This window comes from Marmota flaviventris, chromosome 7 (genome assembly GCF_047511675.1).
Source record: "Marmota flaviventris isolate mMarFla1 chromosome 7, mMarFla1.hap1, whole genome shotgun sequence".
NCBI classification, from domain to species: Eukaryota; Metazoa; Chordata; class Mammalia; order Rodentia; family Sciuridae; genus Marmota; species Marmota flaviventris.
In genome coordinates, this window is record NC_092504.1 from 111,601,496 (window position 1) to 111,712,169 (window position 110,674).

At 38.4% G+C, this 110,674-nt stretch overlaps 1 protein-coding gene and 1 long non-coding RNA gene across 2 annotated transcripts; both read left to right on the forward strand.

Annotated features, from left to right (window-relative positions):
* The first annotated feature begins 15,629 nt into the window (after positions 1 to 15,629).
* Positions 15,630 to 18,110, forward strand: LOC114085583 (uncharacterized). Its single transcript, XR_003581495.3, has 2 exons — positions 15,630 to 15,755; positions 17,509 to 18,110. It is a non-coding gene; the product is annotated as an uncharacterized lncRNA (long non-coding RNA).
* Positions 18,111 to 36,097: 17,987 nt separating this feature from the next.
* Positions 36,098 to 107,840, forward strand: Spmip2 (sperm microtubule inner protein 2). Its single transcript, XM_027926586.2, has 4 exons — positions 36,098 to 36,230; positions 68,285 to 68,517; positions 81,795 to 81,853; positions 107,645 to 107,840. Exons 1-4 carry the CDS (start codon positions 36,098 to 36,100, stop codon positions 107,838 to 107,840), a joined length of 621 nt encoding a protein of 206 aa, XP_027782387.1.
* Positions 107,841 to 110,674: the final 2,834 nt, after the last annotated feature.

Here is a 110,674-nt window from a genome sequence, read left to right on the forward strand (position 1 = left end):
TAAAATGGAACAGTGGTAGTGCCACCCAGTGAGAAGAATTAATTCCAAATGCTGTCAAGATAAAACAGGTTTGATTAATGTCATTGTTCACTTTATTTTCACTGCTTCCCTAGCAAGGTCAAAAAGAGTAGTACCAGGCCAGAGTACGTGGACACAGGAAGATCTTCTATTAATGCATTATCATTTTCGTCATCATAGTAATGTCTAAGTCACTTGATGTCTTACCAAAGGATTACGTTGAAACTGTGGAGCTTTATGCTCATTTCTTACCAAGACTTACCTAATATGAAATTTACTTTTGGTCCCTTCTGTGACAGTATATATCAGGGATGTAATGCAGTATGCATTTGGACTCCAGGACATCTGTGGAAGTCCAACTCTATTTTCCAGGCAAACATAAAAATTCATGTGGCTCTTAACTCATTGAAAAGTAGATCATGACTTTAATATATATATAAAAAAAGAGAACAGTTGAAAAATATTCCCAAAGAATCAGAAAAATTCAGAAACTTCAGAAGAATAAACACTTTCAAGAAAAGCTGACTGAAAATCCTATATCCAAATCAACCAAGTGGCTGTGTTTAGTATCACTGGGTGGCAGTTTGTAGTTCAGGGATAGAGCACTTGCCTAGCATACTTCAGGCCCTGGACTCCAGTCTCCCTTCTTCAACTAAAAGAAAAACAGCACTGGGTTTGCACACCATCTCTTAGTCACTCTCTGTGAATCTTGTGATCATCAATCTGTTTCAAACTGCTTTCTTACCTCTTCTCAACCATTTCTAAAGGTGTTCTGATGCTTTGAGAAAATCAATAAAAATGTCTGCGACTGGAGTGGAGTGAGAGAACAGAACTAAAAAGAGCTTAATTGGTTCAGCTGGGTTTTCTTGTTTATTCAAATTTTAGAAAATAAGCTAATCTGTGTTGAATGTAGAATCCACTACAATGGGACAAATTGATGCTGCTTTCTCTTACTTGACAGTGAGTTCTTTGAAATCCCTGTCATTGTTTTTGTAAATTACAATAGTCAGAAAATTCTTTTCTTTCGTGGAAATCAGTGATTGTTAATTTTTGTAAACATTAATGTATCTGACATAACCTCAACATTCAGTATTTATTCATTTATTTATTTATTAGTGTTTTAAAATCTATTTGGCTCTGCTGGGGGCTGAACCCAGGGCCTCTAGTAAGGGCCAGATAAGTGCTCTGTTTCTGAACTACACCCCAAGCTTGACACTTGTTATTTCAAGTTATTCAAATCACATTATGTTAACTAAAAGCCGTTTTCATACTCTTTTATTTTATTACTTTATTATCATTTTGTGGTGCTAAAGACCCAACCCAGGGCCTGCCACATGCTAGGCAAGTGCTCTACCACTGAGCTACATGCATAGCCCTATATTCTGATTTTAAGTCATTTTTTGAACTCTTCACATTTGGTTAATTATTTTGGGTTTTCAAAACAATATCATCAGCTATCTTTGTGAACAAATTTCTTTGACAATATTTTTGTAAGTCGGCATTTCAATCCCTTGTCCTCCTGGGTGTTGATGAGGTGTCCCCTCCCCTGCTCGTGGCTGGGCTTCTCTCCCCTGCAGCTCGATGGCGGTAACTCACGTCCACGTGGCTCTGCGCCAAGAGAAATGCCTATGGAAGGGAAAGCCCGTTCTGAACAGAGGGCTGACTGCCTTTGTGAAAGATGAGAAGACAAAGCCTAATACTGTGAAACCTCTTTAGAACATTTTCCAGGGAACTGAGCATTTTGAATGTTCTACGTGGGAAAACATGCGCGGGGCGAGCGGCACAATGAGGGCATTTCACTGCACTTCCCGGGCCAGACATTCCAGCGCACCCAGCGCAGGAGCCAGTGGCCCGGCTGCAACACGAGACGGGCACAGGCTCAGGAAAGCTCCCCTGGCGCCCCCGCCCCCCACTTTGTGGTTGTGCAAAATGGTCAATTACTTCGTCTGAAACAGAGGCCACGTCTGTTCTCAAATACTGTGCTTTGGGCGCGGCCTGAGACTATCCGATGTTTAAGTTGGTTCAGGTGGCCCAGAGAAAGGCAAAACAGTACTTTTACAGACTGCAGAAAGCACCTGAGAATAAAGGAACATCTCAGAGGGAAGGTAAGCACACCCCACGGTAAGTAGCCTCTTCTCTAAATGGTGGGGATGGGAGCCCTTCTACTTTACCTCTGAGCTTTTCTCTAGGTCGTGCTTAGCAAGTCCTGTGGTTACACCGTTCTCATGTTGGAACCCTGTCTTCTTACTCGGTTTAATAATTTCTGAACACACAGACTCTCAGATGACTAAGGTCAAAGTCTCAGAATGCCAAGCAGCAGGCAAGACGTCTTCTTGACCTCTCCTCCCTTGGGTTCTATAGACCCCGAGAGCAGCCCTTTCCAAAGATCTGGGGCTGGACAACCTCACTTTTTTTTCTTTTTCTCCCCTCGCCCCTCTCTCCTCTTTCCCAGAGCTTGTTTTGTTATGCGGGGAATTCTACTTTACTAGGGTATTTAGTTATCTAAGAGCATCTTGGTGTTTTTTCAGATTACCCAGAATCTGTTGTAATGTGACTTTGTATCACAGCAGATAAAGGGATCAAGATAGATGGCTGATGGAGACTCAGCTTTCTAAATATGGATGATAAGCATTAGTAGATAAAATGTAATCAGTCAAGCAAGGGAACCAGGCAGGAATGAGAAGAATGTTTCTTATTCAAAATCTTGTGTAAAATTTCCCCTTAACAAAGTCAGATAAAATATAAAGAATCAGAGGAGATTTTAAAAATATAAAATTAGCAAGAAAAGTGTGCTTAGGTGCTTGGGTGGGCTGGGCTGAGGATGTAGTTCAGTGGCGAAGTGCTTGCCTAGCATGCATGAGGCATGAGGCCCCAGGTTCCATGGGCAAGTACTGTGGTAGAGGGGCGGGATGTGTTTCTCTATATGTATGTATATAGAGAATGTATATATATATATATATATATATATATATATATATATATATATATATATATATATATATGCATATATATGTATATGTATACATATATAGCGAAAATAGATGAGTACAGGCAAATAAATAAATATAGGTATGTGTATGTATAGATTTTTTCTTTTTCTGTTAGGATTAATTTTTTTTTCTTGGTTCTGGGGGATTAAACCGAGGGGTGCTTTACCACTGAGCTCCATTCCCAGTCCTTTTTATTTTGAGGCAGAATCTCACTAAGTTGCTGAGGGTCTTACTTAATTGCTGAGGCTGGCTTTGAATTTGCAATCCTCTTGCCTCAACCTCCCGAGTCACTGGGATTTTGGGTGTGTGCCTCTGTGCCTGGTTTAGGATTAACTAACTTTTTAGAGTAAATTTATTCCTTAGTTGATTATTCAGTTTGTCAATAACTAAAACTACTTTTAATAGCTGTTTAAAAAACTTAAAAATGCAGGGCTGGGGTTGTGGCTCAGTGGTAGAGCACTTGCCTGGCATGGGTGAGGTACTGGCTTCAATCCTCAGCACCACATATAAATAAACTTAAAAAAAAAAGGTACATCGGCAACTAAAAAATATTTTTAAAAACTTTTAAAAACGCACAAGAGTAGATGTTTGTTTTAGGAAAACATGAATAATATGTTTAACATTATAAAATGTTAGCTTCCAGAATATAAGTGGTCTAACAGAACTCTTTTTTTTTTAATTGTAGATGGACACAATACCTTTATTTTATTTATTTTTATGTGGTGCTGAGGATCAAACCCAGTGCCTCACATATGCTAGGCAAGCGCTCTACCACTGGGCCCCAACTCCAGCCCTAAGAACTCTTTATCACTAAAAGTTGAATGCTCTAAAAGGCCTCAAAGAATATTGGAATTAGACAAGCATATATTAAAGGCTGGATAACTTCCAAATCCCTACTACTGGCCCTACCCCATCATTCCTCTTTTAAGGATAGGTCATCTTTCAGCACTTGGGAGGTACAAAAGTTAATTTGGATGCTGAAGAGAATGAAGCAGCTGTATAGGGTTTACTATTCAACATCCCCACCATTAAATTCCCCCAGCCACACAGGAGGGTTTCGTACTGGCTTTCTGCACCAGGCAGCCTACATCTAAATGGTCCCCAGTGACCTCCACCTCCTACACTTATGCCCTGTGTCATTCATGAATGAATCTCATACATGCATTGGATAATGTCTTTCCCTCCAGTGTGAGCTGGGTTTTGTGACTCAGTTCTAGCAAATAGAGTGAGGCAGAGGTAGTTGTATTTTGCCTCTCAATTAGGTGACAAAATGGCGTGACTTCTCTCTTGGGTGCTCTGTCTTACTTTCTGCATCTCAAGGAAGCCACTGCCAACTTTGAGATGCCTATGGACAGGCACATCATGGTCTAGTATCCCACAAGGCAGTGAATCCTGCCAACAACCACATAAGTGACCTGGAATCAGGTCCGTGCCCACTGAATCTTCACATAAGGCCTCAGCCTCTTATTTGCAACTTCATGAAACATCCCAAGCTAGAAACAATGCCATTTTTTTTATTAATTTTTAGTTGTAGATGGACACAGTGCCTTTATTTATTTATTTATTTATGTGGTGCTAAGGATCGAACCCAGTGCCCCACACATGCGAGCAAGTGCTCTACCACTGAGCCACAACCCCAGCCCCATGTTTGTTGTTTTAAGTTACTAAGTTTTACAATAATTTATTATGCAGCAATAGATAATGAATACCCCATTCTTGTGCAGTGCTTGCCTACCATCCTCTTCAACCTGCCTTCTCACTTATCCTTCCAGCCCTTTCTCTCTGATTGCTATTCTTCATCTCCACATTCCTTTTGCCTCTTTGGGGGGGAATGGTTTAAAACTATCTCTGTTTTGCCAGCTCCTTTTAGGCCATGCCCTAAGGGCTTCTCCTTCTTTACCTTCAATAACTTAAAAATAATAAAGTAAGTTTTCAGCCTAAGAGAACATCAGCATTAGCTATTATAAGAATACTTTTTTTTCCAACTTATATTAAGAATGTGAGTCCTCCAAAATAAATAATGTGTCTATGATTTCATCAACGTGAAAATGTCTGCGCTCTGGTGGATTGATAAGGTTGGGATCAAGAATCTGGATGATTAAACAATCAAATACCCGAGTACTTAAACTTCTTATAATAATAAAACAAATTATTTTAAAATAATTAACAAATGGTCATTTTGGCCTACCCTTTTGTTTGGGTAATTGTTATATGTCAATGTCAGATGCCTACATCTGAAATTTTCAGGTTTCCTGTCGATGTGCACTGCTACAACTTCAAATGAAATGCCGTATGCTATTTATCATCCCAATTTTACCTTTAAATATGTGCTAGTAGGGCTGAGATGTGGCTCAGTGGTAAAGCACTTGCCTAGAATTCATGAGGAACCAAAACAAGGAAAAAATAGAAGCAAAAAGAGGAATAAATAACTTAAAATTCTGTGTTTCCTGAAATTAGACTTTTCTTCAGGTTTCCTGGTTCCTGCAGCCCAGAGAAATCCTGATGACAGTCTTCCTCAGTGCCCTGATGCCCTTCCCTCACCGCCTTGTTCTACCTGGGCTCATCTCTTTCATCTTGCTATTTTCCCTCCAGTTCCACAGTCCTCAGATTAATTCCTCACCATAACCATATTTGTCCTTATTACATGACGTTTTAACCTGCTTTTGTTTGAACTTCTCCCATCTAGGCTGTGTAGTGGAAAAGAGGCGGATGGTCTTATTTCCAGTACCAGGAAGGTCCCAGACTCGTGCCTTCTTTCCCAGATGTCAGCATGTTCCTCTGCTCAAAATGTTCCTGGCCTCTTAAAAGAACATTGTAAAATGTTATATATGATATTAGAGTTTAAATAAAAAGTTTTTTAAAAAATCCTAATTAAATATATAAGAATAAAATTCATTTTCCCATTGAAATCCTACTGAATTTGCTAAAAAAAAAAAAAAGATATTCAAACCAGAGTTTTTTTCCTTAAGACTGGTCCAAATGTCTGTATTATAAATTAATTTATAATTCAATTCAAGTAAATTTTATGTTTGTAATTATCACTCTCTTTAGGGATCAATTTCCATAAATTTAAATGCTCATCTATGGCATGGCAATGAATGGCAAATATTAGAAAATTATGTCTTCTCATGGCAACATCAGTAGCCTGAAATGAAAACAAATCCTGGATCATAGACTGTTGTAAATTATGCTTAGTGTCAGGAAGGTGGATGAACATAGGACACTCAGCTTCAGACATTTATGTTAAGGAAGCATTTTCGAAGAGCGTAGGATTTTCGAAGAGTGTATGAAAGAATATGCATCCATTCCAGATGGCATTCAATTTTAAGGTCAGAAGGGTTGCTTTGGGGTGTGTACTCAGGAAACATCTCCTCTCTGCTTCCCTTTGGGCAGCCAATTGCACCCCATACTTTCAAAGTTTCAGCACTGGGAGTTTCTAGGAAAAATAACTTGAACCATGTCTGATGAACTAGACTGGGTTAGGAAACAGGGAGCTGATGAAGGAGGAGAGAAAATTTTTACAGGTAGATTTCTCCTAGAATGAGAAAGAACTGCACAGGAGCAAGGAGAAAGTATGGCCTGGCGCAGGGGATTCTACAAAAGACATGGGGGTTGGAGTGGAGGAGTTTCCAGATCAAAACTCCCTCACCTGACCCCACCAGCCAGCACTATGCCTTAAATATCTCAAAGAGCTACAGCTCATAATTGGGTTGCCCTTTGGAGCCCAAGAAAGTGATGGTGCTCCTATAAGGAAGCATCTCATTGAGGAAGGGACTTGCTTCCCTTCTTGTTGAGACAGAGTCTTGAGTCAGAAAGGTGGTATCAGGAATGGAATCGTAGCTAAGAACCCAGTGGCAATTAGTGAGCTGTGACAAGAGATGAGCAATTTCAATCTGACCAATGTTTAGTGTGGAGAGGCACTTCACCAGTTTAAGTAAACATGTTTGAACAGTAGCCAAGGTAATGCTTGAAGAGCAGGCCTGGGGGTGTGGCCCAGTGGTGAAGTGCATATTTAGCATGTGCAAGGTTCTGGGTTCAATCCTCAGCACCAAAATAAAAGCACAATAACAACAAACACCCCCAACCAAACCAAACCAAACAAGCCAAAACACTTGAAGAACATCTTATAGGAGAATAGAAAAGGAAATCTGGGCATTTGGGACCCCACAGAGATTTGTGCTGGTAGATGGGAAAAAAACCCAAAATTTGGAAGGAGGTTGATTTCCTGTAGCTACAAAGGTGGGAAAGTTAAGATTGAATGTTATTGTCACCTTGTTTGCACTCACAGGCTGGGAAGTTACAAAAGCTCACAGAGAGAATAAGTTTCTAACCATGATCACTTTTTCATATGGAAAAATCAACCATGTTAAAATAGCATTTGAAAAACGTGTTTGTTAAAGATCAAAATTAGGTTTCAGTTACAAAAACTCAAAAATAGTCAGATTTGGGGACCAACATTCTTTGCCATGGACCTACAATTAGACAAAACTTTGACGCTCACCCATGGAACTCACCTTGCCAATAGATCAGAGTAATAACTCTATGTCATACTATTATTGTGCAGAATTCTGGGGAAGTGTTTAGCACAGTGTCTGGCACACAGTAAGTGCCCAGTTAGATTTGCTCATTGATGAGTGAAGAAGCCTTCGCCAGAAAATTTAACTGTGTGTCAGAAGAAAGACCACTAGTGTGGTGAGCCGCTTCTGCCGTTTCTGCAGACTATGGTCGCCATTACAAGATGGCGCTGGCTCCGCTGTGGTCTGTGACAAACAACTCCTTATTTGGGAGAGTTGGCACATGATTTTTCATCACCCTATGAGAAAGCTCCACGTGGCAGCTTTGCATTGGGGCTTGAGATGCTTTATTAAGGCTGGGAGGGGCATCCGAGAGGAAGAAGAAGAAATATCAAGGACCTGAATAAACTGCTGAAAGAAGATTCCTGAGTTGCGTCTTCCTTGCGGGCAAGGGGTCGCGACAAGTGGTGCCGAAACCCGGGAACCAGAACTTTCAGCAGTCAGGGGTGGTGCACCAGTTAGTCCCAGGTAAGTGGGATCCGCGACCAAAGCGGGGTTAGTCCCAAGTAAGTGGGATCCGCGACCAAAGCGGGGCAGCTCCTCTGTAAAGAAAGAGAGAGCATTACATTTTATTGCAGCTGCACTGTGTACTTTCGCTTTTGTTTTCTGTGTTTCTTTTGTTGTGTCATTTCGCTTTTGTTTTTTGTGCTTCTTTTGTTGTTGTGTCATGGGTGCCGCATCTTCAAGTCCGCTTCTCCTGGCCCTAGATGGCCTGTTACGTTCCAAGGGCCTGGAAGTGAAACATAGTACTTTACAGAGATTTTTACAGAAGATAGATATCGCTGCACCGTGGTTTGCATTTTCGGGCAGCCTTACTGTACCTAGTTGGGATAAATTAGGCAAAGATCTTGACTTTGCTTCTGAGCAGGGCATATTAGAGGGTGGGGTGATACCCCTTTGGAAAATGGTCCGTAGTTGCCTTACAGATGGCAGATGTCAGGAAGCACTTACTAAAGGACAGGAAGTTCTTGAGCAACTACATGAGGAAAAATCTGAAAGATCACATAGTGAAGTGGCAGAGAGTATCAAAAGTAACAGTAGTGAGAAGGCAAAAGAGCCTGAAGATAAAAATAGGAGAAGGCTCTACCCAGACTTGACCGAATTAAAAATGCCTGAGAACACAAGCGACTCAGAGAGTTCTGAGGACCTTGATATATTGTTACAACAACTACATAAGATAAAAATGAAAAAGAAGAAAAAGGAGACACAAGGCGCGCATGCCTACTGTAAGAAGGGGGAGGGATCTAATATTGGTCAACAAAACTCTGAGGAGGAGGAGGTAGAATATCTAGAAGAAGATATGGTGCCTGTTGCCCCACCCCCGTATGTGGGGGGGGAGCCAAGGTTCTGGGAGATCTTTTCATGCGCAAGTTTGGAGGACAGTTAATACAGATATGGGACTTGCATACCCTGTATTTCAGGACAATAACAGGGGAAGATATCATGAGCCTTTAGACTTTAAGATAATTAAAACCTTAGCAGAATCTGTCCGCACTTATGGCATAGATGCCGCTTTCACTCTCACTCAGGTGGAGGGACTTACTAGATTTTGCATGACTCCTTCAGATTGGGCTAGTCTAGTCCGCGCTTGTGTTTCCCCAGGGAAATATTAGGAGTCCAAAGTTGGCTGTTTAATGTTTCTGGTAGTACCCAAGACTCGGAGCGAGGTAGGAGGCTTAAAATTTTTGCAAATAATTCACAATTATCTAATGCTACATTACCCTCCGCAGCAGTCTGTCTCCAATCTCCGTTCCTGTTTCTTTTGGCTAATGATACATCATAGGGGATGCTTAATTGTTCTAATGTTACTTGTTACTTGTCTGAGTGTTGGAATGGCTCCTGGACTACGGCAGTGGTTATGAAAATTCCAACTTTTGTCCCAATCCCAGTCACTGCGGACCCAGATAAATTCCCCATTGTTGAGCTACTTAGAGTCCGCAGGGATTTTGGAATTATGGCAGCTATAGTGACAGCTGTGGCAGTGTCTGCTGATGCAGCGGTTACGGCCGGAGTGGCCATGGCCAGTCAAGTACAAACTGCTGCCACCATTAATCAAGTTGTTCAACAAACTTCCACCATACTTGAATCCCAAAATACAATTAATGAACATATTTTGTCAGGGATTTTAGCTGCCAACCAAAGAATAGATTTACTCCAAGCTCAGGTGGAAGAATTGGCCCACTTGGTGCTTTTGGGTTGTGTTGACCAACGTGCACATTTATGCATAACCTCTGTCAGATTTAATGATTCCAGGAATGCCTCCCGCATCATTGACAAATATTTGGCTGGAAATTGGTCCATGGCAGCGGAAGACATGATCCAGTCTCAACTAACCCAGATAGCTGTCTTGAACAGTACCCATATCGATCCCGTGACTTTGGGTCAATTCACCGATTGGATATCTTCTGCTTTTTCCTTCTTCAAAGAGTGGGTGGGGGTAGGCATTTTTGGTGCAGTGTGTTGCTTCGGTATGTTCCTCTGTTTGTGGTTTCTCTGTCGCCTTAAGGCCCGCAGTGCTCACGATAAAGCTATGATCATACAAGCTCTTGCAGCTTTAGAAAATGGCAACTCACCTCAAGTCTGGCTTGCGCATCTTAAGCAGTAAACATTTGACATGGTCGTTACACCCCAAGTTATTATAACATTGCACTGGGATCGACATGACTTTCCTTTATTCTCTTAGTGTTGGAAAGCCCTTGCACTCTGCCGGTCTTACTGCCATTGCACGCAGATGAGTTTCCACACTAGTGCTTTTCTATCGTCTTGAAGTCCGTGCCTTTCTTTCAGGGTGCTGTCAACTTGTTTGTCATTATAAACAGCCACAGTTCAGCCTCAGCTATCCCCCTTCGTCCACCATCGTCACGATACAGGATGCGAGGCAAGGCACTGCACTTGAGTGATCCTTGACGTGGACCTCAAGGAGAGCATGTCCTATTGCATGCGGGTTAGACGCGTCCATGCCCCGCCCCACAAAAAAAGGCGTCGGCTGATATGGCCTCAGATCTGGGGAAGGGCCCTCCTTAGGACTGAGTCATACTATGCAGCCACTTCTGCACAGTGGGATAGGACCTCTACTCTCGCCTGTATTGTTTTAAGAAAACAGAAAAGGGGGAACTGTGGTGAGCCGCTTCTGCTGTTTCTGCAGACTATGGTTGCCATTACAAGATGGCGCTGGCTCCGCTGTGGTCTGTGACAAACAACTCCTTATTTGGGAGAGTTGGCACATGATTTTTCATCACCCTATGAGAAAGCTCCACGTGGCAGCTTTGCATTGGGGCTTGAGATGCTTTATTAAGGCTGGGAGGGGCATCCGAGAGGAAGAAGAAGAAATATCAAGGACCTGAATAAACTGCTGAAAGAAGATTCCTGAGTTGCGTCTTCCTTGCGGGCAAGGGGTCGCGACACACTGGAGCAAATGCCAAGAGCTTTTTTTTTTATTATTCTTTTTGTCATTATGGCCATCAAACCACATTTGTTAGACATTCATTTTGCCAAGAGCTTTTGATAGCCACAGCACCATGAATGAGAAAAGAGATGACAGGGGAGATGGGGATAGAGCTCAGTTGGTAGAATGCTTGCCTTGCATGCATAAGGCCCTGGGTTTGATCCCCAGCACCAAAAAAGAGAGAGAGAGAGATGACAGGTATTTTTGTAAGAAAAAAATGGGGAAAAAAGCACCCTGAACTGAGAATCAGGAGCATTGGGTCCTTAGTCCTTCCTCTTTAGTTCCCTCAGTATCTTTGGCTAGCCCTCTGTAAGGGTCCGGCGAACATCGGAGGAAGAGACCACCAAGAGACCGGCTCATGCAACAGCAAAAGGGGATTTATTGAGGATCCAATCCAGCGCGCTGGGGCTCCAGGCTTACTCAAGAAGGGAGAGCGGCCAAGAGCCCCGAGCAGAGGTTAAGCAGTGCTTAAGTACACTTATTGGGGAGGGTGGGGGCTTTGCATACATCAGAACAAATCATCATGAGGCGCGGGAAAATCGAACAACAACTCTCAAACCTGATTAGCACATTCATTGGTGGGAACAGGTCGGGCGGGGGTGATAGGTCAGTTCTAAAGCGGGGTACACATTCAAAATGATTGGTTTAGGCCCTGAGATGCCTACGTGCCAAGCTGCACAGGGTCCTAGGTTATTAAACAACTAGATGGTCAGGGGGAATATTTACTGGGCAGTCCCGGGAATTGTCCTAACAGCTACAGGAATTTCAGGTTTTGGGTGTAGCATAGGAACTTAACAATACCTGGTCCTTTACATTTTAACTCAGGGTTTGCAGCTTAGAAACTTTACAATACCCGGTCTTTTACACTTTAACTTCAATTTCTTTTACTCTTACACCTCAACTAACCTCCTGTATCAGATCTCTCATGGGAAAAATGAACAGCTCAATATCTGTCATAGCTAATGTCATGTTTAATAATAATTCACACATTTGTGAGATACGATTGTTCACCACGTCTATAACACCTGCTTTAAATTGTTTACTATCTTTTAATGGATAGTATAGCAATTAGGGTAATTAAATAGTGATTGAAATATTTTGTAGTTTTAGTTTTCTAACACTGTGTTTTTATAGAAAACACCTATCTGTTTTCTAATCCCCAATTAATTAACTATGATTGTGGGGAATTGAGTTGATTGGACTGGCTGGGATTAGCAACCCTCTACTCTGGGTGCCAATATTTGAATTAAAGCTAAAGGAGGAGAAGAAAGACTACAGATCCTTTCCCAAGCTGGTCTTGCTTATCCAAATATAAGAAGTATAGTGATGGTGGTCACAGTTTAAATGTGTCCTAGTCTAATGTATCTTCTCAGGAAAGAATAGGGTAAAGGATGAAGAAGACAGTGATGAGACTAATATTATGGATAAATTTTATTGACTTTATACTATGTGCCAGGGACAGCAAAAAGCACTTTACATACTATATCCCATTTGCCTATAAGTCAGCACAGTAATTTTCATTGTATAAGAAAGCAACTTGCCAATGTTACCTGAAGGGTTGTTGGGATTTGAGACCAAGTCTGTGACTTTATTTGGTATGTTTTTCAGATTATTTCCTGAAAACAGGAATTGCATGAAAATATTTGGGACTGAAAAGTATCAGGAAAGGACTGGGTGTGTAGCACAGTGTAAAGCACTTGTGTAGCATACACAAGGCCTGGGTTCAGTCCCCAGCACGAGACACACATGCACACAAGAGAGAGAGAGATAGAGAAAAGAAAGAAAAAGTAATAGGCAAAATCACACATATATGATTCACAAAGCTTCCCAATTTGCAAAGTGTGCTTACTAAGAGAATATTTGAGCCACATTTTGTGGGGAGGCAGGTTGGAGACTGAACTCAGGGCCTTCTTGAAAGTTAAGCATGTGTTCTACCATGGAGTGAAAACCCTAGCCCAAGTAAAAGAATATTTGAATATTACATAATTTTAGCAAATTATGACCTATGTTCATCTGGAAAGGTAGATCAGTACTATATCATAAAAGTTTCTAGTTTGTGTCATTTTCATGTCATTAAAATACGTAACTTGATTTTTTCTCAAATGTTAAAATTGTATTTTTTTTTTAGATTTTTAAAAATTTATTCTAATTAGTTATACATGACAGTAGAATGCATTTTGACACATCATACATATATGGAGAATAATTTCTCATTCTTCTGGTTGTACATGATGTAGAATCACACCAGTCTTATAATCATATATGTACATAGGATAATAATGCCTGATTTATTCTACTATACTTCCTTCTCCCATTCTCCCTTCCCTCCCTTCACTCCTCTCTACCTAATCTAAAACAATTCTGTTCTTTCCTAGCTGCTCGCCCCCTTATTGTGAATTAGCATCTGTATGTCAGAGAAAACATTTGGACTTTGTTTTTTTGGGGGGATTGGCTTATTTCGCTTAGCATGATATTCTCCAACTCTATCCATTTACTGGCAAATGCCTTAATTTCATTCTTTATCCATTCATCTGCTGAAGGACACCTAGGCTGGTTCCATAGTTTAGCTATTGTGAATCGAACTGCTATAAACTTTGATGTGACTGTGTCACTGTAGTATATTGATTTTTAAGTCCTTTGGGCATACACCAAGGATTGGGAGAGCTGGGTCAAATGGTGGTTCTATTCCAAGTTTTCTGAGGAATGTCCCACCAGCAATGTATGAGTGTACATTTTCCCCCACATCCTTGCCAACACTTATTGTTTCTTGTATTTTTGATAACTGCTTTTCTGACTGAAGTGAGATGAAATCTTAGAGTAGTTCTGATATGCATTTCTCTAATTACTAGAGATGTTGAACATTTTTTCACATATTTGTTGATTGATTGTATTGCTTCTTCTGTGACATGTCTGTTCAGTTCCTTAGCTCATTTATTGATTAGATTATTTATTTTTTATTTTTATTTTTTGGGTGTTAAGTTTTTTGAGTTCCTTATATATCCTGGAGAGGCTGTATCAGAGGTACATGAGGTAAAGATTTTCTCCCATTCTGTAGGCTCTCTTCACATTATTGATTGTTTCCTTTGCTGAGAAGAAGCTTTTTCGTTTTAATTCATAAAATTACATTTTTTCTTTTTTAATTAATTTTTAAAATTTATATATGACAGCAGAATGCATTACAATTCTTATTACACATATAGAGCACAATTTGTTATATCTCTGGTTGTATACAAAGTATATTCACACCAATTCATGTCATCATACATGTACTTTAGATAATGATGACCATCACATTCCATCATCATTTCTAACCCCCTGCCCCCTCCCTTCCCCTCCCACTCCTCTGCCCTATCTAGAGTTCGTCTATTCCTCCCATGCTCCCCCTCCCTACCCCACTATGAATCAGCCGCCTTATATCAGAGAAAACATTCAGCATTTTGTTTTTTTGGGGATTGGCTAACTTCACTTAGCATTATCTTCTCCAACTTCATCCATTTACCTGCAAATGCCATGTTTTTATTCTCTTTTATTGCTGAGTAATATTCCATTGTATATAAATGCCACATTTTTTAATTCATTCATCTATTTATTCTTGATTTCACTTCTTGTGCTTTAGGAGTCTTGTTAAGGAAATCAGATCCTAGGCTGACATGGTAAAGATTTAGGACTACTTTTTCTTCTATTAGGCGTAGGGTCTCTGTTCTAGTACATTAAGTTTTTGACCAACTTTGAGTTGAGTTTTGTGCAGGGTAAGAGATAGGGGTTTAATTTCATTTTGTTACTTGTGGAGTTCCAATTTTTCCAGCACCATCTGTTGAATAGGCTATCTTTACTCCAGTGAATGTTTTTGGTGTTAAATGGTATTTTTAAAGGACGGTTGCATTAACCTTCAGTGTAATTTTTCACTCTGAAATAGCTATTAACTTATTAGAGCAAGATAACAGCACAATTTTATTTGTGTCAAACCCTGAGTTTCATTAGAAGAGACTATGGATTCATTAACAACAGTGATCTTCTCAAACAGAAGTGCATCTGGTACAGCCATGTAATCCCAGAAACTCAGAAGGCTGAGTCAAGGAGGATTGCAAGTTCAATGTCTGTTGCAGTAACTTAGTGAGATGCTCTCAAAAAAAAAAAAAAAAAATGGAGCTCAGTGGTAGAATGTCTCTGAGTTCAATCTCCAGTACTGGGGAGGAAAAAAAAAAAAAAAGCATTTGGTGGCCAAGGGAGGAGACCATATTTGATCCCTAAAAATGAGTTCAGTAACTGTCACAATATTTTATAACCATTTGGACTTTAATTTTAACTACTCTATTAGCCTGTTGTGCAGCATATACAAATCTACACCCTGTTAATTTAATTGCTTTACTTAAAGTTAATACCGTCACTTTATTTACTGGCCTCAGTTTTATTTCTCTTCTGCTTTCTCTGTCTTATTTTGCCAGTGAACCAAGCTGAGAAGCTGGGGTCATCCTTCCTGTTTACAGCCTCTCTTCAGCACGTGCGTGATCATGAAGAGTCTCTCCCTTCCTGTCACCCAGGACTTGGTTCAGGTGCACATCCTCATTTTGGCTTTCCCAGACTACTTCAAAACTACCCCGACACCAGGCTGCTCCTCAAGCCCACTCTCCATTTAATGGAAGGAAGTTAGGTCATTGGGGGTGCCCTTGAGGGAGCCACTGGGATCCCGCCCCTTCCTGTCTCTCTTTGCTTCCCAGACACCATGAGGTAAGCCGCTTTGCTCTGCTGCACACTCCTCACCATGATGTTCTGCTTGGCTACAGGCTCAAAAGACATGAGGCAAAACGGACCATGGACTGAAACTTCTGAAATCGTGAGCCAAAATAATACTTTCCTCCTTATAAGTTGGTCTATCTCAGGTTTTGTCACAGTGAGGGAAAGTCCTGGTCACGACTGCAGCAGTGCTCAGCTTGTGTTTTTGCCATATACTGCGCTGTTGGCGATTCCTCCCCTCTAGCCTTTTGCTCAAGCTGTTCCCTTTGCCTAAAATGCCTTCTCCGCCCACCCCACCCTCTGGCTCTCTCTCCCTTTGCCTATTTTCTACTCACTCTTGAAAACACTGTTCAGATATCACCTCAAAGAAATCTAGCCTTCTCACACTGTGAGCCTCTCCCCTTCCATCTCAGGCCAAGGCAGTGATTCCCCTCTGCTCCCACCACTCTCTGAACAAAATAGCCATTTATTAAATATATTACTATAACCATCATTACTCTTATTACATCTTATTGTAATTTGCAATGTGTTTGTTGTCCTTCTTTAGAATGTTAGCTCATTCACTCTTTTTTTTTTTTCAATACTTGGATTTGCCCAGGGGTGCCCTGTCATTGAGCTACATCCCCAGTTCTTTTTATTTTTTATTTGGAGACAGGGTCTAAGTTATCCAGGCTGGCCTTGAATTTGCAATTCTCTTGCCTTAGCGTCCTGAGTAGCTAGGATTAAAGGCCTTCTCTTAAAAGTAGCATATGAAAAAGTCAAAACCCAATAGGAAAAACACAAGAAACAGAGCTAATGTATAGCTCAGTGGTAGAGAGCCTGCCTAGCATGCATGAGGCCTTGGGTTCAGTTTCAAGTACCTTAAAGTGCACACACACACACACACACACAAAAGCGATAAAGCTACACAGATCATAAAGTCATAAAAATAATACTAATAGCCCTTAAACATATGAGATTTTCAACGATATTGATAAGAGAAATGTAGGTTACTTTGCTTCCATTTCTTACCTATCACATTGGCAAAGTCAGAAAGTTTGACAATATATTCTACCGGTGAAAATAGGCAAATTGCCATTCTTAGGTATTGTGGATAGAACTACAAAGTGGTATAGCCATTGGTGGGGAGTTAGCAATACTAAGTAAAATTATATATGCCTTTCCAATTTATATATGCAATATCCCTCTTAGAAGTCTATTCCAAAGATGTCTGCAAAAAATATGAGACTGCAGAAAGCTATATTTTGTAGCACTATTTAAAATAACGAAAAATTGGAAATACCTCAAATGATAATTAGTAATGGACTGGTTAAATAAATTATAGTAAATGCATAGAATTAAGCATTTTGTACAGATGAGAGAGAATTCTTTACATAATGCTACAGAGTGATCTCCAATGTATTAAAAGAAAAAAAAAACAAGGTAGAAAAAGTTTGTTCCACCATTTCTTTAAGAAAAGTGAGGATATGATCATAAATGCATATGTGGCTATATTTTTTGAAATATTATAAGAAAAAGGAGAGCAAATGGAGTTAACAAGGATGAACACTAGATTTCTCTAAATATCTTTTATTTGAGGATTTTACTTATAAACAACGTAAATATTTTCCTTAATTGTAAAATTATTTTTTAAGTTTCTAAAACAATGAAACAGAAGAAACCCAAATGAATCTAAATATGTATTGAGTTGGTGGAATATTCTTGTAGAGAAAAACTAATTCTGGTTTCTCTCCTCTATTTCTTTTAGCTTTTTTCTCTTTTTGCTCTCAGAATTGCTAACCCTAAGCCTGTGAAGCTGAAGACTACACTTCCCATTATGGGTTACTGATGAAAGGTTAAAGAAATTGAAATGTAAAAGTTAAGATTTGTTTCAAGTTCTGTAAAGTTTTTAAGTTCTATTAAGTTGTATTTGGAACCTGAAATTCATGTGGAAGTTTAAAACAACTCCCGGAAAAAGCCACTGAAATGTATGTTGAAATCTCCCCTGACCATCTGGTTGCTCTGTAAAAACAACCCCCTCCCCACCCAGAAACTGTGCAGTCCTGCACGAACACACCTCAGGACTTAAGCCAATCAGTTCGTATGTATACCCTTCTTTGTGCTGACCAATCACCCCTACCCGACCTGTTCCTGCCAGTGAATGTACTAATCATGGTTAAGAGTTGTTGATTAATTTTTCCGTGGTGTGTGATGATTTGTTATGCTGTATGTGAAGCCCCTGCCCCTTTCCAAAAAATGTATATAAGCCCTGCTCAAGCTGTACTCAGGGCTCTTTGATCTCCGCTCCTTCGAAGTGAGCTCTGAGCCCCAGCATGCTGGACCCCCAATAAACCCTTTGCTGTTGCATGAGACAGTCTCTTGGTGGTCTTTTCCTCCGACGTTCGCCCGACCTTTTCAATGAGAGGTCCCCTCTCAAAAGCCAAGACCTCCTTTTTTTTTTTCTTCTTAAGTTATGAAAAAATTACTATTCTTCATTTAGGTTCCTCCTTCCTTTCTCTTTCCAGCATCATTAAAACCACAGGCCAACAGGGCACAGTGGTGTGCATCTGTGATCCCAGTGATTCAGGAGGCTGAGGCAGGAGGATCACTTGAGCCCAGGAGTTGGAGGCAGCCTGGTAATATAGCAAGACCCGTGTCTCTGATGAACAACAACAACAAAACTACAACAACTGACATACTCAAATGAACAGATTCCTCTCCTCTACTAAGAACTTTGCAACCTAGATGCCTTGGAAGATGGGAGTTCCAGCACACAAATAGGGAATTTTCAGAGAGGGATGCTTTCAATTAGCTATACAGAGCCCTTGACTATAGTAATTATAATTAGCTCACCTAATTATAAAAAAGCTTACAGAAGCTTCTGCACATAAAGAAGAGTGTGATGAAGATCAGGACCAAAGATGATCAAGAACGCAACAAGGACTGACTGACCTTGTTGCCCACATGGGAGAAACAGAATCTGCTTCCTGTTAGAAGGGTGGAGTGGTCAAAAGGGTGGAGAAAAGAGGGGGAAAGGTGGAGAGAAGTGCTATTTGTGTACATTTTTGCATATGTGTCTACGCTGTCTGTCTCAGGTCAGGTTCTCTGGAAGTGTGAGGCAAGATGGTTATTTCAGATCTACACATGTGAAGGAAAAGGGGAGGAAGCAGTATTGAGCTGAGGAAGAAGTTGGGTTGGGGGGCCCAACAAAAACTGTGCAAGAGGTGAAAAAGTTTCCCATAGCTACCTGGAATGATTGCCTCCACCCCCCTTTTCACTTAGTCACTGGACACAGACTGTGCCAGAAGGGCTTGACCTCAGACAGAGGAGGCAGCTCTCTGCAGCTGCAGCCCTTGTGAGGGAGCTGATAACCGGAGACAGCACTCCCTGCAGCAGCGATACAAGCTCTTCCTTGAAGGGGGTCGTTGGTAGGCATCTCTCTGCCTACCATACTAGTAAAGCTCTCTGTGGTTAATGTAGTATTTTTGTTTTTATTGTAGTTGTCAACAGAACAAAAGTATTACACGTTTCAGTAAAAAAAAAAAAAAACCCATATATTTAGTGAGCTCAAAATTATTTTTCAGATATTCAATGGATTATCAGGCAGTTGATATTGTTTCTAAGCAAGCTAGAATTACCTGTTCATTGATTTATTCATTCCATAAACATTTATTAGCTATCTGTTGCATACAAGACTTTGGAAATTTAAATATAAATGAAGATGTTTTTATCATGACCTTCTGGAAGTCAGAGTCTGGTGAGAAAGTAGAGAAAACAAATAGAGGACTGGGAATATAGCTCAGGTCAGCATGTGCAAGGCCCTGGGTTTGATCTCTAGCACTGCAAAACAAAACAAAAACAATAAATAAATAAACAATTAAAACTAAGTGATAAGTTCAAAAGAAAGATCTAAACACAATGCTATTGAGGTTAAAGACAAATGAAGAAGAAAATACTTACATAGATCTGCAGACATCCTCCTGGAAGAAGAGATGTGGGCATTGGCTTTCAGAGGACAAGAAGTATTTGTATAGATAAGTTACAAGAAGAGCAAATTGTATGTGTAAAGGCTCAGAAGAATGAAAGAACATTGCAGGGATTGGGAGCCACAAATAAATTGATATGACCAAAGTAGAGTGTGTTTGAGGAAGTATTAGAATGTGAGGCTAGAAAGAAATATATATAAAATTGTCATTTTTATTAATGTATTTTTTTTGCATTTTATCTGACTGGTGATTTTCAAATGTATTTAACCATGGTTTGCAGATTTTGTTTTTTGTTTTATGTTTATATATATTTGTTTTGTTTTGTTTTTGACTACATGAATCCCTGCAGAACATTCTTTATGGAATGTCGAAAAACAGTGGTGATTGAACCTTCCAGGTTATCTGAGATAGAAGCATGATCTAAGTCTAATACCTGCATGCTGCAGTCTGGCTGGGCACAAATAACCGATCCGCCACAAAGCCTTGTAGGTTCAAACAGCAATTCTTTATTCCCCAACTCTCACTGGCACTGCACACACACTACTCGGGAACACACTCCTTCCACCAGGCTCCTAGCGCCCAATCTCCCTGAACCCCCGTGAGAACTGCTCGGGAACTCCAAAGTAGGGGGCGCCCGAGGCAGATTCCCGGAGCCGCCCTATTCCCAGAGCAGGGTCCATATACAACTCAATAAAATCCAGCATCACAGCAATTATATACAGTTTAACTCAAATCATCATCTCAATGGTTTGCTGGTGTCACCTTTCAACCATTCCCTCTGGCAATATGCCAGGCGTCATTCTGACTGGCTGTGGCTCTCAACACCTGCACAGGTCTTTTCTTTCCTTCTTCCTTTCCTTCTTTCTTCCTTTCCTTCCTTCTTTCTTCCCTTTCTTTCTTTCTTTCTTTCATTTGATGATAACACTGACTTTGTGTGTGTGTGTGTGTGTGTGTGTGTGTATGTGTGTGGTGTTGGAGATTGAACCCAGGGCTTTGTGCATATAAAGCAAACACTCTACCAACTGAGCTATATCCCCAGTCCAACACTGACTTTTATTCTTAACACTCTATCAATGTATCATACATGAGATCTTCTGTAAGAACAGGCTAACAAATGTTTTAAGACAGTGGGCACATTCATAATGAAGGGAGATACCAAGAGAAATTGAGAAATATACTCTAGAGGTAATTAAGCTTCAGCAGAATAAATAAAACACACCAGGATGTTTCCATTAGAGGTTTCTAGAAAATCCAAACTAAATTGCTCATAAGGTCCTGGCCAGGCAACAAAAGGTTCCTTCCTATGTCAAGGTCTCCATTCTGAGCTTGGAAGATGCCCTTGTAGGAATTAATGAGTATCCACCTCTTCCATTATGTAGATGTGCTGTGGATCGACATTCCATGGATATAAACATCAATTTAACAATACTTTGTTCAGATTCCAATGTAAAAACAAAACAGATCATCAGCCAGAATCCTACAGATAATAAAGGGAAAAAATTAAGGTAAGTTGAGCATAATTTGTTGATTTTTATCTTCCTTCCAATTTAGTTTTAGTATATTAATTGAAGAGAAAATAATTTCCACAAAATGAGCTTTTGGGAAGGCCTGAAAATTCTGACCTAAACAGTAGTGAGGAGGTCAATCATTCATGTTTTAAACATCTGGAGATTCTTACATAAGTCCTAAGGGTTCTAGTTAGCTGATTACCTTTCCCATGGATTGAATAGTTCCCCATAGGTCCAAATAATGTAATGGTTTCAAAAGTTAGTGGCTTATATTTTGCTCATCTGTGAATCAACATGAATAACTTCTATTTATTTAATATAATAAGGGAGAATTTGTCCTAATATATACAGGGGAAAAGAGTATTAAAGGTAAGAAATTTCTCAATACTCAATGTGCTAATCTCAGCAATTAGGAAAATTATAAGTGCTTTAAATAAGAATGTAATTTTTAAAAAGGTGTTTATTTTAGAGAAAACAAAGTAATTGACTTGTAAAAAGAAGTCATGGGAATGGGGTGTTTAAACATTATTTTTAATAACATGATTAATAGGATATTTAGAGAGAACATATAAAAATATAAAATAGGGTAATTGAGAAGTCCAAAATAGTAGGTATTTTTCAGTATTTTAGTATACATTCCTTTTTTTGATTTGTTCTTTTTAGTTATACATGACAGTAGAATGTATTTTGACATATCATATATGCATGGAGTATGATTTCCCACTTTTGTGGTTGTACATAATGTGGAGTTACTCTTGTGGTGTATTCATATATGAACACAGGAAAGTTATGACCATTTCTTTCTACTGTCTTCCCATTCCCATCTCCCAACTCTGCCCTGTCCAATCCCATGAAACTCCCCCTCTCCCCACCAACCCTTCCCTCTTACCTATTGTGAGTCAACATCCGCATATTAGAGAGAATATTTGGTCTTTGGTTTGTTGAGATTGGCTTATTTCACTTAGCATGATAGTCTCCAGTTCCATCCATTTACTGGCAAATGCCATAAGTTCATTCTTCTTTATGGCTGAGTAACATTCCATTGTGTAAATGTACCACATTTCCTTTATCCATTCATCTGTTGAAGGGCACCTAGGTTGGTTCCATAGCTTAGCTATTGTGAATTGAGCTGTGGACAGGTCTTTTCTAGCTCAACATTGACAGATAAAGAAAAGTCATTGAATGCAGTTTCTGAAATGTCACTGCTGTCTGTATCTGACTGTTCTTGGAGACTGGAATTCTAGAACTCTGTTAGAAGTTTTCATAAAGAGTCCTTAGCAGCCACCCAGCCTATGTCATGGACAGGGAGACAAGAACTACAGTCTTTGGTTCTAACTGGTGCTGGTTAATTAGTCTGAAGAAATTGAGAAAGAAATTCCATTGGCACAGTTAAGACCACAGCCATGGCATCTGTAACATATCGGGAGCCAATATCTACAACTGTGGGAAGACGGATGATTTTTTCAGGTAAACAGAGTCTTGGTATACATACTCACAGAGGGAACTGAACTTTTTCTCTCTCTCACTTCTATGATTTTCATATAACGGAGGTAATAATGAAATAATTACATGTGTTTATTTACATGGGTCTATCTGGTTATGCTCATTTGGTTTGGTGTTGGTTTCTTGTTGCCATAAATACATCTTTATCGAAGTTGCCAAAATATCTGAGCCAATTTTTGCATTTTTATTAGCATGACATTTTTGGTTTGTGTAAGGAGAACTCCTTGATGTTACTAAAAAGTTTACTTTTAATCAATTTTTCATTAGTGCTTTAAGCCTCTTGTATCATACAAACTTGATATATTTGCTTGATTAAAAATTTGAGCATGGGGGCTGGGGTTGTGGCTCAGCGATAGAGTGCTCAACTGCATGTGTGAGGCCCTGGGTTCAATCCTCAGCACCACATAAAAACAAATAAACAAAATAAAGATATTAAAAAATTTTGAGCATGATGTGCATTAAACCTAGTAAAGTTGTTGGACTGTGCTTTATCTTTCCTTTTTTAAAAAAATATTTATTTTTAAGTTTTAGGTGGACATAATATCTCTATTTTACATTTATGTGGTGCTGAGGATCGAACCCAGCGCCTTGTGCATGCTAGGTGAGCACTCCACCACTGAGCCACAACCCCAGCCCTATGTACTTTATTTTTCAATTTAAATAATTTGGGCCGTATATGTGTGTGAAATTATGATTAAATAAAAACTAGAATATGACTAATTGTGATAAGTCCATAAGGCATAAACTAAGTTTCATCTTATCTTCTTTATTTTCCAAAATATAAGCATATTTTATAATATTACAGAAAGATAATAAAATGTATATTTATGGTAGGTATTTGTGATTTATGTTGATCATTACCTATCTCATCTACTTTGCTCTTGTAATATTCTCAACTTTGGAAAAACCACCCATTTCCCACAGACAGTCTGCTTAAAAGAAGGTTATTTCAACTCTTGGGTTGTGTTGCAACAGATGGAGCACATGACCCAGACTAAGCCAATTACACTTCATCTCCCTGGACAGAAGGGCTTCTAATGGGCATATGACCCTTGTCATGCCAAGCAGGCCCAACTGGACTCAAAGATGAGAAGTATACTAAAAAAAAAAATTGCTCCCACTGCTAAAGGGCAGTGATAATTTGAGTCTGAAGTTGCTGAAAAACCACGTAGAGGTTGGGAACAAATGGAGTCTACGTAGGAGCCAATCTGAAAGAAGTAGAGTCAAGGAGAGGATCTGGGTGTTGAGTCCTGAAATAAACTACATCTGAGACCTCTCCTACCTCTGAGACTTGTTTTTAATAGACTTTATTTTGTAGAGAAGTGTATTTACAGAAAAATTACAAAGTTAGTACAGAGCATTCTAATATATCCCCCCCCACACACACAGTTTCCTCAGTTATCATTACTATTATTAATTTTACTTGGTGCTGGGGATTGAAACTAGAGCCTAGTGCATGCTAAACACATACTGTGCCACTGAGCTAACCCCCCAGCATTCCTTAATTGCTACATCTATGGCACATTTGTTACAATTCATGAACAAATATTGATAAAATCAGCTAAAATGCATACTTATTCATATTATTGTTAGCTAATGTCCTTTTTCTGTTCCAAAATTCTATCCAGGATGCTGCATAACATTTGGTTGTCATATTTCCTTAGGTTCTTCTTGGTTTTGACAGTTTCTCAGACTTTTCCTTGTTTTTGATGACCTTGACAGTTTTGAAGGAATACTAATCAGGTATATTGTAGGATGCTTCTCAATTTGGATCTGTCTGCTGTTTTTCTTATGATTAATTTGGGGTTTTGACTTTTTGGGAGAAAGATCATAGAGGTAAAGTGCCATTTTTTTTTTCATCATGTCATAGAAACATACTGTCAACATGATCTGTGATTTTTACCTTGATCACCTAGCTGACATGGTATTTGTTGGGTCTCTCCATTGTAAGGTCATTTTTTTCTCCCCTTTCTCTATTGTGCTCTTAGGAAGTTCCATGGGCAGCCTATACTTAAGGAGAGGGAGTTTTGCTTCTTTTCCTTGAGGATAGAGTATATATATATAGGATATCTGGAAATAATCTGCATGAGAGAATTATCCTTTCTATCCTATTAATTTATTTAATCGTTTATATCAGTACAAACTCCTGGATATTCATGTTCTGTTTGAGCTATAATCAATGCTGATTGACCAATTTTGTTGGAAATTGTTCCAGCTTTGTCAAATTGAGAGCTGTCAGTTTTCTCCTATGTCCCTTTAATGTATTCCCATCAATGTGGGTTGGCTTATCTGCTTTGCTTGGGGTAGCACTTCCTTACTTTCTGGTACTAGAAGTTTCTCCAAGATCATTTGTGTATTTCTTGCCCCAGTGCTAGAAGTGGCCATTTCTCCCAGAGCCCTAGTTCCTTTATTGGAGAATGGATTAGAAACCTATGTCTGTACACAAGATATGCTAATTGCAACCGGACTCTTGTTTCCTTTAGGCCTTCTCAACTGACAGAGCAAGAAAATATATGTGTATATGCAAATCTATAAAATTTCCAAAGTGTAACCATCTGTATCTATATTAAGTTTCAAGGTGAATTTTTGATCATGTCCCCAACTCTAATCCATATCTATGCGAATCATTCTAGCTTCTTCCCCTTGCTTATGTGTAAAGCCCCACTCCAGTATTAAGAAATATGACTCCTACCTATATACCATCCATTTACTTTTTTATTTAAAGTCTTCATGTACAGTACCATCAGAGTTAGTAATTCATATACACTTTGGTAAAAATCTTTACCAGCTTGAGTACAGTGCTTACTTGCAATTCCTTTTGCTTTTAGTCTTACATACTGCACTCGTTTCCTAAGTTATTTAAGTCAGCAACTTTCCCCCCTGCTCCTTTAATGAAATTGTTTAGTACATTTGTAATATAGTCACAGTCACAGTCTGTGACTGTATATTCTTGTCAGTCTGAAATACTTCCTGGAGTCCCCCAACCTCCTAAATAATTTTTAAAATTTACATGCATTTAAGCTTACTATTTGTGCTATAAAGTAAAGGAGTTTTTGAAAATTCATAAGGACATGTACCCACCACTGTACAATCATACAGAATAGTTTCATTCCTCTAAAAATATTCTGTGCCTCACTTATTTCTTTCCATTCTTTTCTCCCCTGATTGCCTGACTTTTTTCACTTTTCCTGAATGTCTGCATTAATCAGCTTTTTGATGCTGTGAACAAAATACCTAACAAGAACAACTTAGAAGAGGGAAAGCTTATTTTTTCTCCCAGTTTCAGAGGGTCAGTCCATGGTTGGCCTACCCCATCATTCTGGGCCCAAAGTGAGACAGAGCCTCATGGTGGAAGGATGTGGCAGATGAGCACTACTCCATTCATGGCATCCAGGGAGAAAAGGGAGGTAGCCACACAGAAGATATACCCTTCCAGGGCACACCCCAGTGACCCATGCCCTCCTGCCCACCCCACCAGCCCATAGTTAACATCCAGTTAATCCAAACTAGGAAGGACTGATTAGGTTATAGTTCTATTAATTCAGTCACTTCACCTCTGAACGTTCCTGCATTAACAGGAGCTTTCAGTGAACACCTGGTATCCAAACCATAGCAATGTTATAGACCCAGAATCAGATATGGAGTCCTATTAGATTGTCTTCTTTCCCTCATCAGTAAGAACTCAATGCTCCTCCATATCTTTTCATGGCTTGATGGCTCATTTATTTTTATTAATTAATATTTAATTGTCTAGATGTGCCACAATTTTCTTATCCATTCACCTATTGAAGGACATCTTGGTTGCTTCCAGTTTTGGACAATTGTGAAAAACAAATTCTATAAACTTTCATGTGCAGGCTTTTGTCTACACATGTTTTCAAATCAATTTGGTAAATATCTAGGGGTGTGATTGGTAGATTATATGTTTAGCTTCATAATAAACTGCCCAACTGCTTTCCAAACTAGATATACCATTTTACACTTCCACTATCAACAAAGGAGAGTCCTTGTTGCTTTGCATTTTTATCCACATGTGGTATCTCTCTCTCTCTCTCTTTAATTTTTTTTTTTACTTTCAATCATTCTAATCTGTGTGTAATTGAATCACATTGTTTCAATTCACAATCCCCTAATCACCAATGATGTTGAGTATGTTTGCCATTTGTATATTTTCATTGGTTAGGTATCTATTCATGTTTGTCCTTTATATAATGGGCTTTTTTTTTACTGTCTTATTGCCAAGTTTTACAAATTTTGTGTAGATTTTGCATACACAATTCCTTGTTTTGTAAAAATTTTCTCCCAGTCAGCTACTTGTCTTTTCATCCTCTTACTGTAGTCCTTCAAAGACCAAAGTTTTTAATTTTAATAAAATGCAACATCAAGTTTTTCTCTCATAGATTATGCTTTTCATATTGTTTCTCCTGTGTTCTCTTCTAGAAGTCTGTGTTTTCATTTAAATCTGTGATACATTTTGAAACAATTTTTGTGCCTCTTACATTTGTCATTTCCATCAGCCAATAAATTTCCTCTTTTCCTGGGCTGGGGCTGTAGCTCAGTGGCAGAGTGCTTGCCAAGCATGTGTGAGGCACTGGGTTGAATCCTCAGCATCACATAAAAGTAAACAAATAAAATAAAGGCATTCTGTCTATTTTTTTTTTAATTCCTTTTTTCCTTTAGTCAGTTTAGGTTGGATTTTCTCTCATTTGCAACTATAAAACTATCTTAATTGACACTTAAAATTTCTTTTAATTTTTGTCAGTGTTTACTTGTTATTTATTTACATGGTTCAAATTCTTGTCCCTTTGATAGATTTATGGTCTTTCATTGTGTAATAATCAGTTTCATATTCACCTACATTTTATATTTAATTTCCAAATTTTCACTGTCATTAATAAGCTGCATGAATACTTTAGCATACTTTTTTTTCCCTTTTTCTGTTATTTTCTTGTGGTATATTTACAAAGAACAGAATTAACAGATGAAAAGAACAAACAGATGTTTAACTTTAATTAATGACAAAAGCTTTGAAGGATTATATAAAATACTATGAACAATATATATGTATTTAAAGCCCCCATATGTTAAAAAAATCATTTATTTCTTTTGAAGAAGTATGTATAAATTATTTTTCCCTTCAGCTTTTGAACATTTCATTATGAATATTTTTATAACATGTCAAAAAACTCCCACTTACCTGTCAGCCATGTTTAACAATTATTGAAATTTTGCCAGATCTACCATTTTACTATGAAAATCTAATATTATAAACAAAATTATAAAGAGATTTACAAAATATTTTACAGTATGTTTATATGGTTTTGAAACATCTATATACATATAAGTGATATAATTTGTGAACCCATTTCCAGGTCCTACATAGTTTTAAAGTTAAAAAAATTATATTTATTAAAAATTACATTTTGTGTGTATGTGTGGTGGTGGGGATTGAACCCAGGGCCTTGTACATGCTAAGCATGTGTTCTACCACTGAGCTGTACCCCAGGCCCTAAAAAATACATCAATCAAAATCTTTGATGAATTTCCACTTGGTCCAAGATACTTGTGGAATAATAAATATAGGACATTTTAAGAGTACATAGGCAGGCCTGTTAGCACACACCTATAGTGCCAACACGTAACTCTGAAGGCTTAGGCAGAAGAATCACCTAAGCTGAAGAGGTCAAGACTAGTCTGGGCAACACATCAAGACTCCACCTAAAAAGTACAAAAATAAAAAGCCATAATAACAGATAATCTAATTCAACCTAACATTTTCCAGAAGGGTTCATAGAAGTTAAGTGATTCATAAAGCCTGAATCAGAAGGAATGGGAGCCTCTGTCTGTCCCTTGTTTATGCGGTGTATTTATGTGCATTTTATCCAAGTTAGTGTCTAAATAAAAATATTAATGTACATAGTCAGCCATAATATATCTACTAAAATATATCTACTAAAAGTAGTTATTATGTAAACCAGGAATATTGCAGAACCCCACCTTATAATGGAGTGGTCATAGCACAGGATTTTTGTTAGGAGGATATTACAATTGAAAATGGCGAAAACCAATGTGATGAATGAAACTGTAAGCCGTAGGACAAGTACATAAATGCATACATAATTTTGAAAAGTATTGCTCCATTAGTCTGGGTTTCAGATCCATTTATTCATCTCATTTTTTGCCCTGTGAAACTGTCACACTAATAGTCATGTCTCAAATTCAATTATTTTAAAAATAGAAAATGACTTCACAGTGAATTGCCAGTGGTTTCCTGTTTAAAGAAAGAATAAAATAGCCATGCTGCTGCAAATTCAGCTCCAGTCTCAGAACTACTATATATTTTTAAAAACTAATTCATGACAAAAGCTTATACATTTTAATGATACTGAAACATTGTGTTGGTTAAATTGCATTTTACTTATATATTTTTTAATTTATTTTAAACTGCATTTTATTATGTTGTCATAACATGCCATTTGCCAACTCATAATTTGTTCTGTGATTTACATCTATCCTTATCATAAATTGTTGGTCTATTCAGATAGGATAAAAATGTAGGAGGTGGGCGCGGTGGTGCATGCCTGTAATCCCAGCAGCTCAGTAGGTTGAGACCGCAGAATTTCGAGTTCAAAGCCAGCCTCAGCAAAAGTAAGGCACTAAACAACTCAGTGAGACTGTCTCTAAATAAAATACAAATAGGGCTGGGGATGCAGCTCAGTGTTCGAGTGCCCCTGGGTTCAATCCCCACTACCAAAAAAAAAAAAAAAAAAAAAACATGTAAGAGCTGAAAGTGTAGCTCAGTGTTCCTGCTTAGCATGTGCTGGGTTTAGTCCTCAGCACCAAGAACAATAGTATAAAATAAAAATAAAAAATCAAGGGGCTGGGATTGTATTCAGCAGCAAAGTTCTTGCCTAGCCTGAGCAAGGCCCTGGGTTCAATCCCTAGAACCATAAAAAGAGAAAGAAAAAATAAATAAATAAGTAAAGCTTAGTTGGAAAAGTTCTTCTGATGGAATACATGAGCATTTATGTAAGATAAGATAATGGAGCATAGTTAGCCTAACCACATCCAGCTGCACTGACTTATTTACTTTCTAAGGGCCTATTAGATGTCAGGTAATCCTACTAGGATACCAAGAGTGGCAGGCCTAATGCAGTCCTTACTTATTTTCCACCGTGCATTGTTCTTCTTACATGATACATTATTATTTTGATAAAAGTATGTGTCATGTAAGATAAGGCTGGGATGAAGGCCTTATCCAAGGTGCCTGCAATTTCAAATCAATCCTACCTTAAATTGTTGACCACCCAAATGATTACCAATATGATTTGTTGCCATTACTTTGAAAAGCATTTGAACAACCTCTTAGAAGAGGGTTTCCAACAAAAAGTTTTGTCTTAATCTCAAGTACTTCTCTTTTTATTTTAAATTATTATTATTATTTTTTCCTTGAGAACAACAAACACCTTTATTACGTGAGCTAAGATGAAGGGACGAGAATTTGTCTTCTTGTCTTAATTTTCCAAACTTGATGCCTTGTAGGTTTTGTTATCATCGCTTTTTAAAATCAAGGTGAAGTGCTCATAATTAGGGTGGAAAAAACCCAAAGATTAATTGACTGTTTTCTCTGTGCTAAGCACTGTGCTACCTAATAGGAAATAGAGATGAAAATGATGTTCCTGCTTTAAGATGAAAAACTGAAAATTAGACATCAATTTTGGCTTTCTCCCTTAACCTTTCTGAATTTAATTTTCTTAGCTGTAATTTGGGTATAATAGTACCTATTTCATATAAATTCAACTGTTTTCAAAAACTTTTTTTCCCTTGAGGATGACGATCTGGGAGAGGGAGGTGCTGGGAAAAGGACAAGACAGAAAAATAATGTCAAAATCCCATTCTCCCCCTCCCCCCTGCCCATCTCTCTTTCGTGATGCTGGAGACCCCAACCCAGGGCCCTGCACATGCTAGGTAAGCCCTCTGTCACTGTGCTACATCCCCAGCCCTTTTTAAAGATTTTTAATTTTGAGACAGGGTCATGCTAGTTGTCCAGGCTAGCCTCCAATTTGTAATCCTCCTGCCTCAACCTCCAAAGACACTGGGATTACAGACATGCACTACCATGCCCTGCCCATTCTTTTTTCTTAAAAAACCAACAAAGTGTACTTTGTTTCCCTATGTCTGAAGTCATAAGTAGGTTTTTAAAGGGTAGAGGAAGAAATAATCTAAGATTATGTAAGTGGTTTTAAAACCTTAATGTGAATATGATTCACCTGGGCAGTCTCATTAAAATGCAGATTCTGATTACAAAGGTCTGATGTGAGCCTGAGAATCTACACATCTGTCAAGCACCCAGATGAGACTGCTTTTGGTTCAGGAACCACACATTGTAGCAAGGCTCTAAACAATCCTGGCTCTACCATTTACTTACAGGTGTAACCTTGGAAAATCTAACTGCACCTCTGTGCCTCAGTTTTACTATCCGTTAAACAGGAAAATATCTACTCTATAGTGTGGCTGGGAGTTTATGTGAGTTAATGCATGCAGAGTATTTGCCACTTTGGGATGTGGTAAGCTCCAATATGTGTTAACTATTGTCATCTGATAGATATCACTAGCAATGCAAGTAAACTGCTGGCTACAGGGCCTTGAGGATGAAGTTATTTGTCATGCTGGTAATGAAATACACACACACACACACACACTATATATATATATATATATATATATATATATATATATATATATATATATATAAAATACATATACATATATATTTTTAAGGGAATACTGGGGATTGAATCCAGGGGCAATTAACCCCAGCCCTTTTTATGTTTTATTCTGAGACAGAATCTTGCTAAATTGCTTAGGACCTCACTAAGTTGCTGAGGCTGGCTTTGAAAAAACACGGATCCTTTGAAAACTCCGTCTCCTGAGTCTACAAAATAATTTCTTAACCTGCCTTTTGGGTTTTCCTGTAAACCTGATCTCAATAAAATTAAAGAAAAACAAGTTCCATTAAAAATATTTTCTGGCTGGGCACAATGGTGCATGCCTATAATTCCAGCAGCTTAGTAGGCTGAGGCAGGAGGATCACGAGTTCAAAGCTACTCTCAGTAATTTAGCCAGATGCTAAGCAACTCAGTGAGACCCTGTCTCTAAATAAAATACACAAATAGGGCTGGGCATGTGGCTCAGTGGACAAGTGCATCTGAGTTCAATCCCTGGTAACCCCCGCCCCCCAAAAAAAAAATTTCTGGAAAGATGGCAGATTTTAGAATTCTACCTATAAACTTTACTCACTAGTTTATATAATCTTGGTTGAAAAGTGTCATTCTATAGTCAAGAAGAATAGAAATATCTCATTAGGGTGTTCTAGTGGAAAATCTTTTACTATGGGTGTCATCTTTGTCTGTTTACCTTCAGTCCATTTCCCTTTCCTTTCCTCCCTCTCCTGCAAGAAGAGAAAAGCACATGCTGAACTCTGGCGAGGAAGCATTTTACCCTTGACACCTGCTGCGTATGAACCTAGTCAATTTCATTCACAGCAAGTGATAAAGGATAAAGTGCCTCACTCTCTTGCTAATGCCAATTGCCAGCAATTATCTCAGAAAAGGTAAACCCTTTCACAGTGCCTATTAAAAGGCCCTTTTGACCACCAATATCACCTTGTGGAAAAAATATACCCCAAGAAAAAGGCTGAGGTGCATAGATGATTATCCACTTCCTCAAGAACAATGGCATGAAAGCGTATATCAAATCATCACATTGGACAGATCATGTGTTTGGGGCAGCACCTTCTAAAATAGAGACAATTCTGGGGAAACTGGAAGAGTGCAGAAGATGTAATGACTTGAGGGGAAGAAATGAGCAGACCGGTGACTTCTGCTTGGTCACAAGGTTGAACCTAATGCCCCAAGGAGTCCAACTATTCCATTTACAAGCAGAGCCTGAGCAGGATGGAGTCCCTAATCAGGAAGATGCCTGACCCTGGCCCTGAAAAGTACCTACCACAACCTTAGGAAACCTCCTTCTGGGGGAGGGGGAGGAGATCTGCTCTATTTCTGTCTTGGCAGTCAAGTGAACCACCCCAGAAACAGAGAAGAGGGGACCTGAGGGCAGAGCCAGCAAGCCTACATGGCTGGAACAAATGTAGAAGCTTCCAGGTTCACTGAACAGTGATCAAAACTCACCAGTGCATGGCTGGGAGAGGAGGTAGCAACCCAGGGAATAAAAAAGACAGTGTGCTATGAAATGTGAGCCACATCCAGTTTCTGGGTCCTTTGTGACTTTCTATTATGGGTAACACTAAACTCTCTGTACTAGTCATGATCTCCTAGAAAAACAGAGGATAAATGTAGATATACAGAAAGAAGTTTATTGTGAGGGATTGGCTCAAGTGATTAGGGAGGCTGAGAAATCCTGTGATCTGTGTCTATAAGCTGGAGAACCAGAATCAGTGATGTAGTTCCACAAGATTACCCTTCCACCGTCAGTTCCCCCCCCCCCACCCTCTGGGGCATTAACAGCTTGGATCATGCCCACTCACATTGGTGAAAGCACCTCTTTCCTCAGTCTACCAACACAAATCTTGATGTTTTTTGGAAACACCCTCTCAGACACACTCAGAAACAATACTTTACCAGCTATCTGAAATCCTCTAGCCCAGTCAACTTAACACAAAATTAACCATCAGAATTTCCCTGAAGGCAACTTGAACTTACCACAATTCCAAATCTAGGGCACTGATCCTCCAAATGTAATTTTTCTAACAACCACTTACAGGAGACTTTGATGAATGCCAAGTCTGGCCCTGTACTCCAAATTCTGAGCTAATTCTTCTGGAACTGTGAAACCTGTATGGTAAAGAAGCACACCAAGCCAGGCATGGTAGCACAGGCACAGTTGCTGTAACCCCAGCAATTTGGGAGGCTGAGGCAGGAGGATAGAGAGTTCAAAGCCACCCTCAGCAATTTAGCGAGGCGCTAAGCAACTCAGTGAGACCCTGTGTTTAAATAAAATACACAAATAGGGCTGGGGATGTGGCTCAGTGGTCAAGTGCCTCTGAGTTCAATCCCTGGTACCCCACCACCACCACCAAAAAAAAAAAAAGAAGCCTACCAGGAAAATAACTTACATGTGTCACATTGTGGGAAAGTCAGCAGATCTGAGAGTAATAGGAACCCTACATGTTCTGCTCCTTGAAGCTCCCACATGCTCCAATTCTATTTCTTCTTTTTTTTGCTTCAGTGCTGGGGATTGAGCCCAGGGCCTTGCGCATGCTAGGTAAATGCTCTACCCCTAAGCTGCAGTCCCCAAACCCAATATTGCTCCTCAAGGTCCAATTTACCTCTAAGATAGAGGCTTTTTCTTTCTTTCATTTTTTCTCCCTTGAGGTGGGAGTCTTGCTATGTTGCCCAGTCTGGCTCCAAACTCTTGGGCTCAAGTGATCCTTCTGTCTTAGCCTCCCCAGCTGAGATTACAGGTGTGTGCCACTGTGCCTGGTTTTTAACCATTTATTAAAAAAAAAAAGTAATTTAAAAGCCCACATTTTTTTAAAAAAGAAAAGGATGGGAATGTTTGTATAATTCAAATTAGTGTGCATTGTACTATTTTTTTAAATGATTATATAAAAAGGAAATCTGTTTTTCAGCCCCAATGAATGATAGCACTGATGACAGGATAATTAGGAATCTGAGTTGTCAAAACTTATGCAAACAAAGCCATGTGAAGTTAAGGGAAGATTAATGAATAAATGCTGATAGCATTCAGTTAGATAAATTCTCTGCTATGAGCAAGGAAAAATACCTCCCACATCTCTTTCCTTTAAAGATTTCTAGAGTCTTTCAAAGCTCAATTTATAAGTAGCTATCACTGCCTTCTTTCCACAAAATGGCAACAGAACAAAGTTGATACGCTAGTCATGTGAGCTAAATAAAGATGTTAAAAAAAAAAAAACACCTCCCAAACCTGTCATCTCACAATACTAGGAATTGATGTGGCAGATCACATTAATTTCCTTTTCTGAGGATTCTGTAGCCACTTAGAACACAAGATCCACTGTTGAACTATGCTCACCTTCCCTATAGCCACCCTCCCCCAGGGTGTGCAGGCAGGCGCCTGAGCACACACAAACCCTTTGAGATGCAGAAATGCCCTGAGGGATGCCTTGTCTGCATGGATACAAAACAAACAAAATTCTCACTTTCGTATCTCAGAGATTGCTTTTTTCCCTTTTCTAAAAAAAAAAAAAAAAAGGGGGAGTATCTTAGACTCCCTTGGGTTGAGCCGAAAATAAGTGAAAGCTTATCATTGACCTAAACACATAACCACTCAGAAGATAAAGACTGAAATGAGAAATCCACAGTAAATTACACAATGCTGTGTGAACTCTACATCTGCTTCTGGGGGGCGGAGGCATGCTGTGGAAACATGGTCTGTCTGCGTGGATTTGTTTTATGTGAAGACTATAATGTAAGAAGCTATTTATGTGCATCTACATGTTATCAAGGACCTCATTAATCATTCCTTGATAAACAATTCCCTGCTGCTCATGGAACATTATGAAGGGTGAACTCCAGTGTGAAGAAACTTCAATTTCAAGTCAATATGGGAGATTGAGAATCTCTGCTTTATGATTTTGGGTTTAAGGTTCATGGTTGTTGGTCCATGTTATTTTCTTTCTTTCCTCTTGACTAAAGATAACTCACGTAAGCCCATGTGTTGAGTTCATTATAAACCCAAGAAGGCTCTGAAGTTATCCTAAATTGTTCCCAGTTAATTCAGGGATGTCCTTAAGTTTTGCAAGGGGCATTCTGAACTGTTTTACTTGCTTAGGGGTAAAAATTAAAATAAAATCTTTCATTTTTTAATATATTCTCTGCCTTGTTCAATGATAAGCTATCTGTTCAGTTCCTATTATTGATCGATATATATTGCCTAACACTAGAGTCAAATCCATATAAAGGACAAGTAAGAAGAAGAACATAGTAATATTGCTAAACTGAACTCTCTGCCATGACTTGAACAGGGTAGTTTTGTGTTGTCATGTGAGCTAAGTTGGAACTACAATTCCCAGAATCCCATTCCCCATATAGTTTTGGAATAGTCTGGGCCACAGGAAACATTTTCTGTGAGATTTGGAAGGCAGAAGTAAAGTAGCAGATGTATTATTTCTTTTTTTTTTATTGGTTGTTCAAAACATTACAAAGCTCTTGACATATCATATTTCATACATTAGATTCAAGTGGGTCAGATGTATTATTTCTGTGCTCAGAAGGCTGGTGCGGGCCACAGGTGCTGTTGCCAGTAAGCACACTATCTCTGGTGTGCTAGGCTCACCCTGTGGTTGGGGACTACAGTCATGCCCACAGCAACCTCCACCTCCTTCTCCAGCTTCCCTGACGTCAGACCAGGTGGTGTTAAACCCCATGTTGAAAGGCACCAGCTTTTACTAGAAGCCACTGGAATTCATCCAATTTGGGAGTTTGGAGGAGGTAAGAGAGCTACATGGGTGTAGCTAACTGTGTTCCAGTTAGTCATACAACTTTAAAGCCCACTTTGATTCTGTCCTGAACACCCCAAGCCACAGCTGAAACAGATATAGTATGATTTGTGATTTGTGTGATTCTTATTTTAGTGCCACTGCTTGCTCTGTCTTACCTCCCTGTTTATCTTCAGGGACCAAGGCTCTCTCTCTAACCATTTTCAAGTCCATGTTGGTTCTAGCCTATTGCCTGTTTCCCAGCATCTCAATCATTTTCCTGGACTGCTGGTGTTGGTAGACTGTCCACAGTAGGTACATCACAGGCAGAGTTCTGTGAAGCTGCCTATTTGGGGGCAGCTCTAGCTGGGAGACCAAAACTGTTGGGACTCTTTTTTTTTTTGCTGGTTCCTGCTTTGGAGGATAGGGAGAGAAGACATATACAGTCTCAGCACCAAGACCAGCCTAACACAAAGGACACTAAAAAGCAAGTGTAAAGGACTAAACTGACAAGTTCTTGAGAAGTTTGCAGTCTCAGGCGTTTTTCTTTATCTTACTATGCATAGGCACTAACTGACATGTTTGACTGATTGTTCTCCTATCCAGAGAGTCATTCTAGATAACTTTTTATTCCTAAACTGGGTCAATAATTATCCTAGCATAAAAGGACAATGTAGAAGGAACACATAATTGTTCACTAATTTTGCTTATTTCTTTTTTGCGTGGAATAGGGTATGTGATGGAAAGGAGTCCTTTGTAGTACCTTCCTTTCTATCCCAAAATTTTCTAACACTATTTTCTCAATGATTTATTTAAAAAAAAATCACTTTAAAGGACTGCTGAGACTAACATACAGAAACAGAATTCGGATAAAGAGCTTCCACCTGCTGCCTCCCATCCAATCCATGTTTTATTCACCCAGGCCCCTCCTCTCCCCTCATTCCCCACAGAGCTGACCAGGGTGTTGATTACTTATGCTCCTTTGGAAGAGGCAGATTTGCTTTCTAGTAGAAATGGAAAAGCATTAACTATTGCAGGTGCATTGTGAGTCGAAATGGGAGCAAATCCCTGAAAGTTCAAAGGAAAGACATCTCACCCATCCCCTTCCTCCAGGGGCTCAGCTGCTGCCCACCCAGCCTCTTTGTGGGGGGGATAGACTTCAGAAAAAAGGCAAAATTGAAAGCACAGTAAGACTCCCCACTTTAGTCTTTTTAGCTGGCAAACAAACTTGAGGGAGCCAGGCTGCAGCCACAAGGAAACCCCAAAGAAACGGTGGAGAAATAAAATATAGAAGAGATGCCAATTTAGAGAGCCTCCCCAAGAGAACAAAAGACCCAGAATCCCCTCTGTGTGTGTGTGTGTGTGTGTGTGTGTGTACATACTAGAAAAAGATATGTAATTTTGAAATGGTTGCATTTTTCTCAACAATAATTAATACAGAAAAGTAGCATCCCAATGAAGCAAATGTAATTAGCTATCTATCTATATATTATTTGTGAACAGAATGATAAGTGGGCTATAGGGAGTTCAGCTAATTGGTCCAGGGTCATCACCTTAATTTGTTCATCTGTGCAAGGACTATCTTTGAGAGTTCTTTGTTTCTTTTTACATGGCTTTATCACATGCTAGGCAAGAACCCTACCACTTAGCTACATCCCCGCCCAGCAATGATCAGCTTTTGAAGCAGGTAGAGAACTGTGAGATTTTCTTATAAGAATATAGCATGTCATAATGGTCTAGTTAATGGATTGGCTGTGATTTTGGAAATCTGCTTTATATTCTATTTCTCATTAAAAAATTAACAAACTGTCAACCCCACATTTCACATGTATTTGACTGTGGGATTTCATCCCCTACCACAGCCCTTGGAATTAAACCAGGGGCCCTCTACCACTGAGCCACATCCCCAGCCTTTTTTATTTTATTTTGAGATGGGGTCTTATTAAGTTGTCCAGGCTATCCTCGAACTTGCAATACTCCTGCATTAGCCTCCAGTATAGCTGGGATTACAGGTAGCAGGTAAAACTATCCACAGGGACTGTGGTGCTCTCCTGTAATCCAAGCTACTCAGGTGGCTGAGGTAGGAGGATTTCAGGTTTGAGGAGGAGTCTGGTGTTTTTTTGTTTGGGGGAGGGAGGGGCAGACAAAAAAACAGGCATTAAAAACAGCTGGGGATGTAGTTCAATGGTAGTGTTCCTGGGCTCAATCCCTAACACAAAAGAAAGGAAAGAAGGAAGGAAAAAAAGAAAGGACTATTTTTTTAATAGATTATATATTCCTTGAGAGATGGACCCATATCCTTTTGCCTTCTCCTCATCCATCAATGTAATAGTGGTATACATGGAGTAATCATTAATACAATTTTTAAACAGTTATAACCATTCATTCTAATTGCAAAAAATTCTAGGTTTTTTAATGTCAGTGTTATAATATATATTATTCATATTTATGTATAAATTCCAATGCAAAACATTGCAAAATCTAAATTTGTTTGTCCCAGTTCTCTTCTTTCTCTTCTCTTGGTCTAGCAAATTTTGAAACATTTGCATTAAAATCTGTTGTAAAGGCATAAAGACAGATATGCAGAAGTTGCCCCAGTTTTTCTTGTTTTTGATTTACAGAAGGGAATAAGTGATATGGAATCAAATTTCACTTCTAAATGTTTTGCTGTGTCTGAAAAATAATTCTGTCTACATGGAAAATTATCAACTGTATTTTAAAAGGGAAATTATTCTTGCCATAATGTAATACTATCCCAAAATGTGATGCTTCGCGGTCTGCACATGACTGGTTTGTGGGGAATTCTTTTTATAGTTTGCCTACACACATGTATTCATTTATTCACAAATATTTATTGTGTGTTAGGACCCAGGCATTCCCTACTTTTGAACATTAGTCAAGGAAGGGAAAGAAACAGAAGACATAATCAGCCTGGGACTTTCCACTTCTGCTTTTTTAGAGTCAATTAACATCTGACAATATGGTTAAATTATTTACATTCTTTCAGGACTTGGAAGTCCCCAAACTGATTTTCCGTAATTCAGTAAATTTATAATTTAGTTATCATCACTGTGATGATACATGGGAAAAAAAGAAGCTGCAATTCACACCAAAAATTTAAGATTGTATGGAAAGGCAAATGATGAAATACCCATCAAATGCCTTTGAAAAGACAACACGATAAAAGCATAAACCAGGGGCTCAGGCTGGTGGTTGTAGCCTGAAGGCACAACATGGCAACATGGTTAGTGTGGGTGTTCCCTTTTGCTTTAGGAGAAATAGATCCACTGAGAATGAGTGCTCTGTGGGGTCACACACTAAATATAATCTAAGAGTGTTTTACTCATTTGTTGAAAATTGTGGTAAAGCAAACCTAACACACAATTCACCCTTTTCAAGGGTACAGATATGGCATTAAGGACATTCTCATTGTTGTGTAGCCATCAACATCATCCATCTCCAGAACTTTTTTGTCTTGCAGGACTGAAGCTCTGCACCCATTAAACACTAATTCTCCACTTTTCCCTCCTGCCGACTTCTGGCAATCACCATTCTACTTTCTTTCTCAGTGAATTTGAGAACTCTAAGAACTTCACATAAATGGAATCCTTTGGGGACTGGCTTATTTTACTTAGTATTATGTGCTGAAGGTTCATCCACATCATAGCATGTGTCAGAATTTTCTTCCTTTTTAAGTCTAATTCCATTGCCTATTGTTATGGACTGAATTCCCCGCCTCTTCCCTGACCCAAAATTCTTATGTTGAAACTCTAGCCTCCAATGTGACTGTACTTGGACTTTTATGAGTAATTGATGTTAAATGAGGTAACAAGGATGGGACCTTAATCTGTTAGAACTGGTGTCCCTAAAAAGATGAGGGGACACCAGGGCTTTCTCTATCTGTACATGCACAGAGGAAAGGCTGTGTGAGAACCCAGCAAGAAGGTGGCGTTCTACAAGCCAGCAGAGAGGACTTAAAAGACACCATTTCTGACAACACCTTGATCTTGGACTTTCAGCCTCCACAAAATGAGAAAATAAATTTCTGTTGTTTAAGCCACCCTGTCTGTGGCATTTTGCTATGGCAACCCTTGCAAACTAATAGATATTCCGGTACCATATTTTGTTTGTTCATTCATCCATCAATGGACTCTCAAGTTGCTTCCATACCTTTTGGCCATTGTGAATAATGCTGCTAGGATCTTGGGTGAGCAAATATCTGTTCAAGTCCTCTCCTTTACTTCTTCCAGATATTCACCCAGAAATGGAATTGCTAGGTCTTAAGTCATCTCTCTGTTTAATTGTTTGAAGAATGCATACCAATTTCCGTAGGAGTTGCACCATTTAATGTTGCCACCAGCAATGCACCAGAGCTCCAATTTCTTAGAATCTCTCATTTTAAGGACATTTAAATATGATATTTTGGTTATTGTGAGGAATCTGTGGCTACTGAGTAATAATTATAGAAGGGGGCCTATTGACTGCATATTTAAATTTGTAAAGTTAATTTGCTTTCCTATAAGCAGTAATACAATAATACACAAGACTGTTTTTGAAGGGGAAGTTTAAATAAGTAGGATCATTGGTACCATTTTATATCAGAATAAATTTATTAAAATTTATTTCAAGGGAGCTCAGGGTGTTTCTCAGTAAGTGGAGCATTTGCCTAGCATGTGTGAATGTGAAACTGTTGATTTAATCCCCAGCAGTGCCAAAACAAAACAAAACAAAACAAAACAAAGTGAACCAATCGACATGCAGTGGTGCTAGGTTAGCAAGGGTTATTCATGTATAAAAGCAAAAAGCCACTCCCCTCCCTCCCACAGTGCCTCCACTCTGTCTGCTGAAAGCACATTTTCTAATCTTTTTTCTCTGGATGCTCTGAAAGTATCAGATGAGATGTCATCTCAGAGACCACGCCTGAATTGAACTGCGGTATTTGTGATCATGATGTTATTGGCTTTTAGCTTCACATTTCACATAATTAGCTACTAATAGATTTCTTCTGTGTTAAGTAAAAGATCTTTTAATTTTTTTCTTTGTAATTATTTTAATAGAATTAAGAAGCCATGTGAAGAACTATTTTATAAACACAAAATTCCTCAAAGTGCAAAAATATCTAAATTTTTTCATACTGGTTATCTTTATAGTATAACTCTCAAAAATCTTCAATTAATTCCAAATCAATTTTAAATTATTCTGTACTATTCTCAAACTATCTTCTTCTGCACACAGCAAAGAATGGGGATCTATACTTCAAATATCAAATACTTGTTAGGCATTCTAAATGCTTCCTAGGAATTATTTACAGGGGTTGCAGATTTTCATTTCTCAGTCTATGTCAGCTGAAAGTCAGAGGAAAGTAAAATTGGCAACTGAGAGTCAATGTTTAACTGTACTTCACTTAGACATTTCACTCAAGTTTTAACCTTTAATGCTATTAATTGATTGAAAGAGAGGAGCAGGAGTTATCTTTGTCCTGTTCAATACTTTTGCCAGTGGTTTTAAAGAGAGAGAGAGAGAGAGAGAGAGGTGCTAAAGGTGAAAACCTAGGAGGAAGAAAGAGTGAAAAATTAGATGACAATTTGAATTATAATGGATTTTGCTCTTTTAGAAGTAAAGATCCCCCAAACAAGGTGGTAATTTAATAGGAATAAATATGAACTTTACACTTATGGCTAATAATCAACAATTGGAGTAGGCCTTATGTAATTGTTTGGTGTGGAGTTTGTAGCTGATCATAAACTCAAGATGTACCCAGAGTTTAGCACAGTTGTTGACAGAACTAACATAATCACAGAGCTCTGTGTTCAACAAACAGATTCTACCTTGATTGGACCATATCGTAGCATTGACTCGAGTTGTGCATGCCACATTTTAAAGGGAAATACTTATAAATTGAAGAGCATCAGGAGGAAGGATGATGGAGCCCTAGAAACATATTACATAAAGAACACCTGAAAACAGTGGAGAAGCCTGATTTGCAAAAGAGCCTAGTGTGAGTCTTCCTAGTATCTGAAATGGCATCCAATGAGAGATTTTTAACTAGAATTCAGAATTCAGACCCATATATGAATTGTACAGGAAGCCAGATTACAGTTCAAAGCATGGAAGAAGTTAGACATGTCCAAAAATAAAATGTGCTGCTGTTACTGAAGATATTTTGGCAGTTGGATGAACTTGTGCTGGGGGTAGAACCCTACCTAGGGCACCAGATTGACCTTTATAGGATGCACCAGTCCAAAGTTCCAGAACATGCCGGAAACTATGTACTTCTCTGCCAATACAGTGGAGGGTATAAATGAATTTGGGGTTGCATTAATGTGACTTCCAAACAATCAACTAGTAATACAAGTGGGTTAGCAGGACATGTGTCAATGTTAGCCCAGGAAGTTTGCCCATGGTCTCCACTGCAGAAGTCACCAGAGATCACAGCCAGTAGCTCCTAACTGCCCCTTCTCAGAGCTTCTCAACAGCAACCAAAACATGAGAACATTTGAAGATAAAATTACCTTCCTACCCCCAAGAGCAATATCTTGATATCCTTTTCCTTTTCCTTTTAATTAAATTCATTTTTAACTTATATATAAAACATGAAAGTTCACATGTTAACTGGGCAATACTATGTTTCAATATATGTGTGCATTGAATGTTTAAGTCAGGTTAAGCTTATCTACCTCCTCAAACGTTTATCATTTCTTTATTGCAAAAACCTTCAAAATTCTTCCAGCTTTTGAAATATGCAGTACATTAATATTATCTATATTCACCCTACTGTGCAATAGCACAGAAGACTTCTTGTTTCTATCTAACTTAGTACCTATTTCCCTAGCTTTTCCCCATCCCCTGCTGTTCTCTCCAGCCTTTGGGAACCACCATTCTACTCTCAACTTCTATGAGATTAACTTTCTTAGCTTTCACATATGAGTGAGATCACGCGGTACTTGTCTTTCTTGCCTGGCTTATTTCACTTAGCATAATGATCTCTGGTTCCATCCACGTTGTTGCAAATGAAAGGCTTTCATTCTTTTTGTGTGTGTGTGTGTGGCTGAATAGTATTCCATTGCATGTACATGCTGCGTTTTCTTTATTTATTCATCAGTTGATGGACACAGGTTGTTTCTATTTCTTGGTTATTGTGACTAGTGCTGCAATGAACATGGCAAGCAATGTGGATTCCAGAAATATATGACTCGCAATTTTACAGTGCATAATTCAATGCTTTTAAGAATCAGAACACCATGGACTGAGGTTGTGGCTCAGAGGTAGAGCACTTGCATCATATGTGTGAGGCACTAGGTTCAATTCTCAGCACCACACATAAATAAATGAATAAAATAACCCAACTAAAAAATATTTTAAAAAAATAATCAGAACACCAGCATTGTTAGTCTTGGTACACTAATTTATGATGTAAGCTGCTGGGTTGGCATGTCCACCCTTTCAGAACCAACTGCAATAGTATGATGCCATGGTTTAATTAAAATCACATTAAAAGCACTTGGAGGAATTGTTAAGTCTCAGACTATTAGGTCCCACATTCAGAGTTTCTGTTTCAGGAGACATAAGGTGGGTAAAGCCTAAGATTTTTGTACTTTTAATAAATTCCTGGGTGAGATTATGTAATAAGTCAGTAGAGCACATGTTGAGAACTAGTGATATAATGAATGAATGAACCATGCTGTAATCAGGAAAGTGTTTGTAAGAGTAGCGTGTGGGAGTTGGCTTACACCTGCTTGACAGAGTCGATTATTAACAGCATCTCTTTCCAACTTTATATTCAGTGACATTACATTGGTAGTTTGAAATTGGCCATGGTGGGAATATTTATACCATAAAAACTAGTAAATGCTAAAACTTCCTTTTCCCCTGGAGAGCCAGTTTTTGGACATTTGCCAGTAAACTTATGCTGTAGATGCAGAGCAGAAAGGAAATGTTGGATGATCTAATGTCTAATGCAATATTTCTCAGATTTACTTCATTCATGGTTTTAATGAATATTTTTTGAGTCCTGGCAACATAACCACAGCAATATTTTTTCAATTTTAATGTGTTGAAAGAATGGAATTCAGGAAATAAAATGCATTCTTGGATTAAAGCAGACAATGAACTATGGTTTCATATGCCAATTGCTCAAATAAATAGCCAACATTTGATTCATTTTATAAATGTGTCTTAAAATTAAAACAAGAACATGACCATAGACCAGTAATGTATGTACCAGTTCATGTTGAATGTATGTACCAGTTCATCCTCCTTCTCATCATGTAACATTTACTGACTGCTTAAAATAGGCACTATTATAAATTCTTTTTTAAAAAAAATTATTTTTTTAGTTGTAGTTGGATACAATATCTTTACGTATCTATTTTTATGTGGTGTTGGGGATCAAACCCAGGGCCTCACCCGTGCTAGGCGAGTGCTCGGTACCACTGAGCCACAACCCCAGCTCATAAATTCTTTACATAAATTATTTCATTTAATCTTATGAAACTCTGTGGTGTAAATATTATTGTCCCCACTTTACAGATTTTTAAAAAATGGTCACAGCTATAGGTATTTGATACCTATTGTCAATGTGTCTGTGGAATATGAAGCAGTCATATATCAGATAATCTCACATATAATATCCTGGAAACCTCAAAAATAGCATTTATTTTCTTTCTTTTTAAAAATTAATTAATTAATTAATTTGTTCTAATCAGTTGTACATGACAGCAGAATGCTCTTCAATTCATTGTACACAAATGGAGCACAATTTAACTTCTCTGGTTGTATGCAAAGTAGGATCACACCATCTGTGCAAACATACATGTACCTAGGGTAATGATGTCCATCTCATTCCACCCCATGTCCCCTCCCATCCTTACCCTCCCCTTTGGCCAATCCAAAGTTCCTCCACTCATTCCATGCCCACCGCCCCCAATTATGGATTAGCATCCACTTAGCAGAGAAAACATTTGGCCTTTGGTGTTTGGGGATTGGCTTACTTTGCTTAGCATGATATTCTCTAACTCCTTCTATTTACCTGCAAATGCTATAATTTTATTCTCTTTGAGTGCTGAGTAATATTCCATTGTGTATATATACCACAGTTTCTTTATCCATTCATATATTGAAGGGCATCTAGGTTGGTTCCACAGTTTGGCTATTGTGAAATGAGCTGCTATAAACCTTGATGTGGCTGCATCACAGAAGTATACTGTTTTTAAGTCCTTTGGATATAGACCAAGGAGTGGAATAGCTGGATCAAATGGTGGTTCCATTTCAAGTTTTCTGAGAAATACCCATACTGCTTTCCAGATTGGTTGCACCAATTTGTAGTCCCACCACGAATGTGAGTGTTCCTTTACCCCCACATCCTCACCAACATTTATTATTTCCTTGCATTCTTAATTATTGACAACATAGCATTTCTTTAAAATAATTTACTGGGAACAGTTATATCATCATCATTATCATCATCATCCCCGGCAATTGAACTCAGGGGCACACTACCACTGAGTCACATCCCCAGCCCTATTTTGTATTTTATTTAGAGACAGGGTCTCACTGAGTTGCTTACTGACTTGCTTTTGCTGAGGCTGGCTTTGAACTCTTGATCCTCCTGCCTCAGCCTCCTGAGCTGCTGGGATTTTAGGCCTGCACTACTGCACTGGGCACATGATGATTATTATGTTATAATCACTACATTTTAAATATATTGTTTTTAAATATGTTTTTTTTAAAAAAGAACACACCGCCAGCATCGATACTTTCATAGAACAACTCTGGCATTCTAGAGAAAGTAATGATAAATATTGACTTAATAAAATTAAACATAATAGCTTACAAACCCTAACTCTCCTCTTTTTTATTATAGTTATTTATACGTATTAATTGTACCAGTTAACTGTTTCACTGTGGTGCTTCCCTACGTCCACATAAATATTTTGATCACGTCCACCCTCCCTTCTATTCCCTTGCCCCCTCCTTCCAGCTCCCCTTCCCCTTCCCTCTTTCACTTTTAGGTCATCTTTATTTCTTTTAGGCAGAAATAAATTGAATTGAGACTAAAAGAACAAAACAGTACAAAGGATCAATGAAATAAAGCTTTGGTTCTTTAAAAAGTTAAACAAAATTTACGAACCTTTAGCTAAACTAGTGAAAATAAAGAGAGAAAAGATCCAAATAAAGAAAATTAGAAATGAAAAAGGAGCTATTACAAAAGATACCACTGAGGCTGGGATCATAGCTGAGTGGTAGAGACATGTGTGAGACACTGGGTTCAATCCTCAGCACCACATAAAAAGAAAGAGAGAGAGAGAGAGAGAGAGAGAGAGAGAGAGAGAGAGAGAGAGGTATTGTGTTCATCCACAACTAAAAATATTTTAAAAATATATACCAATAAATTGGAAAATCTAGAAGAAATGGATAAATTTCTGGAAATATATGACCTATGGAAATGAACCAAGAGTACATACTACAACTAAATAGATCAATAACAAGCAATGATTTGAAGTAGCAGTAAAACGTCTCCACACTAAGACAAGCCCAGAAACAAACTAATTCACTTGTCTCCAAACAAAGACAAGCCCAGAAACAAACTAATTCACTACTAAATTTTACCAAAGTTTTAAAGAATTAATGCCAATGCTCCTCAAACTAGCCCATAAAATAGAGAAAGAATGCTTTCAAATTCGTTCTACAAAATCAGTACTACTCTAATACCAAAACCTGATAATAACATAACAACAAAAAAAGAAAATTGTGGACCAATAGCCTTGATATGAACATAGATGAAAAAATTCTTAATAAAATCCTAACAAATCAAATTCAATAGCACATTGAAAAAATCATATATAGCCAGGCATGGAAGGGCCTGCCTGTAATCCCAGTGACTCAAGAAATCTTCAAGTTCAAGGGCTTGGGTGGTAGCTCAGTGGTAGAGCATCTGCCTCACATGTGTGAGGCACTGGGTTTGATCCTCAGCACCACATAAAATAAATAGATAAAGATATTGTGTCCATCTACAACTAAAAAAAATAAATAAAAATAAAAAAGAAAGAAAGAAATCTTCAAGTTCAAAACCAGCCTCAGGGATTGTCAAGCGCCCGTGTCTTCGGGCAGCCCGCCATAGTCTTTGGGCTAGAACATTGAATAAATTAAAGGCCTTGTCCTAGAATTTAAGTTCCAAAGGAACCATAAACGAATAAATATGGTGCAAAGTGCTCTGAGGTGTTTTTATACCATGAAAATATTACTTGTCCAAGTAATATTGTGAGCTACAAAAATGATGTACCACATTGACTTCCTGAGTTTTGTTCACTTCTTCTTAAAGATCTTGCTGAATTGCTTAGGGCATTGTGAAATTGCTTTGAACTCGGGATCCTCCTGCCTCAGCCTCCCAAGCCACTGAGATTACAGTGTGAACCACCGCATCCAACCTGGCGTAAAGCTTTGCTGAAGTGTCAAATACAAGCTCATAAATGTTAAGACACTAGAAGAAGATACGCCACCACCCTGAGGCACTGGACGTCAATATGTATCTATATGCATCTGTGCTCAAGTGACGTTAGTAAGATTGGCACGTGTACAAGCTTCATTTTGTAATGCCTACCTAACTCCTTAATAGTTGAAGTAAATTCTGTACCTCTAAATGCAAAAAAAAAAAAAAAAAGCCAGCCTCAGCAACTTAGCAAGTCTCTAAGCAACTTAGTGAGACTCTGTCTCAAAATAAAAAATAAAAAGGGTGCAGCAATCATATACCATGATCAAGTTGATTTCATTTTGTGGATGCAAGTATGGTTCAACATATGCAAATCAATAAGCATCATACAAGCACATAAATTGAATCAAAGATAAAAATCACATGATCATCTCAATATATGCAGAAAAGGCCTTTGAAAAATTCAACACCCCTTCAAATAAAAGCTTAGAATAAACTAGGAATAGAAGAAACCAACCTCAACTTAAAGGTTATATATGACAAACCCATAGTCAGTATCATACTGGGGGTTTGAATGGGGAAAATTAAAAGCATTTTCTTTAAAATCAGGAAAAAGACAAGGGTGGGTGTCCATTTGTTACTCACTTTCCATGGAACAAAATCTCAGTTCTTTAACCCTCCAGAGCAGAATCAATAATCACACTAGAGGTCCTTGGGGCATTGAAGGGAGGAACTGGGAACTGTGCTCTCAGGTCAGTGCCCTGCCTCTAGCCAACAAAACAGTAATGTACTTTCATAAAATGGGAAGGGTCAGGTTGATTAATAAGTGGGAAGAACAGCTGGGCAAGGTGGCTCACACCTGTAATACTAGTGACTTAGAAGGCTGAGACAGGGGCATCAAGAGTTCAAAGCCAGCCTCAGCAATGGTGATGTGCTAAGCAATTCAGTGAGACCTTGTCTCTAAATAAAATACAAAATAGGGCTGGGGATGTGGCTCAGTGGCTGAGTGCCCCTGAGTTCAATCCCTGGACCCCTCTCCCACTAAAAGGGTGGGGGGGACACACATATGAATTCTTCAGGAAGTCACTGCTGTATCTCCGAGAGTCTTGTCTCCCAGTCTTGTTTGTTAATTTTATTTTTTCTGGAGGTTGCCATGGAACTTGTAAACTGTAATGGTGTAGGCAGGAGTTTTACTATGGAAATGAATTAAAAATGAGAGTGGAGGGCAAACTCAGGTGTCCAAACTAGTTTAGAAGAGCTTGGTTTTGCTGAACCCAGCATCCTACTTCTGCCTTCAGGTTTTAAGATAATGGTGATTTCCTATTTTTTGTTTTCCCCACAGAAACTCACCATCATAAATCATTCATTGGTGGTGCACGTGCTGTTCATGCTAGGGTGGTTGGACTGGGGTCCAGAAAAGGGAGCACAGGGAAATCAAAAGAAGGGTGAGGCCAAGAGGGAAAAAAGAAAAAAAATAGGAAAATGCATGGCAGAGGGTAACCCTCTCACCATTCTTATTCAGTATAGTACTTGAAATTTTAACCAGCACAATCAGGCAAGAGAGAGAAATAAAGGGATATAAATAGGAAAGGAGGAAGAGTTAAATTATCCTTGTTTGCAGATGAAAAGATTCTTCTTTTGAGCTATGTTTCTCAAAAAGAGAACCTCAGCCCTCTTTCACCACAGGTGGACATTATCAATTTTGTCTGATTCCCTAATATCTGTGATTCCCTGAGGTTTATAGCTATGTAAGACATATTTAAATATATGTATCATTATTATGTTATTATCAGCCTATGATTGCTCTGACTTAAAAACTTAAAGATTATTTTGTAACCATTTGATCACAACCAAAACAAATCCTGGGGGTTTCTGTCACTTAGTATTTCACACAATTCATCTTTCATGCTCAGTTGTTTTGTTCAAAGCCTTAATATGACCAAAAATGAATATTAGGTTGAATAATAATAAAAAAAAGACTAGAAATTCTCAGGATGACGGCATGTGCAAAATGTACTGGAGGGAGTGCAATCTCACTTTAGAAGGCATCCTACTGTGAGCAATTAGCTACAGAAACCTGGGGGGCCTGTTTCATGGATGAGTAACAAGTTGAAAATTACATTGCACTGGTAAGGCGTGGGACATTCATCTATAAGTTAAAGCCACTGGCTTTCTGGCGGCATAAATGTGGTTGCTCAAATTAGTTTCATTTTGGTCTTCCGAATGATCTCTTCTATATTACTTCTGTCTGACTCTTTAGCCAATTATGCTAAACACCTAGCCCTTGCTACCATTGTAACAAGTTTTTCAAATCTTACTGAGCCACAGTTATAATTATCCACCAGTTTCATATATCATAGAATTTCAGTTTCTAAACTCTAGACCAGCACTGTTAACGAGAAATAGAATTTGAACTACATACATAGTACAAAATTTCCTAGGAGTTGCATTAAAAGAAAAAAAAAAGTTAAACAGATGAGATAATTTTGTAACAAGTGAAAAATAACTTTAATAATGTATGTTGTTTAATTCAACATATTTAAATTGTTATTTCATAATATCAATATTGAAAATATTAACAGAACAATTCGCATTATTTCTTTTGTATGAAGTCTTTGAAATTGGGTGTATTTTACTTACTAAAGCACATCTCAATTTAGGCTATCCACATATCAAGTACTTAAGAGTCACATGTGGCTAATGGCTACTGGAAATTGCAGTTGTAGACCTTAAATAAAGCCCAGGCTAGCCTATATCTCAGTGCCAGAGGGCTTGCCTAGCATGCATAAGGCCCTGGGTTTGATCCCCAACAACACAAAAAGTAAATAAAGCTCAGGTTAACATCATCTTGAAACATCCAAATATTCAACACCCCCAACTAATGTTTTTTTTTTAACTAAGTTTCTGAAAGGAAGTATTAATTAAACATTCTTGACTTGGTAGCTTCAATACTGGGTTGCATAATTAATATTAAGATGAATAATAATGGATTAATTATGATGAAGGACAACTAGAAGCTTACTGTGTATAAACAAAAGGAGTGAATTTATCAAATTTGTGATACCATGGAAAAATAGAACCACCAAGTTTGATGCCCAAATATCAATGATGTATAATCTGGTAGGGTCAATCCTAGGAATTCCTAAAAAGGTTTTTTGATTATTATAATATTTAATTTAAAAACCCATAACAAATCTAGAATAAATTCCAGATATTCAGTTTCCTCTTTAAAATTGACTTAACTGATGATCTTTTAAATAGTTGTACAATCTGAGTCACCCTCCTGTATCCAACATATTATTTATCAGGTCTCAGAATATTCTTGCCCTTGTCAACAATCACAAAGCATACCTGTTTTTGGCTTGTAAATCCTGGGAATGGGATATTGGGTTATACCTCTGACCTGCTTGGCTGAGTGATTAGCATTTTTTAAAAAAAATATTTTTAGTTGTAGATGGACACAATACCTTTATTTTGTTTATTTATTTTTATGTGGTGCTGGAGATAACCACGCGCTAGGCAAGCGCTGTACCACTGAGCCATGCCCCCAGCCCAGTGGTTAACATTTCTAATAGCTGCATTCTCTTAGGAGGAATATTTTTCTGTCCATCTTGAGAAGGGGATGGATTTTAATATCTCTTTTTCAGAAGAATTTCTCATTTTTAGAAAACAAATTTAAGCCTGATCCCCATCTCTTTAGCACCATGATACTTTTCTGCGTATGTCATTAAACTTTTCTTACTATAGGGGCTCAGGACACTGAGTCATCTCAGGCCCAATATTGTGTTGGCTACAATAACATTAGCATAGTAGAAAGTATGAACATGTGGGAAGGTAATGGAAATAAGAGAAATGATTAGAAGTTATGTAATATGATAATAGCTATGATCAGATATTTAATATGTGCCAGGTATAGAACCAGACGTGAAATACACATGCTAAAAACAATATTTTGCTTAATTATCTCCCTCCCCTGCCCAGCAAGTGTGCTTTACCACTGAACTACATCCCCCAACGCCTTTTGATTTTTTATTTTGAGCAAGGTTTTTCAGTAAGTTGCCCCAGGCTGACCTCAAACTTTCGATTCTCCTACCTCAGGCTCCCAAGTAGCTAAGATTACAGGGGTGCACTACTGAGCCAGACTGTTGCTTCATTCTTGTAATAAGTGTATGAGGTTGTTAGCTACAGTTTCATTTTTCAGGTAAAGAAAAGGAATCTCAGACCAAAAGTATTTTGAAGAAAGTTACAAGCCTATTGTGATACAGAGTTCAGATGAACTAGGGTCCATTCTCTTTTTTTCCACATCATGATGCCTCTCAATAAAACAAAACAAATGAACAAGGAATTGGTTTGCTATAAACCATTGCAAACCACAAAAATGTTGAGGGAAAGGCCAGGGTGTGAATTATACATGGAGAGTGATAGAAATTTGGTAGGGAGAAATAAAATGTTTCATCATTTCCCTGTATCGTAGACAGAAGAAGGAAAAAAATTGAAGAAAGAGAAAACAATGGTTTCCTAGGGTGATCAAAAATGTGCTTCCACAGAGAATGAAGCTTTAGAGGAAAATGGAAATTGAAGAAAGTGGGAAATACTGAATGTATAGATGTGATCAATGAGTACAACCAAGGGACCCAAGATGGGAAAAAATAATTTAGGTCATTATTGCAGTGTGGCTTTCAAACTTTTCTGACTGCAGCCCACAGTAAGAAATATATTTTTCAGGGACCAGTTAACAAACACCGTGAGTATATGTGTGTGTGTATGGACATAAATTTGGAAGCTTCACTAAAGAAGATACACGAGTGACAAGTAAGCATGAGGTGCTTAACATGATCAGTCACTAGAGAAATGTAATTAAAACTGCAAGGAAATACCACCAGTTGTGTCCCTGCAAAGTTCATGTGGGAGGCAATGCAAGAAAGTTCAGAGGTGAAATGATTGGGTTATAAGAGCCATAACTTAATTTGAGTGTGATTGTAAACAGGTAAGGTGTGACTTGAGGAAGTGGGTCATTGGGGGCATGCTTTTGAGGTTTAGATTTTTTCTCTGGTGAACGGATCTCTCTCTCTGCTTCCGTGTTGCCATGCCCTGAGCTGCTTTCCTCCTCCACACCCTTCCTCCATGATATTCAGCCTGACTTTGGGCACAGAGCAATGTAGTTGTCTGTCTATTGACTGAGACCTCTGCAACTTTGAGCCTCAAATAAACTTTTCCTCCTCTAAAATTGTTCTTGTTGGGTCTTTTGGTCACAGCGGTGAAGAACCTGATTAACACAACACCATACACCTATTAGAATGAAAAAGTTAAGAAGACCAACTCTACCAAGTGTTGGCAAAAGTGTGGAGGAAGTAGAACTCTCATATACTGCTGCTGGGAATGTAAATTGACACAATCACTTTTAAGAACAATTTGTTCAATTCAGAAGTTTTTTTAAAAAATTAATACACCTACCATATGATTCAGCCATTCTACTCCTAGGTATTTATAAAGTATATGTCCATGCAAAGATTTTTTATAAGTTTTTTTAATATCTATTTTCCAGTCATAGTTGGACACAATACTTTTATTTATTTATCTTTATGGGGTGCTGAGGATCGAATTCAGGTCCTTGCACGTGCTAAGTGAGCGCTCTACCGCTGAGCCACAACCCCAGCCCCCCATGCAAAGATTTGTACTCAATATTCATAACAGTTTTATTTGTGACAACCCCAAGCGGTAAATAACCCAAAAATCCATCAACAGGCAAATGGGTAAACATACTGTTGAGTATTCATACAATGAAATATTACTCAGGAATTAAAAGTAATAAACTATTGGTACATGTTATAATATGAATGATCTCAAAACTAATGTAACAAGCTGAACAAAAAAAAAGTGATACCATACAATGCCATTATGTCAAATTCTAGAAAATATAAACTATACTAACAAAGAGTAGAAAAGTTCCCATGCATAGACATAGAAAAAAAGGGCAGGGAATCAGAGAAGATTTACAAATGGTCATAAAGAGACTTTTGGGAGTGACAGATACATTCTTGATCTTGATCATAGTGATGTTCCATGGACAAGGTTACTAGATTTAGCAAATAAACATAGAGGGTACCCAGTTAAATTTGAATAGCAGATAAAAATATTAGTATATGTATAAACCATGTAATGTTTGGGATGAACTTCTCCTAAAAAATGATTCATTGTTTATCTGAAATCCTAATTTAACTGGGCATCCTGTATCTTATCTAGCAACTCTGTTCATGTGTGTACATATATGTAAAAATGTACAGATTATACACTTTATATATGTGCAGGTTTTTTTGTGTTAATTACACCTCAATGAGACCATTAAAAAAGAAACTGAGATGCTGGGGCTGGGGCTCCATGGTAGCACACTTGCTTGGCATGTGTGAGGTACTGGGTTCGATTCTCAGCACTGCATATAAATATAAATAAAGGTCTATCAACAACTAAAAAATTTTTTAAAAATTTTAAAAAAAAGAGATAGAAAGGAAGGAAGGAAGGAAGGAAAGAAAGAAAGAAACTGAGTTTAGCCAAGGAAGATGACATAACTTTGCCAGCTCCTGTCTATCAAAGGCAGGAAGGCTAAGACCAAAACCCAATTGCTGTACTCCCTTTCTTTTTTGGGTACTGGGGATTGAGTTCAGGAGGGCTTTACCACTGAACTACATCCACAGCCCTTTGTACTTTTTATTTTGAGACAAGATCTCACTAAGTTGCCCAGGCTGGCCTTGAACTTGTGATCCTCCTGCCTCAGCCTCCCAAGTAGCTGGGACTATAGGTGTGTACCACCAGGCCTTACTCTCACTCCTATCACTAGTAAGTTGGTTCTAAAGGTTTTGTTCACATGGATGGAAATTAGATCTTCAAAGTAAGGATATTCAGATATGGACTGATAAGGCAATTTAAATTATTTGATAAATCTCTGATGTCATGTGGTTTTATCTACCTAATACTTCATCTGTTCACAAATCCATTTTAAAATCTAAAGTGCTGCAAAATAGTAAAATACATTCTTGGAATGAATAAGGCCATTTCATTTCAATCTTCCTAATGATCTGGAAGCATACCCAATCCCCTGGCTGAGGAAAGAAGGGTGAAAGTGCTTAAAAAAAAATACCAAAAAATTTAAAGAATACTTGTGCTTACTTGCTTTTTACAATTAAATGTAACCAAGTAGCAGGTTTACCTATGTTTTTCTTATAGCATACTTTTAGTCATTTTATTTGTTAATTACATAATATACAAGGTTAAAAAAATGCCACTTAGCTGGTGTAAATTACCCTGGCATAAATTGAAATCAACTTACTGCCATTTAGAAACAGATAAGTCTTTTCTTATGTACTATTTACCCAGGGAGTAGTGAAAGGGAATTGACTGCCATATTTCATTTAGGCTAAAAAGTATCATTTTAATAAATTACATTTTAACTTGTGGGTAATTGCGATACTCTTTACTATTGAAGCCTGTGTTTAAAGTGGTAAATTTCTTTGCTTTTCTCTTTTTTGAAGCAAAGCTAGTATTAAGTCAATGGTACATTTAAACCCCTATCACCACAGAGTGGAGAATTTAGAGAACGATTTCCACTCAGTCCTATGTGAATTATGTTTTTCTCTTTGGATTAGGTGGTAATTACTATCATTATTCAGGGTAGCAAAGGAGCAATGCAGAAACCTTCTCAGCTCTTTCCAGTGTGGATGAAACCAATTCAATTCTTACCATGTTATTATTTCCAATCTCTTTGTGTAATTTAGTATCCCTTCACTTTTTAATTTTTTATTGCATTGACAAATCCATTTTATATTTACATCTTCTCACTGGTCACTTAAGACAACTCTGGAAAGAAAACGAATTATCACAAAGTCAGAAATTAGATGAGGTCAAACTGACACCAGCAAAGTGGAATAAAACAACACTCTTCATTAGGACATTATTAGGCAATTTAAAATGTACTCTTAAAAAAAAGTGTATTCTGGATTGGAAATGTAGCTAGCTCAGTGTAGAGTGCATGCATACATTCTACATGTGGTTCAACAAAACATTAAAAAAGGTAAAAATAAAGTTTATAAAAAGTAGACTCTTTCATGAGTCTGCAAAATGGTGCATTAAATAAAATATTTATTTTTGCAGTGAGGTAGTCAACTATTGAACACAGAGAAGCTTCGTATCTAAAATATGCATGAGGGGCTGGGGTTGTGGCTTAGCGGTAGAGCACTTGCCTAGCACTTATGAGGCACTGGGGTCAATCCTCAGTACTACATAAAAATAAATAAAATAAAGGTACTGTGTCCATCTACAACTGAAAAAAATTTAAATATGCAAGAGAGAGGTATAAGATAAATTGTAAATATGACAAATACTTCAGATCAGAGATTAGGAAAACTGCCTCCTAGGCCAAATCTGGCTTGCTACCTGTTTTTGAAAGGTCAAAAATAGTTTTTCACTTTCTAATTTATGGAAAAGATTAAAAGAATAATATTTGTCACCTGTGTAAAGAATACAGATTTCTAATTTTAGGGCTGGGAATGTAGTTCAGTGGTAGGATGTTTGCTTAGTATGTTTAAGGCCCTGGGTTCCATCCCAAGCACCTCAAAAAATATTCTGATTTCAGTGTCCATAAGTTATGTTTTATTGGAACATGAGTTAAATACTGTGACTACTCTAGTTCTACAGTGGCAGGTTGAGTAGTTACAACAGAAATGGTCTAGCCCGTAAGCTTGAAATATGCATTTTTCTGGTCCTGTTTTACAGAAAAGTCTAGTGGCTTTTCCTGTAGATCATAGAGTTCAACTATTGAGGAACATCTTTAAATTGCTCTCTCCCTTGCATTTGGAAAAGATGATGTCTCTGTATTATTACAATAGAAATACATGTCCTCAAGCATAATAGTACAAATGGCAAACGAACTATATTTTAGCAAACAATTAAGAACCAAAGGAGAAAAAATTAATGACTTCAAATAATTTCATATTTTATTGTTTTTGTGGTACTGGTGATTGAACCCAGGGGTGCTCTACCACTAAGCCACATCTCCAGCTCTTTTTATTTTGAGACAGGCTCACCCTAAGTTGCTGAGGCTGGCCTTGAACTTTGAGATCCTCCTGCCTTAGCCTCCCAAGCAGCTGGGGTTACAGGTGTGCACCACTACATCCAGCTTCATGTGGTCTTAAAAATGGACTGAAAAGTAGAATCAAACTCATTCCATGTGAGTGTGTTTCCCATGAAGTGTTTTCTTTTATGATTTGAAGCTGTAATCCAGAAGCTGGTGTACCCTTCTCGTTTTAGAGAGCCTCCATTTTATGTGGGTATCTACATTGACCTCACATGACTCAGGATTAAAATCCTGATTCATGCAAGCTAGTCACTGAAATCCCAATCTTCTTGCCAGTGTTTGGTTTTAGGAAGTGATGAATGACTCAATTCTGGCAGAAATGAGAGAGGAATTTATCTGGGGCTTTCTAGGAAGTGCTTCTCTGCTGATTAAAAACAGATGCACAGGACTGGGGACATAGCTCAGTGGTAGAGCACTTGCCTAGCATGTGCAAGGTCCTGGTTTGATCCCTAGCACCACAAAACAGACACACACACACCCTGTTGGAAGTTTTTGTATCTGCATATGGTTGCTGGCACTGTGATAGCCTGCTTTGGACCTCAAAGGGAGCTCATTTGAAGACAACCTCATGTTCAGAGGATGCAGCACACTTGGGTGGAAAGAACTTGTGATTCTGAAACCATCATCGAGCTCCTGAATTAAGCAACACTGGATTCCTCCTATGCCAGAGTATCTTATTATATAACACAATTTTCCTTTATTATTTAATCCATTTTGCAATAAATTTCCTTTTACTTAGAGTATGCTTTTATTAGTTTTACACATACTTTTATTAGTCTTACACACATATGTCTTTGTGTGTGTATCTTTTTTTATGGCAATGTCGAATCTTTGTGTGTTTTTTTTTTGTTGTTGTTGTTTTGTTTTGTTTTTTAATGGTAATGTTGAGAGCCCTGACACATGAATGATGAGAGTATCTTAGAGTAAAATTGATTACTCCCAATGTGGTGGCACACACTTGTAATTCCAGCTACTTGAGAGGCTGGGCAGGAAGATTAAAAGTTGGAAGCCAGCCTGAGGAGCTTAGCAAAACTCTGTCTCAACATAAAAAGTAAAAAAATCAAAAGGACTGAGGATGTAGTTCAATGGTAGAGTACTTGGCTAGACTGTGAGCCTCTGCATTCAGTCCCCAGTCTTGCAAAAACAAGCAAACAAAAAAGACTCTATTCTGCATATTTATACTAGAAAGATTCTAAGTCAAAAACAATATTAGAACATGATTTATTTTCTACTTGGATCTCCTCTTCTGGTGAGATAGATATGTCAAGAGCCACCTGGTTGTAAAGTTTTATCAGGATAATGAATCAGTTTTATTTTCTGAGTAGAAGTAGTCCTGGAATTTGTAGAAAGTTTTTAATACTGCCTTCTTTCTTTACTCACCTAGAAAAACATGGAATTTTATATTTTTGGATTGCATAAGCAACGTTGTGGTATAAAGTAGTCCTTTTTTTTAAACAAATATTAACAAACATATTAGTCATATGTCCATCACTGTGACCAAAATACCTGACAAGAACAATTTAGAGGAGGAAAAGATTATTTTGGCTCACAGTCTCAGAAGTCTTATTCCATAGTTGACTGGCTTCACCATTCTGGGCCCAAGATGAGGCAGAGCATCATGGCAGAAGGGTACAACAGACGGAAGGTGCTCAGCGCATGACATTCAGGAAGCAGAGAAAGAACACTAAGGAGCCAAAGATAAAATATAAACCCCAAAGTCACATCCCCAGTGACCTAACTTCCTGCAGCCACACAACTTGAATGAATGTACAGTTCATTCAAGTTCAAAGAGCTCTCATAATCTGATCATTTCATATTCTGCATGAACACAGGAGCTTTTGTGGGACACCTCATATCCAAACTATAACACCAAGCTTAAGCTTGGGATAGTGCAAATTCCTAAAGGGGTTGGATTGACAAGCAGATAAAACATACACTCCTGAAACATCTAGGAAATCTCAGCATGTGCATGAAACACAGATCAAACCATAAAGTTTCAATAAATGTTTGTTATAAAGAGCAGAAAATGTGTCCTAAAGAAGATAAGCATGGTTCTTTTTAGATTGTACGGAAAACCAGAAAAACAGAGGCCATGTCGTATTGATCTTTGTTCATACTGAATTAGCACTGGGCACTTAATAAGGTGGTAATATTATTTGAACCATTGGTTGAAATGTGCGTAAGCATTATGTGTATTCTTTCTTCTTATTTATTTATTTATTTATTTATGGTACTGGGGAGTGAATTCAGGGGCTGTCCATCACTGAGCTACACCCCCAATCCTTTTTTACTTTTAATTTTGAGACAGAGTCTCACTAAGTTGCTTAGAGTCTTGCTAAATTGCTGAAACTGACCTGAAACTTGTGATGCTCCAGCCTCAGCCTCCCAAATTGCTGGGATTACAGGCATAGGCCATCACTTGGATTCTCTAATACTTTATAACTCCAAGTCCCAATCTATAATTCAATGCATAATTATCATCTCACTTATCTTATTGTTAGATTAATCCCTTTATAGTATTGGAAGCATTCTGACTAGAAACTGTGACTCAGGTAACCCACAAAGAGGTTTATCATTGGAGAAAAAAACCTAATGCATGTACAAAGGAAGTTTCTGCCTGATGTTTATTTGGCTCATTCAGAAACTTGATAAGCCACGTCATTCAGTTTTGTCAACAGTTGGACCCATTGCGTAATTGCACTGACTGGATTAAATGCAGCATTTAAAAATTTTCCAGTCCACGAGTCCATCCTGTGGTCACTGTTAGAGCTGGAGAGGTTTATTCACATGAGGACTTGAGGCATTTCGTCTCTAACATTGTCCTCTCTTGCTCCCTACCTACATGTGTCAGATGTGCCCATTAGAGTTCATTTCGTAGTTCCACATTCCCGGCACTGCCCTCTGACCCTTGCCTGGGCTTGATTCCCCTGACAAGCTGTTCTGCACTGCATATCTGCAATGGCCAAATTATGCCGTTGTTTGTCAACAGATTATCAAAATGTATTTACTAAAATACCCATTTTCACATTCCATGTGATTCCTTTTGATTTATTTCCTTGGTATATTTCATTTTGGTCACTGAGATATAGGATTGGCCTCATGAGGCAATATTATAGAATGAAGTAACATTACTATGAGCTCTTGTCCTTCTCTCTGCTTCTATTAGTATGTCTTGCTGCCCCAAGATTTTTTTCTTTTAACATTTTATCTCTGAGAACTTCTTTAAACGTTCAGTTTACTAAGTGACAAATGATTTGAATTTTTTTTGTCTGAAAATGTCTTTTATTTCCCCCTAATTTCCTGAAAAAATACTAAATATAGAATTCTGGGTTGACAGGTCTTTTGTTTTTAGGAACTGAAAGTAATTGCTCTACTTCCTCTGGCCTCTGGTTTCAGATGAGAAAACCCTGTCATTTGAATTTTGGTTCCCTATAGAGAAAAAGGAATTGGGATATAAAGTACCCATCTTTTTTGGGACAGAGGCCACTATAGGTCAAAAGAGCAGGTCTCAGGATAGTGGGGAAAGTTCCTCTCTGAAGCATGGCTCACATGAAGGATTTCAGGAATCACTTTTCTCATTAACACCTAAAAAGAAGACTTGTAGAAAAGCATCTTGAATCATCCCCTCGACCCTAGAAAGAATTACCTCATCTGAGAGCATAAGTGGGCTTACAGATAGAACATGGAGCTTCTTTCTAAATCACAACAAGATAATGGCATGGCTCTAGAAGAGGCAGGTTTTGAAACAAGAATGTTTTATGTCCAGAAGATGGAGCTGGCAAAAGTAAATTGCTAGCTTTGTAAGAAAACTAGTTTCTGTTAATATTGGGTTCCATATTGGAAGACACATTCCTCACTAACGTGTACTATGCCAGTGATTCCACTGAGTTCCAGCCTCTGTTCTAAGCTCCTAAAAACTTTTTTAAATTTAATATCCCACAAAAAGTCTGAGAAGTTACCAGTATTATAAACATGCATTTTTGTTTTCTGTTTTCTTTGCAATGCTAGAGATTGAACCCAGGGCCTAGTGTATGCTAGGCAAGCACTTTACTACTGAGCTATACCCTCAGCCCCAGCCAATATTATTTTTATAGTTAACAACTTAAGTTTGGATCTGTTAGAATTAGTTGGGATTCTATTTTAGTTCTATGTTCTCTCGATGCCTATATAATGTTGCAGCTATACTGCCTTCTTGCTATCATTGGGTAAATATTATGACACCAACATGTAGCAGTCAGACAGTTGGATAGATGGTATTTCGTGTTGTATTATGCTCTAGACTATTTAAAACAGTTTCGTAACCTTGTGACTATTGCATTTGGGGCCAGGTAATTCTGTGTTAGAGGGAGGAAAACTTTGCTGTGTGTAGTAGAGTATTTTGTACCATCCCTAGGCCACAGGAGCAAACATCCCCAGTTGTAATAACCAAAAATGTCTTTGGTGGTTGTTAGGGACCCCTGAATGACAAAATCACCCCCAGTTGATAATCACAGGCCTAGAACTACGGAAATATGTTGTTTTGCAAATTTAAAAATATATAGCACATCTAGAAGGTTTAAAAGTCTTAATAATTTTAAAATAAATTTGTGATTTATTTTTTATTTATTTATTTATTTTTGGTACTGGGGATTGAACCCAGGGGCACTCAACCGCTGAGCACATCTCTAGCCCTATTTTATATTTTATTTAGAGATGGGGTCTCACTGAGTTGCTTAGGACCTCACTGTTGCTGAGGCTGGCTTTGAACTTGTGATCCTGCTGTTTCAGCCTCCCAAGGGATTACAGGCATGCACCACCTAAATTTGTGACTTCTAATTGATAGTTACTTGATAAGTCAAGGTTAGGTGGATATGGACAAGACTCTCTGGAGGGTTGTTATTATAGTTTGGATATGAAGTGTCCCCCAAAATCTTCTGTGTTGAAGGTTTGGTCCCTAATACAGAGTGGGGCTTTTGGGAAGTCATCATGAGAATCATGAGGACTTTCACCTCATCTGTAGATTAATCCATAGATAGATGAATAGACTACTGGGAGGTGGTGGAAAATGTAAGCAGACAGGACATGGGCTGAAGGAAGTAGGTCACGGGCAGTGTGCCCTAGAGGACTGTATCTTGTGCCAGGTCCCCTCCCACCTTCCTGATTTCCCCCCCACCCCCTGCTGTGCCTACTAGCAGCCATGAGCTGAGCCCTTTTCCTCCACTGTGTCTTCCACCAGGATGTTGTGTCTCATCCTCAGGCCCAAAGCAATGGAACCAGCCCCAACCATCAACTGAAACCTCTGAAACCATGAGCCAAAACCAATCTTTCCTCCTCCAGATTGTGTGAGGCGTTTTGGTCACAGTGATGGAAAGCTGACTAACACAGTGGTTAAGTTCTTCTGACTACTTCGTATGCCTTTTTGGTTGGTAGCTGGCATTAACGTTTTAGTTGTTTTCTGGTGAAGTAGTATTTTCAGATTGTAAGTAATCAGATAGTGCTTGTATTATTATTTCAGAAATATCACATGATATTCATTGTTAAGAAATTCTTGGTTTGTCTTCACACATTTTAGAACACAGTTGCAATATTAAAGTCTTTATGATTTTTGTGGACAAAAATGGATGATATGTGAATTATAGCTCAGTAAAGCTAATGTTATAAATGAATGAGTGAATGAATGAATAATTGAACATAGTGAAAAGCAGTTCTTCTGACTTTACCCTTTGGTGTCTTACCTTAAAGTCCAGAATAGAAGAATTTAAGACAGTTCTGAAAATTAAATGGCTCATTAGATATTTAAAACAGCACTTACATCTTTCCAACATGAGTTTATATATCTTCAGTCTTATGATGGAATTCTCTAATTCATTTGCTCAGTTAACAATTTGCTATATCCATTCAACATTTATTTCTTGTGTGGATCTCCTATGTTCAGAGCACTGTGCTGGCATTTAAGAATGAATAGAGATAAATAAGATAATAGTCCTTACTCTTTGGAAGCTCACAAATGGAGAGGATCCCCATTAAATATGATATAGAGAAGAAAACAGAAATTAAATGAAGCTTCTATGAAGGCAATGTGCTGGGTGTTTCATATTGACTTAGGATGGTTTAAGAAAAGAAAGCATTTACAATAATCCCAATAATCTTTGTAAAATTTGTCTTAATAATAATAAAATTTTAAGGCCTCTGTGCAAACTGTAGTAGACTTTTTTTTTTTTTTTGAGGGTTGGGGGGGCACTAGAGATCAAACCCAAGGCCTTGTGCATGCTGGGCAAGTGTGCTGCTGCTGAGTTGCATACATAGCCCTGGAAGATGGATTATAAAGGAAAAAAAAAACCAGAACCTAGACTAAATAGGAGGCTGTTTTAGTCTTTCAGAAGAAGGTAATGAAGGATGATTTGCTTCTCTTGCCTGTCTTTCAAAGAGAATGTAAGTTCAATGAAGGCAGGACTTCATAGTATTCACTGCTAGATTCCCCACACTCAGAACTGTGCCTGACAGACAGCGTCTGTTCACAGTATTTGTTGAATAAATGAAGAAATCAGCAAAAGATCAAATTAAATGAGACAATGAAAATTCAGAGATGTTGGAAAGAGACATTTGTTTCAGAGGTGGGATTTTCTCCTTCTCTATATAAGATTTTTACACATTTCAGCTGGGGCCTTTTTTCAAATGTTGGAAGGAGATGAAGTTCATTGAAAACCCTCCCAGATCCTCTTACCTGTGCTCTTTCCTGCCTCTGGCATCCACTTCCTCAGTGATCCTACCATCAATTTGTAAGATTGGCAAACTAGAGCTCCTGGATCCAATTCATTCTGCAACCTTTTTCTGTCGGGCTTATGAGCAAAGAATGGTTTTGGGTTTTTTAATGGTTGGGTAGAAGAGTAAAAGAAGAATCAGTTTGCTGACCCTGGATCTTAAAGAACTCTGAAGAAAGGATTTGAATTCCATTCACAATAAGAAATAAATCATTAATTAGTGAAAGCTCCCAAGATGTAAACAAAGAAACAAGAGGTAAGACAAAGTCTCAAGTTAGAAAATAACAACAACAACAAAATGAACCCATATAATACCATTAGGTATGGATTATATGCGAGGTTCTCAGCTGAGTATAAAATGCATTCTCTTCTCTCCTTCCTGTAAGGCTATAACACAGGCAACACTATTTCCATTTAGCAGATTTGGAGGTGGAAACACAGAAGTTGGATAAATTTCCCCAGATCACAAAACCTGTATAAGATAATGCAAAAGTTTCTACCTATACTAGTTGGGTTTGAAACCACGTTCATGCCTGGGGTTGTAGCTCATTGGTAGAGTACATGCTTAACATGCAGGAGGCCCTGGGTTTCATCACAGTGCGTGCGCGCGTGCACACACACACACACACACACACACACACGACAAACAAACAGCAAAAACGAAAACCCCACAGCCACATTTCTAACTGTAGCTGGCATTTCAGAGATAAGTGAGCAAGTAAAGTTGAGGACACAGAGAGATGAGAGTACAAGTTAGATCTGCCTACTGTCCTTGAAATCATAGTTTTTCCAGGGCACAAAAATAGAGAAATGTGGAATCATAATTCATGATACAGATTTTCATGGTACATTTCCTTCCCCATGACAATGTAGCTACTACACCAGAGCAAGAGTTAGGGATTATGACCAACATTAGATAACAACAGCTCCTTTTGAATATTATAGCTAAAAGTCATCCTGCTAGAGTTGGTGCCCAGACATGAAGGAAAACTTCAAAGAAGATAGAACATGGGATGGATTTATTTATTAATTTTTATTAACCTAAGAGCAGCCAACTTCACTCTTGGCAAATGAGGGCTTGAGTTTGTGAAAAGAGGATGAAATGTCCAAGAAAACTTGCTGCAGGATGAAGAAACACTAGAAACATTCTGAGGGATATAGCAACAATAGTCAATTAAACAAAGATGATACTTGTTATAAAGAGACCAAAAGTTGGCATGAATTGGAAGATTTACTTTTAATCAGGGAATCCAATCCAGCAAAGTCTAGGCTCTGAAGAATGAGGTTTAGAAATAAAAACGTGGGTTACTTAAAGCCAAATGCCTTCAGAACTGTCTTATTTGAGAAACCATGTGCACTAGTAAGCTTTATATTACTGTAACAAAATACTGGAGGCAAATAAGTTAAAAATAGAAAAGATTTATTTAACACACAGTTCTGAAAGTTCCAGTCCAATACCAGGTGGCCTGATTGATTTGGGCCCTTGAAGAGGGATGGGTGGTAATGGCTGGGAGCACATGTCAGAGAAAACTGCTCATGCCATGAGTCAGGAAGCAAAGAGAGACTAAGGAACCAGAGTCCCCAAATTCCCTTTGAAGGTACAACTTCAAGACCTCTAGATAAGGTCTTCTCACTCGGTCCCACCTCCAAAAGGTCCACATTACTTCCCAATAGCGCCTCCTGGGGACAAAACCTTTAACACAAGGACTTTTGGAGAACCATACACTGTGTTTTTGGGTGTTGCTATAGGTAGTGATAAAGGGATGTTTTGGTTAGGGAAACCCAGGTGTGGCTGCAGGAGACCTGCTGTGATTGTGGGGATCTACCTCCTACCATAGTCTACTCATGTCTCTGCTTCATAGGCAGACACCTGAGTCAGTTACATAGCTTACAAGGCCAGAGCAGGGTCTTCCCAGGAAGACTGTGATCCAGGAAGACTGTAACTAGCACTGTGCTGTGCACATTGCATTGTGCATCTCTAAAGCATACCTGAGGAGGCAGAGGCTTTGTAAAGTTTAATGACTTCACTAAGTCAGCCATGAAGCACCCTGTCTAGACACACACACACACACGCACACACACACACACACATTTCAGAACATGAGCACTTTCCAAAGTACTTTGGGTTTCTGGTACTATGGTTGAAATGTGTCCCTTACAAATTCAGGTATTCAATACAAATTCAGGTATTCAAACATAATGGCCAATGTGATATTATTAAGAGGTGAGCCATTAGGTCATGAGGGGTCCTCCTTCATGAATGGGATTAAGACCCTTGTGAAAGAGGCATCACCTACAAGTGTGCAGCTTGCTTGCCCTCCTGCCTCTTGCTAGGTGAGGACGCAGCAACCAGGTGCCATCTTGTAATCAGAAAGTGGCCCCCACCAGAGACCAAACCTGCTCTGCATTGACTTGGACTCAATAGCTTCCAGAACTGTGAGCAAAAATAAATTCCTGTTCTTAATAAGTTACCCAATCTCAAACATTTTGTTATAGCAGCACAAATGAATCCAAACAGATGGCAAATAACGACTTAAAAAAAAATTTATGGCAGTCCACAGAATGAGGAATTAATGACAGATACACACTTATCCTCACTTATTTTTTCTTTTGAGGCACCAGGGATTGAACCCAGGGGCACTCAACCACTGAGCCACATCCCCAGCCCTGTTTTGCATTTTATTTAGAGATAGGGTCTCACTGAGTTGTTTAGTGCCTCTCCATTGCTGAGGTGATCCTCCTGCCTCAGCCTCCTGAGCCACTGGTATTACCGTCACTTTTTAAAAATTTAATTGTAAATGGACATAATACCTTTATTTTGTTTATTCAGGGTTTTCTTTTTTTTTTAATGTGCTGCTTGGGATCAAACCCAGTGCCTCATGTGTGCTAGGCAAATAAATTCTCTACCACTGAGCCACAACCCCAGCCCTACCCTCACTTTTATAACAGTGTGTGGTGACAAAATTTTAACAACCAAAATATTATATAGAAGGTCATTATTGCCCCAAATCTTTCCGTGTCTGTAGAATGCATATAAGTAACCTGATGGAGAAAAAAAAATCAATGTTTAAATCAAATTCGGAGACTCTAGATTACATAATCATAAACAGGTTTGCTTACCCACAGGACTCTCAGAACTCTGAATATGCTTTTGGAGGCCGGGAGTATCCAAAAGGCAGTGTTCCCAAATGTACTTGACTATGGAGCCTCTTCCCTTCCCATATACCTACATGGTACATTCATGGGATCAGTATTTGGGAAACAGGTGGGAATGCTCTGACCTAAATTCCAGCAACACTAACACAGTTCTTCCATATTTCACCCTGTTTAGAAGAGATTGCATTCATGTCTTTATTTTTGACGGGAGTCATACAGATGAAGAGAACAGTTTTTTTGTACTCTGACAATTCTGCACCCGAGCCATTAGATCTAAGTGAAAACCTGAAGCAAATAAAACTGAAGCTACAAAGTGTTCATCAGGGGAAATTAGCTACTTGGTGAATACTCAGTGCATCCCGGGGAGCGATGGTGATTAGGAAGCTGTGAAAACACCTGCCCAAATCATGTGTCTGAACAATTCTCACGTTTGCAACCTGCCTGGAAAGCAGAGATGTCTCTTCTAATCACAGACTGGATAGCACATTGACCATCCCACAGGGACACCTGGGCCATGTGGCAGGGGCAGTGAATCCAATCCCCTGCTCATCTTGTGCTCCCTGCAGATGCCCAGCTCCCTGATCTGAGAGTAGGATGAAAGGAGCCGTGTGGCCTCGAGGAGCCTGGGCAGTGACCTCCATGCAGTATTCTCCTCCAAGGTCTTTGATGAACTTTTAGACTGAAAGCAGAAATTCCTTCTTTGTATCCCTGATTTACCTCTACAATCTTTTTAAAAATTACATTTATTTTTAAATTGTAGGTGGATACAATATCTTTATTTTTATGTGGTGCTGCGGATGGAACCCAGTGCCTCACACGTGCTAGGTGAGCCCTCTACCTCTGAGCCACCACTCCAGCCCTACCTATACAATCCATTTGGGTTCTGGAATTTTCAAAATTGTTCCTGGACAAGTGACTCCGTTGTCTCTTTGTCATCAGTACCATCCTTCCAAAAGGACTAAGCTCCCCTTCATCACTTTTAAATCATCTGACTCCAAGAACCACCTTTAAGTGATGTTTTCCCAGACGTCTATTTTTCCCTGTTTCATTCACTTTCACTTTCATCATTCATTTTTGTTCCTTGTCTGACATTTTAAATACCAATATTTATTAAACACCCCTGACTTTGCTCATCATCATCTAGTAATTTTCTCAATTTCCAATTGCTTTTAATACATTTGGGGAATATCCTCTCATTTCAGATTTTATCCAGAAAAACACCCCAACATATGAAGACCTACACTCTGAATATGTGGCATGTGTGAGGAATTTTTGTATATCAAATATGTCTATATTAAACAGAGCAGTTAGTGGGGTTATCAAGAGCCCAACTTTCACAGCAGCCTCTCTGGGCATGAAGAGCTTGTTAGCTATGACAAGCTACCAGTCTTTATGTGCCTTACTTTCCCATCTGAGGAAAATAATTCTACCTCTCCCATTTGGTTATTAATAAGGATTAATTGAATTAACACATCTAAAAGGCTTATAATAGCACTTACAAACATGGTAAACAGTGGCTATTATTATTTCCACCATTAAAATAAAAGCATCTTAGCATAAAGTGGGAGGAATGTTGTTAAAGTTTTTTTTTTTCTTTTTTTTCCTGTCTCTTTAAGGTCCACATTATGTAAAGGATCATTTACCTAAAGTTCATCAGCACACTTCCTATATAGGAGAAAAGCGTCCAGTGTTAGAAAAAACTGGAGATCTTAAATATTTATGGAGGCCTGCCTCAAACAGAAGCTGGCCAGCAAAATATAAACATGAGTATGTCGGTGGAGTTGGTTGGGGAATACAAGACTATAATTTCATCAACAAATCCAGACGAGAGAGCGGCTTTCATATCAAGGTACTGCCCTTAGATTTATGCTCTTCCTAGCGTATTGTTTCGTGACTTCAGTTCTTTCTGGGTTTGCTTCCATAGGCTGTTTCAGGTACTTGATCTCTTATGGAAAAAATAATGGGATTCTAGTTTTTCAGAAACATAAATTGTTTGAATAAATGTTCTTGTTACCGCAACGCCCCCTTAGCCCTTTTAATACAAGAGAGGGGAGGTGTGAAGAAAATGAAGCAATGGATAATCCCAAAGCATTTGGACTTGGTTTGGGGATGCATTCTGAGTCACATGGATGCGGAGGCATTCGCACACTCTTCCCCCATCCCAGCACTGTTCTGTGAGTGGGCGGTGTCAAGGAAGGAAAACGTGTTGGACATGATCCACAGAGCCCAAACAGGAGTCTCAGATCTTTGGAAGCCACTGAATTGCACATGCCTGTGTGTCAGTAATTCAGGGTATGCAGTCAGATGAGTCTTAGAAACCTTGTCTGATTTCCTTTAGGTGATGTGGACACAGGCATGTGCCCACAGTCTCTTCTGGGAATGGAAGGGAATGCAAATGATTTTGGAACCAGAATCTGAGAATTCAGGTATCTATTTCTAGGTAGGCCTATTGCATTGTCTGAAAACTGAATGTGCCAGTTATGCAATAACCAGAGTTCTTCAAATTCTTAAGGCAATGTAGTGCAGTCCCACATGGTGAAAAGAAAGAAAGAAAGCAAGAACGAAAGAAAGACCGACCTTTGAACAGCCCAACTTTTGTCTATGCAGGAGAATAGTTTGGAACTCAGTCTTGGAAATTGGAAACTCTGATTTGGGTCTATCTCTGTGACTTTGGGCAAATGACTTCACCTTTCTGCATTCCTGTTTCCCGCTCTGCACCTGGCAGTACTGGCAGGGGGAGGCCCACGTCACAGGATCACCTGAATTCGTATCCTGGTTCTACCAATTCCTGGCTGTGCATGGCCATGGTTAAGTTCTGCTGTGATTCTGTTTCTTCATTAGGAAATCTTTTTAACCTTTGCTTGTCTATTTATTTATTTGATGCTAAGGCTTGAACCCAGTGCCTCACACATGCTAGGCAAGTGCTCTGCTACTGAGCTACAACCCCGGCCTCCCATTATGAAATCTTAATATCTACCTTAATGGGCTGTCATTGGCACTAAACAGGTTGATTTTGTGAGGTGCCAGGAATAGTGCCTGGCATGTAAGGACCTCTATATGTATTTAATATTATTATGTTGCAAAGATTAAATATGAGAACACAGAAATGCACTAAGCCTGATGTCTGACAAATGGTTGATATCTAAATTTTAGCTATTTGTATTAATTCTTGTGTTTCTTTTCTTTTTTAATTTGTTTTGTTTTGTTTCTGTTTTATGTTGCCTAGGCTGGTCCTGCACTCAGGTGATCCTCCTGAGTAGTTAGAAGGACTGGTCTGAGCCATTGTGCCAGAATTGTGTTTAATGTTACTCAGTATCATTGAAACAGAATGAATGCCCTGAAACATAATGTTAAACTTTATGCTATTCCACTTAGGCAAAAATGAAGTTCTGAAATTTGATTAAATATCAAACTGGCCACCAGCAAGGAAAGTACAACCCCAAAGCAAAGCAGTCAGTTCTAAGAGATCCCAAACTCTGGTTGCCTGGTTGCTTCCCTTTGGTTGGGGATGTCCTGCTTACACACAGTCTGCAACCTGTCTGGCCATCTGAGCATGTATGACTTCTCCTCCTTCTTAATCTTTAACTTAAGGACCCATTTATCTGCTCAAAAGAAGTGCAACCAAACATTCCTTCGTTTTTAAAGCAAGTTGAGAATCTAAAAGAGATGGTCACTGGAAGTTAGCTTTCCAGGAAGGTATTTATTCAGTTTCTCTTGTTAGTATTTCAGACTGCATTTAATGGGGCTTGGTAACAGTATCCTCTTGATCTCTGTGGCAGTTAGTGTGAGCCATGCAGGGATTTTCTTTTCCAACTTTTCACACACTCAGAAACTGGATTTGTTTGGCATGTGGTATAAGATGATCCCAAGTGTGCTGAGCATCTACACACTTTCTCGGTCCTGGCACTTTAACATTAATTATTTCCAAGGATCTATCTGTCTCAGATAACAAGCTTGAAGAACACTTTAAAGAATTCCCTGGACATAGAGCTTTATAATGAGAACAAAATTATTCTAACAATGACCATGAATATTGGTCACTTAGAATGACTATTCATATTAGCAAAGAACCATCTGCGATTTAACTACCGGTTAAAACTGGTTTTGTCCCTGGGAATGCTAATCATCTTCTGCATATCTAAGGTGAGCTTCCTTCCCTCTGTTGTTATCCAAGGAAAATCACAATACCATTCTTTGAGTCTAGACTCAGATTTTGATTCCTTATCAACCCACAGCTTCAGGCAGCTACTTCCAACCAATCAGACCTGGTGCATGATTGACACGTGAACTGACACACACATATATACACCACACATAGCAAACGCACTCCCACATACACACAAGCTGTCAGAGTAGTGGTCTTAACCTAGGTTAGCTTCACTGCAGAGCCAATCAGTTGTCCAGTGTGGTGCCACTTAGGAAATGTCCCAGTCCACTTCTAGTTCTTTCTCCAGTACCTCACCTTTCTCTAATCTCTACATCCCTCAATCTTCCTGGTTCCATCTTAATGCAAATTAAAAATGGTCAATTCTTGTTTTGATCTGACTGCAGACACTCCTCAGTGTCTCTCACTTCGTGCTCAGACCTTCATCTACTGGATTTTATAGCTCTAACAGCTGCTTTTCCTAATTTATTGCTGCAGGTCTAAGACCGGCAGCAAAGGAAGCTCAGCCACCTTCAATAAACTCCTGGTTAAAATGCCTGGGGGCAGCTGCCCCCTACCTGGGAACTGTCTCTCCTATTTGGGGCAGGAGGAGGGTTTCAATAGATCATCTGGCTTTTGGCAGGAAGATAATAACTTCCATGCTGAGTGACACCTGAAAAATTCCTCCCACATTTTAGAGGTCAGTAAAAAACCACAAGATTGGATTTCTCTTCTGTTTTTTTTTTTTTTTTTTTTGTGTGTGTGTGTGTGTGTGTGTTTAACTATTTCCTCCTCACTTTATGTGGGTTATGATGCCATAATAATGCATGTGTGTATCAGTGAGGAACCATTATTTTTGTTATTATTTCAGATTTAAGAGCAGCATATTCCTTTTGTTTAAATGGATCTGGTCTCTGCCAAACTATATACGTTGTCTCCACAAGAATCTAGGAGTTCAACCTGCCTCCTCCTGGCTGGTGTGCTTCTGCTCCCCTGGCCTTTCTTCAACCCAAACCTCAAAAGGGTCAGCAGCTTCCTTGATGGCTGTTTTCTGCTCCTGCACTCTGACCTCATGACAAAATGATTTAAGTAATTTGCGTTTCCCACAGAAATGATGTCACACTGCTCTCAAGTACTAACTCTTCATTGATGTGATCCCAAAGACACCATTAAATCAATTAATCTTAACATATATCACAACCAATTCATTGCACATTATGGTAACTTTTAAAAATCCCAAGAGAACCAGGAAAATCCATCAACATATTCATATGTGATATAGTAACTAAAAAATTTGAGGTTTTGTTATTTCTGCTTCATTTTTTTTAATATTTATTTTTTAGTTGTAGGTGGACACAATACCTTTATTTTCTTTTTATGTGGTGCTGAGGATCGAACCCAGTGCCTCACACATGCTAGGTGAGCACTCTACCTCTGAGCCACAACCCCAGCCCTCTGCTTCATTTTTAACTGCACCAAATTCCACTATCATGAGCTAGGAGGGCTTCTTTGGGACAGTTTTATGGACATTTGAACAGATTTCTGATGAGCTATTGAATTTCTTGAAGGCCAGTAGGATAAGCTCATTCAAGATTTGTCGGTTTATTAGACTTTTTCCTCATGATAGATTTACTTAGAGAATACATATATGAAAACAGCTACAATGGATGTGTAACTGATGTGATTCTGCAATCTGTATACGGGGTAAAAATGGGAGTTCATAACCCACTTGAATCAAAGTGTGAAATATGATATATCAAGAACTATGTAATGTTTTGAACAACCAACAATAAAAATTAAAAAAAAAAAAGAAAACAGCTACAAGTAACTGGGTATTTAATAAGGAATTATCTTTACTTTACAGGTAGGAAACTGAAATATGGACAGGTAAGATTTTTGCCTGAGGCCACACAGCTAGTTAATGGTATAGCCCAGATTTCAGCCCAGGACATGGAATTCAAGGAAGTACATGATGTAATAAATGAAACAACAGACAAAGGTCCAAACATTAGATTGGAGCTGCTGGGTAGCATGCTCATTTCTGTTGTCAATTTTCCGTAAAGTGAGGTGGTATCTGACTAGGTCGATTCTAGTTGCCTTCTCTGGTAAGGAATGTCTGTCTTCATGGTGCTCTTAGTTTTCTCCCAGTTTCCCACTCTGCCTTGTTTGCACACAGTATACTTCATTTACAATATTAAAACAAATTGTACCACTCATATATTTGATGGTCAAATAGCTTGGTGATAGCTATTTTTGAGTTTTTTACTTAATAAGTATTTTATAACCCTTCAAAAAATATCAAATATGACCATTAGTATTTTACAGGGAGGTGGGAGTGGGACAAGAGAGATGATAGTAAAGTCTCACCGAGCCAAAACCTTTTTTCCTTGTCCCAACCTAACTTCTGCAGTACCAAAATGTCCTTCCCTTTTTTAAGTTCACCTGGGGGCGGGGGGGGGGGGGGAAGCATTAACAGTATGGAGTTGCTAAGTATATAGAATACCCAAAAACAAATTTCAGAATTTCTGGGTTTCTTTTCTACCCCCCCCCCCAAATTTTCATTTACCTTTGGCTCATTTAGAACAATTATAAAAACAGCCACATTGTTGAATCTCATTAAAAATCCTAATCTCCAGATGTTGTTATCAATAGAGAAGATTTTGAAAAGATAATAATGCTTCCCCATTCTAACCAAGTTATCTAAGCAAAATAGAAAATAGCTTTTCTAAAATTAGACATGTTCTTTTCCAGATAGGCATGTGTTTAGTTCTCACTCTTTTCTTCTTGTAGTTATTTGCATCCTAACAGTTGTGGTTTAACATAAAAATAATTGCATTATCACCTTTCATCCTTAAGTGCTGGATAAAATAATACATTTCATGATCCCCCAGGAAGCTCTTAGGGAGTGCCACATGCTGCCCATCTGTGAAGGAGGAGAAACCCTTTACTTCTTTGAAAATAGTATATTAATACCATTAACCTCCTTCTACACAGGGTTATGTTTTAGCCTATTTTATAAAGCTTGGCTCTATGGAATTCTTCAAATAAATTGAAGGAAGTCTTCTCCTTATGAAATCTTACTTGGAACTGAACCTCCTGAAAATAAATTTTAGGTTTGATGTTTCCTTTCTCTAACAGGCCGTGGAAATAGCAAGGTGGCTGGGTCTCGCTGATCTGCACTCTCTGCCCTGTGTTTGGGGGCAACTCCATGAGGAAAAGTGAATTCAAATGAGCCAGGCACAGAAAGACAAGCTCCCACTCTTATGTGGAATCTCAAAACTTTGACCTCATAGAAGTAGAGAGTAGATTGGTGGTGACCTGCAGCAAGGAAAATGGGGAAAGGGAGAGATGGCCCAAGGCTGATCAATGGGTACTAAGCTACAGCCAGATAGGAGCAAGGAGTTCTGGTGTGCGGTTGCACAATAAGGTATTTATCAATAATGATAATATGCTACACATTTCAAAAAATCTAAAAGAAAGGAGCTGGAAAGTTTTCTTAAAGAAGTATAAGCTGGGCACTATGGTCCATGTCTGAAATCCCTCTGACTTGGGAGACGGAGGCAAAAAGATCACAAGTTGGAGGCCAGCCTCAGCAACTTAGCAAGACCCTGTCTTAATTAGGGTTCAGATGTATCTCAGTGGTAATGCAACCCTGAGTTCAATCCCCAGCACAAAAAAAAAGGGGGGGGGGGTGGTGGAAAGAACAAGAAGATAGATGCTAGAGGAGATAAATATGTTTAATCTGAGTTTAACATTACATAATTGGGTATTGAAATATTTCAGGTACCCCATTAATATGGGCAATATTCTTTATACCTTTATTTTATTTATTTATTTTTATGTGGTGCTGAGGATTGAACCCAGGGCCTTTTATCTGTAAGGCAAGCACTCTACCGCTGAGCCACAACCCCAGCCTCTAATATGTGCAACATTTTATGTACAAATTCAAAAACAAAAAAAAAAATTTAAGAGAGAGAGAGGGAGGGAGGGAGAGAGAGAGAGAGAGAGAGAGAGAAAGAGAGACAATTTTTTTAATGTATATATTTTTTAGTTTTTAGTTTTCAGTGGACACAACATCTTTATTTTTTTATTTTTATGTGGTTCTGAGGATCGAACCCAGCGCTCCACGCATGCCAGGCGAGCGTGCTACTGCTTAAGCCACAACCCCAGCCCATCAAAAACAAAATTTTAAAAAGTAAAAATAAAATTTGATTAATAGTTTTAAAAGAATAGTGCCTTCAGTAGCTCACAACATAGCCACTGATCTGCACTCTCTGCACTGTGTTTGGGGTAATTCCATGAGGAATAGTGAATTCGAATGAGCCAGGCACTTTCTACTGGGCATTTCAACCCTAAATGACCTGGCCTCTCAATTAAACATAATACTTTCTCTATTGAGATGACTAATAGGCAATTATTGGTAAATTGAAAAAGAAACACATTCTGATTTTCCCATCTTTTGTTAAGATGTGGATATGTGAGCAGAAACAAGAAAAAGGTACCAAGTGCTATTTGAAGCCTCCTGGTGGTTTTATCCTTTAATTAAGGAAAGCTAAAAATACCTCCTGGTGGTTACCAACTTTTCTAGAGCCTGACATGTCTCAAGTATATATCTAAATGTCTTGAGTATATATCTAAATGTAATCACCTTTTTCTTAAAAAAAAAAAAACTTCTTAATGTTAATTTCTCAAAGTTAATAATTAAGCATATGTTGTATATTTTCAATAAATATTATTCAGTAATGATGGGGACACAGAAAATTAAAAAAGGATTCACTTAAAATGGATTCTAGTAAAATCGTGATATGACTTCACTGCTCTTTCAGGTGTGTTGTCAAAGAATTCTGAAATTTGTGCATGATCTAAGCACAGGTGTATTTAAAAAAAACAAAAACAAAAAACAGGACATCTGTTTTCTAAATCTACCATTGATCCTGTCTTTTTAAGCTCACTGGGGAAATCCTTAAATCATCATAAACTGACAATGATGGTTTTCCACTATTCACACCCAACATCCCCAGGGTAACTCCACTATGCTGACAAAAATGCATAGAATGCAGAGCAAATGAGACCAGAAATCTGGAGCTATCTATTCTTTGCCCAGGAATGAATCTAGGAAATCAAGGAATCTTAATTGAGAAAATTAGAAATAATTCATTTATATGGGGACCCCTGCTATGTGGTCCCTTCTCTGTGTTTGGGCACAAAAAAAATTACACTGAAATTATGTGCTATAAGAGTCTACTGTGAAAATTTCTTTGTGTTGTTGCAGAAGTTCTTAGTGTGACTATTGTCAGCAATTATGCTATTCGGTCCCAAGCCATGTTCCAACCAGCTTTGAGCAACTTGGCTCTGAAATTTGTTGTATTTGACTTTATACTGATAATATTAGCACTACTCACGCCTGTCTACCACCTCCTAGTGCATCACATGGGTTAGGTGATTACCCAGAAATGTTGAGAGATGTAGACTCAGAATTGCCATTATTCTCATGCAGTGACTTTGTTGAGAGACCAAATTGTAGATAGAAATGACATTTTAAGTGTGCATTAGATTAGCAATTATTCTACTCCCACGTTATTCAATAAAATCATTCAAAAATTATTTACCTTTTTTTTTTCACTGAAATTTATACATTCTGTTAGCATTTAAATGCCTGAACTACCACCCCTAGTGGTAGAGCTAATTGGGCAATTAACTTGGGGGAAGCTCACTTTTTAACCTTACAATTAACAACAGTGGTAAATGCATTAGAAACCTCCAAGGGTGAGTACAAATGCAAAATAGGCGCTTGATTGTATTTCAGAAACTGTGCAAAGAGTGCTCAGAGATTTGGGAAGCTCTGGTGTTGCTTTCCTGTAGCTTGAATAGTGGAATTTGCTCAAATTTCAGACCCTGGAAGAAATAATGAGCCAATATGGCTCAAGAACTATCAGAAAGATTCATTACCCATCACAAATCATAGCAATTCCCAACAAAATACATTCAACAGAATAAATTCTGGTCTTTCACTGAAAGAAAAATCTCAGTGTATCACGAATCATAGAAACACTGAGGAAAATGTATGTCTCCCTGAAAGAGTAGTGGGAGAACATAACAGAAATTTGCGTTTTCTTCAAGAATCAATTAGATAATTAGCATTAATTTTCCAGGCAAATCTATTGCTGTATGTGGCTTACAAGCTAAAGTGGTCAGTTGCAAAACTTTTTATTTACCTCTTTCACATGCTATTGGTTGTTATTGGGTTTTTTTTTTTTTTTTTTGAGAACTCATCAGTTTTCCCATCTATAAAATGGAGATTATATTGGTTTTCAATTGCTGTATTACAAATTAAGCAATTTAAAGCCACACCTATTTTCTCAGAGTTCTTTATTTAAGTCAGCAGTTCAGAGCTGGCATGACTGGTTTGTGTGCTGAGGTCTCTCAAAGTGGAAATCAGGGTGATACCTGTGGTTTGAGGTTTTCTTACCTGCACAGAATTTTGAACTACAGCATTATAAGGACCCTAGAAACATGATGAAATATGTTGCTCCTTATTTGAACACCCCACAGAAAACAGAAACACCAGGACCATAGTCAACAAACTCATGAAAATTTTTACCTTATTTGCTGGAAATTGATCAATTAGTTTAAATTATTTAAAAACCCTGCAGTTATATTTTAAAAAAAACAGAAAGAAAGAAAAGAAGAAGATGAGGAGGAGGAGGACCAGGGTATCATTCCTGTTGCAATTCAAGCCCGCCTATAATGTGGTATAAAATGAAATATGGTCTCTATATTCTTTTTCCCCCTTTTCTTTCTTTCTTTTTTTTTTTTTAACTTTTTAATAAGAAAAATACATCACAGAGGTTATACCTTAAATACTGATTTTCCAAAAAGAATTCTTTTGTTTCTACCCATGCTCTGAATATAAAACAAATACTTCAAATGCTCCATTCATATAAAGGCCTTTATGCCCCTTTCTCCCTCCTGACAGATCCAGTCTTGAAGAGGTAATATTATGCAACTTGCTGATGCAGCTTCAACAGGAAACACTTCTCACAGGCTGTGGGAAGAAAGACACCTAAGGGGTTAACTGTAATATTTTGCAAATTGAGGCAATTGGAGAAAAATACATTAGCATAAGAAAAGGTAGCCTTAGGGGGATTTTTCCACTCAAATGTTTGGTACTGAGAGTTCTATGTTACCAAGGAGGAGGCTAGAGAAGAAAACCCTAGTGTCTACAAATTCTCCAAATGCACAGCCACTGTATTCATCCTACTGGTGAGAAATACCCAGGGTTATAGAGATGGAAAAAGGGTTCTTTCTAGTAAAGAGAGCTAAAATTGGATATACTAAGAAAAGCGTCCTGGTGTATGATAATAACGCAAGAGGATTCCACAGGGATCAATTCTCAAAAGATTTCCTAAACATGTCAGGACTAGACAAGTGGTTTGAGATTAACAGTGAACATCTTAAGCAACAATTTTGATATTTAACTAAAATGCACCTCAAATGTCTGCAATTAATTAACTCAAATTTAACAGATTTTTCTCATTTCAGAAGTTGTGTCTAACTCACAGTATTTTAGTGTAGTGTTTTCCTTTTAGTAATGCCTATACTAATTTAAATATTGCTTTGTAGAAAGTATCTAATTTGGAGCTATAATTATTTTTGTTAGTTGAAAATATTCAAAACAGGTATGAAAGGTTTACATTAATTTCCTTAAAATACTGCAAATTAGTTAACTGTTTCTGTGAATATGTTAAATTTTTATTAATTTATATTATGTTTTTGTCGTGCTAGGGATTGAGCATGCTAGGCAAAACACTGAGCTACATCCCCAGATGAATGAGTTGTAATTTTTTTTTATTTAAAAAATTTTTTTAAATCGTTGATAGATAGTTATTTAATTTATTTATTTATATGTGGTGCTGAGAATTGTACCCAGTGCCTCACACATGCCAGGCAAACACGCTACCGCTGAGCCACAGCCCCAGCCCTATAATTTTATTTTTAATTAATTTCTTTATTGGTACTGGAATGAACCCAGGGGTGCTTTACCATTGAGCTACAACCCCAGTTCCTTTTATTTTTTATTTTGAGACAGGGTCTCACTAAGTTGCTTAGGGCCTTGCTAAATTGCTGAGACTGGCTTTGAATTCATGACCCTCCTGACTCCAGCCTCCCAAGACACTGTTATTTTTGAATTTTTATATATTTGTTTTTTTAGTGTTGGGGATTCAACCCAGGGCCTCACACATGCTAGGCAAGTGCTCTACCACTGAACTATATTCCCAGGCCTGAATTCATTTTTTATTTTATTCTTTATTATAATTACTAATACATAGTCATTGTACAAATTAATATTTCAAAGTGATATTTCCATACATCCATATATTATCCTTTGATCATATCCACCTCCCTCTTCCTTTTCCCCTCCCATCTCCCTCCCCACTTCCGCTTCCCTAATAGTCCCTTGTCTAGTTTCAGGGCATTATTTCCTGGTTTCCATGTATGAAAGAGAATATTTGATACTTTTCTTTCTGTGTCTGGCTTATTTCATGTCACATGATGACTTCTAGTTCCATCCATTTTCCTGCAAATCACATGATTTTGTCCTTCTTTATTGCTAATAATACTCCAGTGCATGTATATGGCATTTTGTTTATCCATTTATCTGTTGATGGGCACCTAGGCTGATTCCATAACCTGACCATTGGAACCAGTGCTGCAATGACCATGAAGGTACAGGTATCTCTTTTGTTTGCAGACTTCATTTCCTTTATACCAAGGAGTGGGATTGCTGGATCTTACAGTAGTTCTATTTTTATTTATTGAGGAACCTCCATACTGTTCTCCATAGTGGCTATTACTAGTTCACACTCCTACCAACAGTGTAAATGTCTCTTTTCCTCATATCTTCACCAGCCTTTGTTATTTTTTGTTTTTGATAATAGTCACTGAATTAGCCTTTTTATTTTCCTCAATATTTATTTATTTATTTTTCTTTCCACATTTTTTAATCGGTGCCTTATAGTTATATATAATAATGGGATTTATTGTTACTTATTTATGAATACACATAATATACTATAATTTGGCCAATATCACTCCCCAGCATTTCTCTCCTCCCTCTTCTTCTATCCTCATATCTCTTTCCTCTACTGATTTCCCTTTGATTTTCATTAGATCCCTGGGTCCCCCACCTTTTCTCTGAATTAGTTTTTAAATCAGTCTTTTCCTATTCTTATAAATTGCTAACCAGTAAAAAAAAAAATTGATCTATTTGATTCTGAATTTCATTAGGTTTCACATCACAGTGAGCACGTCTGTCTAAATAAATCAAGATAGAAAAAGGGCAGGTTATTTTAGATCATCTAACTTTTCTGAAATTATCTACTGATATCTATAGGAAAGATGGGGGAAAAAAGATGTTTTATTTTGTTTCTAAGAAAGCTCTTTTCTAAGAAGATGTACTTTTGGGTTATGAAAAAACTGGAAGCATGCTGGGTGTGGTGGACGTGGCCTGTAATCCCAGCAACTAGGGAGGCTGGGCAGGAGGATTGCAAGTTCAGGACCAGCCTCTACAATTTAGCAAGACCGGCTCAAAAAATAAAAAGGGTGGGGCTGTAGCTCAGGAGGAAAGCACCCCTGGGGTCAATCCTCAGTATGGAAAAAAATGGTGGGGGGCATAAATAGTTCAAGATCAAAAGTTTTCCAAGTCCTGGAGATTTTTTGCAGATGCTGATAATTAGAAGTTAATGGATATGGTCCATTTTCAGGGAATCATGTCAAGAATTGATTGAAGAAACAAAGTTACACCATGATCTTTCCATTATATGCAGATTATTACTTTCACATTTTCTATGGAGCAGTGGGGGCAACCCTGCATTCAAATCTTGTTCCTTTTCTGTGTGGACATTCTAGAGATCAAGTTTCAGGTCTTTAACCTGGAGAAGGTAACATAAAGAAACAATTCAACTGGGCACTGTGGTGCACACCTATAATCCCAGTAGCACAGGAGGCTGAGGCAGGAAGATCATGAATTCAAAGTCAGCCTCAGCAATTTAGTGAGACCCTGAGCAACTCAGTGAAACCCTGTCTCTAAATAAAACGTAAGAAGGACTGGGGATGTGGCTCGGTGGTTAAGTGCCTCTGCAGTCAATAAGCAAAATCTTTCTAAACCAAAGCTTAAGGGAAAAGGAAGAAATAAAAGGGAAGAGAAAAACAAATGAAAGCTAGCAGCCGGTCCTTCCTTTGATGATAACATTTTCATAATCTTACTTGCTACTTTTGGGGATGTTACAAATCTGGCATCTTATATCAATGTAAATAACGATGCAATCTAAAACTGAAGTGAATTACTCTTTGATAATTTTTATCATAGTTTCCCAGCCCCTTTATGGAAAACTGAGAAATGAGTATAGACTCATATCCTTTTCAACATAAATCTGACACCCTTATTTCCCATATTTATTTCTAAGATATGCCATCCACTGGATGGATCCTGGGGAGGAGGAGCTGGTCCATAGAAGTCATTCATTCAGTAATGAAAGATCATTTCAGTACACATGGGAGAATATGGGAATTATTTTTTAATGTGGAAAGTGGTACCAAGTTCCCAAATATTCTGTCAGTACTCTATTATATGCTTTCTGAAGGGTGTTTCCAGATCTACCCCTGACCAAAGGTGTCTAAGATCCAGCACTTTCTTATTTTATTGCCACCACATTTTTAAATTCTAGGGCAAGAAGGTAAAGAGAAGAATGCTAGACTGTTATGGTCTAAATGACGAATAGTAGTTTAGAATGCCTGCTTGTTCATGGAGTTATAAAGATATCAAGGAGCTTGAAAGCCAGGGACTTGACCCTCCTTGTCTGCAACACCCTCCTTTCACACATAGGGAAATTAAATCACATTGGATCATATTTATTTTACTTCTTATACTTCTTATGTTGGTACCTTGGACTGATGGTACATTTGTTTTCTTCCTTTTACAGCGTGGAGAACTAACACTTGAAGCTATTAATAAAGTAAACCATAGATATCAAAACCCATGGTAAGTATCTCTCTCTCTCTAAATGTATATATTTATAAATATATATATATATATATATATATATATATATATATACACATACATGTGTGTGTGTGTGTATTTTTTGGGGGGGTTGGTGCTAGGGATTGAACTCAGGACCTCATGCATGCTAGGTAATACTGAGCTACATCTCTAGCCCTCCAAATCTGTTTTAAATTAATGAGTTTCCTTCCTAAATTAGTAGCAGTTTTTTTTTCAACTTCTGAAAATATACTGCCACTTTATTTCTTTTTATTTCACATAGATTAGAGGGTTAAGATTATAAGCTTTATTCCTACTAGATAAGATAAACTTTCACTATCACCAGGTTTAATTAAGGGAAGGAAGGAGTAAAGCAAGCATTCGAAAAAGAAACTGTCAGAATACAATAAAGATACGCAAACCTTCAGCTCTTAAGAACAGCAACTCAATGACCAGGTTAGCTGCAGCTTATAATGGGGAAACTATTAACTTTTTTGGTTAAAAAATTCATTTCATGCTGTTGGCCTAGAAACCATAATAGAAGGTAACCTTGGTTAATAAACATAATCCTATTGAAGTCACATAAAGACTTGAATTCATGCTGTCTTAAGGTAATGTCGAACCAAAATAAAACATGTCCAGCTCAAGGCATGGTAAATTAACGGGGAAAGAGCAAAAAGCTGGGCTTGTCAATTAGATGGAACATAAAATTCAGATTCTAAGAGGGATCAATCAGCATTGCTCTTACTAGACTGCAGATTGAATATTGTCACTATTATTATAGGTTTGGGGAGGTAAAGGTTTCCGGGGTCTACTTTACCTCATTTTTTATTTTTATTTAGCATGTGCAAAATTATTGTACTTTATTCCCTTTCTGCTGTACTCCAACAACATAAACTGCACAGAATAAAGACAGGACTTCAAATTTCACGTCAATAGCCTATTACAAGTCAGGCAGGGTAGATACTCCTGTTAAGACCAACCACTAGGGAGGCTGAGGCAGGAACATAGTGAGTTCAAGGCTGACCTCAGAAATTTAGTGAGATTCTGTTTCAAAACAAAAAATAAAAAGGGCTGGAATCCCAGTGACTTAGGAGGCTGAGGCAGGAGAATCGCAAGTTTAAACCCAGCCTTAGCAACTTAGTGAGGCCCTAAGCAACTGAGTGAGGCCCTAAGCAACTTAGCGAGACCCTGTCGCTATAAAATATAATAAATGGTTGAAGATGTAGCTCAATGGTTAAGGGTCCCTGGGTTCAATCTCTAGCATTCCCCCGGCCCCAGCAAAAAAAGGACTGGAGAGGTAGCTCAATGGTAAATAGACCCTGAGTTCAACCCCCAGTACCACAAAAACAAAATGAACAAACAGCCTATCAGGTACTAATTCCAGAATAATAAGAGGTTCCACTGGGCAATTCATGTAACTTGTTAAGCATATTCCAAATATAAAGCTAAATAGAATAGTTAAACTTTATTGTATGAAAAGCACGTTCTCACTAAAATATTCTACTTTGTTTAAATGAGATTGTTGGTATCTACTGAAAATACCCTATCAAATATTTTCAAGCAAAGAAAAGCATTAAAAATCACTAGAAATCAAGGAAATTATAACAAGTGTTGGTGATAAAAGTGTGAAAATTTGCTACATTTATTTAAATATTAAAAAATTGGTCGGGAAGTATTTGAGAAACATTGAAGCTTTGAATATTTTCTCTGGATAAAAGAATATTGGTGTGGGCTGGGGATGTGGCTCAAGCGGTAGCTTGCTCTCCTGGCATGCGTGCAGCCCGAGTTCGATCCTCAGCACCACATACAAACAAAGATGTGTGTCTGCCGAAAACTAAAAAATAAATATTTTAAAAATCTCTCTCTCGCTCTCTCGCTCTCTCTCTCTCTTTAAAAAAAAAAGAATATTGGTGAATACTCATTTCTGGGACTATGCTGTGAATTATACCAGCTCATGAGGATAAAAAATGCTTATGAAAAAGTACTTGTACTCAGGGAACTATAGATTTAAGTTGGGAAATTGGATTTAAGTAAAAGAAGAAAAACAGCAAAATCAATTTGTATGTTGAATAGTGTGTTAGCTTTCTATTACTATAACAAATACCTGAGATTATCAGCTTATCTTGGTTCATAGTTCTAGAGGCTCCAGAACATGATCAGTTGGTCCTGTGCATCATGGCGGGGAGTATGTGGTAGAATAAAGTCATGTACCTCATGGCCAGGATGTGAAAAAAGGAAGAAGGGACCGGGTCCGAAACCCTCTTCAGTCCATGCCCCTGATGACCAGAAACATCCCACTAGGCTCCATCTTTTTTGTTCTTGGTACTAGGGATCAAACCCAGAGTCTTGCCCATGCTAAGCCTGCACTCTATCCCTGAGCTGCACCCCACGCCTGCGCTCCACCTCTGAAAGGCATCCTGGGCTGAGGACCACAGCTTTAACTTGAGGGCCTTTATGGGACACTTACCCAAACTATAGCAAATTCCAAATTAATAATGAGGACAGTAAGCTATAGCTAGAAAAACTTAATTTAAAAAAAATGTTAACACTCCCACCCCAGACTCTGGTAGGTGTCCTATTTCTAAGAAGTCAGACACTGCTTTTCTCTTGAGACTCTAAACACCCATGCCTTTGGAAGGCTTTCCGCCCATTCTGGGCTGGCAAGACACTTTTGAATAGGTTGCTAGCTCTGTAGGCTCAGGTGTGCCCCACCCCTTGTGTTCTCTCAGTTGGATTGAGGCCAGGACAGTGTTTGTCCTCCCAGCCAGTGTTCATGCTCAGTTCTCAGTCAGCAGCATTTACTCAGTTAATTCAGCACCGCCTTTGTTGAAAACACTGCTAGAATCTATAGTCACAATGTTGAACAAGCCAGGTTCAGCACACACTCTTCTTGGAACTTGTATTCTAGGGGAGGGGAGAGACATTAAATCAACTTGCAGCTTCTAAAAAAAAATATATGTTCTTAATAACTTTGTGTGTGTGTGTGTGTGTGTAGCCAGGGACTGAGGGTGCTTTTTAATTTTTTAAATTATAACTATAATTTTTGCTTGTGGCAACAAATTCAATAGTACAGAGATAGATTAAGAAAAGGTTAAAAGTCTACCCCAGTTCATCCAGTTCAGGATAAAACAGTTCAGTACAAAAAGTACTTATTGGATGTAAAGAGATTTTCCTGGTGAACCAACCTTGGCTGAGGATTGGAGAAGTGTTCTCTGAGGAAGTGAACTGGTATTTGCTTTGGATTAAGCTATGCTTTACTTAACCCAAGCAGACTTTCCAGTATGCTTATCTTGTTATGGCTTATCTCCTCTTATACGTTAGTTTATGTAAATTATGAATTTGGCCTGTTATCAAGGTGATATTGAAAAGGTGAATGTAAGATCCACTCCTTAAAAAGAATGCTTACACACTGTTGGTGGCATTGTCTATGGAAATCAGTATGGAGTACCTCAGAAGACTAGGTATGGACCCACCATATGACCCAGGTATACCATTCCTCAATATTTATCCAAAACAATTAGAGTCAACATGGTATGCAAAACAATTAGAGTCAACATGGGTATGCAAAACATGCATACCCATGAAAATTAACATGGGTATGCAAAACATGCATACCCATGAAAATAGCAGTTCAATCCACTATAGTCAAGTTATGGAACCAGCCTCAGTGTCTGACAAAAGATGGGTGGATAAAGAAAATGTGGTATTTATACACAATGGGGTTCTTCTCAGCTATAAAGAAGAAAGGGGTTCTACTCAGCCTACGTCATTTGTAGGACAGTGGATAGGACTGGAGAACATCATGCTAAGTAAAACAATTCAGTCTTGGAAAGTCAAGGGTCATATGTTTTATTTCATATGTGGAAGCTGATGGTGGAAGGGATCTATAAAAATAGAAGAGAGACCAGAAAAGTAGAAGAAGATTGGTGGCGGGGGAAGAGAGGAAAGAAAAGGGAAATATTGGAGAGTGAAAATGGCCAAATTATGTTAGGTGCAGATGTGAAGATATAACAATGAATCACACTGTCTCTGTGTGTGTGTGTGTGTGTGTGTGTGTGTGTGTGTGTAGATCATTTGTGGCAGCAGGAAGGATGTGAGCCAAGCCCTGAGGTGGGAAAATGGGACATCAGATTAGGCCCTGGGCTGCTGGTCTACGGAAAGCAACAGGGTGGGTGGTGAGATAAAGTCAGATTTTGCAGAACTTTGTGGACCAGTTTAGAGAATTTGGGTTTTACTCTGAAAGGAAAAAGAATTCACTGGAAGGCTTAAAATAGGAAACAATGTGGTCCATTTTTTTTGTTGTTTGGTTTTGTTAAGATCACTCTGGACTGTTGGAGTGCTTATGGAGAATGGTGACAGAGGCAATTGTAGAAACTCTTTGATTTACACAGGTGTGTCTTGAGTTTTCAATGAGCTTTCAAAGGGGGAAGGGAGAGGATTTGAGTTGAGCTTTTAAAGAAAGATAGGCTTAAATAAATGAAGAAAGGAGGAGACAATGTTTATCATAATGATGGGGAATAAGCCTGTATGTGGACAGCAATCCAATGAAGCAGATTTAACATTATTTTGGTGTTTCAGGTAAAGAAATTGAATTTCAGAGGTGGCACACGACCAAGGATCGCTTGGCTAATATTTCAGTCGAAGGTGATTAATTGCATTGATCTCGGTTGGGATCTAGCCTTGGACATTTTTAGCAGAGCTCTCTAAGCAAATGGGATGTGCATCCAGAACTGAGAACCCCTAGTTAAGACTGAAAAAAGAAGGGGACTGAGCCTTGGGGTTGGGGAACTGAACCTTGGTGGTACTCAATTGTGCATAAGATAAATGGGAAACATTGAGAGAGGAAAAGGAGCTTAGAAGTAGGTCCCTTGAGACAACAGAGGGTGTAAGAGCCAGTGAAGAGTGAGGGGTTTTTATTTGTTTGTTTTTTTGGTACCAGGCCCTTTTTTGTATTTTTATTTAGAGACAGGGTCTCGCGCTAAGTTGCTGAGTCTGGCTTTGAACTCGTGATCCTCCTGCCTCAGCCTCCCGAGCTGCTGGGCTTACAGGGAGGCTTACACAGTTTTTAAGAGGTGCATTTAAGAGAAATCAAGGAAAACAATAGCAGATAAATACTTGAATGTGATCAGTGTCCTCAGAAAAACAATATAGGAAGATTAGGACAATTTGAGTCAACATCAACAGTGCTAAATAATGTTCATCTATTGACATAATGGAGGCAAGAGTCCAATCTGTTTTCAAGATGAGAAATTCAATAGAGGAAAATTACAGGATTTCCTCCATTCTAAGGCATACTTTTAAAATTTTAACTTAATTGAAGTCAGGATGAATTTCATAATAGTTGTTTATAAATATAGTACTTCTTTTTTCCCCCTCGAATACAAAGCTGTATTAAATCAATGGTGTGTTACACAATTTATTGCATTTTAAAGACCAATAAAGATATACTTCAGCAAATATGAAGCAATGGCCTGGTGTGTGCCAGATGCTCAGAATTTTCAATTTTAAGCAGGATCCTTACTCTCAAGTTACTCAAGATGAGGATTTTAGTACAGTATACACCAATGGAGAATGATTATAGTAACTGAGTGTGGGGTAACTTTTTTTTTCTTCTGAATTAAAGTAAACATACTCTGTTTTAAATATCTCAAGTTTCTCTAGATATGTGACCAGATGATTTACTCATTTTCATATTCTGTTTGCAATTGGAAATTTTCCAACATATACATTCAGTATTTCTAATTTCAACAAGAAGGATAAAAACCATAAATAGAAAATACAGGAACAGTTCCCAGTCCAATTAAGGGAGATCACAAGAGAATGTACTGGCAAACAATGAATTTAAGAGTTATGGGATTTTCTGGGAGCTATACACCATCATCAAAAGACCCACCCTACCCTGTAGGCTTTTAACAAATAATCGGAAAGGCTGACTTCAGGAATACCTTTCTTTCTCTTATTTTCTGATATGAGAGAGAACATTTTTATAAAAATTTTTCATAGGAGAGGTTGTGTTAGTTAGCTTTCTATAACTGTGACAAAATACCTGAGACAATACACTTAAAAGGAAGAAAGATTTCAGAAGTTTCAGTCTATGATAATTTGGCCTTGTTGCTTGGGCCTGTGGCAGTACAGAACATCAGGACTGGAAAGTGGAGAAGAGGAGGCCTGTTCATCTTCTGGTAGCTAGAAAGCAAAGAAAGAGACAGAAAGAGTCTGGGGTCCCAATATCCCCTGCAAGAGCATACTCCAAATGATCTTTCTCCCACTAGTCCCTACCTCTTAAATTTAGGTTCTGTCAACTCCCAATAGCACCATGGGTTAGAGACCAAATCTTTAACACAAGGGTCTTCAAGATCCAAATATAGCAAGGTCTGAGTCATTGAACTCTAGAAAAATTATTACTTCCAGGGATAAAAACTTCTTTAGTTAGCTAGAATATAACTTCTCATTTTGGTGATTAAAAGTATTGTGTTCTTAAATAGCTGAGCATGAGCTTCATCTCAAAGATAGTGTGTTTCTCTAAAGTTACATTGAGTTAAAAGTAGACAAGTTTGGAAGGAGACAACGTTGCTGTAGTTCTTCTTATTAATTCCATAAAATCTTTTCAAGTTTTGTCCTTTTCAAACAAAAAGTGAGTAGAAATGACTGCTTGGTAAATTTTACTTTTCTTCTATAGTGCATTGATTTTCTTTACCTCAGAGATATACGTCTAACCTTTAAAGTTAAAATATCAAACCAACAATCCCAAACTGCCCACATATTAGAGACCATGTGTTTTCCTGCCATACAAAGCAAATAGATTCTGGGTTTCCCTGCCGTTTTTACAAGTTGGAATGAAGAACTTAGACAGAAAGTACTTTTAGAAATAGTCAGTGATAAATCTTATCCCAATTCCTTCACAGCACACCTATAATGAGAATCCATTAAAAAAAAAAAAAACAAAACTATTGAAGGTAATGAAATCACTGGGCACTCTGGACTTTCATCCACTCCTGATGTATTTCAGTTAGTCACCTACTTGAGGAAAGCACTCCAAGCAAGAGGAGCTCGCACATGGGAACTTGCTGCCCCGCCCTTCACCATACCATGTCCCATGGGTCTGACATAAACTCTGCAGGTCTAGCATTGTTCTCTGTAGGCATTTTTTTTGCATATGCTTTTTTTCCCTACCTGGAATAGCTTAAACTTCCTCACAAAACAACCCCCTCCACATGTGTCTTTGATTTGTTGATAAGATCAGGAATTCAGTACTTGTTTTTCATCAGTGGTTATCTATTAAGCACATACTATGTAGCAGATATCAAGCAAAGCCTTTGGGAAATAAAGATGAATAATAAGATGGTACTTGTCATCAAGAAACTCATAATAGACAGGAAAAATAAATTAGGATATGATAATGGCAGTTTAATCCAATAGGTTAAGGTTGAATGGGAAGCTGTATGCCATAGCAGCACACAGTAGGAAACATCTCTAGTTCTCTGGAAGTCTATATTTGTGCTTCAAAACACATACTCTCTCCTTTGTGAATCTTTTAAGTTCCTATGGGTCTGCCCTTCTAACTCCATTTTTAAGACTACAACGCAACTCCGTTGCAAGTTGATCTGCCCCATGGGACTGTGAGGCATGGAAACATTTTGTTTTCTTTCTTTCCCTTTCATTTAATCCAGTGCTTGGCATCTACAAGGCACTCGACACAAGGTGTTACTTGCACAATTGGGTATAAAAGTCAAATCCCAGTTCTTATAAACAGCACAAATTGGTAAGAGTTCAGTTGAGAAGTGAATGAGGACTTCCTGAGACAAGTCAAACTTAATCTGAATTTGAAAGGAACATTTTAGGAAAATGTCTAACTGCCTTCTTTTTACACAAGCAAATGAAAGACTTGCTGAGATGATAAAATCAACAGAATTATCCACAGCAAACGTGGTTCTAGAAAGGAATAATAACGTGCTTCTGATGTCATATTGTTACGAAGTTGCCTCCTTAAACTGAGGCCTTCTGAGGTTTGCCACTTATTTATAGATCTGTCTTGGAATAATGTCTTAAGAAACATCTCCAATTCCTGTGCACAGTCATTGTCACTAGGTGGAGGTTGGGGTGGGGGTTTGTCAAGATGGCTGCAGTTATAAGTAAGGGCCACCAACGTGCATGGCAGCCATGAATAGAAGAGAAGCAACACAGCCGCCCCTGACGTTTCATTTACTTGAGAGTCAGCAAGTCGCGGTGTTCTCAGTGTTGACTCCCCTGTCTTCTCTCTGTGGGGTGTCCTTTCCTAATCAGAGGACTCATTAGTGAGCACCCATGAGCAAGAGGCATGCAGTGTAGCCCAGTGAGGGAGCCCTGAATTGAGAATCAAGAAAGCTCATTGCACTAGGAATTTATCTTTCCCAAGGAAATAATAAAGAAGATGCACAGAGTTTAGCTAACAGAAGGCCAACTGTGTGTTAATAGTAATATAAAGTTAGAAATAACCTAATATCCCCCAAGTAGGGGATTATAAAGACAGATTTTGTGAGTTCAGATTCTAGCTTCACCACCTGTTAGTGCTGAAACTTTGGACAAGTTATTTAAACTAGGTCCCAGTTTCCTAATCCACAAAATTATAATAATAGAATCTACTCCTCAGGGTTATTCTATAGATTGTGTGTTATATATACAATACTTAGTACAATGCATGGTACATACTATGTGCTCAATAAATAGTATAATAATTTACCACTCCTAATTAAATACTTGTGAAAGTGAAAGAAGCAGGCAAATCAAATGGGTCTCCAGGACAACAGACTAAACTGAAGCTATCTTGATCAAAGCAGGCCACTATTAATAAATATTACCTTTTAGTTAAATAAATGCGGCACATTGAAATAATGTAGTAAGTGCCTCTGTTAAAATTCATTTGTTGGGTGAAAACTATCAGTTATATAAAGACTAAATATGGTATAGAGAGTTCACACCACCTATTGAGTTGGTCCCCCAATAGAACAAAAAATCCAAAAAAAAAAAAAAAAAAAAAAAAATGAGAATGAAGTAAGGAAAAAAATATGGAAATGGAGATCAACTAAAATTTCTAATATCTGACTAATAAAAGAACTGGAAAGAGATCAGAGAAGACAGAAATAAGGAAATCAATCTTTCAAGAAACTTTCTCAGAAGGAAATGACATGAATTCCAGATTGAAATCTTCTACCTAATGTGAATGAAAAACAAAGAAACAAACACTAAAACTCAAAACACCATATTGAGGCATTTCATTGAAAAACCTCATGATACAGGGATAAAGAGACAAATCTTCCAGAGGAAAAGTAGGATGTCCACAAGGGACACATGGTATCACATATCACATCATCAGCAAGACTGGCCTTTACAAGACACTGGGCAATGACTTCCATAACGGATAGAAAATAACTTTCCACCTAGAATTCCAGACTCAACCAAGGAGCAAGTGGGAAGACAGAAAAAGAGGCATTTTTCAGACATGTAGGTACTACTAAAAATAAATGAGTATTTTTCTCAGGAAGCTAGGATATTTCTAGCAAGACAAGCAGGTAAAACAAGAAAAAAGAAAGGGATCCAACTGGGCACAGTAGCGCTCATCTGTAATCCCAGTGGCTAGGGAGACTGAGGCAGGAGGATGTCAGTTCAAAGCCAGCCTCAGCAATTTAGTGAGGCCCTGTCTAAAAAAATAGAGATATCTAATCTAGGAAAGAAGGTACCTACAAAGGTGACAAAGGGAATTTCCAAATCATTGTTCAAGGAAGGCATAAGAATGTAGCCAATTCTGGGGCCCAGAGAACCATCAGTTCCAATGGGAACAGGCAGGTAGGAGAGCTGCAGACAGTGCTTATTGTATATAGACAGTGGGTTACATTCCAGAAGAACCTAATGGACTAAAGGTGGTTTTGGTGAAGAGAATGTTGGAACAGGTAGTAAGTAGGAAGTAAAGAGAAATATTTTTTATTATAAGCATTTTGTACTAGTTATCCATATTATTACATATACTTAAATTGTTTTGTTGAAATTGAAAAAAATACCATTTTAAATACGTGCATAATTTTTTTTCATAAAAACGACTATGGGAGAAATAGCAATATTCAGCTAGAATTTTAGTAGTTAGAGTTCCTAAATTAAAAAAAAATATATTAGTAATTTTCAATCTAAAAACCAGGACTTTCCGTGCTAAAGAAACATTCATGGATCCAAATAAGCTAGACTTTTTGTTTATTAAGAAAGGTGCAAGGTGTGTCTTTATTTGACATTAGTTGGGTGGAATGTAGAAAATTGCCTGTTTTTTCTTCCATGAGAAATACTGCCAAAACCAGTTGTTAAACTAGCACAGACTTAATGACAGCAAGTGTTTAAAAATATATTGGTACATAAATGTGTGCTTGTTTTTTGGAGTTATTTTCCTTAAAACATCCATAAATCTTTTGAAGGTTTTCTATTTTTAAGACTGCCAGTGACTGGCACATGGGTGGGATTTCCGCAAGTATTAAGTATAGCCAAGTTCTGCAATGTTTGACATCATCACCATTCATTCCTGCTTTGGCTTTTAGATTTGTTAACTAAAACCTTTCTTCCCACTTCCTTCTCCTGCGCCTCCTTCTCCCACCCAAGGCTCCCAATCATGGCAATTTCAGAGATTTTTATTATGTTCACCAATATCTACACAAGTGGTTTATGAAGGATCAGTAATCATTAGCCTAATATCTACATTATCAGATGAAGCAATAGAATAAAAATATTTTCCATTTACTGTGTGCTACTCTCATTTTCTGCTTCTCATTCATTCCTTTAATTTTCCTCTTAAAAGTGGTCACTGTTGCAGGCTTTTATAATTGGAAGGGCATTTTTCTGGCTTTATGAAATTGAATAGATGATAATGAAATGAAAACAATCTGAACACTCATAATATACCTCATCTTTTTCTTTTTTCCTATGCTCTTTTCAGTACATAAACTCTGTTTGCCTAAGCCTGACATTTTAGCTCAACCGTTTACTTCTAATTTGCAATCCATGTTTGATTTAATTGCCATAAACCATTTTGTGAGATCTAGTAGCTGTTTCCTGGAGAGCCCTGGTCTCCTGAAACATGCTCTAAGATCTTCTGAGACCTGAGATCCTGAAAAATTGTAGGTAATAGGCATCTTTCTTAAATATTTAGATGTCTGTATCAAAGAGTAACAGTCGAAGTTGGGTGCCTGTAATCCCACCAGCTTGGGAGACTAAGAAGGATTGCAAGTTCAAAGCCAGCCTCAGCAATTTAGTAAGACCTTGTATCAAAATAAAATATAAAAAAAGGCTGGGGATGTGACTCAGTGGTTAAGCACCCCTGGGTTCAATTCCCCGTAGGAGTAAGTTCACATTCTGAAACTAAATTTTTCCCCAGCTGGGAATCCAGTGATAGACTAATAAGATTTCTTCTTAATAATAGCAACATAGCCGGATACTGTGACACATGCCTGTAATCCTTGTGGCTCAGGAGTCTGAGGCAGGAGGATCGAGAGTTCAAAGCCAGCCTCAGCAAAAGCTAAGTATAAGAAATTCAGTGAGATCCTGTCTCTAAATAAAATACAAAATAGGGCTGGGGATATGGCTCAGTAGTCCAGTGTCCCTGAGTTCAATCCCCAGTACTCCCCCGCCCCCCCCCCCCAAAAAAAAAAAAAGAATAGCAGTATGGTCTCTTCTTTGGCTAACTTTTCTTATAAAACAATACCTTTTAAAAATCAGTTGTATCTTGTCCTTTTGATGTATGTGCTCCATCCTGACATGAGAAGTATCCATTTATTCAACATTTACTGCATCTTCTCCCTCATGCCACCTACTATGGTTGCAGTGGATCAATCAGACTGTTTCTGTCCTGTCTTCCCTGATAGAATGTAAAGAAGGCAAGAATTGTGTCTGTCTCCTGAAACCTAGGGCTAGCACAGTGCCTGGCACATCGTTTTGGCTCTTGGGTCTCTCTTGAATGGGTAAATCAGTATCAATCACCTGTGTGGTAATTGTGACAACCATGAGAGTTCAGTAACAACCTGATGACAGTTGCAGCTTCGCAAGAAGTCTGCTCCCTTAGGGAAGGGTGTTTTGAAATTACTAATGCTCAGAAGGAAAGTTCTTGTCCCGTGTTTGTATTTTTCTTGGAGCTCCCTTTGTCTCTTCGATATTCAAAGAAGAAGAAATGCTCTTTTCTAACTACTTAGGTTTCTAGTCTTTGTTGGGACCATTCATTTATTCAGTAGATAAATCAATAAATTATTTTACAGCATTATTCTTCATGATAAAAAGCTTATAATGTAGTGGGGGGAAAAAGAGACCGAGATAATTCTGAAACATGATAATAGAGTGGCTGTGATAGAGCCATAGGCATTATGAATGTGACCCAGAGCAGAAGAGAGGAGGGCAGGCACAGGAAGCTCTCTGTGGAGGAGTCTGAAAAGTGAGGTTAGATTAGTGGTGCCTGGAAGGACTGGTTCAAGAAGAGCGGACATCAGTGGCAAAAGTCCGGAAGTGGCAAACAGCAGGAACTGATGCAAAAAATGTCTTTCAGTGCTGCTGGATCTGGCAGGGTCATGAATGGTGCAGGGCAGGTGAAGCCAGAAAAGCAGTCAGGGGCAAGTTAACTCTTGAGATGATGAGGAACTTCAGGAAGGAATTTAAATTTTATCCACCTGTCTTTTTACATGGTACCTAAAGCCATAAGTTCAGCTCTCCATTTTGAATAGAGGATGAATGTGAGGGGGCATCTGTTAGGGTGGCCCATGGTAATGATGATAACCTGGGAGAGTGGGGGTCAAGATGGAGAGGAAGAAACAGATTTTAGAATCATTAAAGGGTAAAATTAACTAGACTTAGGTGTTGGATACGGGGGATAAAAGTAATAATGGCTTCAATGACAACTCCGTATTTCTAGCTGGAATGAATGATTTCACGGGGGATGGATTGAGACTGAACATGTTCTCCATCCTTTAATGGAAGAAGCTGAGGAGATGATGAGCTTGCATGGATTTGAAGTATCTGGGGGACATCCAGTGACAGGCAGATAGACCCATGTGTGAAGCTAGAGAAAGGAGCTATTTCTGTCATCATATTCAGGTCATATTTGAAAATATATGAGTGGATGAGAAAGAGAAGACCAGAGAAAGAAGCGCAGAATTGTAGGGAATTCAAACTCTGATTGTTTGAAAAAAGAAGAAGAACTCTGAAAGAAGACAGCAGAAACACAGGAGAATCTGGAGGAGCAGTGTTCAAAGGTAAATAAGGTGTGCACTGAACAGTGTCCACTGTAGAAAATAGGGAGGATGTCACTGGAGACATAGGTAAGAGTAGAATAATATGGGGAAGAGAAAGGCGGGGAGAGGTGGTGGTTCAAATATGGTAGACTGTGGTGTGAATGGAAAGTGAAGTGAAATAAACAAGTACATGCCATGGTTTTGAAAAATCTGGATGAGGAAGAGAAGAAAATGTGAGCAGTAATTAGAGGCAGCTGAAGAACCAAGGCTGCTTAGATGTGAGAAGCTTTAACTAGAGACAGACTTGATGCTATGGAGTGGGTGGGGGCAGGGTTGATGCAGTGCAGCTTCAAGGGTACAAGTAAATGTGGAGGCCTTGGATAGGAGAAAGCTCCCTCATTCCCAGAGAATAAAAGGAGGGAAGCAGGACTGGCTCATGTACGGAGGTGAAGATACTTGTATGTAGAAGTGGTTTGTGTGGTTGATGGTGGAACCTGATGGAGTTTCGTCCTGATGGCTTTGGTGTTCTCCATGGAGGGGTGTGTATGTGTATGTGTATGTGTGTACGTAATTGTTTTCAATGGTGGTAAAATAGACACAACATAAATTTTACTATTTTAATCATATGTCAGTATACAATACAGTGGTCCATGAAGTCTGGTACAAGACTATCCTACCAAGGACCAATTAGATTAATGGAAATGGGAAGTAAGTAGGGATTTTGGAAAAATCAGGACAGTCTGGGACAGCTGGGACAGCTGGGAAAGGGAGTGGGAATGATTTGCATCAAGGACAAGCAAAAGAATTGGATCTCTGTTGTATAGAGTGCTGAAGGTCCACTGGGGGTCGGACTCCATGTGCTTGTCTTAGCAAGCTTACTTACTTATTCTATGGACAAGCTAAGCCACCTTGATATAGGGTCTGAGAAAAAGTGAGTTGGGCAACTGGGTAACTTTCAGCAAAAGTAAAATACAATACACCTCTTAGCATACACAAAATAAATTTCAGTTGGACTAAACAAGTAATTGCTTTAAAAGTGAGATGATAAAATGTGGAATAAAGTATACAAGAGCATTCATATGATGTTTATGAAGTCTGAGCATCACTCGTGTTTTTTATTTCATCCAAGTGTGTGGAAACAGTACCAAGGACATAAGACATAGTTCCTGACCTCAAAGAGCTCATCATCTAGTTGGGGTAGGGATATAAGTAGATAAGGATACTGGAGCATGTTAAGATTCAGTGATAGAAATACTGGGGCTGGGGTTGTAGCTCAGTGGTAGAATGCTTGCCTAACATGTGTGAGACACTGGGGTTCAATCCTCAGCACCACATGTAAATAAATAAAAAATAAAAAAGATCCATCTAACAAAGAAAGAAAGAAAGAGAGAGAGAAAGAAAGAGAGAAAGAACAAATACTGTGCAAACAAATATTTATGGATTCTGCTTAGACACTGCTTGTTGCTAGGTTCAGATAACTTCATAAAGCTTACCACTGAGTGCAGTGCCTGTTACAGTGGAAGGTATTTTGGAAGGTATGTTGGAAACACACATCGGAGAGTTTAGATTTTGAGCAAGGATCAGGAAAGCTCAATAAGGTCATCTGAGTTCGATTGGAGTTAGCTTCTAGAACTGCTGGGTTTAGATTCCAAAATGCTGTTACTTTTAGAGATGGAGTCTCATGTGTTCAGATGAATTCCTTTGGAGCACAATTACCACACATTTGACAATAAAAACTTTTGATTTCTAGTCTCTACAGCAATGTGTAAAGATGGTAGGGTTTATGCAGAATGCTGCTTGTTTTCTGTCTAGCAGCCTAAAGGCTAGCTCATTAAAATTCAAAGATGAATTACATAGTGGGTGGCAGAACAAATGTTTTCTTCACTGAGCAGAACTAAGGCCTTCAAGACATTTCTCCCAGAATCGAAGTCACTCTTTGCAGCTGTTCAGTAAGACACCACCCTCCCTGTCTCTGCACTGCACCCATACAGTGATGACAGCAAGAAAGAGAAATAGCAAGACTGGTTCTTTGGAACTGTGTACATATCTTACCTGATTCTAAAATAAATTATTTTAAACATAAAAAAATTTCAAAACCCCAAATATGTTTCTAGTTGAAAGTTTAACCAAGAGAAAAGAATTATTCTGTGGGATTTTTGTTTTTTGTTTTTCTTGCTGTGCTAGGAATCAAACCCAGAGCCTCACGCATGCTAGTCGAGTGCTTTACCACTGAGCTAAACCTCCAGCCCCCCAAGGGATTTAAAGCATGATAATTTGAGTCTAAGTTTTGTGGGTTATGCCCTGAGAACAAAAGAACAGCAAAAAGCTCAGTGAAAGTTTAGTCTTGTTTCTCTGGTTCTGTTATGGGTGCACTATGGAATAAAGCAAATGTGATGTTCTTATTTAGTCATTCCTGGTTTGATTGAGGGCAAGATTTCCTAGAGTAGGGGAAAGGAAATACAGACATTGAGATAAAAGAGCTGAAAACAAACCCTGAATTTGATTAAAAGATTTTATAGGTCTGCCTATCTCCATGTATGTGTGTGTGTGTGTGTGTGTGTGCGTGCACACACCACGTCTACATATATGAATGATTGTGTGTTTACAGTTTTTCATTATTCTGTTCACTATAAATGCCTAGATATAGGGACCAATTCAGTAGCTGTCAGCGCCCTAAGTACTCAGATTCTTCAAATACCCTTTCCATTAAACTAAATTGGTGCTTCTTGGAGAAATGGCTGATTATGGATCTGGAGAAAGAAATTAAAGAGGTGAGCTTGGAACATCTTTCCAGACCAGATAGCAAGGAAGACTACTAACAGTCCTATCTGAGGGTCATAGGAGCCAAACTTGAAAAGATTTCCACCCGCCCCAAACAGGACAACTTGAACTATAAAGGTATAACTACAATGGATTAATAGGTCTCAGAGATACATGTCATATACATAAGTATTTATAAGTTCATAATATCACTCATAAAATACAACGTGGGCTGGTGGCACTCAGTGGTAGAGTGCTTGCCTAGCATGTGCAAGGCTTGGGTTCAATCCCAGTATCACAACCCACATGACACAATAACTGAGTCACGTTGGATCATTCCAATGAACCAACTCATTGTTTTGAAAATGGTAAATAAGAGGAGAGAACGAAACATTAATACTACCTTTGAAACACAAATAATACCACTATATAAACAAATAGAAAACAAAGCGACTTTTTTTTTTTAAAAAAATCAAAGTAATTGAGTTAATCAATAAAGAAGGAATAAGAGAAATTAGTTCATCACCACCTTGCAAACCCTAATAAATCAATGAATGTAAGCACTTATCATCAATGGTTGTCAAAAGCTCCACAAGGAAAATAATCAGAAAAGATTGATACAAGAATATCCCACCACATGTACCACATAAGAAGTGTTATGGGCTGAATAGCATCCGCAGTACCTCAAGATGTGACTGTGTATGGAGACAGGGTCTTTAAGGAGTGATTAAGTTAAAAAGAGGTCATTCAAGAGGGTCCTAATCCCACACTAATGGTGGGATTTTATGAAGAAGAAATATGACAGATATCCTTATAAGGAGAAAATTTGGACATAGGCACAGAAGGACAACCATATAAAGACATAGGGAAAAGAAGCCATCTATAAGGCAAAGAGAGATCACAGAATGAACCAACCCTGCCAAAACCTTTGACCTTGGACTTCTAGCTGCCAGAATTGTGAGAAAACACAAATGCTGCTGTTGAAGTCCCACAGCTATGGTGCTTTGTTATGAGCCTAGCAGGCTCATGCAGTAGTCTTGTCCAACTCAGATCAAGCCTCTAGATCCAACCAAGAGTATATAGCAAAATGACAGTGGAAAATCTTACATGGCTTCACGAAATGTCATCAGAAAAATATATTGTGGGAAATTGTATAGGATGAATGGCTTAGTTTCTTTAATGAATGAATCAGGAGAAGAAGAGATGAGAACTTATAAACTAAAAAACAGCAACAACAAGAACAACAACAAAAAACTTCAAGGACCCATCAATCAACCAGTTGCAAGGTGTGTAACTTAGATTGTTTCTAATAAACTGTTAAAAAATCATAACATTTATAAAACGTAGACTTTTGAATGCTGAATAGTTGCTGACAATATTAAAGTTTAAGGATAAATAATGGCAGTGTGGTTATAATAAGAAAAAGAGCTTTTAAATTTTATACCAGCCCTGTGTGTGTATATGTGTGTGTGTGTGTGTGTGTGTGTGTGTTAGTAAGACAAAGATAAAATGCAATTGGCTATAAATTGATGATTTTTGAAGTTGACTGATGTGTACTGGGGAATCCTTGTATTATTTATTAGACACACATTTTATATTTATAATTTATTATATACATTCGTTTTTATCTTAAAATTTTTAAATGTAGCTAAAAGTAAATTGTATCAACTTTAACCTTAATTAGTGAAGTTCAAGATTTATCATCTAGATGATAAACTTGTTTGAAACTAAATTGAGTCAATATTGCACAGTTTCTCAACCAACTTTATCCCATGGCTACCAAGAAGCTTCAATAAAAATTGCTGTCCTGCTTTCCTTGTTGTTCTCTGATGCTCACACAAAATAAGCAAGCCACGCCCAGAAAGTGACAGCACAGAGAAGCCCTAAGTTCTGGGTGGCCAGAACGTCCTGGATGTCTTCTGTAAGATCTCCCGAATCTCTAGCAATGTCAGGGATTATATTCAACACTCTTTAATAGGTGACCCTAGACAATCTAACATGCTGCATTTCTGGTAAGATTTTGGATAACTGCCTCTGAGGCCACAGGCACGGCAAAACCTGAAGTGACAGTCATTTCATATAAATCATTTAAAAATACTGAGTGAAAATCAATCGGCACCTCTGTGCATTTCCACACCATGGATCGACTCTTGGCAGCAGTAACCTCTTGCAGTATGTTATTCTGCACCAGAAGACAACATTCGAGTTAGATTGCATAGCCCGTGCTGTGAGAAGAAGCCCAGCTGGAGCCCAGAAGGGCAACCAGCAATGTGCTGGTGACATCACCATGGCAAGAATAGCATTTTTCACATTCTGGAGCACAGGGAAGACAATCTGGCAAATTAATGAAGTGCTCACTTAGGGTAATGTGAGACCTTTCATGTTTCAATTAATTCTTTACTTCACTATAGTGGTAGAATATTTAACAAGGCTTTCAAATAAAAATGGTCGTGTTTCCTAGGAAATAAAAGCAATAAATCAAACCCAAATAATCACAACCTGAGGTCTGAAGCATACGTGTGTGTAATTTACAGAACTGCACAGTCCTTTGATGCTCTCCTTATGGAAGAGAATCAGCACAAGTGGGCGTTTCCTTTTTAAAGGGAAACAAATATCCATACATTTTGTTATTTATTTCTGTCCTTTAAAAAGAGCACTAGAGCAACATCTGAGATAATGCCCCGGAAATTTGGAAAGACTTCTGTGGTGCTTTCCCGAACACTTCTTTGGGAAGCAATTTCATTTTCACCTTGGAAACAGTATAGGTGTCATACTAATGTGGGACTACACAATTTTGTTTGTAAATTTAAATAATTCCTATCTACTTTTTCAAGATCGTTTGTGCCCATAGACATGCAGACCTATTCATAAAATGTTTTCAGACTGTTAATGATGTACAACTGATGGATGACATTTTTGCTACTTGGGGAGGGAGGAAAATCCAAAGAAAGGATAAAAGATTAAAGCAGGGGCAGAAAATGATCTTCCAGGCCGGGAATGTAGCACAGTGGTAGAGCACTTGCCTAGACATGCACAAGGTCCTAGGTTCAATACCCAGCAGTGCAAAACAAAGCAAAACCAAAACCAAAATCTATCATATTTCATCATGAACAGTTACCCTCTTAACTTTACTCAATTTCTTAGTATCTATTTCACCCATTTCTAGGTACAATAGTAAACAAGCAATTGTTTATTCACACCCTAGTTTTATGCCTTTTTGCCATGTGTCTATATATTTTTAGTTTATTTAGCTGTAGATAAACACAATGCCCTAATGTTAATTAATTTTTATGTGGTGCTGAGGATTGAACCCAGTGCCTCACACATATTAGACAAGCACTCCACCTCTGAGCTACCCTCCCAGCCCCACCATGTGTCTATATTACATAGGCTATTAGATCTATGTGGGATCTCCCAGAGGACCTGGTAATGTGCATGCTTGCTCAATAAAATCTGGTTAAGACGTTTGTTGTCTGAAGACAGGAGTAACATCCATAGAGATCCCTTCTAGATCCTTGAGGCTATTAATTGCCTCAAATTGTCCTAACTAGTCAGCCCACTGTTACTTTGGACCTTTATTTAATTAATTTATTTATTTTGCAATGCTGGGGATGGAACCTAAGGACTCTTTGTCAACAAGTTACAACCCCAGCCCTTTTTGTTTTTTGTTTTGTGGGAGGGTCTTGCTAAATTGCTGAGGTGAGCCTTGAACTTGTGATCCTCTTGACTCAGCTTCCCAAGCAGCTGGGATTAAGGTATGTGCTACTACACCCAGAAAGACCTTTATTTTATACAGTTTAAGTGACCACTCAAAGGTAGAACCTCAATTTTTCCAGCTTCCTGAGGACAGGACATAAAACAAGTAAGCATAACACATGTTAGATAAATCTCTCTAAGCTCCTTGGGATTTTGAATACTAAAAATTAGCTTTTTTTCTTTTTCTTTTTTTTTATAAGCCTCTTTCTCTTTCCATTTCTGAGAATCTCTTGGACAACAAATATTCAAGGATAAACTCCATTAATATTGAAAATTTTCTCTATTAATAATTGCTGATCATAGTTGCATTTTTCTTTGGTTTGTTCAAATACAAATAAATATCAAAATAATCTAGTATTTTCAATAATCTCCATGACAGCTGTTGATCCAGGATCAAATAAGTGTTATCCCAGAGCATTAAGATTAAATGTTTAGAAATCAAGACACAACATTATCATGTATGATTCCATGAAGGCAGAGAGAGTAAAGGAGGATCAACATGTAAGAAATCAGGCTGGTCTCAATGCAGTCATGTCTAAGGCTGACCTGGAGCATCCCTAATTTCCTGTCCATTCTTTGTGGCCCTCCTCCTTTGGAATATGCTCTCTTGAGAAGTGTCAGGTAATGGTGCCATGTAGCACCTCTTCTGGGCTGTGAGCACCAGCCGCCTGGTTTGGTTGTAGAATGAATGGCAGCTGCAGGGAGAGTGGAAGGGAGTATTTTTCTCAGTATGTCTGAAGTCATACCACACATGTGGCTGCCTGTGTCAACAGCAACCCCAACTCCACTTCTAAGGAAGGCCAATTTAGAAAAGGAAAATATGATGAAACACATCTTTGAAGACCCCATTGAGATTCCCTGGAAGATTCTGACTGAGGTATAGACTAAGATCCTTCAAAAACAGAGATCTTGTTTTCTTGCAAATGTTCTGAGGTGAAAATAACAGGGAAAGAAGCTTCTCGGTCCAGAAAGGACAGACCTTGCCAAATGGTTTCTAAATGTATTCCTCAAAAATTTCCAAGTGCCATTCGTGGCTTTTTTATACTTCCGGAAGTGGACAAAGCAGAAATCAATGATGCTGTTAGCAAACAAGCATGTAAGGAACAAACTTGCTGAGAAACTAGAGAGTCCTGCCTTTAGGTCACAATCTAGATACAGCACTAGAAACAAGAGCAAGCCAGAAACTCATGAATGCACAGAGGTGCATCACTTCATGTTTCCACAAGGAAAATACAAAACCCCAAAGGGAAGTTTCCACATAATTCTTCTATTTGAAACTCAAGTGAATAACTGTTACTGGCGTCTATATTAGGCGACTAGACTGACTCACTGCAACTTAAACAGTGACTTTTTTTAAACTATGGAATTCAAAAAGACAGTAATTTAACCACTTATTGGAACTATTTTTAGATGGAACTCAGACGATGTGGGTCAGAAGAGAAATTGTTGTTCCTGGACATGATTGATGCTGGTGGTCAATAGTCCAGAATAACCACCTTATTTAAACCAGTTTGTTTTTTAACACTCTGAGGGTTCATTGAATTGTTTGGTCATGAATCAAAGTGGCTGCCACACATCCATGGTGGTGGGCCTAGGCAGAGGAGTCACCAAAGGCAGAAACATGGACGATCAAGCACAGTGCCACCTCTCGCAGGGCCCCTCTTCAGCCACCCAGAGTGTTTTCTCTGGCAGAAGTGTCCAAATGAAAGTCAAGTTGTCCCATCAGTTTCAGACAGTTATATAAGCAAGGCCCAGCCCCCAGTCTTTTCTGAGTGCTAAATGAATATCATCATCTTCAGTTCATTACTGTGCTGTCCAGGCTGCTAGGAAAATACTGGTCATTTCTCAAATAGCCAATGGCTTTTTAAGAAAAATGTAAATATTGCTGTATTATAAAATTAATTCCAATAGTAAAAGAGATTGTAAATTTTAAATCAATGCCACCATGCTCTAATCCCTCTACTGAATGTAGTCATAGTCTCTCTTATTAGGGATAGAATATTTTTGTGTGGGGGTTTTGTTTTTGTTTAGTTTCAGGTAGACACAATATCTTTATTTTATATTTATGTGGTGCTGAGGATCTAACCCAGTGCCTCATGCATGCTAGGTGAGCACTCTGCCACTTAGCCACAACCTCAGCCTTTTGTGTGTGTTTTTATAGATACAAGTAAAATTGAAAATGTGTTCTATATCAGGAACTTTGTAGACATTAAGGAAACAAAAAAGTAAAACATGGGCTTGGGGTGTAGCTCAGTGGTAGAGTAGCTGCCTAGCATGCATAAGGCCCTGGGTTCCATCCTCAGTACTGCAAAGAAGAGGAAACAGTTCCTTTCCTTTACTCACAGATTTAACTCAAGGTGAGTCAATATGATACCACCATATATATTAGATATGACCAATGTTCTGTGGGAAAAAGGGGAGGGAATCATTGTGGATAGACATCAGGTGATGCTTTCCACTGCTTCTGGGGATTTGAGATTCCAGGGACATATGATATTCTGAATTTAGATCATAAAATATTTTAGCACTGAAGTGAGAACTAAATATATGTAACTAAGTATGTATTCTTTTGCAAACTAATTACTTCTTTTCTGTTTTTTTTTTTTCATTAGAGCATTATAGTTATACATAGTAATTTGGTTCATTTTGTCAAAATCATACATGCATGGAATTTAATTGACTCCATTTCAGGCCCCATTCTTCCCTCTTTCTCTCTCCCCTCCCTCGATCCCTCCCTCCCTCTCTCTTCCTCCCTCCCTCTCTCCCTCTCTCTCTTTTCCTCCCTTCCTCCCTCAGTTATCCTTCGTCTACTCCATTGATTTTCCTTTTACTCATTTATTTGTTTATTTTTGATTGGTGCTTTTACCTATCTATGTACAGAAGTGAAATTCCCTGTGGTATATTTATATATGCACATAGTGTGATTTGGTTTAATCCTCCCCTTTCCCTACCCTCCCTCCTTCCCCACTATGTCCTTCTCCTACTTCACTGATCTTCCCTATATCATTACAATATCTGATCCCCCCTCCCTTTTACCCTTATTTTGCTCTAGCTTCTGCATATGAGAGAAAACATTCAACCCTTGACTTTCTGACTCTGGCTTATCTCACATATGCTCCATTTCCATCTGTTCACCAGTAAATGCCATAATTTCATTCTTCTTTATGGCTGAGCAAAACTCCACCGTGTATATATAACACATTTTCTTTATTTATAGAATTACTTCTATAATACATTAAAGAAAAGTGGCACATTTGCATGAAATGGTTTTCTCATTCATCATTAATCAAGCTAATCTAAACCATTAGCAACACCTGTTCCATACCTTCTAACTATCAGGTATTTTACCCTTTAAACTCTCTTGAAATTATTCCCAGCTATATAGCTGTATTTGTAAATAGTAAAACTCAATAAATTCACCAACAAATAAAAGACTGTAGGGAGCTACTCCTTTGTTCTTGGGAGAGAAAAAGGAGGTTATAGAAGCAGGTGGGTGGGATGGGAATAGAGAGAAGTAGATGATCTGTAAATTCACTAGGTCTGCTCCCTCCCTCCTCCCCCCCCCCCCCCCCCCCCCCCCCCGCCGCCTTATTCCTCTATCCTCTGAGATTAGTTGTCAACTACATGTCAGGCAAGGTAAAGGTTTTGGGATTCCAACATGAGACACATTCTGAACCCTTTGAGGAGCATTGATTTGGATGGATAGAATGTGCTGAGCTAGAAATTTCAGAATATTCTAATAGTTTTAATAAAGCGAGTCAAATATCATGAATTATTGGTTCACAGGAATGAGGAAAGTCTGGCTTGATTTTATGTTTTCATGTTTTGGCAGGGCTGGGGATGGAACCCCGGGTCTCTCACATACTAGGGAAGCGCTCTGCCACTTAGCTACATCCCAGTCCCAAGGTGACATTTAAAGCTCCATCTTGATAAAGGAGGAGGGAGGGGAATGAATAACAGCTGAGGGGACAGGCTGAAGGTCTTTAGTGTTCTCAGAATCGAATGAGGAAGGAAGGAGGAAGGCCCGTGTGTGTCTGAGGCAGGGATGGGTTGGGGAGAGCAGACCAGGAGGCCCATCAGTCAGACCATTTTAAGAAAGAAAGGGAAAAACCAAACAGCAACAACCCTGACCCTAACCCTAACCCTAACCCATGTGCTGTACTTAGGAGTCTGGACTTTATTCTGGGGCCAGGGGATGTCAGTGAAGGGTTTGCTGGAGAGTGCTGCCCTCCCACCCAAGGAGCCTGATTCTAAGGAATGGGAAGGGAGTGTCTGCCTGTGTGCTGTGGGAATTCCTTGCCCTCTGGCTTCCTTCAGCTCTCTGCTCAGGCATGACCTCCTCTTCCCCTCCTGCCTACCCCCACAGAAAGAGAACGTCCAGGATTTTCAATTCCTCCTCTGCTTTTATTTTGCCTCACAGAACCTCCCACACAAAATACTTGCTTGTTTCTTTGTCTTAATAGCTTGTCCTTTCAGGGCTGTGGTGCTGTGCCTGGTATACTCTATAGAAGTGCTCACGTATTCCAGAGTGGGGAGCAGTGCTACAAACCTTGGTCCAAACCACTTGGTGCTGTAGTTTGGATCTTGAATGCCCCAAGGGCCCACCTTATCAAAGGCTCAGGGCATGGTGCTCTTGGGACGTGATGGAATCTTTCAGAGGTAGAGGTGAGGTCTTTAGGTAATTGGGGGGCAGTGTCCTTAAGGAGAGTGTTGGGACCCCACCCCCTCCCTCTTGCTCTCTTTCACTTTCCAGTCATGAGGTACATGGTGCCACACACTTGCACCATGATGTGTTGCTTTGTCATAGGCCTAAAAACAGCAGTCCAACCAATTATGGACTGGAACCTCTGAAACCATGAACTAAAATAAACCTTTTTTTCCCTCTATATAAGTGAATTATCTCAGGCATTTGTTACAGTAACAGAAAGTTGACTAACACACTTGGGAACTCATGAAACTGAGATTCTAGAAAGAGAATTTTGTGGTCACCAAGAGGCTGTGGCTTCCCAGGTCAAGGAATGACAGGAAAGAAGTTCCAAGAGACATTCTCAAATCTTCTGAGATGGCAAATCCTTACCTGTACAGTTCTTTTTCTGTCTCTTCCCTAGAGTTGGGTCTTTATATGGGAAGGCAGGGCTGAGGTAATGTTCTAATTTAAGGTTTTGGGAACCTAGCCAAGGATCTCACTGGAGAAAGAGAATGAAGCATAGAACTTTCCTCAAAAACATTGCTCAATGCCAGAGTTTGGAATCACAAAGTTGGTGTTTTATTGAATGCCCATTGGACCTCAAAATGGGCAGGCCATGACCTTCGGAACTCCTGGGTCTCATGAGGTCCCAGCCTTAACAGCCACCTTCAACTTCCCAGCATTCTTCATGCTTGGGTCTGAAAGGACATGAGGGGCGATCATGATACATCAAGGTTCTTTTTTGGGGGGTGGGTACCAGGAATTGAACTCAGGAGCACTTGACCACTGAGCCACATTCCCAGCCCCATTTTGTACTTTTTTTAAGGACAAGGTCTCACTGAGTTACTTAGTGCCTCACTATTGCTGAGGCTGGCCTTGAACTTTCGGGATCCTTCTGCCTCAGTCTCCTGGGCTGTTGGGATTACAGGCTTGTGCCACTGCACCCAGTATCATCAAGGTTCTTTTTAAAAAAAAATTTTTTTTTTAATTGTTGATAGACCTTTACTTTATTTATTTATTTATATGTGCTGCTAAGAATCTAATCCAGTGCCTCACACATACTAGGTAAGTGCGCTACCACTGAACCCCAGCCCCAGCCCCTCATCAAGCTTCCTAAGTGTCCATCTGGTGGTTCCTTGCATCTCCAGCAACTGACTGTCCAGTGATTTAGAGCAGGAAAGAGTCCAGAAACTTCTCAGAATGCTAGATGATGGGTCAGGCCTTTAGCTTTTTCAAGTCACTTGGCTGGAAATCACCTGAAGTCACCAGAGAAATATAAATCTCAACTTTGAAAACTCATGGCCTTGGTTCTAGACCTTTTCCCTTGAAGAACCAAGCAGTTTATTCCTATTTCAGGCAACCCAAGCCGTTTATCCTGGATAAGCAAGGAAGACATGGTCGTGGTTTTATTGCCTGGAATATGAGTGATTACGAAGACTCCAATCAGAGAAATTCCAATCGGGCTCTTATGGTTAGGCAGAGTAAATCACCATTACCAAGAGTTTCCAAGCCTTCCAGGTTGCCAAAGCTACCAGAAAAGGAAGAGGTATGACCTGTTGTTTTCTAAGCATCATAAAAAAAAAAAAAAATCAGCCTGTTTTAACATACAAAGTCAAGAGTGGTGTTTAATATTAATATTAACAGTTTTATAGCTCCTTTTAGCTTTATCAAACCACATTGTGATCTCTATTGGATTTCCATAGTAACATCTGTTCAGTGGGTCTTTTTCCCATTTTACAGGTAAGGAAAACAAGCAGTTTCATAGGCCAGTCCTTAGAATGGTTATTAATTGCCTGATTTAACCTGGAGAGAATGACCATCCCCTTGGTTTCCAAAGACTTGAGAAAACAGTTTATAAAATGAACGTAAATCTGTAATTCCCTTTAAAAACCTCACATACTGGTTAGCGTAGTAAGAATATACTAGTTCAAAATGGAAGTTTTCCCCTGCTTTGCCATCTAGGAAATCTTGGGCAAGTTGCATAATTTTCTTAAAAAGTCAGAAAGGAATATTTGGGTATTATTCTGAAAAATTTGTAGAGTTAAAATGAGAATCAAGTAAATACTAAAAGAAAAAGAAAGAAAGAATGCATAAGTATGTATTCAACCATGATTTCCTATGTATAGACCACTTTCCTATTTTAGCTTTCTGCATAATCCAATAGCACAATTACCTTTGTAGTCATTTAAATATTGTTTGACAGCAAATTTCCATGATAGAAAAGGAGATAGATCAGATCCATTCAGAGACTCCTGTTCACACACAAAGAGTTGTCTTGCCCCATTGAAGAATCTTGCCAACTCACTAGAATATTACCTACCCTGTGTCACCAGAGATCTGATTCCTCAGCAATTAATTACGTCTATTTGAAAAATTCTGCTAGGGAGTCATAGTAGTCTTCCTTGGTAGGTCCTGACCCCAGGGACACTTTTATGGAAAAGGGGAGCAGTCCAGTCACTAACATTTCTCTGTGGTTTGAGTTCAATTCCTGGTACCCACCCCCCAGAAAAGAATCTTGATGTATCATGATTGTCCCTCATGTCCTTTCAGAGCCAAGAATGAAAAATGCTGGGAAGTTGAAGGTGGCTATTAAGGCTGGGACCTCATGAGACCCATGAGTTCTGAAGGTCATGGCCTGCCCATTTTGAGGTCCAGTACCAAAAAAAGAAAAAAAGAAGAAGAAAAATGTTTAAAAGACTTATTTTAAAATTTCAAATTTACTGAGGACATTGCAAGAACTCCTCATATATCCTTCACCCAGACCTATAGTTGTTAATTTTATTTGGTTTAATGTTCTACCTCCCCCCCCCACATCTCTCTCTCTCTCTCTCTCTCTCTCTCTCTCTCTCCACACCCATACCCATACCCACACACACACACACTTGAGGGCTAATTGCAGATATGAGGCTATTTTATTCCTCAATACTTCAGGTTATTTTTCCTAAGAACAAGGCTGTTCTCCAACATAACCACAGTTACAATTTTAATATTCAGGAAATTTGACATTGATACATTAAAGTGCATAATAAAATTTTATTAATTGATCTTATATTTTTCCCTGATCCAGGATTCATGCTAGGGTCATGTATTATATTTAGTTCTCACCGCTTTGGTCTTCTCAATTTGGAAGTTTCTCAGCCTTGGTCTTTTATCACACCCCCATTTTTGAAGACTACATGCTGGTTCTGTAGATTCTTTCTCAACATAGGTTTGTCTGATGTCTCCTCCTGAGTGGATTCAGGCTGACAGGAATCTCGGATCCATGGAGCATCATTCTCAATGCTTCACATCCAGATGCCCCAGATGTGGGTTTAACTCAACATCCGTGAAGGTAGTTGATCACTTGGTCCCACCTTTTCCCTTCTACAGATAAACAGAATACTGTGTCATTTGAAATCATCTGTTTCACCTAGGCTGTCTTCTAAATTTCCAGACATACATAAAAAACTGTCTTTCAAGTCCACTTTTTGGACAATCCCCAAAAGTTGTACATATTCAGTGAGTACTCACCAGTCCCCCTCAGTATAAATCTTCTCCTGTGAAAATAACTTGAAGCCAATGTTCCCATGTAGTCAAAAGCAAATAATGAATACCACACATGGAAAGCCTCCAACATGGTGCCTCACCCTGAGCCACCAAGGAGTGGCGGCCATTAGCACTCTTACCTGAGATGCTGGTACATTTTCCACTTTTCATCTCCAAGAGTGAGAAGCATGCATTGAAAGAAGTAAAACTTTATCTTAGGAGGGCCTGGGGGGAAATTTAAAAGCATAAATCTCTCCATAGTATCCCATGTTTTCATCCATTATAGAAATGGATGAAAATGGGGATGTTTTATATTCATGCTCATTTTCATTTTTTACTTAAAAACTGGAGTTTAGAACTTAATTACCTTTCTAAAAAAGTACAGTTGATGATATTTAACAGTATATTTATTCTTGTACACATTTACCCCAAATGCTCTTATGGATATTTTTAGAATTCAATTGGACAAATTACTTCTAAATTATTTTTCTTGCCAATATCTCTTTTTAAAATCACAAAATGTCTCTCAAGTTCTATCTTCTATTCATTTGTTATTTTCCCTTTTTGATTTTTGCTAACTTCTTTCTCCAAATTAGTAATAGCTATCTAAATGCAGGATTTATGAGCATATGATACTTTTAAAATCATCCACTTCTATTTTATTTCCTTGCTTGCAAATATTCTTACTCCCCTCCACCTCCACTGCAAAACATGGACATAAATATCAATGATTGATACATTCTTCCTCCACTCACTCAGTGTGAGCTTAATAGTAATCTCACTGGATGTGGTGGCACATGCCTGTAATCCTAGCAGTTTGGGAGGCTGAGGCAGGATGATTGTTAAATTCAAAACTAGCCA

What these genes read in the sequence shown, in the direction of transcription:
- Spmip2 (XM_027926586.2), top strand. Translation starts at nt 36,098, where the DNA reads ATGCCCACAGCAACCTCCACCTCCTTCTCCAGCTTCCCTGACGTCAGA. An exon ending in AATTTGGGAGTTTGGAGGAG is followed by an intron (nt 36,231 to 68,284) that starts GTAAGAGAGCTA and finishes TGTCTCTTTAAG; the next exon opens with GTCCACATTATGTAAAGGAT. An exon ending in AGAGCGGCTTTCATATCAAG is followed by an intron (nt 68,518 to 81,794) that starts GTACTGCCCTTA and finishes TTCCTTTTACAG; the next exon opens with CGTGGAGAACTAACACTTGA.